Genomic DNA, 130,143 nt, shown 5'->3' on the forward strand with positions numbered 1-130,143 from the left:
CCTCTGGGAAGTAATATTTTTGTAGCTAAGCCAAGAGGAGTTGCCTGTGAGTGCCCGTTGGGACAGTCCCATATGTACCACATGGCGCTGAGGCTCTCTCCTAAAACCAGGCTGTGTTTAAGATGCACAGCATCCTGCGGTGGTGGGCAGCCGTGCGAAACCCAGAGGAGTGTCTGCTGCAGCACATCCCCTTCTGAGGGTCTTTATTTTACCCTGAGACTCTTAAGGCTGCTGATGAGGCAGGATGCTGAGGTCAGCAGTAAAATGTCTCGGTTTGAGTGTCCCATGGAAGTCTGAGTGTTGGTGTCACATCATGGCTCTGCATTGGGCTGCTGGCAGTCCCTGAGCCACTGGGAGAGCTGGCGTTAGCAGGATGAGCTCTGCCCAGAGAGGACAGGCAGCTCCAGCAATGCTGGTGGCAGTAGGAGCTGGACATGAATTTGAGCCTAAGAGAGTGGCTTCTTGCTGGCATAAATCAACCTTGTTTGGTTCAGTGCAGCTGCATGATTTAGACCAGGTCAAGATCTGGTTCAGATCTTCCTACTTTGCTTGTTAGGCTCCTGTCCTTGAGGATGGTGTCGGTTCACCTTTGAGCTAAGATAAATGAGTCCCAGTGTATCAACCCTAAATCTATCCAGCCTTGTGCTTGGCTTTCCCAGGTCTCTATTCTTGCTGCAGGACAGGGAGGGCTTCCAGGGAAATACTTGGGACAGCTGAGAGACGCGGTTCTGCATGGACAGCATTATGCAGAGTCCCCTGTTGCCTCTCCCCTGGAAAAAGTGCAAGAATTCAGACATTGAATAAATTCCACAGACATTAACTATGCTAATCAAGCAACTGCTTATACACAGGGCTGTTATATACTGCCTTCCTCTTCTCCCCAAGCATGCTCTAATCAAACAAACAAACAAAAAATCCTTGCAGAGAGCTTTTATTTCGAGCAGTGGCCTCCTGGCGGTGCTGGAGCATGTGGTGCTGAGGGTGCTGTGGGGATCCAGCTCCTCCCGGTGTGGCTGTGTGTCCCTCGGGTGCCTCCACTCCAGCTTGGATGCAGTCGAGCAGTTGCTTTTTGTCTGTCACTGCCCTTCTGGCATTAACTGGGAGCATCCCACAGTGGGCACAGGGCTGCATCCCATGTCTCCAGGGATCTCCCCATAGCACTGACCATCCTGGCTGGGAACCCTGTGCCAGACCAGAGCACAGCTGCCACCAGGACTCACCTGGGAGCTGCACTGGCTCTCTTGGCTTCGTTTTGGATGAAAAAGAGCCTTTCAGGAGTGGCTCTGTCAGCCCTGTGCTGCTGGTGCAATCCTGCCAGCCCTGGAAGGGATGTGTGATAGCCCCTGGCAGATGGGCAGCCTTCAGCTGTGTCCTCTGCTCACTCAGATGAGTTGTGATTGTTGGAATTATTTACTGTGCTGATCAATAAATACTATAGGCAGCGGGCTATATTTCATTAACACAAAACTGTATCTGTGCCTACTGCTGTATTTCAAGAGCATAAATAACACTGGGACATCAGCAGAAATTAAAACCAAACAGATATAACTTAGAACAATTTATACCCAGAATTTTTCAACGCAAGGGGGAAAGAAGGAAGGAAATAACGGCTTCAGACAATGCCCTGGGCTGTGCCCCTCACTTAATCGAGCCTATCTCCTGCCTGTCCTGGGGTGCTAGGTTGGCTGCCCGTGGCTCTGGCTTTGCTCCTGCCTCCAACCGAGGTGATATTGGATGTTTCCCACTAGCACAGGCAAGCCACCTGCTTTCCCCACATCCCCTCGCACATGGGCACACAGTCCCAGGCCGGCTGCTGCCATGTGCAATTCAAGAGCTGCCTTTAGCATGTCCTGCCTGCCATCAACCGGTCCTGGTGGTGGCACACCAGCATTTATTTTGCTAGAGAGCGTATAATCCAGAAGCATGTGCTGCAGTCGCTGTGTTGTTTGTTTTCCTTCAAAATGCAATATAGATCTAATTATATGAAAACAAACTATAATAAATAGAGGGGTTATTCAGTGCAACCCCCGAAGCGCAGGCAGCGAGCGCTCAATTCCCCTTCCCTCTGGTAGCATTTAAGCGTTTCCCCTGCATCGGTGACGCAGACGTTCTTCATAAATCAGCAGAGGTAGGAGCACATTTGCTCCCCCGTCTTTGAAGAGGCGTCAGATCTCCGAACAGAGGCTTCTTGCTGGGTGATCCTCCGGGGCTGGTTCTCATTTCCTTGTAGGAGGTGGGTCTGGAGCCCATTTTGTGCGTTTGGGAAGGCTTGGGGGAGGAAAATGAATGACTTTGCTTCGTCGACAAAAAAAAAAAACGCGCCATGACACCATGAGCACTGCGCACCATTAACATCCCACTGACACAATTATTTACCAGGAAGATGCACATATTGATTTGGCAGTAACCGCACACACCAGGGCAGGGCTGAGGCTGCAGGGATGCTGAAAGGCTCCATAAGCATAACCTGGGCTCACCGCTAGCCTTGGTTTGGGCCTGATCCTGCCTAGGTGCTCAGCAGGCCTGACCCTGGCTGGGTTAAGGCTGCATTACTTGAGGTACTGCTACGGCTTTTGCCCCTCTGGTGTCACTTCCAGCTTTGCCGTATGCCCAGACCCTACAAGGAGGGTGACGGCACCGAGGGCTGTGCTGGTGGGGAGCAGCTGGTGGTGGGCAGGGATGCGAGATGGCCGTGCTCACCATCGACTGCTGCCCATCCTTGCTGGCAGGTGCATCTTCTAAGTGCTCCGCTCGGTCTTTGGAGACCTTTGCAAAGTGTCAGCCCTTGTTACGGGTCTTTGCCAGTAATTGCATGCATGGCCCCTTGGAAGAAGGGTTTAGTGAAGGATGGAGGGAGCGTGGGATGCGTGCAGGTCCCTGGATGGGCAGTGGCTGCTCTCTGCTGTGGGGTCCCTGCGGTGCTGAGAGGCTCAGGCAGGGTCCACGCGGTGCCTGGAGGATCCTCGTGGCTGGTGCAGCTGGCATTGGGGCTGGCACCATGTCCCTGCTGTGCCAAGGGATTGTTTGCCTTGGGAAGAGCCTCTGGGTGCACCCAGCCTTTGGTGGCACTAACTTCCAGTTGCGGGGGGGATGAATGGTGGCACTGGGGAAGGGCAGCACCTGTGGCTGAAGGATTGCATCTTCCCTTGTGCATTTTAACAGAGGAAAAGCTACCGAGGTGAGGCATCAGGAGACCCCCAGCTTCCTGGGGCAAGCTACAAGGGAGTTCAACAAGAAGGGAAGTTTTCTGTTCAGCTCTGCCCAATTTTGACCATCTTGGAGCAAGGGTGTTGATGCACGGCAGCTGTGTGGTGGCACAAGGCAACCATCTCTGTACCCAACCACTCCTGTACCCCTCCTAAATCTCTCCTGTGTGTGCATTAACTGGGAAGGGCTATCAGAGATGAGTCCTTGCACAAGCTTAAGCTCCACATTAGGGCCAGGTTGCCTGAAGAGGAGTGTAAGAGGCTTTTCCTGCCAGCCCATCACCTCTGTGGCAGCCTTGGGATGTGCCAGGCCTCCAAGGAGCTGGGCACTAAGGACGGACACCCTTTGGATATGTCCTGGGAGATGCCTTCACCCGGGAAGAGCTCGGGTACTGCCTCAGGAGAGCAGCTGCCCTGGGAGAGCATCGCCGGCCACAGCCAGGACCGCCACGTTCGTACAGGCAGCCACAGCAGGAAGAAACTCCCTGGAAGAATTTTAAGGAATTTATCTGGCAGTTTTTTAAAGGTAATTGTAACACGAAAGTTGAGCTGGAAGATTTCTGCCTCGCTGGGTCGTTTCCACCGAGGAGCTGGCAGCAGGCAAGCTGCTGAGTGAGGAGTTGGTGTTGCCATATGGAGCTCTGCTCTGGCTGCTTGCTAAAGAAAAAATCATACAGGGCCAGGACTTGGCAGCCCTTCTCCGCAGAGACCACTTGTGTGAATAAATGTTACTCATCGGCGTTACTCAGTGCTACAGGATCTGGCCCATATTCATAACGAGCAACTGCATTTTGGCCTGGGTTCAGCAAAGCACTCACATATGTGCTCAGCGCGAAGCACACGAGCGGTCCCGGTGACTCCTTGGGAGAAATTTTGTGCTTAAACACACTCTTTGCTGGATCTGCACTTTCATCTGACTTGACTTTTGTGCCTTGACTCTCCCTTGGCCTTCCCGGTGGAGGCAGCCTCTGTGTCAGCGAAGCTTGTGCTCCTTCCGTGTCTCCATCGAGTTTGGCTGAGACAGGAGCCTTATAAAAGGGGAATTGGGGATTTGCTGAAAAAGTTTGCAATGGGGAGGCTGAAGCAGGCTGGCAGGTCTACACCTTATTTCTATTGTTAAGAGCAGGGAAGAGGGAGGAAGAAATTCACTGAAATTGGGAGGCTGGGCATGTAAGAATGATAAAGAAAAGAAACCAAATTTTTGTGTGTATTATGCTTAAATAGTCTGTGGGACTTTGTGGCCACAAGGTCCTCCAGAATCTGAGTGCAGAAGATGAGATGAAGAAAGCATGAGGCGCAGGTAATGAAGCCAGCCCCGTTACTGTTAGATGGGAGACACTTTGGAAGGGAATCAGACTTGAAGACTAGAAGTCACAAACCCATCGCTCACATCCCAGCCCAGTTCTCCTCTGGCTCCCTGCTGCCTCTTTGAAACCATGGATTTATCCATGAGACACAAGATCCCGAGTTAGACGGGCTTTCATCTGCGCGGCGATAGCTGCTTCTCTGTTTCTGCACTCATCTTTAATCTAACTCAACCGGCTGCAGCGGAGTTACATCAGGGACACATTTGGCCTCCAGTATTTACACACGCAAGTGCCAATTTCCCCTCTTGTTTCATAAACGGGTAGTTAAGTACATTAGCGAGCCATGTGAATCGGGACAGCGATCATACGGGCGAGCTCCAGAAAAGGAAATACTAATGTATAGCAAGACAAGAACAAATTCAAAAGAATAGAAGAAACTCTTGTTAGATACGAAGTGCCTTGCCAAGCCAGTGAATCTGGATGTAGTTAGAGAGGTGTACAGTACACAGAAGAAGTCTGTAATATTTTATTCCAGGGATATATATTTCCGGGACAAGTTGTTAGATTGACCTCTAGCGTTCATTTTCTTAAAGGAGAATTTCTTGATAAAGTCCTGTTTTGATCAGGCCTCGTACCTTTGCACTCTGAACAGGCTTTGGGGGGAGGTTTTGTTTTCCTAATGGATAAAAACTTAAAATGTCAGTGTCAGTCTGCAGGAATTTTCTAAAGAGCTGGCTGACAGGCAGCCAGGCGTACCGTGGAAATGTTGACACATGATTACCTAGGAAGGGGCTGGATGCGGTCCTGGCTCTCAGAGGCAATGGGAGGCTTGCCACCGCCGCACCGGGGCCAAGCATTCAGCCAGGAGATCAAAGGTATATTTTTGCTGGAAAGTTTGGCTTGGACGGGTGGTTTGGATTTCACTGGTGCTCTGTTCACTGAATTCTGTGGTGGGGGAAAAAATTTTATTTACTCTAAGATCCCAGTTTTCTTTTACAGCCATCCCCATATGTCTGAGAATTATGTCCCAAGTTTTCCTCCTTATGAACTGCTCACACAGGGATCGAGTTTTAGACTTGGTTGGAAAGTGGAGAAACCGAAGGTTGGAAGGGCTTTCTCCCAGTTTTGTCGCTGGAAGACGCTCATCCCGTGTGTCCTAATTGATTTGGTTCAGTATCATGTGTCTCAAACTGAAATCCAGATATAATTTCTTTGGTTTTGGTTTCATTGATTTGAATAGCTGAAAATGTTTGAATGGCAGCCAACCAATGTTAAATATCTTCTTTTTTTCTCCCAAAGCATTCTTCCCCAGTGTCAGGGAGCTGTCACTAAAACTATTTTTAATTGTTGTATTTTTTAATTCATGATGTTTTGTTGGAAAATATTCATCATTTGTTTGCTCAGAGAGGGAGGAGGAAATTCTGGTCTTGGGGAAAGTGATGAAAATCCAAGTAATTTCACTGACCTCACTTTAAGTTATTTTGGAATTATGTGCAGGAGAAGTTATTCTCGATAGCCTGAATGCTCTCATGCTGCTTGGAGGCTCCAAAAAGAAGTACTTTCCACCTCTGTAGTTTCAGGCAAGCTAAACAGTAGGATGAGGGCTTTAAAATCTTGGGCAATCAAAGCCTGACCTTCAAAAAAGCAAGGTACCATATCACTGTGCAGACAAAAAGAACTGAAGAAAAAAGACTTGTTGTCAGTGTTTTCAAGCAGTGTATTCCTATATGGCCATCTTATTCTGACTTTTTGCTATAAAAGACACAGAAGGATTAATTCTGGGATACATTTATTTGCAAACTATTAGCTGAAAATACACCAACTACTTAGTGACTATCCAGAAGGTCTTAGATTTCATTTGTGGTGTTTATTTTTTGCTAAAATTCTGTGATGGCCACCTGACGTGAGCTGATTTCAGTGTCCAGGCTGGCGATGATGGCTTGCTTTCCTCTCCGGGTTGTGCCGGTTTGCCTGTGTTGCATGATGTTTCCGCTCCGCCATTGCACGAATGTTGCAGAAGGGATTAATTAATGTTGAAATAGTTATGAATTGAGCTTGCTGATGAACGGGCATCCAGGCCCTGCCTTGGAGAGCAAGGACACTGCCTTCCCCTAGCACGGACCGCTGCAGAAATGCCGTGCTTGCTGTATTTGGGCCCTCCAGATGCCGTTCAGTCCCTGCCCGTGGGGAAGGCTGGGTCTGGTTTTAAGCAGTTTCATGTGAATTCATCAGAGGGAACAGGGCGACTTTGTTGTCTTGAGAGCAGCTGTTGTTTCAAAACACTGTCCTTCCTGGACAGCTGGAAAGAGCAGCACTTACACGTCCCACATAGCTTTACACCTTAAAGAAAGCCTTTTTTCTTCTTTGCCAGCAATAGGGCTTTCCTCATGCAGAAGAGAGCTGTTGGCATCCCCACCCGAGCCCTTGGTGCACGGTCCTGCTTGCTGACGCACACGTTCGGTGCCTGAGCTGCCTGCAGGCGCGCGAGCACCGCTCATGCTGCTGGGTGGATGCACCAGCCTCAGGTCTTGGTGTCTTCCCCCGACCAAAGAAGCCAGAATTAGCACAGATTAGGCAGGAACCAGCCACGGTTCATGTTCATTTTCATTTAAAAATATAACTCCAGGTTGCTGGTTTTTCCTGTCCTGTGGGAGGTCGTGGTGCTGCTCAGAGCAAGGAAATCCCACTGAAATAGCACTGGGATGACTCCAGTGCTGGGTACCAGGATGGGGGAGACACAGGGCAAAGCGAGAGGTGAACAATGACTCACTGCAGTGATGGGGAGAAATTTAGATTAAATATCCCTCAACACACTCTGAGCACCTGTTGGCTGCATCAGCACCTGCATTACTTCTGCTAAAGACGTCCATCATTACTCCATCAGCACTCCCGATTCGCAGCCAGTTCAGGTATCAGCCAAAGCTGCTGAACAGTAAATACCTTTAATAATTTGCTGCTTTTAAGGCATTCAGTCAGGCCAATTACATAAAATTACAGGTCTGCCTTTTTCATTTTACAGATTCTTTTTGTCCTAACAATGTATAAACATTCAATGAGCCCACTCAGTAAACACTGTGGGCAGCGTAAAACTCAGAGAGCAAATATTTTTATATTGCTTTAGCTTTGAAGATCCTTTTGAAGATGATTTCTGAAATGTCCCTGCTAGTGCCGGATGGGAACTAGCTTCCCCTGCATGCAAACGGTACTGATTGCCACATAACAAATTGCTAAGTGAATTACAAAATAGCATTTGCACTCCTCGACCACGCCAATGAGTGTAATTTAAATAAATCCATTCATGAAGGCCTAATTAACAGGGACTGTGCAATTTGCAGCCATGTATGGAAAGCCTTTGCTAATCACAGATTGAATCCGGCAGAGTGCTAAGTGCTGCTGAAGTGCAGGAGAATTAAAATCACTCAGACCTTTCAGGGATCAAGCACTACATCAGAAAAATACTGAATTAATATTGTTGCCCTCCTGTAGGGGCTATTGCTAGTACTGGAGAGGGGAGCAGGTCCTCGTGTGGTACATGGCCCTCAGGAAACTGCTTCTGGTCTTTCTCTTGCCTCTGTTTTGCCAGTTGTCAAAGGGAGATAATGATGCTGATTTCTTTTAGAGATCACTTTGAGGTCAATTCAGGAGGAAAGCTTGAGTACAGCTGAGTACAAGTTGAGTAACTTTTGTTTTTGCAGGCTCTCTTCAATGTTTGTATTAAAAATTCTTAACTTGGAGAATCAGCTGACACTGTAAATTACTGGGAGACATTCAGGTTAGACATGTGTTTATTATAAGCACCAGAAAAGATGTTATTTGTTTACAGTAACCTACAGCAGTCCAAATCACTGACCGTCCCCTGTTGTTCTGTGTGCTGTATGAATGGCAGAAGTCACAGAATTACTGAGAGACAGGTATGTCAATCAAGTGAATTCTTGCCTCAGTATCTGCAAGCTAGAAATTCAGCATCTAATCACATCTTCTATAACTCTGGCCTCACGTCTGCTGCCTTTGTGCCTGTGGCCAGATGGGTGCATCCCTCTGCGATGGCCCTGATAACATCTTCCTAGCAGGAGCTATCATGGGACAGTAAAAAGCAGCTTTTTTTCAAAATGTAGGCACATTGAAAATGGGAGTGGAACTAAATCACAAAGCAAAACCACCCGATCATTAGATGTCTGCTGAGGCTATGGGGATGTCGAGGAGCCGTGCACAACAGCATCCTTGTTCTGGTGGCTTTGAAATGAAACAAAGCCTGCGGCCCTGGGCTGGGGACAGCGGCAGCGTTGGGTTTCACCTGCCCTTTGTGCCTGTGGGAGAAAAGCAGCTCAACCTGGACAAAACCTAATGAAATTGGTGACTGTGCTGGGCAGCAGCACAAGATCCCAGCTCGGTTAAGCAGGGCTCCATTTAAGGAGGTGCTTATGTCCCACCAAAACCTTACTGAGATACTAGACAAGCTCAACACCTGCAAGACCATGGGCTGTGATCCTGCTTTTATCACCCTCTGCAGCAGTGGAGACCCCACAGATCTCATTTCAGGGATTTTTTTTTTTCCTGGTTTACCTTGCAGTCATGGTCGTAAGAATGAGACCTGTACATTTGCCAGCATTTTCCAGCTAGTGTACAAGTTCTCCTTCCCATTTGATTAGGATCCCATCACCATGTTCATTATCTTCTGCTTGTTCATTAGTTTGAGATAATTAAAACAAAAGTACTAACAAAAAAATTACCTCATTCTGTTTACTGGAGACTTCAAGCCTATGGAACAAAGTTAGATCCATGGATCATACTGTATAAAAGGTGACCTAAAAAAACCACCATGCAGGCTGTCAGTTCTCTGGCATGCCGTTTGTCATCAGCACAGTGTAATTATCATGGACTTTAGTGACACAATAAATATGAGAGCACAGGTGGTATCCATTTTCAGCTGTTTAATTGAAGAAATGAAAGATCCTGTAATACAGAGTCAACACAGAGAATTTGTCAGCCTACACTAAAAACTTCAATAGCCATGACCTTGAGGTCATAAAATTACTCATCAGGAGTAAAATTTTTTATGATACAGAAGTGAAGAGTATCGATTTTATAAAAAATAATTTTATATGCAATATAAATGGATGTAATGGCTCGCTCCAGTCTTCTACAGGGCCTGAAAATCCAGGAGTGCTGTGTGCAAATCAATACAAATAATATCTTAAACCGTAAATTTTAATTCATTTATAAAATAGAGGCTGCAATTTTTTTTCCTTAGAGCTACCACAAAACCAAAACCAAACTAGGGAATGGTTCCTCCAAAGCTTTCTAAAATTTGCTTTGTCTTGCTGGTGTGCTATGCACTTATAATTGTAGCAGAATAAGCCTGACTTTAGATGCCTGGGCTGGTGCTTTGTCGACTTTAAGTCCAGGGACTTGAGACCCACTAGCGATCCTGCTGTGAATGCATTTGGTAGGAAAAAATCTTCCAGGGCCTGCTGTGGAGTAGCACTGCAAGAAAATACAGAAATTTTGTTAGAACAGCAAGCAGAAGATGCAATGAGGTGGCTCAAATTAACATCCTACCTGGGAAACCTTGTGTATGTCGGGATGAAGCTGCTGCCCCAGAGGGAGCAGTAATGGTGGGGGACTCGGGTAAAGCCCCACAGACCAGAGGACTGACAAAAAGTGAAAGCCAAGCTCTGAACCCTCAGCTCTGGACCTGACGCAGAGCTCTCTGACTGAAGCTGAAGCTGTTGCGCACTGAGCTGATCCTGCTGGGCTGAGTGCCGTTCCTCAGGTACGTGAAAGCCCCTGGACTCTGAATTTCTGGTAGTTTTTTTTTTTTTTTGGCAGCCGTCCTCTGAGCCCCAGGGCCGTGGCTGGTGCCCGCTGTGCGGAGCCGCGGCTGCCCTCACACCGCTCCCCCTCACGCCCGCGCTGGACCTTGAAGGAAGGTCGCACGCAGCGAGAGGGCGCAAAGCCCTTTTCCCGCCTATGGCGCTCGCCGCCATTTTGTCTCCCTGAACTGAGCACCTCACGCCTTCCTTTCAGGGCGCTCCCTTCCCATCGCAGCTGGTCTCTGTCTCCTCTGAGACCCTTTGGCGGTAGGTGAGGCCGCGGTAAGGACTCCTGCCTGCACAGCCTCCGAGCTGACACTGTCCCTGCCTGTGTGGGACAGCCGCCATGAGCTGCTCGGGCTTGGGCAGGGAAAGAAATGAGGATGGTGATGGGCCCATGCAAGAAAAATCTCTTTGCAGTGTAGAGCCTAGCCTGGCTTTGGGGGTGCAAGCTCGTTTGGTGCCAGACACCAGTTTGGGATGGGGTGGAGGTGCCAAAGGCTTCGTACTTTTATTTATTGTGCTTTCCATCTTGTCCTTTCTCTCAGAAGCAGGTCTGATCCTGGGTGGTGGTGAGGGAAAGTTCCCTCAGCTGTCCGTGGGAGCTCAGCCTCTTCTTCTGAGGAGGTGAGTGAGGGGTGCAATTGCATGCTGCTGCTTCCCCCGTCAGGGCCTGTAGCATTTTAAAGCCTAAATAGCCTCTTTAATATTCCTTTGATACATGGGTTCCTGGTGCTGTTTTCTTTAACCTGATTCAGCTGTGGTGCGAGGTATGACATTTAACAATATTTAACTTCTTTTGAGGCAAGAATATTAACCTGCCTTGGAGGTATAGCTGAGGTGACTTTCCTACATAAGTGAGTGTGAATTCGTCTGTATAATGGGATGGGAATAGGTTTGAGGGCCCCATTGTTCGGTAGTTTTTGTAAGGCAAATTTGGGATACCTTTCTGTGAGAGTTTAGTTTGAAATACTCTTCAAGAGAAATCGCTTTGTTCTCAGATAACTGCTTACTTTTTTTAAAGTGTAGACTGTCTATTTCTTTTCTAGTGTTTTCAACAGATCATTATACTAACGCCCAATGAAATGGTTAACAATTCTCACACAAGGTGCCAGGTACAAAGACCTCGAAAGCCATTCAGGACTTTTTTTATAAAGTTTGAACAGGCGTCCTCTGAAAAATGTCAGCAGTTCTCTCATATTAAAGGTTATTAAGATTTGGACAACTCGATGGTTCCTTTTACGAAAAAATAGAATCTGACAACTATTTGCTAAATATCAATAATGTCTCTGAGGGTACCCGTGAAATAATAAGAGGCATTCAGACGGGCTAACAAAGCATCCATGGCCCGACTTTAGTATCAATAGAGAGGAATTGAGTGCGCAGTAGCTCACAGGAACGGGCAGTAATGCTATGTTGGCAGCCTGAAAATAACTGATTTTTTAAAATTTTATTTTAATAAATTCAAAACTTTTCTACTTCAAGGAAGGAATGAACTCACTTTTTAAAGTAGTTTAATATTAAGTCCAAAACCTCAATTAAGGTGATTTGCAACTCAAAAATTTTCTTTCCTCCCATGTAAATGGCCTTTTATATATGAACTGCCTCATTAAATTCAGTTGGACTTCCCAGACAGGAGAAGGAGGGTAAATATTTTTCAGAGGCTGGTGCTAATGGAGTCATTTAATGCTGAATGAATAAATAAATAAAAATTACAGACCTTTATTTGAGAAGCATAGGTAGTTATAGTAAAAATCATAACTTACATCACCAAATACAAACAATAAAGAATTGTCTACTTCAGATGGCTTGAAATGCTTTTTAGTGAAAACAGATGCTATTTAGGTCAAAACATTTGTGTTAAAAAAATAACTTGTTATTCCACTGTGAATAGTTTTAAGTGATTTGTTTAGATTTTCAAAAAATCTAAATTAGTTTTCTCAAGTTACAGATAAAGAATGGCTTATTCTAGTTCAACACGGGACTTTGTTGCACTTTCAGATCTGCATCCAAATCTTGCTCGTCCTGTAAGTCTCATAGACATAGTACTTTTGTTCTCAAATGAAATTGTATATGACTGTATTATATTACTGCAAAATTATGTAATTGATGTGTATTTAGATACTAATAGCATTAGTATAATTGTTAGATGTAAAGTACCTTACCTTCTTTGTGTATAAACCAGCAGAATGAAAATTGATGCTGTTGCTGTCCATAGTATGTGGATACCACAACTATAGATATTGACTGGACAATTCAATGTCTGAAAGTATCAGAGGCTTCTTTGTAATGTTTTAAATGGATGCTGAATTAGTAAAGACATGTACAGAGTCAGCATTATGTAGTCACAATACATCTGTAACCTACAATAGTCTTTCACTACAAGCTCTGAACGTAAGGCCCAATCCTGCAGTATTTATTTGTGTGCTCAATTCCTCTGGGCTAAATAACATAGTCCTGAATTATTCAAACAAAACTCTTGGTGAATGGTATGGTGTTTTAACTGGATAAAAATCTCACAATTACATGTCAGATAGGATCGTTTCTGTTTCTTTAGAACAAAAAGCAGGTTTTGTGGTTGTCAGTTTATAAGAAGCTAAGAATTTTGCTTGTGGGAGTACAGGAGAGCAGGATGAACCAAAAAGTAAACTTAAACAGCAACGCTTTGTAGTTGGCAGATTCATACAGGTGTTTGAGTACGGTGGGTTTTTTTCGTTTGGTGTTTGTTTTGGGTTTCTTTTGTCCTGATAGAAGTGAGGATTATCATCACTGGAGTAAGAGATGAATAGGGGAATGTGCTGTAAAACTCAGTATTTTTCCCTTCTGAGTTTTAGATGGTTGAATAAAAACCAGGAAGTCTGGGGAGGGCAGTTTTTCATTCTTTGCTCTCCAAGATGATGTTTTAATATGGGAGGGAGAAGACTACATTATTCTCTGTTGCAGTATTTCCCACCCTTCACTGTGTAGCCCACCAGCGATAACGTGTCTTCTGAGCGTTCAGTGCTGCGGGGAGTTGGAGCCTGGAGAACAAACCAGAGAGGCAGGGTTTCCCCGCGGAGTCACTGCGAGCTGTGGTGCGGTGTTATAACCCTGTCTCCCCGTGCAGCTTAAAGTAGATGCACTGTCTGTAGAGCTGTATGCCCCAGGGAAGTCCTGATGCTTGTGAAGAGAGTGAAAACAAGGAGTTTTCCTGTCCCAAACTTTTTTATTTGGGACGGGCACAATTTAGCCCTTTTTTTCTCATTTATTTTAAACAAATGGAAGAGAAATCACAGAAAAGGGGTGAACTAGGAGAAGGAGTTTTACGTGCCCTCACAGACGTATTGTATATTCTTTCCAGCTTTTTATAAACTCCTGGTCTCCAGTAAAGCTAATTTAAGCTGTCACTCACAGTTACTCTCAAATAGAGTGATCCAGTAACTCGGTTAAAAGCTCTTATTTTACAAATAAAACTAATCTTGAGTGTTGCAATTAGCAACATACAGTAAAGGAAGTATTTTTATAGAAAATAATTCACTAGTATCTCATGATAGAATGATCAGTATGTGTTTGGGACGGTAAAACACCTGAGCACACATAATTCAAAGTATCAAAATGTCATATTTTTTTACTTTGTAGTTTATTTTTTAAAAGTGGAATAGATCAAAGTCTAAGAAACTTGCAGTGTGTTAATGCTGTAGTCTCATGATTTGGTTGAGCAGCCTCAAGCCATGCTTTGCCCAAAAAGGCAGTATGGCCTTCTTCCTCATTGCAGGCGTGTTCTGCTCCTCTTTTGGTGAAACTAGTGCTTGTGTTGTTGCACAATAAGCTGATCAAGGAAATGGAAGTTTTTTGACCCCCCCCAAAATAGTTTCCAGCCAGATCGCTTCCTTCTGCCAGCTTGCTGTGCAGACTTAGTGCTAATACAAGAGAGGTGAATATATCTGCAGCAGGGACGGGAGGTTTCTTTTGGAAACTGCAGATTGACATTAGCTTAATTCATGTGAAGAGTCATTCTGAATGTCAGTTCTTCTGACTGGTGGTGAGATACAGGGTATGTTGCACTTTGATTTAATTGAAATGTTTGTTTTTTAAGAAACAAAGCCAAAACCAGAAAAATAAAATCCTTATTTAAATTACTACATGTAATGTGAACAGATAGAAAACACTCTGTTAGAAAGATTGGAAGAACTAGGATATTACGCTGTGGTACACATACATCCTCTTAATGAGTTCATTTCCATCACTAGGATAAGATAGTTACCTTGCTCCATCTAGTGATTCAAAGTAAACTGGGAACATGTGATATAATTTTTGAGCACATGTCAATACTGTATAGTTACAGTGAGGTGCGTCAGGTTGCATTGCCTTGTGAATAGGTGCAAAATTTAGCCTGTGTGGGTTATTAAATTGTTACATTGCCCCTTGCTAGCTGACTCCTGGGGTTCCCCTGCTTGAATGAGAGAGTCAGGCGGTACTGAAAGTAACTCCACATGTGACGTGGAAGAGATGTGGCACGCTTCATGTTTTGAAGGACCCTTGGAGTATTGCAATGTCAGTCGCTCCTTCCGGTCCTTGTTACCAAACCAGTTCTCATTGCTTACCTCTTAAATCCCAAACTAGCACTGCCATACTCTTATCTCACACTGAGGAGGACCTTTTTATTTAGGAAAAAAAAAAAACAAACACCACACAGCTATATATTATTAATATATATATTTTTTTATATATATCTTTCTTCCGGTCTGTGTTTGCTCCTAGTAGTTTTGTTTGACAATTGAGACTGGGGTGCTTTTGCGTAATAAATACAGGCTTAGCAAAGCAGTATAAGATTGATTTTTGTTTTGAAACATCAAAAAAGTTCATTGCCTAAGCTCCCTTTGTTGAGAGACAGACAGCAAGAAAGAGGCACCTGTACAAATTTGTGTTGCTTAGATGAGGATAGGATAAATGGCCCTCCCTATGGACGTACACGTGTATATCTTGGTGCTGACAGCAGGGGAAACCTTGAATGCTCAACTGTAAAATAAATCCTGTCCAGAATTTTCATGGTGCATTTAAGGAGATCTGAGACCTGTGCAGAGAGCGTGAAACAACAATATTGCTGCCTACCTGAGGAGAGATTGCTGTAGAACAGCCAAAATTGTGAATGTTTTGGATGAACTTTTGTCCTCCCATTGTCTTTACAAACAGAAACAGATGTATTTCTTTTAATATTTTTATTAGTCACTCTTTTTCTTAAAGTCAGATTGTATGTTTATGTTTTAGTCCTTAGTTCATATGGCACTGTGGAATAAATAGATTAAAATGATTACCATTCAGAAATATGTTTATTATCATCAATAGAGTACAAGTCCATGAAATCTAATTCATCATATACATCTGTGTTTAATACTTGTATTCTATAATCTCTTTATTTTTTAGAATGTAATCGGTGTGGTTATTGGGAAAACAGATGTCAGAGGCTTTCCAGACAGAAAAAGTACAGTCCCTTTTAACTGTTTTTACTTCATTTTCTTATACGGTATAATTTGGCATATATGACTGAAATCAGTATTTAAATGATAAACAGACTTCTTTTAGTGTAAAATGTATAGAATAAGAATGTGCAAAAAAAATTGTGTGTGTTTGAGAACCAAGATGAAAGAGCAGCATTAGTTTGGCTAAACCTTATCAATTAGAATTTGTTCCGGAAAACTCCATCTTGGAAGTAAGTGTTTCAAGGTCTGAAGAAGATGGCACTGATACGAACCCACTATTATATAAATACTGCTGGAATAGACTTAGTCCCTTCATATTCATTCTCTCTTAAAACAGAAATGTTAAGGAGATGTCTTGAGGAGCAGAACAAGTAATTTCTGGTCTGGGTAGCACTAGCTTCATCTTACTATATAGTCCTAAAGAAAAATGGCAATTATACATTGTTAATACAGCATTAGTTGGAAATTGAACTAATATATCTACAGCTTAGGGTTGACACAGACACTGTCAGGATGCATCTCCAGTCACAGGGCACCATTCCAGCTCTGTGTGAAGCACTCAGCTATTCTGTTGGTGTTGTCGTCATGCTGAGCTGCTCTAGTGGTGGATTTTTAGAAGGAAGTCATCATCGTCACCAAAAACAATTCTACACAGTCTGAAAATGTGGTGTTCGTGTTTATGCCTCCATGGAACTACAGTCAGATTATGCTTACTCTATGTGGATCACTATACAGTTTTCATTGATAATTTAAAAATAGCATATTGCATAATGGAAAGCTTTGTTAATCAGCTGAAAGAGAAAAGGGAATGTAGTGTTTCAAAGACTGATACCCTCTTGACCATGAACTTTCCCTAGAGCTGGAAACACTTTGCTTCATTCAGTTAAACCCCTCAGTACTATCTGGACAGCAATACTGCCTGTGATCTGCAGCCTTGTACGTCATTGCGCTGGTCTCATACATGGGCACAGCCATCTGTTACACAGACAGCCTACCTGTTACAAAATTTGGGCTAGTATGTACACCTTCATAGCATTGCTTCATGCATTAGCCCTGTTTATGTGTTTGTCCATGCCTTGAATGTAGCATCGCACGGTTCTTTCATTTCTCTTGCATTAGATCTCTAAGTTTATATGGTGCTGCCTAAGGTTAAGTGATATGTGTACGTGGGTGGGATGGTGCAAGTACGGCCTGAGTTGTAGCCATCCCCATTGAGGAACACCAGTGTGTTTACTGAACAGTCTGCTGACCTCTAGTGGTACTCACCAGATTGCGGGTAGTAAATTCAGAAAATCTAGGACAGCCTCGAAATAATAGTTTTTATACGTGTATTCTAGATTGAAGTCAAGCTGTGCTAACGAATTGTAATAGTGCTGTTTATTTTTGCAGACATTGGGTCTGAAAGATACACCTTCAGTTTTACTATTCGTGACTCACCCACTTGTTTTATAAATGTAAATTCTTGGGGCAGAGAAGACTATATTAGATCACTTTCAGAAAGCTTTAGAGTTGGTGACTGTGGTAAGCTGGAGTTTATTCTTAACATGTTTCTGTTTGAATGTGTTTTTCTCCCCCAGTAAATCAGTGTTATGTGTTTGTGGTTTTGTTATATTTTTCTCTAAGGACTCAGAAAACAGTCTAATTGGAAACAAATTGTTCAGTTATGCTAAGTATAAAGAGGAAAGGAATGAGATTTCAAGGATTTAAATTCAAAACCAGTAAATATGTCAACAAAAAGACCAGATACAAACCCACCGAATGCAACCACCCAGAATTTACCTATAGTTAATCGATCTGAATTCTTACATTATATTCTGTTCTTATAAACTACAAAAAATAAGCTCTGTAAAGTAGTTTGGTGTTTGTCTTCATTTAGTTATAGATATGACTACGTATGTTCATAAAAACACAGCAAAAATCTTGTATTTATTTACAGTCTGTGCTTTTATCTTGATAAGTTAATGGAAAGACTTTGCTGCCCATGGTTGCTAGATCAGAGTGTTTGGATAAAACTTGTGGCTATGAAGAGTGTACACACAAGAACTCAGTGTCGTTTTGTTTCCATTAAATGTCTTGAGGACTCCTGTGGGACTTTGGCTATAATGTGCGCTGTCTGGACAGATATGGTTTTCAGTATGAAAACGTTTGACAGTAGTTACTGCACGTACCTTTTCCTTTCCTTATCGACCTTGAAAACAACCATTTTTTAAAAGCCATCTCTCTTTATATGTATCTATATTCAGTTTGCTAACATTATTTATCAATGTTTTATTTTAGTTACAATTGAAAATCCTTTAGTTCAGTCAAAGGAAGCAGAAAGGGAAGAAAAATTCAACCCTGTAACTCCTAGGTAAATTTAAAGCATAGACTAATAGCTCTTTTCAGAAAGATAAAAGTTAATACTTTAGTTGCCAGCTGATTGCAGCAGCATGTGATTGGTAGAAGTATTTGAGGTTGGTTTTCTTATGTAGCTGTACCTTCCTCCCTGCGTTCAACCATGTATGGTCAAGTAATCTCAAAAGAGAATATATTTCTCAGTACATGGCTTTGGAGCTTTGTCAGAAAGTAATAATGCTCTTTGTAACTAAACAGAGTAAATTCCATTCTTTGAGTACAGTCTACTAAAATTTGAAAGGGAATGTGTGTGTGTGGGGGCAAGTCTTTCCAGTCTTGAGTCAGTGATCGTGATCTCCCCCTGCCGCGTTTACGTTTCCCCTAGTTCCTGCTTCTTTGGCAACCATCCGGCCTTCGGCGCCTTCTGGAGCAGTATGTTCCCTTTTTATCAGTCTTTAGTTCCTCTTCAAGGGCATAATCATTAGTAAGGTATGATACAAAGTAATCAGGCCTGCATAGTGAAGCTATTGAATAATGGTCCTTCTTAAAGGACAATGCATCATGTTTAACCCTAAATTAAGCAGTATCACCACAGCCTAGGCATTAACTCAAACATATGGCTACAACTTCACTGAGGAAAAGAGCTCCTCTCCAAATCTATAGATTTCATAAGCATTTGCAAAATATATTTATCCAGAATATATTGAATATATCTTATTTCTACTGGCTAAGAGTGCATTACAAATATTACTTAGGTCATTGGGCTATTACTTTTGAAAGCACCTTACCAAATCCAATCTGACTGTAGTCGTGTCTTATTATGTCATGATGCCAAAACCTCTTAATTACCTGGATTACAGACATTTTGGAACCTATCTTATTTTTAGTGATTCATAAGGACTGAAAGATTTACAAATATGTATTGTACATTGCTAGCATTTCAATTATAAATAAGTATAAAGTACAGGATAATACATTTTTGGTAGAAGTAAAGTATATAATTTTTAAAAAATAATTTTAGAACAAATTAATTCAAACTTTTCCATATCTTTAGGGAAAACAATAGAGGAATAAATCAGCAGTTATTTTCTCATGTGAATTGAATTAACATTTTACACTGTTAGTATATTGGTGAGTGAAATGTTGATTGATGTGATTTGTTTTGTGCATACTATCTAGTTGCTACAAATTATTGCTCAGTGAAAATCATTCAGTGGTCAAAACATCTTCGTGTTATGAAATGGACACCAAACTACTTTCTCTGTTGCACCTGCCTGTCAAGGACCCTCAGGATTATTATTCACTGGGTGATATCATTGCAAATGGACAAAGCCTTGATGGAAGAATCCTTAATGTGCTTGCAGCTGTAATGTCAGTAAGTTAAGGAGCCACAGTACCATGGGCGATTTAACTGACTTAAGTGTGAATATGGATTTTGGGACTCATAGTGGACAGGAATCACTGGTTTTGTTTGTTCGTTTGTTTAGGTGGGCAGTCACTTCAGCTGAGTTACAACAACCATACAAGCTACTTAAGATTTTCATCAACATGAGGGGGGAAATTAAGGGAATGGAATGTCCTACATCAGTTGTCTTTTTGAAATCATGCATGTGCAAGCAGTAGATAACTTGCAAATACATAAAGTGCGAATTATTATAAAATAAAATGTGTCTCTTTATCCTGAAGTAAAATTACTGTTGTTAAACTTTCAGTGGTGTATAGGTTTTCTTTTAATGGTGTATTTTTTTTCACTTTTTTAACTCTTCTAGGTTATCATTTTTATTCTCCTAAACACTTACTACAGGAAAAGTGACTGCTTCTCTTTCTTCTTAAAGGTTGGGGAGCCAAAGTATTTTATGACGTCAGACAAAAGAAAAGGTCAGAGGTGTGAAATAAAGCTGTACGATGAAACAGAGATGTCTTTTCCAATAGTATGGTAAAATGTTTTTTAATTCACTAAAATACTCAAATTAATGCAAGAGTAGGTAAAGAAATTAACTATAATACATACTGTTATAATACTATCTTTTAATTTAAGTGTATTATTATTTGGGTGGCAACTGTGAGAAGGCAGCAATGTATGCTAAACAGAGGCTTAAAAAAGAAATTCATTAGAGTGACCTTACATGTATTGCCTAGTTTTATGACTTGCTGACAGACTGTTAGCTCATGAATGGCAAAATGAAGCTCAGTTCCAAATATTTACATTTTTTTAATGTGGAAATTTGAACTAATTCAGGAAATGGCATTTAAAAACAGTTGCAAAGGCAGCACATTTCTTCCACAAAAGAGGGGGGTGGGGGAGGAGTATGCTTCATTTTTAAAGCCAAGCAGAATTAATAAGTCGAATGGAAATAGGTTGAAATAGTTTTAAACTTTTAAAATAGCGCAGAAGCATTTTGATACTACTTAGGCCATATTTTCAAACTGTATCCCACTTACAGACATGACTATGTCCACACCATTTATGCATGTAAACAGAGATTTGTTTACACAGGAATATTTGCATTTTGCCCATAGTTTGTTAAATAAACTTGTGGCTTATCTACGTGCAAGGGTATGTGGGTATTTGTTTGCACTGGGTTTACTGTCTGTTGGTTGAAATGACCTTTGTTCCTTAGCTAGAAGGAGCAAGATAGCATTGCACTCAGTGTCCAAGTTAGAAACTGTTATCAGTCAGTGTAATGTTTAGCACAGTTAATGTATACACACGAACATTACTAAGCACCTATGGTGTGAAGTTTTCTAGCCTTTGAGCTGCCACCAATGTTAATTTGCAGCAGCAGCCCCGATGCTCTTGTTTCAGTGCTGGTACATAGTGATGCAGAGCTGTATGCTTCAGGAGACCTCAGAAGCAGAGACTAGGTGGTCTTATTGTGGTTACCCTAAACTGTGCCTTTTGCACTTTCACGGAGCCCTAGGCAGAGGCAAAGATTCAGGAAATCCTTGAGCAACAGCACTGTAGTGAAGATAGTTCAGAGGCCATCAGTGAAGAGGTAGCTGAGCAATACTAGATGAAAAGTAAATATCTTAAATCTTTTTCCAAGGATTAAGGAAAAAAACCACCAGAACAAAACTGTGCTTTGGCAGTATTCTTGCCTTCCAAACTTAAAAGGAACAGAATGAGATTTCATCAAGGGACCCAACCATCAAATTACCATTTTTGAGGGATACCTCTGACCTCACTCTAGTCTCATCATCCACAGTTACAAGGATTCCAGTGTTGGAAAGCCAGCTGAACATCTGGCCTAGTGATGTCAGCAATCAATTTGTTCCCACAGAAAAGGCTCAGCTGATAAGCAGTTATTTTAACTGTGATTTGCTTTAGTTAGAAATTACTTCTGTCAAAGCTCTGAAATACACACAGTATTTTTCCAGGTATATTCTGCATTAAATCATTTTGAACAATCTAATAGCCCTTTATTTTAAATTGCTTGGCATGGGATAAAGTAGGGACCGTATTAAACCATACATAAAGCATCCTGGCTGGCTGCAAACTAGATGCCTGTGGATATACATGGCATTTCATTTGCATGTGCAGGTAACAAAGGAGTTGTGTCCCCTTTGACCAATTTAATTATAACTATATTATTTAGTAGTTTAGTACTAAACAGTTTGAGTGCTGTTTCAAAAATGTTTCAATACATTAAATTTTTTTTAATTTAGTTGGGATAATGAATCTATCCAGCTTGCACAGAGTTGGATCCCACGAGAAACAGGTATAATAGTCTGGTTTTTATGTTTTTACTGTAGTTCTTAATGTGATACTTATTCTGCAGTAACAGTTGGGGTTTTTTTGTGCACAGTAATATTTGCATCAGATGTGAGAATAAATTTTGACAAATTTAGGAACTGTATGACTGCAACTGTGATATCAAAAACCATCATTACAACTAATCCAGGTAAGAGCTGTTGAAGTATTGCTTTGGTATTAGTAATCATTATAGGCTAGAATGCATGAATGAATGTATTGGAGGTCTGACTTGTTCTACCTGCTTGCCTTGGAAAGCTCCCTGCTTCTTGTCTGCTATGTAATGACCAATGCTTTTGGCTTCCACCCTTTTCTCTTCCTTTTTTTATTTTTTTAATTTTTTTTTTTAATTTTATCTAAGCAATCTTCATGTATTCCCTGTAGGACTAACAGTTAAAGTAAAAAAGATAAAAGCATCTCTTGGCTAATTCCAAGAGACAACATGTTTGTACTACCAGAATAAAAAGTTGTAAAATATAATTATGCTGTTATTTTTACATGCTACATATAACTTTTAAAAATACATTTTCAAGAAACAGCAGAAGCAAATGTTCTCTTCAGCTTCATAAAAGAGAGTGCACAATCAGGAGCTTTGCATGATAAAATGGAGGAGCAGTCAAAAGGATCCATTAACTGTAAGCATGGATCCAAACACTTTGATTTTATTTAACTATATAACGTTAGTTTCATAGTGCAGCTGAAATATCAGGTTCTTGCTCTGTGTTCATAGAAACAAAACTAAGGTACAGCCTGACTGAATATTTAAAGTTTGGACTGTTGTTACTGGGGCTATCCCTTATATTATCAGTTATGTATCTTCAGCGTTGGTGACTATGCCAATTGCAGCCTGTCTGGCATGTTCTTTCTGTCTTGAATAAGTATGAAAAATGGAGAGGGAAAGTTTTTGTCAAAAGCTCATTTTGGGGGATACAAAAATTAAATATTAGCTATTTTCCTGATTTGAATGTGCTTTTGGGTTTTGTTTTTTTGTCCCCAAATGATAAGCCTACTTCAAACAGAAGGGGTGTGTGGTTTTTCTGATACTTTAGGTCAAATCCTCTCCTTTTTATTACCTTAAGATCCTTTTTCGTTGTTGCTTTTCTGCGTTGTTTCTTTCTCAAATGCACTTAACATGTCTTTTAAACTTCTAGTGGAGACTGTAGTTGATATTTATACGGTGGAACAGCTGAAAGAAAAAGCTTTACAGAGTGAAGGGAAACTTGAACCAGTCTATGGCATTATTTATGGCTACATTTCTACACTGGACATTGATGATAATGCATCTAAAGTTATTCGCAACAGATGGTAAGTGACTGCCTGTTTTAAATTTGTATTAAAAGGTTCTCGTCCTTCTTCCCCTGACCCAAATTAGATAGAACAATATTTTAGTCCAGTTCTGGACAAGAAATAAAACTCCTCTGGAGGATGCCATGTGGATTTCTGTTGTGTAGACTTCCAGAAGTAGCAAGAAAGAGGAGTTGGCTTTATGAAGGACTTGCTCTTTGTGGTCCTAGAGGAGAGAAGAAGAAAGATGCCATTTTGTCTGAGACTTAAGAGTTTAGAAGATGAAGAATTTTTTTTAAAGATGAAAAGTCTCTTGGGAAGTCTCAGTCTAGAAAACAGTTTCAAAGAAGGAGGAATTACATATATGCATTAATTATCTTCTTATGTTTCAGTTCAATATGCCGTTTTATAGTGAATGAAATGTCAAACACATGCACTTTCTGCAGTGACGTCTCTTCATATTCAAAGTCAACTTTTTCAAGCTTTGACATACTCATTGATCTGACAGATCACACAGGCACTCTTTATTCTTGTTACCTGTCTGACTGTGTAGCTGAGGAAACATTAGGCTGCACAGTAAGTAGAAATGAATTAGGTTGTTCTTATTTGATCTGAGCTGTGAAGCTTGAAGAAAACTACAAAGACATGTAAATGTTCTTCATACATGTGTATGTGTACACCAGTTAAAAAAATTTGCATGTACGTGTGGATACACATACACTCAGCTTTTTAACAAGTCAAAAGTTAGAAGTCAGTAGCTGCTAATAAGAAGAAACGTGTTAAATGTAAGAGTGAATACCCTATTCAGAATACTGCTTTAATTAATTCACACTTTTCTGAGAATGTGGTTGGAATTCCCTAACTTTGATTCTCAAACACCCTGCAATTTATTCTGATTAATCTGACTGTCTTGGTACATACATCACACCAAACACTATGTTAAAATAGAAAAATACAGCTTAGAAATGTATAAAAATGTGTAAGATGCTCTTTTCATCATCATTCTGTTGTGGAGATATTGTAACTATATGCTGAAGAAGTGTTCTGTGGTGTCCTGTCATTAACAGGTCCATGAATTCCTTACTCTAGCAGAAGACAAGAAGACTGCATTGAAATGGCAACTTCTTTTGGAACGAAGCAAGATTTATTTTAAAGTTAGTATTTAATGTTAATTTAATTTAAACAGTGGCTGTTTCCCATTCGGTAGTATATTTAGTACTGAAAAATTCCATGTCAATTCTGCTGAGCTTTTAAAAATAAGGATTAGTTTTTGTACATATTCTGAATATTCCAAGTAAATAGTCTTTTGTCATAATTTCAACATTAGGGGATGTCCCTGCAGGATCAGATATACGCAGGCCTCTTTCAGTCAAGCTATGAAAGACACAAACTGCCCTTAGCCAATACTGATTAAGGAGCTGGTATTTCAAAAGCATGTATACATGATTTACTCAGTCACTGATTTCTATGGCTGTAGGTTTATAATTAATAAAGTTAACAGTATCTGTTTGCAAGAATAAGGTGCAGTCAATATATGTAATAGATTGTACAGTATATGGGGCTACCTAAGTATATTTCTCAGTTACCTGTATTTTTTCTAATAATGTGATTAGATATGTCTAAAATCTGCAATTCTCCTTAAAGCAACAAGAATATTAGATTTACACACCTGGAGCAATTGTTAAAAGATCTGCTATTATTTCCAATATCCTTTACTTTTTCAGCTGAATTGCATGCTGTATACTGCACTGGATTTCTTTTTCATAGAACTGCCTGTCCTAGGACAACTCTAAACTGACTCCCTTTTTTAAACTTGTGCTTCTGAGACTGTTCTTACTCTTTCATCTCCCCCATACTCTGCCCCTATTTCCAGGAAAAAATGAAAGTGTTTTACTTCAGTAGTGACAGGTATATAGCACAAAATGTGTGTACTCATACATAAAATAATGTAAAATATGTATAACCAAATCTGTCAGTTAAACATGCTGTGTGATATTTGGAAGTAATATATTTCAAAGTGCTATACAGCAGTAAAAACAAAGACCCTTAATTATTTTTACAGGTTACTTTGTCACCCAGTTGGAGAACCGGACTGAAAGTGAATGTTCTTTCATGTAAACTGGCAGATCCTAGAGAGGCGAGTCAGAGCTTGTTGGGAAAAGAGATTGGAAATAAGAGATTACACTATTAATAACAGCTAGGAAAAAGACTGTCTTCACTGTATTATTAGAGGTAGAATGCTGTTGTTGTATTTTGCTAAGTATGTTCTGATGGTAAGGAAAGAATATGCATTACTAATCCCTGTTAAGTGGGCTTTTATGTTGATCTTTTTCAGGTGATGGTACTTTAAAATGTGTACTAGGGCCTCAGCTTAAGAAAAGTTAGTTCTACTGAACTCAACCCCTTACAAGGGGGGTGGAAGCTTTCCTCAGTTTAGAATGTATTTGAAAAAAATCAGAAATAACAAATAGTACGAGACAGTTCTGTTGAGCTTCTGTGCTTTTAACTGCCTTGCTACTTTCGTGCTGTGTTTGTGTTAGTTCAAAAAATAAAGACCCACTTTGAAATACTGCCTGGGTTTGTGGTGCATGTTGGTGAGTCCAGACACGGAACTTTTGGCAACTGCAGAGGCTTGGAAATAGCCATGATGTTTGCAAGGCTGCTTTTCTTTAGGGAGACTAAGTCTTATTAGAATGGAGTAATCAATTACCGGGGACCTCTGACAACCAATCAAGCTAAGACTATAAGCGGCAGAGAAGAAAGGACTCTTCTTCACCGAGAGAGTTGTTCTTAGCCAAACATAAAGAATCCAGGTATGCATATTTTGCCTTTCTCTATGTATTTTTTCCTTTTTTTTAATCTATTTCTGTCCTTGGCTTCCCCTGCAGCTGGTGTATTTGCTACATTCACCAGTCCTCACCTTCTGAGCATATCAGGAGTTGGCCGATTTGAAATGGTGGGAAGATACTGTAGCCCTTCTCTTGCAAAGTTATTTGTTAGGCTAGAATACCCTGAGGAACTCCGATCAACCCAGTGCACTACCTACCCATTAAAGCAACATGGCAGAGAGTAAACAACCACAGAAACAGCAAATTTTGACAAGCAATCCACCAAGATTGCATCGCCCTATTCATGTGAGTGGAAACGAGGGACTAAATGCACAAAAAAATGTTGCCAGTGTTGGGTCGCTGCATCTCTCCTGTTGCAGCAATAAACAACTTCAACATTTTCCTGCCGTAACAGCTAATATTCTGAAGTGAATGTTTACAATAATTTTAATCACAACTCAGCTCTGCTACCAGTACACAGTCCTGAAGAACAAACTACAAATGATGCATTGTTGCTGTTGCCATAGACGGTAATGTTTGATAGGCACGAAGAAAAGGAAACAGCAGAGAAAGTGAATTTAATCCTTCCTGTTTCAGCATTATTCACCCTAACTTCCCTGCTCAGCCCAGCTCTGTTGGCCTGACTTCTCTGCTTGGCCCAGCTCATTAAGTTGCAACAAATTCAGAGGACAGCTTCCCTGCTGACAGAGGTAGGCTTAAACCAAGAGCATTTTGACTGCTGTGAGCCAGGGGCTGGTTCTGTTCAGATGTAATGGCTGAATGTCTGTTTCAGTTGGCCTTCGTTCCTTAGCCTTCCTTTAGATGAAATCTGAATTATGTCCACAGCATTTAGGCCTCATCATACAAAGAACTTTTACATGTGCTTTAAGTCATTGGCTTAAGTTAAAATACAGCGGAATGAAATGTCTGCATGTTTGCAGGATTGGTACCCAGTGCAGGTGGTGTGCGGATACACAGTGGTGTGCTGGAAATAAGAAAATGTCTATTTTTCTTCTGCAACATGCTCTGCTTTCTTTTTACCATTTGATTTGCAGTATCCTGGATGATGCTACTCTTTCACAGAGGTGCTATTTTTTGGGCTACAGTAATTTTCTCTGCAAGACTTTCCAAATGCACTTTTAAAACAAAACTTCCTAGCGGTTAAGATCTGGTTCCAATAAATGGAAGCATTTAACTTTGGTGCTTGCACGTATGTAAAAAAAAATAATCCATCTGTTTTCGTTAGAAATTAGTCAGTTCTGTGCAACCTTTGAAAATGGCAAGTTTTGATGTTTGTGGGGGGAGGGTTTTTTCAATTATATTTTACAACTTACTGTGTCACTCCTTTGAATTGAAAGTGAACTCGCTGTCATGCAAGCTGGTAGAGTGTGTTAGATCAGTTGGAGTTTGGAAACGGGAAAAGTTATGCAGCATGGCTTTTTAACAGCTGGAAATAGTTAAAAACTTCACTGTTGCACTGCACTGTATAAGTAATGGCAATTGCTGCAGTTAGATTTCTATTAAAAATATATTTAAATCAGTAAAAGTAAAGACAAGTTTACTGGTTATCTTTACCAATGAGCTGCTTTATTCTTGATCTTTTGTATTATTTTACTTTTAGAAGCACATTTAAAGATCAGTTTAGGAAAAAAGATCTGCCAAGCATCTGGCACACTTCCTGCTGCATTACACCCCTTGGAGTGGGAGGGAAAGCAACCCTCATTTAATTTGTACATTTGAAAAACGCATGGAGGAATCGTGAAACTAATCTAAAAAGCAAACATCTTTTTATTGTAGAATACCCCAAGGATAGAAATTCTATCTGATGCTGTAATTCTTGATTTACTATTACACATATAGCTTTGATTTTATATAGATAGCATGGGTGAGCCTTAGCTCCTACATCACCATTCTGATGGTTTAATTTTTAGACTTTTATTTTAAGGCAATACATCAGTAGAACAGAAGAGCGCACACAGTGACAGCCAGCACCGCTCCCCTCCCCGGCTGTCCGGCACACCGTCTCCATTGGCACTTCCAAGGTACGGTTAAGGTATTAACCACCTGCCCAAAGCTGGGTTGGACTCCGGGTTCACAGCCTCAGAAGAGGCTGAAGCCTCCACAGGAACGGGGCTGTTTCAGTCAAATGCCTTTCGAGCGCATGGGTTATGTGTCTTTGATGCATGACAGCCCGTTAGACGCTTGGGCCACGTAAGTGTTTAACGTACAGGACGGCTTGGGTGTCTCCTTGTTCACCAGATGTTCCCAGAAGAGCCTCTTCCTTTGCAGACAGGGTCCCAGCCAGGCTCCCGGTCAGGATCTACGCGTTTGCTGCGCCACCTTAAACCGCATAGAGAGGACATCTCTTATCCCAGCCTCTATCTCATCGTCGGCCTGCACAGACCCAACTCCTTTGGGAGACCCTGTCAGAATCAAGTCCCCTTCTTCCAGGGTGAGTATTTCGCTGATGTAGCTGATCAGGTAAGGGATAGAGAAGATCATCGAGGAGGTCTCCCCCTCCTGCCTCAGCCTTCCGTTCACCTTGAGCCAGATCTTCAGCTTGTGAGGGTCTGGAATCTTCTCCTTAGGCACAAAGTCACTGACCGGGCATGACGAACTGAAGCCCTTGGCCAGGGTCCAGGGCAGACCCTTCTTTTTACACTCCTCCTGGGTGTCCCTGGCCGTCATGTCCAAGCAGAGGGCATAGCCCGCCACGTGCTCCATGGCGGCCTCCTGGGCCACAGCCTGGGCTCTCTTCCCGATCACCACCCCCAGCTCCACTTCGTGGTGCAGGTTGTTGCAGTAGTAGGGCCGGAGGATGGGCGAGCCTTCCCGCACGTAGGCCGAGGAAGGCTTGAGGAAGAAGATGGGCTCCCGGGGCGGCACGCTCCCCATCTCCTTGGCGTGCTCGGCGTAGTTGCGCCCCACGCAGACGATGTTCTTGCCCCACTCCCAGAAGCGGGACAGGGGTTTGGAGGAGGCCATGCCCGCGGCGGGTCTCCTTCTCCGGGGACCGCGGGCGCCCTTGGGGTGTCCTTGCCGGGCCCGGAGCCGCGCCGCCGCCGCCGCCTCTCCTCCGCCGCCCTCTCCTCCCTGCCTGCTCCCTGCCCGCCGCGGATTGCCCAGGGCAGCCGTCCGCCCTCCCGCCTCCTTACCCGGCTTAGCAAATCGCCCGGCCCGGGCGTGCCGAGCGGCAGCGGGGAGGGAAGGAGGGGGCCGGCCGGGCGCAGCGCCGCCCCCGCCGCACGCCGGGCCGGGGCCGGGGCCGGGGCCGGGGCCGTGCCGGCTGCCGCCCGCCTCCCCGGGGCCGGCCGCAGGGCGGGGAGCAAAGGTAACCGGGCCGGGCCTGGGCACCGGGCGGGGCGCGGCGCACCATGCTCGGCGGGGGCTGGCGGGGCCTCGGCACCGCCCTGGTGGCCCTGGGAGCTGGGGCCCTGCTCCGAGCCGGTACGTGGGGAGGGCGGTGCGGTTTGTCCGGGGATGCGCCCCGGTAGGACCCGCCGGGCCGGGCAGCGCCTCCGGGGCGGCCGGGCCGCGGGGCGGCGGGGGGGGCCGGGGCGTGGGGAGCGGTGGGATGTCCCCCCTGCAGCGGGGCCGGGGTCTGTGCGGTGACCTCCTTGCAGCCGGTAGCGGGGCGGAGGGGACGTGCGATGTCGTCCCCTCCCTCCCTTGCAGCAGGGACCGGGGAGGGGGCTGCGCTGTGCCCCCGTACAGCCGGGACCCGCAGGGAGCTGGGCGGCTGCAGGCACCCGGCCGTGAGTGGCCGGCTCTGGGGCTCAGCCCGCCTGGCAGCGGGTCCCCCGGCAAGCTCGGAAGTTTGATCGTGGTTTTTCTCTTCTCGTTTCCCGGCTCAGGGTTGTGCCGAGGTTTTTAAGCTGACTCACAGCCCCAAGTAGGTCAGTATCTGCTCAGCTGGAGCCTGTCTCTGTCGGTGGCTTTTCGCTTCGATAACCCACCAGGGAGGCTCCTGCGGTGGTTTCGGGCTGCTAACGCGCTCGTTATTGCTCTGGGAGGAGGGCTTGGGGGACTGGGGCTGGCGTTTAAGCTGGATTTGGTGAATGGCAGACTTTATTGGCAAGGTAAACAAAAAACCAAAACCAAAACTGTCTAAGCTCTGCATTTAAATTTAGGGCCTAAGTTCTGAAAGCATCTCCTTGAACTAGAGCTTGGGCTTTAGTTTCACAGCGTCTCTGGGGATTCTTTCCAGAGGCCTTTGCATCACTCCCGTTTTAAGACCTGGCCTAAATGAGCGAGAATCCGCTGGAGTTAACTGCCAGACTTGGAAACCCTGATGCTATCTTGGGAACAAGTATGTGAAACCCAGTAACCAGCAGCTCCTGAGCTCCCCAGGTTGCAGGGTGGGTGCTGCACTTTCCACGCGGGCTTTGCTCCACCAGTGGGTGGGTGCGTGCCCTGCCCACGCTGGCTGGAGCCAGCTGTGCTGCCGGCAGCATGTGCCAGGTGGGCAAGTCGAGTGGGAGTGGGTGTTGCCCTGGGTTTGTGGACCAACTCACTTGGTATTGTGTGGAGCCACAAACTCGCTGGGTATCCATAAAATATCTGCGTGCAGAGTATGTAAAAAGTGAATGTAGTGTTTCTTATGAGGCAATGCAGGGATGTTCATCTGGCTATGTGCGTGCAGTCATTTTTGAGTGACAGCCATGTTGGAAATAGGAATTTTCCACTTTTCTGTAATAAAAAGAGTAAAACAAAATGCTATGGAGAAAATGTATGAAGCACCCGTTTTCTGAGAAAACCTTTTTTACACTGTGCTGCTGCCTGCTTGCCTTCAGACTCCAGCATGTATGCATTTATGTGATAATGTTAACGCTTCCCATCTGTGAACCCTTTCCTCTTGGCGACTCAAACTGCACTAACAAACCCTTCCAGAAAGCCGAAGCGTGTGATTCAAAGGCTGCTGGTGTTCTGCTCTCCCCAGTCCTCTCTGCTTCAGGCATGAAGTCGGGAGGGATGCGTTACAAAACTGAGCAAAAATGAAGTCATTGGGCATTAATTTTGGAGCAGACCAGCATGCGTTACAGTGATCCTGAAACGATCTGTGTTAGTGCTGGGCCAGGGCAGGGGTTACCTATTGCCTGGGGAACTTCTCTGAGCACAACTGGGGCTGAGAACGCCCTTCTCGTAAGAGCAGCGCTGGGCGTGCGTGAGAGCGCTTCTGGTCTGCTCGCCGAGTGGGCAGGCTGGAAAGGTGCAGCTTAGCTGCAGATGGGAATTCAGAATGAATTTCATACTTCGTGAATGTTTTCTCATTCCTTTGTTTAAATTACATTTTAGAAAACGTTTCCTTATGTGGTGTAGCTTGTTTGTTTTGTAAGAATTGTGAATTAAACATGCAAAGAGACTTTGGGATCATGGCCAAGGTTAGAAATGGTTCATAGGAAGAAAGCATTTTAAGTATGTGAATAATTCCTTTGACTTGAAGTTAAGGCTGTGTTTTCTTTTGTTTGTTTTTTTTGTTTTTTTCTTCCAGTTAGTGTCTAGTATGCAAACAAACATGCAGTATATATAGCTCTTGTGACTGATAGCATCCAAAAGTGCTTCATGTTAGGGAGCAGTTAAAGAGCAATTGACTTTTTTTTTCTTTTTCCCTATCAAGGAGTAGTAAGGGTTTTGTTTTGTTTTGTTCTTTTTTTGAAAGGACTCTTCTGCTCCAGAGGAACACTTGGCAGGTATGGATACTTTCCTCAATAATACATGCCTTCACAGTCAAATACCCAGTGCATGCCTACACTGTCATGCCTTGGGGTTTTCTTTGCAGCACTGTGTTTAATTTTACTACCATCTCCCCTCCTTACCTCCCTTCCCTCATAAGCAAGTGAGATGGTGGAGGTAGAAGCGGGGGAAAAAGTTCTGGGCAGGACAGTTGTACCAGAGGGGCCTTACAGGTCCCGCTGCCCTGGCACTGGGTGTGCAGCAGCAGCTGCATGCCCCAGTCAGAACTTGGAATGGGATTTTGCAGCCTTGTTGGCCCCGTCGGTCTGTGGAGCTGCAGGGTGGGGGCTGTCCATGTTGGCTGGAGCCAGTCTGTGGGGCCTCTTCTCTCTAAAGCAGGCTCTTATCAGGCGTGGGCACGACTGACCTGTTTTGGGAGACTGGAGCAGGTTGATTAGGAGCATGGTGACCCCTCCCTTTGGCACTGGTGAAGGTGACCAAGCACTGAGCGTCGGGAGCCTTAGGGAGAGAGTCAGTGGTGCAAAATGAAACAGCGGCTGAGCCAGCACGGTTCAGACCAACGCAGTCACGTTCAGTGGCATGCGATGGCCTTGGACGTTAAAGCAACTGATTTCTGACTTGCAGAGACTGATGCTTCTTTCCCTGCACGTTTATGGACCCAGGCCTGAATTGCAGTGCCTCAGCAATGGAAGACCTTGTCTTCTTTGTTTCCTTTCCTTTTTTTTATGGCAGAGCCTCTTAGGGCTTGGTTGTTTCTTTAAGAACTGCGTATCTGTGAGTTGAACAGTGGAGCCCGGGTTATTTACATCTGGAATGAGATTTTCTTCTTGGATCTGATTAAACATTTAACCAAAAGCAAATAGGGGGAAGCACTGCTGTTGCATCAAGGTAGCCTGCGAGTAAGGAACCTGCCCACAGTGCGCGCCTGGTACCTGGCCAGGTGGGGAGCCTTGCCTTCCATGCAGAGAACCTGTCTTTATGCACTGTGCAGGATGCGATTTCCCCAAGTAACAAACCAGATGTTTCTGTTGTAGCAGTGTGTGTATTTCTGTATTTTTCTTTTTTTTTTGCCTCCTTTTTTGTTTTTTGGCTGTAACATGGCCTTTTGTGCTTTTTTTGCAAAGTCACTGTCCCAGGCTGACCTTTGTCCAGCTGTTCCCTCTCTGTTCTGCTTTCCTGCCCCTTGAAATCTTCTCTCCAATCAAGGTACAGCGCTTTCCCTGCATGAGCACATCTCTGGGAGCAAAGTGTCCTGTCCCTCTTCAGCGCAGCTGCAGGGCACCAAGAGCCTCCCGTGCTGTGGGACACAAGGTGACACAGCCAGGCACTAAGGCTTTGTCCCATGGTGGCCTCTTTCCTCTTCCTCTGAAGGAGGCATGTTGGGCTGTCCATACCCTTCCTTCTCTGGGGCCATGGGCTGGGGGACCTGCTGTGTTCTGTCCCACTTGTTCCCCTCCCTAGGCTAACCTGAGGTTTGACTGTTTTGTGGTCCCCAGGTCCAGCACAGCTGCGAGCTGTCTTCCTGCACACGGAGCACGAGCGGAGGAAGTCAAAGACGGTCACACAAGCCGACATGAAGGTGGAATTACTCCCAGCCCTCACAGACAACTACATGTACCTCCTCATTGATGAGGAAACGAAGGAGGCTGCCATAGTTGATCCTGTGCAGCCCCAGAAGGTAATGCTGTCTGCTGCCCTTGTGAGCAGGGTGCTCGCTGCTGCGGGTCTGGGAGATCCTTCCAGGTTGCCACATCCACGAGAGAATTAGTCATACGCTGACTCAGGCGTGGGGGAAAGGCAGGAAATACTGGCCATGCATAGGTACGGGCAGGACTTCACAGGCAGTCTGCTTCTGGGCTCAGGCAGCTTGTCCCTGACTTCAAGGGTTATTGACCTGATTTTGGTTTTTGCCCTTAGTTTGATGTAGTGCAGGAAAGAGGAAATGGGACTGAGGGCTCAGTCATGGCTAGCTGGATCAGAGACCGTGTGTCCTGACCTGTAACTACAACTTGGCAAAGGATGAGCTCTCTGCAGAGTTGTTGGTGTGGTGCTCTCAAACCTTGGAGCAGTTGTGTCCAGGTTACACCAGGCACCAGGTGTGCTGTTAAGTCATTTCACGTAAGTTGTAATGCTCTTGCTGTGCCCTGTGCCTGCAGGTTTTGGATGCAGTCAAAAAGCATGGCGTGAAGCTGACCACCGTCCTGACCACACATCATCACTGGTAACTATCTGCTCTAGTGGGATCTCTCTTCCCTCTGCATAAACACCAGCAGTCAAGAATTGTTGCTTTTCTGGATCAAGTTGGTCTTCTCTAAGCAGGGGCTTAGATGTGAGAAGAAAGATCAGAGCTCAGGAAGTGTTCCATTGGGCTTGCTATGACCAGATGCGTTGTCTAGACTGCAAGCTCAGTGGGTCAGTGCCTTTAACCTTTAAAATGCTGACTTCTTCCAGGTGGGCAGTGAATAAATGCATGTGAAGGTAGCTGTGGAGTGTGGGAGGGACCACGCTCACACTGAAGTGCTAGGACATGCCTGTAAGGCATGCTACTCACAGTCAGCACTTGTGGGAGGATTACCTGCGTTGCAGATTAACTCTGCCAGGGACATAAAGATGAATGTTCCGCTCTAGCAGTTTTGCAGTGCTGAACCTGAGTAACCTCTCCTGTGGGTCATAGTGGAGCCATCTCTGTGGCTGGAGAGCCAGCCCTGATCTGCCAGGATCAGCACCACAAGCGAATGCTGAGCTGTTTGGACATCTCCATGGTGTCTTGTGGGACACTGAATTACACATATCCCAGTTATCCCAATCTCTTCCTGCCCTAGTTACTGGAGAGTTGACCATGAGCCCCTAAGGCTGGTGTTTCCCAGCTAGGTATAAACCTGTGGGGGGTTGTTCCTCCCTCTCACTGCCCTAGTTACAGGAGAAATTGTCTCCACTTGTGTTGGTGTGGCATATCCTTTGATATGAGGACAGTGTTAGAGACTGGGACACTAGTTGATCAGAAATGATCACCTTGAGGTTACCATTGCAATATGAGTTACGATAAATTTGTCTTCACCTCTGCCCAAACCATTTTTCTGACTTTGCAGGGACCATGCTGGAGGAAATGAGAAGCTTGTAAAGATGGAGACGGGGTTGCGTGTGTATGGGGGAGACAGCAGAGTTGGAGCACTGACACAGAAAGTGTCTCACCTTACATCACTCAAGGTAAAGGGAGTGAGCTGCAGGACTTGGTTGGGGGCATCTCCCGTTTGTGTCACAGCTCTAGAGCTGGACTGGTGTGGTCCAACTTGAGTTAATATTGTGGTCACAGCTCTTTTACCTTTTAACGTCTCTTGGATGTAGTTGATAGTTTAAGTACAGCTTTCACCCTTTTCCAGCCCTGTGAACCATAACCCCTCTGTCTTGTTTTGGCCGGTGGTACTTCTTCATTGATGAGAACATTGGCATGGCTCAGACACCTGCGTTGCCTGGGGCATGCTGGGTGTCCATGTGCTCCTTGACAGCTACCTTAACTGGGGTGGTCAGGACAGACGTGTGGGAGGACAGGGCTTGTGCTCTGCTTAGAGCCTAGTTAGCACCAAACAAATGCAAGTGGTCCTCTCTGAACGAAGGCTGGAATACAGGGTGAAGAGAAAGTGGGCCAGCAGCGCTAGCTGTCTGCATTGCTTTTCCAGAGCTAAAGCAGCAAACCTTGTTGGTACCTAGCTGTTTGTTTACAGATGAACTGGCAGATGACATAAACTGCTGTGAAATGTGCAGGCTGGTATGAATATCACTGCTAGTCCTGCAGTGCACCTTTGCGGGGGGGGGGAGAGCAGCAAAGAAGGGAGAACAGAAATACATGGGAAGGTGTGCAAATCAGGGCTGTGGGGGAAACATCCCCTTGGCCTCATGAATGTGTTTAATCCTTCCCTTTTTGTGAGTGTCATCCACTTCTTCCCTTCAGCTTCATTTTAGTTTGGAGCTTTTTACACTTGATTAACTTTGTTTAGGATTTTGTGTTGCTCTGGATCTGTTTGCTCTTGCTGCCAACCAGACGCTGAGTCACTCTGCATGTAAATGAAAGAATCTGGTGGTTCTCTTTGTCACAACACCTGCTAGGAGGAAACAGCTCCCTTCCAAGTCCCTGCCATAAAACCCTCTTGCTGGACTCTCGCAGGAGCAGAGCTGATGTTTACTGGCCAGCTGTGTGAGAATTTGCCTGTAGGACTACTAGACCATTGTAATAGTTGCAATTCTTTTCTAACCATACAAATGCTAGCAAACAGTAGCTTAAGCTCTAGTCTTCTGCCTTCTTCTCAGGTGGGATCTCTTAATGTGAAATGCCTCTGTACGCCGTGTCACACTTCTGGACACATCTGTTATTATGTGACTAAGCCAAATAGCTCCGAGCCACCTGCTGTTTTTACAGGTGAGGAGTTGCGAGGTTACATCGCCGGCAGTCTGTGTTGCAAAGGAATAAGCTACCCCTCTGCCTGTGTGCTCCTGACTCTGGATGTGCATTCATTCCTTACTGCAGCTGGTTAACATCCACATCTTGCCCCCTTACCAAGTGCTACCAAGTAGCAATTGTAGATGAAGCTGGTGAAACCCCTCTGGGTTTGTAAGCCATTGCTGGACACCCTGCAAGCAACATCAAGAGCGATCCCTGGAGGAGTCCTACATATCTAGCATTTTCTTCCTTGAAACAAGAGCTGTTGGTTTGCTGTCTCAGGCCAAACTGTGTCTGATACCAAAACTTGTTGCTTTTCCATATATCTGTACTCATGTCTGTAACAAAACTGAGAGAAGAGAAAATAAGAGAGTAAGAGAGGGCTGGTGCTCCATCTCTGGTAGCCAGGTTCTGGATCCTGTTTTGGAGAGTAGGGTTCCCCCTTCCCTGAGACTGTGCCCAGTCTCCCCAGACTGCCATGTCATCCCTCTCCTGATGGGCATTCTCCAGAGCTTTCACCAGCTGCTGCATGGAAGAAGTAACGGCTTAAGCAAGATTTTAGGGAGCACTGGGGAGAAAATGCAGAGGCGACTCATCTTTGTTGAACTTCATAGCAAAGAGAACAAGTGTTCCTTGTCCACTCTAGAAAGGACAAGAGGGGACAGCAGACTGCCCACAGGTAGGGAAGTGCTGGCATGGTTTGCCTGGTGAGGCTGTGGGGTTTCCTGCAATTAGAAGTTGCATTTGCCGCGTGGGTTTATGTAGCACTGAGCCCGTATGGGGCAGCAGTGTAGCCTGGCGCTCTCTGTGCACTCTGCTGAGCTGCAGCCAGGACAGCAATGGCAGGACTGAGCCCTCGGGGACCGTGTGCTCACGCTTTGGTGTGAGGAGACTTGTCTGGTCCTGATGCCGTGTCACGCCTCCCTTGCAGGTGACACGCTCTTTGTGGCTGGTTGTGGAAAATTCTTCGAGGGAACCCCGGAGGAAATGTACAGAGCGCTGATTGAGATTTTGGGCAGCTTGGACCCCAAAACGGTATGAGCCTCTCCTTTTGTGCTAGTAAGTTAACCAGCCAGAAACTACTACAGACATCAAAGAAACTATCTTCCTAATAATACTGTTGTGCAAAGAGAGAATTTCTCATGTGTTGAAGGAATGAATGCTTACATCAGGAATTGTCTTTGATGCTGAATTGCTGGAGTCATCTGGGAAGGAAATACCTGCCCCAAATACGTTTGTGCTTTGTGAGAAAAGAGTAGGGGCTGCTTATTAAAGGCTAGCGAGCTGGGATGCCTGGGCTCTTTCATGAGGCTTGCCCTTAATTTGGCAGATAGTACTGGCTGATAACTCCTGGCACTGCTCCTGTGCATGTCTCCGGCGGAGAGTGTCGTGTGTCCTGGAGGGCTGACTCTGTTGTTCCTGCTGTACCATAACATCGATGATGGTACCTGACACTCTACCTTTGTACCTTCAGAGTTACCCGGTGTCACTCTTCCTTTCTCTTCCTAGAAAGTTTACTGCGGTCACGAATACACAATCAACAATCTCAAGTTTGCTCGACACGTTGAACCCAATAATGTCGCTATCCAGGAAAAGCTTGCTTGGGCCAAGGTAAGCTGGTTCATCCTTTGGCTAGACTTGATGCTTTCATGGAGGCAGAGCCTCTCTGAGAAGGTAGAGGAGAGAAGACAGCTTTGGGGAGAAAGAGGCTGAGGGAAGGGAGTTAAGAGTCAGAAGCCACAATATGTTGTGCATCCAGGGGAGCGACGTGTTGGGGAGCATGGTTTGTGTGTGGCCCAGAGAAGACGGTTTGCTGCCTGGCGGAGATGTGACCCTCCCTGGAAACTTCTTGGTATAATTACAGGCTGATGTCCACGTCTGTCTGGGAGGGTCAGCTCTGTCCCAAGTCTCTATGTGTGTGCCTCACTGCTTGTCTGTCTGGCTGTGTGCATGGCCCTGGGAAGGGCCTGCCCTGAGGAGAGCTCAGGCAGTTAGGTGCAGCACTAAGCCTGCATGGTTCATATATAGGATGTTTCTTGTTCACCAAAACATTCCTCATTAAGCAGAAATCTCTCCCTTGTTACAGGCAAAGTATGACAGTGGTGAGCCAACCATACCTTCCACCATTGCAGAAGAGTTTATGTACAACCCCTTCATGCGAGTGAGGTATGGAGGAGATGTGGGTGTGGGAGTGATCCTTGTGTTTGGAGGGGGGATGTGGGAAGGAGGAGGTCTCCAAAGAAAGAGCTGTAAGTGGGGATTGCTCTCCTGCCTCGCATATTCCTGTTCTGAGGCCTTCAAGACTCTTAAAATATACTCGCTGTCCTAGCAGAAGCTTGCCGCAGTGAAACTTGAAGGGTTGTGGTGAGCATCTTTGCCAGTGCTGAAGTCCCTGATTCAGGAGACAGAACAAGCTTCATTGTGTAATTACGTTCCTTCATCAAGCAGAGTTTGGCAGACAGGCACAGCAAAAGATGCTGTTCAAGGAGTAAGAGTGTTTGCAATTTCCTCTTGCCAATGAGCGTTTAAACCAAGGGAGGTGATAAGCCTGTGCCAAAGCCCTGAGTCTTTGATCTTCAAGTATAACATTTCCCCTTGATGCAGGCGAAACATGATAGTAGTGACTTCATATATAAGATTTTTATCTTTCAGTCTTTGCATTTGCTGTCCCTGGTGTTCCCTCCTGGTAGGGAGAAGACGGTTCAGCAGCATGCAGGGGAGACCGACCCCATCCGAACAATGGGGGCCATCAGAAAAGAGAAGGATAACTTCCGAGTCCCGAAGGATTGAGCACTCTGCCTGGATCACTTTAATGTCAGTTTAAGTGTAATTTAGACTATTCAGATGTTTTAGGAGTTGAACCTTCTGTTGTGGTTGAGACAGTCATATTTAGGTTTTTATTTTGTTTTAATTAAGGAAAAAAAAAGCACTTTGTCCTTGTTGAGATGTTCTACAGCATATTTATATTATGATGAAGAATATTTATCCTTCTATTGCTGGCTCTCAAACTGTCACATGTCACATGCAGATCATTTTACAAGTGTCGGTACATGGCTCAGAGCCTGGGGTGGGGAAGGGTCAAACCTTGAGGTCTAGGAAAAGGCTCTTGTCACTTTTGTAGGAGCCTGACATGAATGCAGACAGTGGGACTGGGGCCTGAGATATCTTCATTTAAAACAGAGACAAAATGCAGTAACTACGTTGCCAGCTGAAGATTTGAACTTTTTGTCCATGCTGCTACTTAAACAAGCACTTCTGAGTCTGTTGCTTCTGGCTCCACTAAAACCAGTTCTCAGGGACAGACCTGCTCTGCCACTGCCAGTTCAGGGCTTAGTTTGTGAAATACGCAGGGTGGTCTGGCCCTGGGAATGGTACACAGGGACTGTCTGCCTTTTCTCTTCTCTCTGACCTTCCCTGTCATGGACTGCAGTAACTTTTCCAGGCAGCATGCTGGCTTAGAGATTGCACTGTTGCTTATACCCTTTCTCTCTTAACTTAAGCCCGTTTGCATGTACTGGCTTACTGCTCTTAAGTGTGAGCTGTATGTTAACTTGTATTAGTACCACACAAACGAAGAAGGGATTTGTCTGCTGGTTCAAAATCCTGAGAAGAACTTACCTAGTGACTAACTGCGTGTCTAACAGATCCTCCAACAGATGCCTTGCTGCCGATAGCCAGAACAGCGGCTTTGTACCTTGCTGTGAGTAACGTGGCAAAGGAGCATTTATTAGCCAGGCGCTGTTCCCCAGCGAGACAGCGACTGTTCTGGTGAGCACTGGCTGTAGCCGTGCTGGGCCTGGGAGACTCCAGCTTACGGGCCTGACTTATAGCGGGTACTGTGTGCTGCTGGGGTCGATCACCTGCCCTGCAGCCCCTGCCTGGTCCAGCCTCTCTGCTAGAAAAGCCACAGAGGTGATGTTACAAATGGTGAGGGTGTCCACGTATTGCCAGATTTAAACAGGGCTCGGATCTCAGACCCCCGGAGAAACCCCATTAGCCTGGCATGTTTCTTTTCCTTGGCTGGTCCGTGGGGCTTAAAAGCCATCTCTGTTCTTGGACTAGTGCTGTATGACCCCTGATGGCAGCCAGCTTGAAAACTGCAGGGAGGGAACTTCCCCTTGGGCTGTTTTTCTGACACAGGAATAGTGTGTCGAAGTGGATGAATGGGATAAACTTTGGGGGAAAATAAATCCAGATTTTCCGTGAGTGGGTCACCCCCCTCCTGCACTTCCCATCCTCCAGCTTGGTCTTTAAACAAAAGAGATGGAGTGAAGGGTGGTAGGCATCTGTGTCTTTAATGCATCTTTCTCCTAATATTTCCCTCCTTGTTTCTTGGTCTCAGCTGCGTACTGTAGATCTGCTCAAGTACAAGAGATTTTCAAACAAATGTTTTGCAGCTGAAACTAAGGAAAGATTCAAACGATTTTGGTTCCAGTTTCTCCCCCTCTCCCCAGTGCATGTTGGTAATGCCACGATGGAGTCCATAACCACGGGGGTGTCACTGCTGTAACTGTGGTCTGCTGTTCCAACCAACACGCTGAATGGCAGTGTATGAGCGGGATTTGGTGTAGCACCATTTCTTTATTTGCTTTAAAAAGGTAAATTTTATGTAGTTCAGAAAAAAAAAGTGGTACCTAAAACTTTACTGCCTCCTTAACTTGAATGCTGTGCTGCTACAAGGGAGCATGACTGTACTGATGGCTGTTTGATAAATGAGCAAATAAATAACAGCTGTAAACCGAGCATTGGCGGGGCGCTCTGGAAGAAGGGGGTTTCTTTATCTCACAATTTTATTTATTTTTTTTTGGTTTTGTACTAGCGATTGAAGTCAACCAACTGGAAGGGTCTTTCTAACTAATCCTAGGGGGGGTGCGGGTGGCATTTTGGGATCCTCTGGGGCTTTATTCAAGGTCTTGTTACAACTGTATTTTCTTTTTGAAAGAAGAACGGAGCACGTCTCAGTGCTTGTTTCCCGCTTTCCAGCGCCATCCCCTCCTTCACGAGCGGCATTTTGGGGGAACCACGGTCAATCCTGAACCAGGGCTTGTGCCCACCTGGGAAGGGAGCCGGAGCATGGCTCTGCTCCTGCCTGCCCTGCGCCTTCGGTGCTTTTTGGGCTCGAGTGGGTCGGAGGCTGTCCCTGGAGCTCTGGTTTGGCGTGTGCAGGAGACTTTCCCGGGACCTCCCCTCCTGTGCCCGGGACTCGTCCGTCCGTTCCATCTTGTGTCGCCGACATTCCCAGCGCCTGGCGGGAGCAGGTACCCCCCGACCCATCCCAAGGATGGGGAGAGCTTCATCCCTCCCATTGTTGGCAGTGGGAGAAGCGGCTGTTTTTGCGACTTGCTGCGGTTTTGGGGTGCGGGGTGGGGGGGAACGCCGTGTGCCCCAGCCTTCCTCCTGGTTGGGCTACCGCAACCTGGTCAGCCGTGGGGCCCCGCAAGTGGACGCGTGGACCCACGGTGAAATGGCGAGGGGCTGTTTCATCCCTCTGCCTCCCACCGTGGGGCTGCGGGGGGTCTCACCCCTCCTGCTCTTGCACCGGCAGCTCCGGGAGCCGCATTGCACCGGGGCGGGGGGGCGGGGAGAGGAAGGAAAGAAGCCCCCACGCAGCGCACTGGGGGCCGTGCGGGCTGTCACTCCGCCCCACGCAGCGTGATCCGCCCCGCACTGCACCGGCGGGGGCGGGACGCGCCCGCCCGCTGCGGGGAGGGGCCGCGCCGGGGCCCCGGGCGGGGCCGCCCGCAGGTACCGGCCGCGTCACGCGTGGGCTCCACCGAGGGTCGCGCTGGGGGCGACGCGGAGGGACTGGGAAGTGGGGGGTGGGAGAGACGGCACCCCCCCCGTGTCCTCGCCCCGCGGCTGCCTGGGGACCGGGCCGTCCCCCTGTTTTGCTGTGTGGGGCCGGGACGTCCCCCCGCGTTTTGCTGCGTGGGGCCGGCCCCCCCCCCACCCGTGTCCCGTGGCTGGTGCTCGTGGGGGACCATGAAGGTGAAGGTGATTTCTGTCCTGGAGGACAACTACATGTACCTGGTCATCGAGGAGAGCACCCGGGACGCCGTCGCGGTGGACGCCGCTGTCCCCAAAAGGGTGAGAGGTGCTTCCCCCCCCTGTGCCGAGCGGACGCAGTCCCACCATGTCCCGGGTGGGCTGCGGGGTCCCACTCGGGGGACGTGGCGGTGGCCCCAGCGTGGGGTTGGCATGCGGGGTCTTTGCGCGCAGTGGGGTGCATCTGTGGGACCCCGCTCCTACCCACCCACCCCGGGGTGCTGGGGGGGGGGTTATCCATACCCCCCAGCCCTCCTCACACCTGACCTGGAAGCCTTTCAGACCCCAAAACAAGCAAGAACAACCCAAAATAGAGCTTTGGAGCGCGTCTCCCACATCAAGTCCCGTTTCCCAGGAGTCGGCCTGCGGCCGTGCCGCTGGAGGCAGGCAGGGAAGGCAGCGGCCAGGGTCGCCCGTCGCCACCGTGACCCCCACGGTCCCCCTGACTGGTGACCCCCTTTGTGCCCCCCTCAGCTGCTGCACATCGTGCAAACGCCGTCGCGGTTTTTAAGCGTTTATTGCTGCTGAGTCGGACGTTTCCTTCCTCTTTGAGGAACGTAATCAGGAGCAGCCAGAGGGTTTGTTACTAGCGATGAATTTTAAGTCGGCGTTAAAAGCCTCCTGGCAGCTGAGCCGCGGGGTTGGCAGCCCTGCTCGGCCCCTCGCCGTAGCGGAGAAGCCGGGATGGGTTGCACGGCCACCGTCTCCCACTGCGGCGGTGGCCATGTGCACGGCCCGTTCTGCACCTCCCGTCTTATTACTGCGAAAGCACCGGCCGTAAAATGCCACCGTCCCCGTGGGAACAGCGTGTTCCCATCCGCCTGCTCCGCTCTGCACGACAAAGTTGGCCGTGGGGAGCTGAGCCTTCATCCCACCCTCATCCTCTCATTGCTCAGTAGTTGTTGTTGACTCTGTTCTCTGCCCTGGTCCAACCGGGTCTCTTGCCCGCAGAGCGGTGCCGTAAGGGTCAGATCCTGTGCTGGGACGGGCACAGCGGGCGCCGGCTGTTCACAGCTGCGCTGTGCGGCCGTCGCAGCCGTGGTGCGTGTGTCGGCTCCTCTCTGCGCGCTCAATTCCTTCTGCTCTGGGTCTGTTTCAGTTGCTGGAAATCGTCAGGAAAGAGGACGTGGAGCTCAGAGCGGTCCTCACCACCCACCACCACTGGTAAGTGCTGCCGACGCGAGCCGGGGGTGTCCGTGCCCGGTGCGGGATGGGGTGCCCATTCCTTCTTCTGCTGACGCAGGGACCACGCGAGGGGCAACGAGGAGCTGGCGAGGCTCTGCCCCGGCCTGCGGGTGTACGGCGCCGATGAGCGGATCGGGGCCCTGACGCACAAGGTGACCCACGACCAGGAGCTGACGGTGCGTGGCCGTAGGACTGTGGGAGCTCAGCCCCCGCGCACAGATCCTGCCCCACGGGGCGGCCGTGGCTGGCGCGGTGTCGGACCGGCGGGGAGCGGAGCTGGGCGATGGCGCGGTCCCCAGCGGTGCGGCACCGTGCCGGGAGCTAACGGGGTTGGTGCCTGGCCAGGGCCGTGCTCTCAGGCTTCCCACGCCCTGGCATGGTTGCAGATGTGGCACCGTGGATTTGGGGCTGGGATGGAGCGCTGGACTGGAGGAGAAACCTCGTCCCATTCCCAGCCGGTTTAGGATTGCACTGGGGGACCCAACCCTCTCCTGGGGCCCCGCTGCTGAATGCCGTCGGAGCAGACGCGTGCAACCAGGGACTTGCCCAAACCACCGTCCCCCGGCGTGTCGGTGACCTGCTGAGCTCCAGGCAGGCGATGCCGTGGGGCTTGGGGAGGTCTGTGGGGGATCTGGCTGCTTGTCGAGGCTGGGATGACCCCAGTGGGGTCCTGACCCTCTCTCCCCGCAGTTTGGGGCCATCCGGGTGAGATGCCTCTTCACCCCCTGCCACACCTCGGGCCATATGTGCTACTTCATGTGGGAGGACGGCTCCCCGGACGCTCCGGCTCTCTTCTCAGGTATCCCAGCCTGCCGGCACGCACCCCATGGGTACCGGGGACGCAGGGCGTGCTGCCTGATTGCTGCCTGTCTCCCCCAATCTCAGCGCTCGTGGGGTGAATCCAGCACCTGGGGGCTCCCGCCTGGCACCCCGTCCTCGGGAGTGGGCCCAGGGTCCCTTCCGTGCCCAGACCCCTTTCCCTGCAGGTGACACGCTGTTCGTGGGAGGCTGCGGGAAGTTCTTCGAGGGGACGGCGGAGCAGATGTACACCAACCTCACCCAAATCCTGGGGGCTTTGCCGAAGGAGACGGTGAGTGCCCCGCATCTCAGCCCCAGCCTGGGGAGGGACCCCAAAATTGGGAGGGGGATTGAGGTTGGCACCGCTTGGGAAGGAACGCCTCTCCCTGGGGCTGGGGCTGCAGTGGGACTGGGATGGGTCGGACCCGGCACAAGGCGCACGCGTGACGCCGGGTGCTTCCCGCTGGCATTGCAGAAGGTGTTCTGCGGCCACGAATGCACCGTCCGAAACCTCAAGTTTGCCTTGAAAGTGGAACCAGAGAATGAGATAGTGAAGAAGAAACTCGCATGGGCCAAAGTAAGTGGCTGCGTCCCTGCCGGGGCAGGGGCAGAGGAGGTATTGGGTGCCAGCAGGCTTTTTGACATGTCTGGTTCCTCGGCAGCAGCGGGATGATGAAGACTTGCCCACGGTGCCCTCTACACTGCAGGAGGAGTTCCTCTACAACCCCTTCCTGCGGGTCACGTAAGCAGCGCCGGTACCTGGGGGGTACGGAGGGCCCTGCCGCGGGTCAGCCCCGAACTGAGCTGGGGGTGGGCAGACCCCAGCTTGGCTGGTCCTGCCCCCAAACTCTGCTCCCCTTTTCCCTCCAGCGTCACCCCTTCTCCCGTGGCTTCATTAGCCAGTGGGAAATCCAAGCCCTGAGGGAGGGGAAGGTGCCCAGACGTGGGGTCCGGCACTGCCCAGCACGGGGTACCCGCAGACAAGCCCCCTGTGCCCCCCCCAGCAGCCACTGGGCACAAGGATGTGACTCCCCTGTTGTCCATCCCAGCATGTGCTGGGGTCCCAGCAGGGAGGGGGGTCCCCATCCCGTCCCCCACGGTCACAGCAGAGCTGGTCTCCTTGCAGGGAGGAGCCCGTGCAGAAGTTCACAGGCAAGACGGACCCGGTGGAGGTGCTGAGGACCCTCCGCACCGAGAAGGATAACTTCAAGAAGCCCAAGGAGCGGCCCAATCCCCAGGCCATGCTTGCGTTCGACTGGGGACTTTTCAGCCCCTTCCTCGAGAAGAAGTGAGCGGCCACGGTGGTGGCTCCCAAAACGCAGCATCCCCATCGTGGTGGGGGCCTTCTCCCTGGGCTGCGTCCGTCTGGCTCTGACTTAACTCCCGTAAGACTCGGCAGTAGTTCCTGTCTTTTAACCTGCTTGTTTTGAGGCTGCTCTGCTTCACTCCCTCCAGTGCCGTGCCTGGCTCCCCTGGCCCACGGGAGCTTTGCTGAGCGCCTGTTCCCTGGGAGAAGGGAGCGCCTGGGTGCCCTCAGCGAGCAGTTAAGCCCCCCCAGGCCATTGGGCTGCGGTTGCTGCTGGTCAGGAGGTGTTTTGGAGGAGAGGACACCCACGCTCACAACATTCAGGTTGGTGGGTGCGGGAGCTGCCGCCGGTCCTGCAGCCCTTCGCCTGCGGGAGCCAGGGGAGAATACGGAAAAGGTGGGGACCGTGGTGCTGTACCCCACGGAGCAGCCAGCACCCATCAGGCCGTAAGGCTCTCCTGCCTGCAATCCTGCCGGACCTGGGTGCTGCATCCCACTTCCCGCAGAGTCAGCTGGAGCAGAGCTTTGCAGCAGCCCGCTGACCTCCTGCCTGGCCAGGCTGGTGGGGAAGGAAGCCCTCCTGGCTCTGCCTGCTCCGCTCCAGCCGTCCCTGTGCCCTTCTCGGGCCGAGGGCAGGCAGGGAGCTGCCCGGCTCCGCTGGCAGAGATGAGGCGCGGGGACTTGGATGCATGAGCAGAAGCCGGGAAGGGGACTGGTGTTTTCGTTGGCATTCAGCAGTACCTACCTGGCTCCAGACCTGGGCTAACTGAAACCCTTGTTGCAGTGGGGTTTGGGTATTTTTTTTTTTCCCCTTTTTTCCCCCCTATTTTTATAGTAGGCCAACGTAGAAAAATTGCATAGGGATTTGTAACGCAGTCACTGATGCATGGGAGCCATCCAAACCACTGAAACTGTGCAGAGTACATTCAGGTGGAGTTCAGGCCTGGAGGAAAGCGTGCTCTAACCCCCCAGCTTTGTAAAATACTTTTCAAGGTGTGACAGTTTTTTAGGCAGCAAACAACAATGTGTTGCTATGCATCCATTGCCCCTCTCTTTTTTTTTTTTTTTTTTTTTTTACCCCCCAAGATAAAGAATTGGAAAACACTTGGCTGAAACTTATATTTACGTTGCCTTGTCTTTAGAACAAGAGCTAGGGAGCAGCTGGGTCTCTTGAGCCTCTTCAGCTTGCAGCCTCCACCCTTCAGTTTGTGCAAAATCAGTACTGTATTTTATTTTATTTAAGTCAGAAATGTGCAAAGCTTTTATTTGCACGTGGTGGGGAGGTGCATTACCAACCAGCAAAGTAGTTTTCTTTTTTTGGGGAAAAAGTAGGGCTTGATGGTAGCTCTGTAAATAGCTGTGAAAAACCCTCTGAAGGGTCTGGGCTTGGGCAAGTCACTCCGTGCGGGACAGTCGCACACACTTCTGGTTTCTTCTTTACCTCAACACGCAGAGCATGTGCGACTGTCTCAGTGTTGCTGAGTTTACACCCATTCTGCGTAGTTCAAATGAAAACGCAGAGGAGCGGGTCCTGTAATCCTTTACCGTATGTTCTCATTTTAAAGAGCGCTGATTATAAATTTTATAGCTCCTAACACTGGAAGAGTTGACTTCAGGATCTTTCACACGTGGACTGTGAACTGCATCTGTTACCACTGAAGCCTGGTTTGTGGCTCTTTATTGCTTTGCTAGAAACTAGACTAAGGTTTTCTTTTTTCCCTTTGTTAAGTTATAGTGTTAGAATTTACTCCCTCCCACAGGAGGGGAAGAATTAATCCTGCTGCACAAGTTGCCTCGGTACTGCCGCCTCAAAATTACTCAGTTTAAATGTGATGGTACAGTTCATAGATGTTACCTGGGTGTTCCTCTGGCAGTGTATTTATACTGGGAGCAGAGATGCACCTGTGTGTGTTCAGGGAGGGTTCCAGAACTAGCGCCGAGTTCGCTCACGTTGATAGCACCAGCATGCAGGCTGGGAGAAATTCAAGTTGTTCTCGATACCACAGCAAGAACAGAAACCTGGGAGCGTCTGTAGCAGCTGAGGTTTCGGTATGTTCTGGGCGCAGAGTCCTCTGATGGCTTTAGTGGTGTGCATGTTGGTAACCTGGTAACTGGAGAAGAGACAAAATGTAGGCACCCCCCCCCATAATTGTTTAATCTACAGCTAATTTAGCTTTATTTATTTGTGCACTTCTGGCCTGATGTGCATGTTCTCAACAGAAACAGAATGTGTTTCTTTTGCACTGATGTACAGAGTTTATGGTCTCAGCACTTCAGCGTATTGGACTGACTCTACATTAGCAGTGGTATCTCTTGCTGTAGATAAAAATTTTATGGTTTAGCATAACACTGTGTGTTATAAATCTATGCATGGAAAAGGGCATTCCCTGAAACTGCCAACTTGCTTGTAAAATGAATAGGGTGGGGAGGGAGAAGCAATGGGAGATTCTTGCCTTATGAACACTGTGAATTCACTAACTGATCTGCAACACCTGAAAAATGTAAAGCTTTTAATTAAAAACATTAAAAAACCCCATCTTTTACACTGTTGGCTTACTTTTAACAAAGACTGGAAGAGGCTTTGAGAAGGACACAGGCAAGTACTGCCAGAGAAGCCGTTACAAGCGGCAGGTCAAGGTCGGGCAGCTTTGCTTTTTGACAGCCCTAAGCTCAAGGTCAGCAGTAACTGGGTGAGGGTTATCTTTGACAAGGGTCTGGGCAAGGTTTCAAGCTGGGCTAGATGCAGTAACCAGCTCCATCTGTTTGTACTGACTCTGAAGGAACAAAGCAATGTTTTTAGTTTTTGTCCACTTTACTTTCTGCACTGTCCTTTCTTCCTCACATAGCAGTAACTGGAAAAAGGAGAAATATTGAAGTGATTCAATAACGCGATTCTTAAGTTCGTATTTACTTGCAGCTACAGCAGTCACAAGGAGAGATTCCCCATCTGCCAGTGTCCCTTCCTCTTGAGTTCAGGTACAGCTGCACATCCTCCCACTACTGCCTTTGCCTCCCCATATGCACTGTAACTCCAGGAAAACCAATATTCAGATTAAATAGACCAAAACAGAGTTATTCATTCAGTTGTTTTTCTGTGAATAGTTCTGCAAATACCTGTATGTAAAATTACAGATAGCAAGACCGGCACACATCATCTCCAGTAACAGAAGACCAAATCTGTTTCACATCCATCTGTCTTCTGGCAAGGCATTGTAATACACTGCATTAAACCAGATGTGTTTTTACTAACCTCTTGGATTGTTCTGATAAACTGCTTGTAATGATTACATCTCACAGCCTTCTTCTATTAACTTTTGTAAAGTAACACCTTTCAGAGACACCAAGGACTTTGTCCTTCGTTGGAAAGAAAGCCAGCAATAAATTCTTACTTGAAACACTGGAAAAAATTCTTTTATCTGAATTTAAGGATATTATCCATCAGTAACTGGCTGTTGAGGATGGGGTAGATGTGACAATTCTGTGACACTCCCTACTGTGTATTTAGGGAGAGAAAGAGAGAGACGTAATTGCCCACAGTTATAGACAATTGTTATAATTAAAGAAAAAAAAAATATCACTCTAGCTTTTTTTTTCTTAATCATTCATTCAAGTCACATTTCAGCAGGCAATAAAACAGCCCTAGAGATGATGCTTCTCACGTGATCCCAGGCTGCTAGCACCCACCCGCTCTGACAGGGCAGATACTGCAGCTGGAGCTCAAGGGCAGTGGAATGGAAAAACAGAACCAAGGTCTAATTAGACCATTTATAACTAAATGAGGATGTCCCGACAGAGACAGCCATAAAACTTAGCGCTGTGAAAATACAGCAAGGCCTGGACGAGTAATACTGTCATGTAGCGTAAAGCTTATCTCAGAGAGGCTACAGTCTACTGCAAGCCAAATCCTTCAGTACCTTGATTTCATCAGTTCTTGTAGGAACAGGGTTGCAAAGGGAGCGCAATTTAGTCCTTAAAGACTGTGTGGAGGCTAGGATGCATTACTGCTTCTTTTGACGTGTTTTAAGTCAGCATTTGGTTTTTACTTACATCAATAATTATAAAGCTGTAGGAATTAATATTGTCTGCTTATATGCACATTACCTTCTCATCCCTAAAGGGAGTCAGAAATTGCCAACTCCCTGTGATGGCACAGAACTTTAGCTGTCTTTTGAGAACCTTAAATACAACTGAGTTAAAAAGGCACTGAGTATCTGTATCTGGGCTTCACAGTGTCAATCTTCACCATTTGATGTTAAATCCAGTGCTTGTTTTCTCCACTGCGTGGTACTCTGTATGCAAAGTTTTTGCAGCCTTTTCTGACTCCACGCCACCCAGCCACTGCTCATACAGTTCATTTACAGTCCGGTTCTTCTCTGGAATTTCAGTCTTAAGAGATTCATACAACCTCTCAACTTGCTGAAGCTGGTCCTTGCTGGATTCACCATCTAGCTTGATCTGACCACCTCCATTTAAACAGCCTATGTGGAACAAAGTGAGAAAATGTCACAAAGTTTGGAAAGCACTTCAGCTTTATCAGACACCCCCCCCCCCCAACTACAGTTAATTTACTCTGCACCTGCAAACAGTTACAGAAATGAAAACACCATTGTAATTGTGGTTTACTCCCCAGTTATCTAACAGGAGCAGGGCAGGCTGCGGCCCTAGAGAGAAGATCATTGGCCCAGTGCGCCCCAGTGCTAGTTCAGCCCTGCCAAGTCAGGCTGGGACGTGCCAGGGAGATGGAGGTAAGAAGCAGCCGGGAGCTCTGGCTCTCATCTTGTGCCTCCAGAAAAGGGGCAGAACACAATCTGGGTGAGAACAGCCTTGGAGTCTTGACTGAAGATAAGATAAACATGCCTGGGATAATGTTCTGGGATTGCTGTTGGGGTGGAGGTACACTATGAGTTGCCCAAAGCAGTGTCTTGGTGCTGAGCAGCCTTCTGGGCTGGGAGTTGCACGGACCCTCGGGGAGAGAGCGGTTGCTCAGAGTGCCAAGAGTGGCAGCTCAGCATCCCTTCAGGCTGGGTTTGAGCTGCCCGTGCTCTCTGCTAGCAGATTCGAAGGGAACCAGGAGGGAGAAAAAGGAAGGCTTGCACAAAGTGGAAAAGACAATAAAACAGGCAGAAAGAGACTTTCTTCACCAGCCATAGCAAGTATTCTCTAGAAGCATAACGGTCAATTTTGTGTAATTTTAGAGGAAGAATCTCCTCATGTACCAAAGAGCTTGGAAAACCAGGAGGATCTCCTTAAAAACACTACTTATGCAAGTTTTGCACAATGGAATTTAACTGTAATTACTTAAATCCTGAAGAATTTACTTCTAGGTAGGAAAATATACACACAAACAACTTTGAAATTCTGACGCTGTGATTGTCGCATCTCAAGAGTTTGAAGGCTTTGCCACAACATTCAGGATGTGAGAAATTGCCCATTGTTCTTATGTTTTAGGTATAGTTTCATATAGCTTTACAGCTATGGATTCTAACAGTGAAATCCCTGTGCAGTCTTACCTGATGGGCAGGCCATGACTTCAACATAGTGATAGGGTGATTTCCCTCGTTTCAGCTTTTGCACTAAGTTCTGTATGTTTCGAAACCCATATGCCAAAGCAAACTGGAGCAGGACTACTCCATCCTTCTCCAGTGTCACCTCCTGGAAGTCCTTGTTTCTGAGGAACAAGAGCAGAGAAAATGTCTTATCCAAATTAACTTCTATTTTAAACTTCAAAGAGCCCTGTGCTAAAACAAAGTTCTTTGTGAAATCTTATTCAAGAAAGCTGTCCTAGTTCTTTGCCACCCAAACAAAACAGATGAAGGAACTAGCTTACAGATCCTTTTCCACTCTTGTTTGAGGACCTGCCACCTGCACTGAGTTTGCTGAAGAACACCTGTGTTGAATAAATCCTTAAAAGCTAAGCAAATGGAGCCTAAACAAAAGTTTCATTGTGATAGGCCTTCTGAGTTGGCTTCAGCCAACTCATACATTAGTGAGGCCACTAAGGAAACTTTTAAATTGCAGTGGGTCATAAAACCAGGGAGCAAATCATTATTGAAGGCTTCCAGACCCCTAAGGTTAGTGGAAATACCTGTTCCTGATAAAAGAGTAAGTAATTTGATTTTTATCAAGTATTTCATATTGAGACTCAAGGGGACTGTTTCTAGACTGATTCTCTAGACCAGAGAATCCTAAACATAAATATTGCTAATCAGGGATATAATTCATTACAAAGGATACATTTAATATTATAACTGGGAAGCAAGAAGTAATCTCAGCTGAATAAGCTTCCATGCCTAAACTCAAGTGACTTGTTTTGTCTTACCACAACATAGTTAAAACAGAGCCCCAAAGCCCTGACACAAGATTTTCTGTTCTGTGATAGTTAGATTGGTAAGAAATCTACTTTATTGGTCTGATTGCAGGTGAGGAAGCCTAGATCTATGTGAGCTCTGTCTTCTAAATTACTCTAGAAATTGTCTGCAACTTGATACTGAGAAAATCCATCAGGCCAAAATAAAGTGTGTGGGTGGTGAAGGGGCCAGAAGTCTCCAAGGGAAAGGCTGTGTGGAGCACTGGCTGATTTATTGCTCAGCAACTGTGGGAGTGAGGAGCCAATTCCCATGCCTTTAAGTAAAATGTTTAACATTGCAAAGAAAGTTTCAGCCTATCAGCAAGATAACAGCATGAACAGAACAGCAATAAAAATAGTGATTTCTGTAGGACTTTGAACTTCTTACTTTAAAGGTTTGTACTGAATTGTATCCACTTGAATTCCAAAGAGCTCTTTGGCTGCATGCTTGTATATGTGCTCCAAATAACCACCAGAACCACCTCCCGAGTGGCTAGTGAGCTCCTCTTCTGCAGCACTACTAAACCTGGGGGAACGGAAGAATGAAGCAGTTTTGGGGGAATCTTTGTTAAAGCAGAACAACCAGCACAAATGCAAAGGTCCAGGGGACTCAAAAGCAACAGAACAAGCCACAGACCAGCTCCCTTTGAGCTCCTAGCTTTTCCCTTTCTCCTGGGAACCAACTATTTATAGCTTCAGAGCCCAGCAGACTTAACCCTGTGCTGCCTAGCATCCTTTGGGTCAAGTTCAGTGGAAATACTGTCATGTACCACAAGGCCTGACCCATGCACTGCCAACTTAAATCTTCACATATCAAAAATATGTTTGGGAATGTTTGAGTTACAAGGGCAATTACCTGACACGCATATTTTGTTAGCTTCCTGTTTAATACCTCTACAAACATCCTGGGTTACACTTGGAAATGGGAGGAGGGAAATAACAAAGCAATGGTGGTCTGGGTCTGTGCAGCCTAAGCTTCTCTTGGAGAACACAACCTAGCAGAAGTCCCGTCTCAGCCAAGAGACATCTCATCTGTGCTAAACCTTTTCTGCAACATCAACAAAAGCAGAGTTCATTACTGAAAGTTCTAGTTCTGTGTTACAACACAATTTTTGACACCAGCTACTTTAGATGTGGTTGCTGGTACATGAGAGAACACTTCAGGGAGGTATCAGTGCTATGATCACAAGCCCAGAGAGATTAAATCCATGTTGCTGTGGTTTCATGTGCTTAAAGTTAGGTAACAAAGGTGAACAAATCTAACGATGCCAGGACATTTGCTCCGTACACGGCTGTCCTTGGTGGGATCCTGGTTCAAGTTCAACACATTTTTGGTGTTGAACAACTATGTTAACGTACGTTCTGTAATTCTAGTTCTGCACAAATAATTCCATCTCACTGACATGCCAAAACACAACCAACTATTCAGAGGTCAAGATAATGTTTCCTGAGAATAGCTCACCAGATGGAAGCCACAACAATAGCTTTTGTTATGAGAAAGCAACAAGATGAGGGATCTGCTTATAAGCACTCATCAGGCAGTGACACTTGCATTCTCCTACTAGCAGCTGCAGAAGGGAAAACACTTGAATTCAGGCCAAACAGTTTCAAGTCAAATCGAAGATGTTGCCTCTTGCAGATAAAATCTTAGCTTTGGAAAAACTGCAGAAGGCAACACTTTAGCCTGCAATCACCCTCAAACTATTTTTAATTTGATCTTGTTTACAGGAACTGAGCTTCATTAACAAAATGTTTCAGTGTGTCTGGCCTCACGTACTGCTATTCTCTTAAAATGAGGCTGCCAGTAAGCTTCAGTGCTGGCCTGGAGCAAACGGTTATACCAGCAAAAGTCCTGGGATTTCTGGCGCTTTATCTTGTTCTTGCTGCCAAATGTAATAACCTCTTAATGGGCTTTTCCACGTGCTGGAGGATAAAGCAGAACAACAGCCATTGGACTGCTTATGTGAACGCTCCAAGTTCTGAGGAATACGTGCCGTTTGTAACCAGTCAATTTACTGAGTATGTTAAAGCTAGCAAAAGGTTATAGAGGCACTTTATCACCACAAGCATGAGGCCTGGTGCTCAGAATCTACTCCTAAGAAGTTGGCCAGAGATTTTTATCAAGTAATTAGACATTCAGTTCTATGTTATAACTGACACTTCCATAATGTCATTTCCTAAGGGAACCCAAACACTTCAGAATCTTTTTTTCTCCTCAATTTTCTGTTAGGGGTGTAACAATAAAGCAGATAGAACAGAAGTACTTGTTTAGATGGGCAACTTTTGAAGTCGTATTTTTGGAACTCAACCATGCAGACATTTACTACAGCTGAGGATACTCTTCTTTTTTGATCTGAAAGCAATCTGTGCATACGCTATGTCAGAAAAAGATACTTAATCCTGGAAAAAGTGTGCATAAATAGATCTGTGCTAGTAAATGTGTTATGTGAAACCTACAACCTACTGATCCACTGAACTGTAGCAGGCAGAAACCGAGGCTCTGGGCATGCACGTTATTTTAAATCTCTTTTTTAAATTAAGTATCCCTTACATGAAAGGGATTGGACAGCAATAGACTGTCTCTATCTCACATTCTCCTTTTCAGAAGCACAGGAGTGATCTAAGTTTATAACAATTAAAACTAATTTAGGAAATAGGCTGCACGTAAGGACACTTCCCTTTATAGCTGTCAACATACATGTGCTGATGAGACAATTCTTGAGCAAAGGCAGCCAATGGCACTTGGCTGTACTAGAAAGTCTTGAAGCCTATTTAGAAATAAACCAAATTTCAAAACAAAAGTGTCACATCTCCAAGGGGTACAGCTGAAAACAGACTAGTGTCACATTCTAATCATGTGCTAGATGCTGAATATTTGGGGTATCAAAATCTCTCCTAAAAACTTAAGGAGTCTGAGCTATAAATTTTTGAATCATATACTTTATCATCTTTTATAATTTTTAAGGTTGCCACGCATGTAGACTTTCTGTTTATTAATGTGCAAAGTTCTACAAAGACATTTCTTTTCAACTGAAGAAAAGAATGCTTTGGTTTAGCGTTCAGTGCGGAACCACCACTGCGTGTCAATTTAGACGAGTAAAATGTGATTTTAATGTTTCCGTAGTTACTTAGATCTCTGTGCAGTTGTCACTTAACCAGATGTTACTTTTCAATTGAAGCAACTAAAGTCTCATCTGGTTTGCACATGTTTTAGATCTCTTTTTTTTTTTTACACACAGAGACTCCTAGAGATCAGTTGAGTGACCTAAATATTTCTTATTTATGCTTTAATTCTGGAATCCTTACAGTGGCTCTGATAGCTAGCAACAGAGACAAGCAAACTGAGTACAGTGCAGTAACAGGCTTTGTTTTAGCAAACTCTTTTATCACTGATCTAGATTCTTTCACTTTTCAAAGTTTGCAGGTAGATTTTTGTGGGATTCCACCAGCTATACTGCGAGTGACAGTAACTGAAGTAAATAACTGTCGTGCAATTTGTACTTCTCTGCATAATTATTTTGCCGTTACACTCTTACAGAGCTAATTCTAGCAATCCTGCTGATTTACAGTGAGAGCTGCTAATCCTTGGACGACTAAAATCTAGAACAAATAGTTACAGGTTCTCCAAAAGTGGAAATTCATTGATACTCTGTAGATTAAGTATTTTAATGCACATTTGTACTGATTCAGTGACACAAATCAAACGCAAACACATGCAAATTTTGTAGAACAGTAGTGGAAAGGCAAATTCTGTTGAAGAAATCTATAAATACTGGATGAAAAAGAACATGACTGAAGATGCAGATGAGATTTTGTTCTTACATGTTATCCAACGGAGCAGGATCTACATCTGATAGAGATACTCCTTCTTGTTCCAACAACTTTAGCACTTCTCCTAAAACAGAACCACAGACATAAAAAGTTCTTATTTTTGGGATCAAGGAGAACAAAATCCATAGATCAGTATATAAGACTGCATCTGCAATTTTTACCAGGACATGAGCTGCATTATTAAAGTGTAATTATACAGCAATATTCATACACTACACCCTCTATTAGAGACAAAGAGTTATTAAAACTAGCAAACACCTTGCTCTGAGGCTTCCAGGTATTAGCCGGACTATCTCTGGCTCTGCTTACCTGTGGTGATTACACAGTCCACATCACGAGTTTGGTACTGTTCGTTGAAAAAGTCCGGCCTTGAAGCCTCTAGCTTTTTGTCATAACAGGGCATCACTGTTACGTGGTATATCTGGTCAGGTGTTAAGTGCTGGAAGAAAGACAAAGCTGTGCAGTTGGATTGGCCAGTATCAAACCTATCTTGAGGGAGGTGTTTTCCAGGTATGAACAAGAATGATGAAACCAATGTCACCATGCCTCTGGAAATACTCCCCACTATTAGTGAATGTTTATTTTTTTTATATATACACACACATACATTTATATACACATTAAATTATTTCTCTCATAGAACCCAATTTTAGTTTGTAGCAAGTGTCAGTAGTGTGGTCTTTTACCGGTTTCCCCTCCACCTCCTTTTGCTAGTGCAGATGATGAAGACACAGCCAGTCAGTGAGGTGAATTCCTAATTATGCAGTTAGAGAATATAATTCCTCCATAATACTAAACCCCAGCCCCTGCATCAGCAACTAAGAAATGATCTGGAATCACACAAAAACCTCATGACCATCCAAGAAATAAGCACAGGCTGAGGAAACAAGTCATTGACTCAAGGCCATTGTTTCAGTATCTTGTGCCAAACATTCTTAGTAGCTGCCAATTTTTGTAACAAGTATGCAGATGTCAGCATTTACTTAATGCAAGTGTTAAACCACTGCTCATTAATGGATAATAAATCATACAAGCAGAATTGGTGCTTAAGTTTCTTACTGGACAAATCTAGGCTATCAGTATAACTCTAGTCTTCAAATATCAAATTTACATTTGGAAAGATTCCAAAGGTTAAAGACTGAGAACAGACCTAAGTCAAACTGAAACAGAACATTAAGTTGGGAACGAGCAAGTAATTTTTAGACAAGACATGATCTGCACGTATGTGCTGACTGAAGTTTTGTCTTAGGATAATTTATTTTAAGTTATTCACCAACTTTAAACAACATGAAAATACCACACACAGGCAAGATGACAGCACAAAGACACTGAAAAATAAGTTTCTCTTGCCTTTCCAAATAACATGCAGAGGTTTTAAGTAGTCCATGCAGCATGTGCTTAGCATTACTACCCTAGTTGCTAACTTCTTGTTAGATAAAATAAAAGTGAGAAAGATAATGCCTTTGCTGGCTTCTGCAAGATAATTTTTACCTTTAAACTCTAATGTATAACATGGAGCAAAATAAAAAAAATATTAGGTTAAAGCATTCAATTTTAGCAGTTTGCCATTAAGCATAGTATGCTTCAGACCCTTACCTGCTGTTCTGCAAAATGGCCCTTAATCAAGGACCCCATGACCTGCTGTGGAGACTTGGTGGTACTGATATAAGGAATTATGAAACTGCCATGGGTTTTCTCTGCATAGCAGATCCAGCCTGGTAAGAGTGTAATTAGCAAATTAAATTAAAAAAATAACAAGCGGCCCTTCACTCTGCCCACCATCACTCCAACCCCAGGCTTAGTACCCATTAATAACCATTTTCAGCCTCACTTCAGCCCCAAAAGCAAAGGAAGTGTAACAAAAAGCAAAGGAAGTGTTTTAGAGATCATTATGTAACTGTATAGATCACTACTGCTATTAACACCAAGATCTCTTTGTATTGTGAAGAGAGTAAGCCTCTAAGTAAATTTATCCATTTAAATTTTCTAGTGTACTATTCGTATGGCATTTTATTATTTCCATAACTAATTTAATACCATACCTGGACAGGCAGAAGCTAGCATTGGCAAAGCCTTTTTGTCTTCAGATTGCTTTCGAAAGCGTTTTACAAACTCTTGTTGGCTCTCCAGTAGGCTGAAGTTTCTTGAGAAAGTTGTATCAAAAACGTAGTGCACACCTAGGCAGTACAGCATCTGTGTTAAAATTCACAAGACAGATACAGCAAACTACAACAAAAACCCTCCAATCAAACCGGATTCAAACTGCACATCTTATTTACAAGTATCAATCCCTGCAGTTGAGACTGAACCTTTTTCCCTAACACGTCAGCACAGTAAGACGAGCAAAACTGACAGGAGGACTGCAAATCTAAAATTTAAAGTTTCTTCCTTCCATCACTGCAAGTTTATTATGTGACTGAAGTTGCAGTTTGCATTTTAGCTAATGCCAACTGTGAAACATTATGAGTCCATGAGGAGGTTAAATCACATCAACCTTGTGTGCTCATAACAGTTGTGCTTAACATATACCCCAGCAGTCCCCTCTGTGATTAACAGAATGCAATACCACACTTGCCTAAACTCTTTAAGAATGCAGTCAACTTCTTTGCTGTTTCCAGAACATCCATTTTACATCTTGCAGCTAGTGAAGCTCTGGATTGTGGTGAAACAGAAACCACCACCAATTTCTGTTCATTGGGAGTGGCAGTCTTTGGAAAAAAACAAACAACACTGTTCAGACAATATTAGTACAGCACATGCAGAACTTTCAGCACACTAGAACATCAGAAAGTGTCTCCCAGCTTAACTCTGAAGTCAGTAACTTACTACATGAAAGGTCCTTTCCAAACCCATGATTACTTTTTAAAAATTGGAAAAAAACACAACAGTGCACCGAGAACGTCCTCAGATCTCTGAAACTAATTTTTATGTGCACTGTTTCCACATGTGCTTCTGCAGAAGCAACATACCAATCTATTAAGACTTTCAAACTCTGCAGCCTACCTAGCCATGACTTGTCACCTACCTTGTTAAAAGTTAGCATTTTGCAGAGCTCTTCGTGGCTCTGTTGAGTGATTAAAACACTCTCTGCTGATGTAATGCAGCCACTACAAGCTAAACAGTCATTCAGAGTAATTTTAGCCTTTTCCAGTTTTTGTGCTCCTCCATCCTATAAAGAAACAGATTAGACTCAGTCTGATCACAGTGTAGAATTAGGTAGCAGTTTTCCCACCTTTACTATATTTAGTAACAAAGATGTTGCCCTTTTTATGCTCTTGGTTTATCGTTAAAAAAAAGTATCTTTTATTTTTAGAAAGATGAGGCGGAAGACAAGTATCTCTGAAGTTTGCTGGTTTTAATAGGATTATTTGGCATGCAGATGCAAATATGCTGAGGAACTTCAGGAAAATTTTAGCAAGACCAGGAACATAACTTTCATCACATACAGAACATTTGCTTAGGCCACTACTATTTGTGCTATCTGGTGGACTAACATTGCTCCAAAACACTGAAATTATACTATCCCAGAAGCAAATAGGGCCTATCTTGCTTGGTTTTTCAACTTGTGGATGGCTGAAGACTGGGTTAGCACGGCTAACATGCTACAGATTGTAGCTGCTATTTTAACCACAAAACTGTAGACCACAGAGATCCTAAGCCTTTAAGCACTGATCTCCAGTGCACATTGAATAATTACCCTGGAGAAAGCATGCCAGCTTTGTCACCTCTATCAGATGCTGCTCATGTTATTGAATAGTACCGGTGCTGTTTCTTCAGAGGAACTTGAACTTCAATCCTTCTAAATAGATTGTGTAACCAGACTATAAGCTCGCTAACATTTTTAATTGATAGCGAGTGTTCTGCAATCTTTCTGTGTGCAAAACTTATGTGGACACTGATGGGAAAACTGTATGGCAGCATATCAAAGACAGTGTGTGGCTTGCCACTGGAAGGAAATACTTTTCAGAGTATTTGACCTGAATAAGTCAGTTTTCCCATGAGACTCTCCTCTTGAACGTCATTTCTCAATAAAGTCAGAATCAGACCGAGTAATTAGGTACTACTAAATTAAAATTTTAAAATAAGAAACGAGACACCTTTGGAACTGCTGTATCCCCCTTTTTTAAGTCAAAAGGTCATCATCTGGCTAAAGTTAAAAGCACCATTTCTAGACGCATTCCAAGCTTGGTTAACTAAGAAATGCTAACATTTTCTCTGTAAACTGGAAAATTGTTCTGCAAAACTCGGCATTAATTTTGGAAGCCGGAGGCTCATGAACTCTGCAGGCTATTTAACAAATAATTTGAAATATTATTAAAAAAATCAGGGCAAAATTTAAGAGTATCTAATTGAATCTCTTTGTAAGTGAGCACTCTGCTGTATGACATAACGCAATAAGAAAAGACATTGTCACAAATAATCTAGGAACTGCTAATACCTAAGTATTGATGGCAAAACAGACTTCTCAGCTTATCTGCTCGTATCCTGAAAATCATCGCTAATTAATGTCAGTGTTTCAGAGCATAAAGGACTGACACAAAATTGAAATTACTGCTCATAAAACCAGGTAATTAAAAAGATGGACTTTGGAAAAAAGATACAAAAATGCTGACAGGAATAATGACACTTTTCTAACATCTTGGTCCTCTCTGAGGCATTAAATAGCTGTAGACTATTCAAATACTTAACAATACACTCAGGTTTTCTGGATATTTTACACAATAATGAAGAAAAATCACACATACCTGATTGATCTGGAAATAGCTTCCATCTGCTTCAATTCTGATCTTAGCTGCTGCTTTTCCAGGCTTTTTTTCCACTTTTACAGGTTTGATACATTCCTGAAGGAGAAATAAAGCCCGAAAGTGAGGAAATGAGCAACAAAGAGGTAGATTTAATAGAAACTAGAATGATCAAATGCAAACACTAGTTCTAGAGTGAATGCCACTTACTCTCCCTTAAGCTATGTTGGATTTACTTATGGCATCTATAACCACCAAGGGAAAATGTAAAAGCAAAAACTCCTTACCCCTTTTTTACAGAAGGAACACTTTTCCAGCATCATACCAAAACCAGAGGACAATGTTGCTGTTCCTTCTGAAGAACACAGCTATGCTTTACAGAGCCTTGAAAGGAACAGAGGCTTGCCTGCACAGTCCTCCTCGCTAAAATCTTACAGATGATCCTGCATTCTTCACTGCAAATTTTAACCGATGGAGGCGTGGTCACTACAGTCAACATGTGGCTAGTGCCAATGAAGTTTCATTTAATGTCGAAAGGACTCTGACGACCTCAGATGGACTGCTTCCACTCTTCTGTATTGTTCTATGATGAAGTCTCAAGGGTGTTTGCGTTTTGTGCAATTTTTACTGTTTAGGCACCTTATGACTCCTTGTCCTACTTCTACAGCTAGGATTCTCTCTACATTTTACCGTCCTTGCTCTGCCAACATCTTCAGGTTCCCCCCCCTAAATTAATCCAGCTTTACTACATTTTGCAAGATTCAGAGACTAGCAGGAACAAGTCATTATGATTCTTCAGTTACGCTCACCGAATAAAACAAACCATGATCTCTACTCGAAACAGAAAAGCAGGTCGCATTATTTATGTGAAAGACTTCGCTAGGAACCTCAAGTACTGCAAGGAGAGTTAATGGGGTTTGCTATGCTCCATTCCACTGATCTCATTTCAGGATAGTTCTTCTGCTGTACTTGTCAGCAAATACATCTGGGATTACTATTTTGTACCTGCTAGTGCCTGAAGACTCTGGAAAGAACAGTCTTGACCCGTCCTTGCTGCTCATTCCCACCTCTCTGCCACCTGCTCCTGTACACTGGCACAAGTGTGGATGAGCAGTGTGCAAGGAAACTTGTTTAGGCTTAAACTTTTTTTTGGGGGGGTCTAGATTAACATTTACTAGGGCAGTTTCCAGATCAGGGTGGGAATGACCGAACAGCTGCTGGGCGAAGGTTTTTCTCTTCAGCTGCTTACAGAGGCTTGCACCTCAGCATTGCCACCCTCTCTATTCCCTGCGCGCTGGCTGGAAGTAGATGGCGAGGTATCTCCGTGCTTTTTCCCTTTTACCGTTGTATTTAACAGCACCCGAAGGACGTCTGACAGGGCCGCCCTTGGCCCCTTTGCCCCCGTGCCCCCCCGCCGTGCCGTTTCCCTCACGTTGCCAGCCCGAGGGGACCCTGCCCAGGCCGAGAGCTGCCGTCCCGGCCGGCGGCACGGCCAGGGCTGTCACCCACCTCCCTCCCCTCAGCGCCATCTTCTCACCCTCCCCGGGCGGCGCTGGCAAGGCCGACCCCGCGGCTCCCGGGGCGGAGGGGAGGGCAGGGCCGGGCTGCCCCGTCAGAGGGCCGCGGCCTGTCCCCCCCGGCCCCGACCCCAACCCTGGCCGCCCCCAGCCCGCACCCACCTGGGAGGGCCCGATAAAATCGTCCAGGTCCGTCAGCTGCAGCACCCCGCTGAAGGGAGACGCCATGCCGGCCGCGCCGCCGCCGAGCGCGGCAGCCCGCTGGAGGGGCGGAGGCTGCCACACTGTCGTAAAAGGGCAAACGCCACACTGCCGGAAAGGAAGGCGGAGGGCGGAGACGCGCATGTGCAGGGCAGCGCGGAGGGGTGAGCGCGCATGCGCGGAGCGGTCTGGGCGGGCTGTGAGGAGGGGCGGCCATGATGGCGGGCGAGGAGCTGGAGGCAGGACACTCCGCCGGCAGGCTGCCTGCAGGACATTTGTTGATTTATAGGCTGCGGTGGAAGGTGTATTAGGTTGAGGTAGGGTGTAGGCACTATAGAGAGGGAGGTATCGTGGCCCTTGGCCTTGTAAACAGTGTGAGGCCTGTGCTGGGTTTCTTCATGTTTGTGCAGAGAGTAAGACCTCAAAGCCCTCGAACTTGGGGGGTTGGTTTGGATACCCGTCACCCTTCTTGGGACTGCTGTCCCATCAGGGTGGCAGCTGGTGAGGTTCCTGCCCATGTGGCATAGGGATTTGAGGCTGTAAATCCTCCCTGAATGGCTTGTGGTGTTCATACAAATGGATGATGTTTTGTGTATTAGAGCTTTAAAGCTCAGTGTCAGAAATTATTAATTCTTTGAAGGAAACAGTTTTATTTACATGAGAAGTAGTGGAGAAAGCAGCGTAACAATTTTTCAAGGTTGCTGGTAAGGCTGTAGGGCTGTCTGCTTCAGAAGTTGGCATCTTCTCGATCGCAGACCTTGCTTGGAGATTTTCCTATGTCAGTGGTGTTTCAAGGAAAGCCTTGCAAATTTGGGCTCTTACAGAATGCAACGTAATACATATTAACAGGAGCTTTATTTAACAAAAAAAAAGTTTTTGCACTGTTCGTAGAAGTACTCTCAGGTACCTGGATGAAAAGTGTTATGTGCAGTGTGCTGTTAGTAAGCAGAGATGCACGTCATTTCCTGGCATAGCTGTAGGCAGAATGTGAGAAGAAACTTGTAGTGTTTAGGGCCTGATCCTGAAGGCACTGTTGGGTTTTGTCCTTGCAGCTTCAAAAGCTCTGGTTAAGGTGTGAAGATGGGGCTCCAGACAGCATACTTTACCGACAAATACACCAGACTCTGCAGATTTCTATATGACTTTAAAATCCTGCAATTTTACCTCTAGATTATTTTTAAGAAGCGATGAGCTCTGAAGAAAGTAAACACCCTTGTTGATTGAAGTGTCGTGTAGCTTTCTCTCTGCTAGAATACATTATCGTTTAGGGGTAGGATATAGTCTCACAAAACAGTGTTTAGTAGCCAGAGGGGGAGAACACAGTAAAAAACCTGAAACGTGTGTTTTTTCATATATGTTGTTGCTCTTCCGGTTATAGGAGGCGCTGAAATAAGTATTAAGGCACCTAATCAGTTCTGAATCCACAGAGACAATGATCTGTTCAAGGGTCTGGAATAACCGTTCCACCTCCTGATAGCTTTCCCATAAGCCCATTTGGAAATGTTTTACTAGTGGAGTAGACTCCCAAGGGAAGGAGTGAAGGTCATCTGCAAAGTTGGTTACAATTAGGTTGTGCAAAGCACTGGAGAACATGTGGTGTGCAACAGTCTTGCTGCTCCTTCACAGCAAACTAAGTGTGACCCAGTGTGACTTTCCAATTGACCCTATAGGTAGTATTCTGTGCAGCGAGCGATACTGAGCTTGCAGCAGAGTGTATGCCAGGAGATCCCACTGCAAAATCTGGCACATCCTTTCTTTTATGTGATAATCTATTATTTTCTCTATGGTGGGAGAGACCTGCTGTCAGACAGACAAAGAATAACCTTTTTTTATACTTTTGCTATGCAGATGTAAGCCTTTTGGAATTTGTTTGCATTCTAAACAAATACAAGGGTGTCAGTACTAGGGAAAACTTGATGGTAACCCCTAAGACCTCTTTCACTCACCTGCTGATGGCTGTTGTGAATATCCTGCTTCAAGGTGAAACCCAAAATTAGGTCCCAGCAAATCTTTCAGGCTCTGAGCACTTAGTTCCTACACAAGAAAAGTAAGAATACAAGAATTAGGTATGTTCATACAAAATCATGTGGAGTTGCTCATTCAGTAGTTACATAATAGAGGCTTTTAAGCTGTACAGCAATGCTTGGATCTTGTTAGCTGTTTCCAGGCAAAATGCAGGCGGGATTGTGCAAGAACCTGGCCCTGCTCTGTACAGAGGTGGTGGTGTCTCCAAGGCAGAGCTAGCAGCAGTGCTTAATTTTACTATGTGTTAGGTTAATTTCTTCTGGATTAAGGCCTATGAATATATTGGTGACCCTGATGGGGTAGTTGGAGGCAAATTTGAAGACATCTTGGGCTGTGATTTGGCCTTTGTGTAGGAAACTTTAATTCCTCTGAAGCCCAGTACAGCACATTGTTACCAAGTGTAGGGGTCGGCGTTTGGAAGATCTCGCATTGTCACGGAAAGTTAGAGGGTTAGTCGCAGCCTTGTGATGTACCTGTAACCCCACCTCCCCTTGTTAGTATAAAAGGAATTAACTGCGCAATAAAAGGGGGAAGTTGGCGCTCACACTGTGTGTGTTATCTGTCTCTTTCCCTGGTCCGGGCCGACCAGTGATCTAAGCGTGGCACCTTGATATGTAGCGAATGCTACAACCAAGAGTGAACTATGGTGTTGCTGATCACTCTGTACAGACTTTCAACTCAATACCTTAAATTTGGCATTGAAGCAAACCATATCTTGCGTGGATGATTGTCGTATGAATTTCCCAAGATTTACGTCAATCCAGTTTCTCATTCCTCTTTGGATGTCACAGGCAATCCCTAAAAAGAGCAAAAAAACTCCAGGTCTGTTGACAAGGCAATGTTACAAACTAAGACAACCTATGTCCTTTCAGGGCAGCCATGATGATGCTAATGAAAGGCACAGAAGTAGGACACCATTCTGGTGGGTGTTAACTGTTTCAGATTATTTGTTGAATTAAGAGACTATATCGGAGCCAATTCTAACTCTGGGAAGTATACCCCTGCAGTGCAAGTAGGACCCACAGACAGGACCAGCTCCAAGGAGACTAAATCAAGTCTGGACCTGCTCTAATCCTGCTTAGTGAAGTCAGCTTCAGCTACATGGATAGCTGAGTGAAGGTAGGAACCCATGACTGATATTTTGTTGACTGGAAACAAACTCTCTGATCATTTTCTATCCTTTTGGCTTTAGAGTTATTCTACTCCTTTGGCACTGTTACCTGTTGAATGTGATTGTTGGCTCAGGCAGGTTTTAATGTAGCTGTTATATATGTCGATTTTGTTGGAAGGTGAAAGGGACTTATAAGCAATGTTGAATCCTTTGACTCTGGGAAATAAGAGGACATTTTCAGAAAGGAACTGCATTTGTTTGGAGTTTTAAGGAAGCTGACCCATTGTTTCCAACCATCTGCATGGCCTGGGTGGTGCCTGAGGCTGTCAATCTCTTAATTGGACTTCACAGAAGAGGCTCATGAATATTTCCATTTATATGAACAGAAAAACGTTTTGGAATATATGGGACTTGCTTACAGCTTTCCAACAGTGACAAGCAAATTAAGTGACCTGGAAGATGTCTGTGCAATTCCTGCCTAGTGGTTCAGTGTTTGGTTTGAGCTAATAAAAAGAACAGCAAGGGAGTCAGAGCTCAGTCCTTCTGTCTTAGAAATCAAAAATGTGGCGGTCTCAGCTGAAACACTAGCCTTTAACTGCAGTGCTGCCATAACCCTAAGAGTCATGGTAAACTCACATTGCTTGATAGGAATCACAAGAGATGTTGGTCCCCAGCCATTCCAGATAGGTTTTGTTCATACCAGGCACCAATAAGGGCAGCTGCTGCTGGAACCAGGTTGCCCAGCTTTCACTAGAGAAGTTTTGGAGTTCATGTCTCAGCTTTAGTAGTACTGTCCTCGGTATCGTGTCTCTAACCAGCATGCTGGGTAATGAGGTCAGATTTACCTGTGGTAGAAAGAAGAGCAAAACCATCAATGTGGCTTGAAGTTCTGAATAAGCATTTAAATCAAAAGAGACTATTAAGGGAACATTTGCAGCATTGTTGTAAAAAAATTAAATATTTTAGTTACCTGTCCCTATCTAGCTTGCCCCTTGCAGGTCACCAGCTTGCCCCAAGCTGAGATCTCTCCTTATGAAGTTGTCTAATATTTACCAGAGCTCCTCTCTGCTTTTCAGCTCTGTTGCATGTAGACAGCTGCCATGACATTCAGAGTGCAGTGTGAGCTGTACAGTGAAGGCAGTTAATCGTGGCATAGACCTTCTCCCAGTACAGTGACATGGGAGTCAGAGAATACCTGGGATACATTAGGACTGACCTGGCGAGCACACACATTAAACTGGCTCAGGTATCTGTCGACTGTGTTATAGGATCCACACTCAAGTATTGCCAGGATTGAGAGTGTATCTTCCAGGCTGCTCAGTGTTAAGAGTCAACTGTGCCATCTCTTTTGGGGTAGCAAGATCAGAAACTTTAAACTAAGAAGAAATACATGTAAAAGGGTTGTCCAAGGGCCATGTTTGCTGTTATATTAAGGCTGTGGCTGGCTGTGGGGAACAGTCACTGTGCAGTCTGCATTTTGCAGAACACAATGTTTCCAAATGGTGTTTGCCTAAAGTTAGCAAATAAAATGGCTGAAATGGCCAAATCCCACATCATAACTCCAGAGCCCATTGAATTTATGTAATTGATAAAGGTGAATTAATAAGACAACACTTGGGAAATATTTCAGATAGCTCTGTTACATGGTGATAGCCCATTACACATACAGGTAAGTGTTTCCTTTGCGTTGCTGGAGTTACAACAAAAGCATTTTGGATTTTGCATCTGTCAAAGTGGTATCTACATTACAGAATCCAGCCCTGGCCCTTAGTGCAGACGTGTGGCCTGTGGGATCACAGGCTTGGGACTCAGGTGGTCTCTTCCCTGCTTTGCATTATCATGCTATAGCAAAGTTACTCTGCTGTGAAGGTGCTGCATGCTTGTGAAGCCACCTTTGGGTGTGGGAGAGCTGAGTGAGTTCCTGCCCTGCAAAGGCATCAGTGTTAGAAGGGTGTGACACAGAACACCCTGCCCAGAATTAAAAATCAATTGGTGACTCAAATCTCAATCAAATCCACTGAGAAGCCATTTCCCATTTTCAACAAGGATTGACTGAAGGTGGCCCTGAGTGGCCAATTTCTGAAAGCCCTCAGTTGCTCAGTTTTTTCTGAACTTGTCCAGTCTGGGCTGTTTCCTAAGTTTTGTGAGTTATTGGTCAATGTCTGATTTGCTAACTGTGACTTTTTCTTAGACCATGTTCTCAAGACACTTAGAGACTCTTGCCAAGCAATGTTTTGTTCTAGGGATGGAGACGGACTTTTTATTGGCAAGTCAAAGGGCAATGTATTGTTAGATGTATAATGTAAGTATATAAAACTAGAGGATAAACAAGCACCACAGAAAGATTTACAGTACAGACTGAAGAATCATTGTATTAAGGAGGCTAAGTCAGCACTAATTAGAGACACTTTTTTTTTTTCAATAGCAGTTAAATCTTTTTGGCAGTAGCTGTTGCAGACATTACTCAGTTTCCATGTCTAGGTTTAAATCAGCTTTAACAGTAACATCAGTCCATCCCACTTAGTTCCATATAAACTCTTGTTCTAGCACAAAGACAGCTATGGAGGCAGATATTTACTTTTATTCATTTGACACGTCACCAGCAGATAGTCATAGAGAAGGAGAGAACTTGCTGGATCATACAGGAGGGTCAGGAGCTGAGACACAGGAATGGTGGCCATGTGGTCATTTGTCTGGAGGGCTGTTGTGAAGGGTACACATTTCTGTCTATGAGAAAGAGTCACAATTCAAAATGTGTTTTTGTTCTGAATTGGAATGAAATCAGAAGTAAAGGAATACATGACTGAAAAAAACCCCAAACCCCTACCAGAAATGACTAACGTTTGTCTTGAATATTTTCCAGTAGAGTTTCCACAAGAATGGATACTGTTTGTGATATCTTCCAGCTTGGTTAAAACAGCTTCTTCCCCCGGCTTTCCCCAGGTGAGTGACTTAGCAGAGACCTCCAGTGGTGGCAGGAGAGACTCCCAGGAGAGAGCTGGTGGCTTACCAGGGCTGAGCTCCTGGTGCCCTCTGGTGCTTGCATGCTCCTTGTCGCAGCCTGGTCCCGGGGACGTGCTGGTGGATGGATGTCCTGAGCCCAAAAAGCAAGGAAAAGGTGCTGTGGAGGCAGCAGGGCTGCACACAGCTCTGCTGGCTTAGTGCAGTGACCCTTATGGGTGGGTACCTGGAGGGCTGATGGGTTGCAGGAGGCAGGAACAACAAGAACTGACCCTGCAGTGTTTTTGTTACTTTCCCCCTCCCCAGTTCTCTCTACAGCTCTGACCTTGCCATGTAATTTTTAACATGTTGCTTAATGTCCTATATTTCTCCTGCCTTTCCTGTCCTGGAAAATAAGGACACAGCCAGGCAAATTGCCTGCCTGTGGCTCCATGTGCTATTTTGAATAAGATGTTCAGCCAGGTTTATTGATTGTCCTGCTTGGTACGGATTTACTTTTCATCAGACACATACATGCAGCAGGAAGGGGTTAAACCTTCCTTGTCTTACCCTACAGAGCAGGTCACTGCAAGGGGCAGGACAAGGCTGGATACTGTGAACTGAAGTAAATCCCTTGCAGGTGCTTGGCATAGCAAGGTGCTAAGTGGGTGGGGAGAGAAGGTACTTAAGAAGAGTGTTTAAGGCTGGTGGCCTTTGGCTGACGGGGGTTTAGAGAGAGTGAGAGATGGGTCTTAGTCATGCTAGAAATTGAGTTAGGCTTTCAAGTTCATGAGCTGGATCTCTGACTTCCATAATGTGGGCTCTGTCTTTTTCCCCCTCTTCTTTCCTAGGGCTGTTTATGACCTGTTACCCACTATAGGTGACTATGTGCGCACAGATGCATGTGTATATATATTTATATATAAAGGAGAGGGCAGGTTAGACTGTTCTGTTGCATCGCAAGGTGTCAGCCTTGCTGTAAGGAGAAGCAACTGAGAACACACAGAGTTTCTTAGCTGACTATGCTTGACTCGTACAGGAGACCATTTTCTTGAAGCTATAAAATACAGAGGGAGAGCTTCTTTGTACTTGAGAATAAGGAGTGCTTGTCAATTACAGCTATATTTTACTGCACTTCAGTGTATGGTAGCGATGGCCAAGTGCTGACAATACTCACAACAGAGTCAGAAGGGGTAGGAGCATTGCTGGGTGCCCACAGCACCTCACCCTTTCTTGCCTGGCCCTCTGGAAGGTTAAGTGTGAGCTTTGGGAGGACCTGCTCAGCAAAAGGATGTGGGAGTTGTGAGAACGTGGCACAGCAGCTGATACCAGTAGCACTGATCCTGGAGTGCTAGGTGCCAAATACTTTTAATGCTGTGAGCACCATGGTACAGACAGAGCTGATGGCTGAGAGGCCAGTGTTGTCATAGCCTGGTTCTTCCTGAGCAGCCTTTCAAGGCTGGGCTGGGTTTCTGGGAGCATGTGTCAGCTCTGAGCATCCTCTTGCTGAAAACTGGTCTTCCAATAATGTAAGTGACCTTAAAACTGGTCTTGCTTCTTACTCCTGGTTGCTGATGTGTCAGGAGTGCCTCCAACAGGCATAGTAGCCTCAAGAGCCTGTCCTGATAGGTAGCTAAACGGGTAGGATTAGGGCATTGCTAAACAACACTTCTGCTCTCTAGTGCAGCCAGTTGGTCACCAGCATAAACAGAAACTTTGTTGAGAGTGGAAAAGCAGATGTCAGAGTAATTACCTTTTTTTTTTTTAGCTTGATTGGGCTTGTAATTCAGGACAGCATTTGAGTGTTAGATGTAGGTGGTTTTTGACTTTGTGCAACACAAACATTACAGAGGAGATTACAGAGGAGAGAGGGAGGTAGAAAGCAAGCAAAATCTCTTGTGTAAGCCTCTGGGAAGGTGTAATGTGGTAGTTGGGTTTTACTTCCAGCTATAAACAGATATTTGATGCTATTTGGCCTTTTTATCCTGTATTAATCATCTCTGCTGCCTTTGTATTAGTCTCCATGACACTTCCTTTAAAAGCGTGCAGAGAATAGCTTTGGGAGTGCCATGTGGCCAGAGCAGGGTTTGCTCTGGAGTTACTACAACAGGGAGTAAATCAGGATTGAGTTTTAGTCCTGAGGGGACTAAGGATTCAGTGTGTTTGATGGTAGGCAGGTCTCTCAGACCCTTGGCTTTCCTCTCTCCTCCTTTCCAACTTATGCCTTTGCTTGAGGCTGCTTCTGTTAGTGCGGGCAGGTGAGGACAGACCGTCTTGCATGAGCTGTAAAATACAAACCTTCGGTGTCAGGTTCTGGTGACCCCACTGGCATTTGTAGGTGTGAGCGCAGTAACATCTTGAAGCCAATAATGTTTCCTTTCACATATTCCCTGCTGGTAACTGAACACTTAAGCAAACAGAGGTGAGACAAGCTGCTTGTTGAATCAAATATTGTCTTGTTTATAAAAATCTCTCTAGCTGACATTTGACAAGCACAGATAATGCCACGCAGTCACGTAGCTGGATGTAGCCTGTGCGCTTATGCATTCTTTTAAAGATCTATGCTGTGATAAGAATCAGTCCTGTCAATTTGAAATTATACTTGCATTGATAATAAATCTGAGGGTATGATTTTTGCTCAGTTGCTTTCTGAACCAATGGCTGCTTCTGGTATCTGCCACTCCTTGAGACAGAGCTGTGCAATTTAATTGCTTGTGTGGAGAGTCAGCTCCTTTTCTAGTCTGAACTATCCCTCTGGTCCTGTGAATCCATTGGTTTGCAGAGAAGGGTGGCTGTGCAGCTGAAATGGGCCAAAATGCTCCATTCCGCAAACATCACAGTTGCCTATTCGTGCTAAAGCTCTCTTCTTACTGACACTGACCACAGCAGTATGTTCAAGAAGAAAACCTTATTTGTAGGTCACCTGCAAGATGAGGCTTTCAAAAAACACATCTTCTGCCTTAACCCAGTATCTTTCAGGCTGCCAACACATAACATTGCTCCAGGCAAAGTGGTTGTAGGACTGATCCACTCTTAAGCCAGGAGATATTCTGATGAATGCCTGGAGAACCGTCCTGACTTTCTCCTCTGTGATTCTGCAGGTAGGCGACAGCGGTTTTGGTCCAGAGCAGCAGGAGCAAGGGCAGCACTGCTGTGCAGAAGAAGCAGTGAGCCATGGAGCGCAGTGCTAGTTGGTTCACTGCCACAGTTCTCCCATGTGGGCTTTTCTTTTAGCAGTGTTTCCTTGTTTGCATTTTTTGAGAGATAAGAAGGGGAGAGGTTTCACACAGACTTGTTTCAGTTACTGAGGAGTCTTCCTTTGTGTGCCAAGTCCCCGTAAGCCTGAGATCTGTACAGGGACGTCAAAAGGAAGAGCTAAGTGTAAGTGATGACTGTATCATAACACCATTTTTGTGGGCTTGGAGCTGTTTATACCTTAGACCACAGGCTTTGTATTGTTTCTGTCTTTATCCCTTTCTGTCAGCAATAGGCACAACCCTTTGTAGGGGCTCACGCAGCTCACTTGACTCCAGCAGCAAGCCTGCCTGTTTCTTGCCCCACCAAAGAGAAAGGGTTTGCTCTAGGCTGACTTGACCTTCATGTCTCTCCCTTTCCTTCTGGTTCTCTGTCCAGTCTGCTTTGCAGATCCTTCTAAAAGGTGCTGTTGTGTCTATCACCTTCTGACCTGTGGTCCAAAAGTAATTCAAGCAAAGGGTTGGACGCTGCAGCTATGTCATGTTATGCTCCTCCAGGACTCTTTGATGTAGTCCACCTTGTCTGGGCATTTTGGTGTGATTTTGTTCTGTAACCTCTTTTGTCGGTATCTACATAGGAGCTTCATTCTTGGATGCACTCACATAATGAAGGGATCTAGTGTGATGAACATGGATACAAAGAATGACTTTAGTTTCCCTTTTAGAGCTGTATGTCTCCAGATCCTCTTTTTATACCTGGATCATGTTGTCCCAGCAGGGCCCTGACAGATTTCTTCATGAGACAACTAATGAAGAGACAGAAAAATAACCTCAAGTTTTTGAAAGATACCTTCTTACTTCCAGTAGCCTCCTTTGCCTTTCTGTTCAGTTAGGAGAGTTTGGTTTTCTTTGCTAGGTGCTGTGTGTTTGCTTTCAGCCTTCAGTATGCCTTTATATAATTTTCACAGCACCTGCAATGTTTTAGTCTTTTAACTGTCCCTTTTGGTTTCTCTTCAGGAAGCTTTCTTTTGTGCTCTGTTGTTCCTGTTCTTAAACATCTCCTTCTGATTCTGGGTCATGCACTGTGTTTAGGGTTAATGAAAAGGAGTGCACTGGTGGGACTGTCTGGACCCAGTGAGTCACGATGGCCCTCGCAAGGTTACAGAGGAGCTCAGCTGTGGTCTGACTTACGCAAGTAAAAGCCTGAGCCCTATCCTGTAAGGGTGCTCTCCTTGGGAGACCTGACTTTCCTGGGAAAGCACAAAGCCCCTTTTGTTCTGGATGAAAACCACAGGGAAGTACAGTGACTTTGGGCTAAGCAGGGCGTGTGGTGTGTGTGGTGGAGAAGGGATCTGGAAAGATTTATTGTCTGTTGCCACATGGCAGGAACACCTTGGCAATCAGTTGTACAATTTAGTGTTACTGAAGAACACTTGAGCCATACTTGATGCTACACATGCACAGTCAGGTTGGGTGAGAAGTCACTGACTCATTTTCCCATGGTACAAACCACATCTCAGACCTGTCCCGCTCCTGCCCACCTACTGCAGATTTCATTGCCTCTCCTCCTGCCTTAGCCTCTTGGTATGTGCATTAGAGATCGTGATGCAGAATTGGGCTTCATGCCCCACTTGCTATCACCAGGAAATTCATGTATTTGGAGAAGAGGAGGAGGTGACATGAAGGCATTGGATTTTTTTCAGTTTAGTGAAGAGGAAGCTTGTGGAGAGGGAGGAGTGTGAGAGGGAAGGGAGGCAGAGAGAGGTCTCCTGTGTAATTGTGTTGCGTTAGTGTCCTGGTTTCAGCTGGGATAGAGTTAATTGTCTTCCTAGTAGCTGGCATAGTGCTATGTTTTTGAGTTAGGTATGAGAAGAATGTTGATAACACTGATGTTTTCAGTTGTTGCTGAGTAGCGTTTAGACTAAGTCAAGGATTTTTCAGCTTCTGATGCCCAGCCAACAAGAAGGCTGGAGAGGCACAAGAAGTTGGGAGGGGGGACAGCCAGGGCAGCTGACCCAAACTGGCCAGCAGGGTATTCCATACCATGTGAGGTCATGTCCAGTATATAAACTGGGGGGAGTGGGGGTGGGGGGTTCACTGCTTGGGAACTAACTGGGTGTCGGTTGGCAGGTGGTGAGCAATTGCATTGTGCATCACTTGTGTATTCCAATCCTTTTATTATTACTATTGTCATTTTATTAGTGTTATCATTATCATTATTAGTTTCTTCTTTTCTGTTCTATTAGACCGTTCTTATCTCAACCCACGAGTTTTACTTCTTTTCCCGATTTTCTCCCCCATCCCACTGGGTGGGGGGGAAGTGAGTGAGCAACTGCGTGATGCTTAGTTGCTGGCTGGGGTTAAACCACAACAATTAGAAGTGATTGTTATTACAGGCCAACTCTAAAATCCCCCTCACAGGCCTATGCAAGGGCAGGCTGGCTACACCTCTGTCAGCCTAGGTATATACAATTGCACCATGGTGTGAGGGGTGGACTGGGCAGTCTGAGAGACCCCTGTTCTTCTCGGATAAGAGAAGATCTCTAGTTGTCTCCCACTGAGAGCAAGTTTTACTAGCACTCTTGTTACATGCTTTGTGTTCCCATTTGACTGCAGCCAAGAAGCCTGATGCTGCAAAATTAGAAAAGTTCATAAAGGGTGGGGAGAGCAGTGCTTAGGAAGGTAACGTGGTGCAGGTGAGACTAATGACAGGGAGCGCTTTGCTTCTGGGGAGGTAGTAGCTGAGAGTGTGCTAGGCTCTGTCCCCTGAAAGACTCATCTGCCCAGGTGTGGGCTGCAAATATCTCATTCTTGCTTAGTCACAGTTGCCACCTGGATCACTGCATGCTGTGAAGGATATTCAGATAATAGGAATAAAGCTCCTAGACCACATCCCTTCTGGTTAGCGTGAAGGTTATTGCTGAATTATGGGCATAAAACCTGCTTTTCCAGAGTTGTGTCTCTTTGTGTGAGACTGACATTCTACTCTCTTGCCATCCATCAGGGTGATCTTACCGTCCTCTGAAAACTGCACTGACATGCTAAGGAGTGCTGAGCCTTCTGTGGTAATGTGGCTGTGTCCCTGGCCTGGGACAGGATGGGATCTGGAAAGTGCAGGAAAACCTGCAACAGGCCAAATTGCTGTTCCCAGCTTTCAGTGCTACAAAGTGGTGAATCTGGATGTGGCATCTCATGGAAAAGGTAAGAATCCTCTAGCTGGAGGCCTATTTTAGGGAGCTGTAACTCTCACTTGGCTTACTTGAGCAGATGCAATACCACAAATCAGCTCCAGCCTTATTCTATGTAATTAATTGGGAAGAGTGGCTGGAAAGCTGCCTGGCAGAAAAAGACCTGGGGGTGCTGGTTGACAGCTGGTTGAATATGAGCTAGCAGTGTGCCCAGGTGGCCAAGAAGGCCAACGGCATCCTGGCCTGTATCAGAAACAGTGTGGCTAGCAGGAGCAGGGAAGTGATTGTTACCTTGTACTCAGCACTGGTGAGGCCGCACCTTGAGTCCTGTGTTCAGTTTTGGGTCCCTCACTACAGGAAGGACATTGAGGTGCTGGAGCGTGTCCAGAGAAGGGCAACCAAGCTGGTGAGGGGCCTGGAGCATGAGTCTTATGAGGAGTGGCTGAGGGAACTGGGGTTGTTTAGTCTGGAGAAAAGGAGGTTGAGGGGAGACCTTATCGCTCTCTACAACTACCTGAAAGGAGGTTATAGTGAGGTGGGTGCTGGTCTCTTCTATCAGGTGGCTGGAGATAGGACAAGAGGAAATGGCCTTAAGTTGCGGCAGGGGAGGTTTAGATTGGATGTTAGGAAAAATTTCTTTACTGAGAGGGTTGTCAGGCATTGGAACAGGCTGCCCAGGGAAGTGGTTGAGTCACCATCCCTGGAGGTATTCAAAAAGCGCATAGACAAGGCACTTCAGGACATGGTTTAGTGGGCATGGTTGACGGAAAAGACCTTTAAGATCACTTAGTCCAACCAACCAACCTAAATGATTCTATGATTATTAGAGCTTTGATTTGCTATGAAGTGTGCAAAAATGTGTTAGTGGCTCACCTATTGCTGTGTTGAAATCCTTGCCTGTCTTCCCATCTTTGAGCTCCCCTGTCTGTCTTCATCTCCTCAACTGTATGCTCTTTGAATCAAAGACCTTCTTGTAGGTACCACACCTAGCACTCTTGGATCTGTGCTCATGGCTCATAGCTGGTAAAGGATGAACACAAATGGCAGGTACTGGATGCTTCTGCTCAGCCACCCTGTGGACAGACGTAAGAAAAGTACTGATCTGTTTACAGATGAAAGTTCCTCCTTGCCTTTGTGAGCTCTGGTTTCTCTCCCCATAATGGGGGTGCTCTGCACACTCTTTAGGTATGCATGACTTCCTGGCTGACACAAGCAGAAAATCCTGACTCTCTGCTTGCCCCCTCCCCTGGTTTCCTCATCCACGGCTGAGGCTCAGTGTTGTTTTCTCTGCTTTTCAGATCTCTCCTGTTCTTGCATTTCACCTCCCGATGTCCTGGGGAAGAGCCGTAGGTCTGGCTGCAGATGGCAAACCCCTGCTGTGCCACATGCTCTTTGTTGCTTTCTTGGTTGACTCTTATATGGACCCGCAGTTTGTCCAGCAGCATGTCCAGGGCTCCCCAGCAACAACTTATGTGACCCTCTGTCATGGATAGTCTGCATGCAATGTCGAATTTCCAAAAGGTGCAAGATGCGGAAAGCTTTGGTATTTGAAACCTGATTGAAGGATCCCCATCCATCTCAAGGACACCTCATTTGGATATCTTGGAGAAGAGGCTTCTTGCTTTGAATTAGGAGTCTGTGAATCTATTTACAAAATGATGCATTTCAAGTTTATGTAGATTTGGGTACCTTAGGATAGGTCTTGATGAGAGTCAGTTTCACACTGGGCATCCTATGCACTTCTGAGTCAGACAAACTACATTTATGAATCGACGTTGCACTAGTTCCAAAATCGGTGATAAACTTAAGTGAGGTAAGAAAACTGGGAGTGTGGAGAGAGCTGGGGTTTGGGTTACGTGGTGGTGGTGTGAGTCAACACTGGCTATTCTCGATGTTGCCACAAACATATGAGTTATAGGTGGGCATGCTGGGGCAAGCCTAAGCCTAGGTCATAACAGATTTATGGAAAAGCTTGTCTTGAAAAGTATTAAAGTGACGAAACAAAGATTTTTCAAATCTGAGGATGCAAAATTACTCTGCTGCATCCCGAGAAATTGAGAGAGTTACTGTGGGTACTTTCTTAGGGACTTGGGGGATCAGATCCAAGGGTCAGTGAAAAGAAGTCTGAAATGGTGGAATATAATTTAATATCCATTCCTTGTTAGAATCTGCAGCAGGTGTCATTTTTATTCTTGCAGATTATGCTTGCCAAGTTTTTCTTGCTGAAGTGCTTACAGACTGACAGTTAGCTTGAGGAGAACACAAGTTCAGTCAAAATCAAGACGTCCCCCTGACTGCTGAAGCAGAGGTCTGGGGAGATCATGGGGAACAGCACCATGTGTGATTCAGCTGAAGGAGCAGGTTTGTCACCCATTCCTCAGCTCCTGCAGCATGCAGTTACTGCATAAAGACCCCTTAAAACTAAATGTGATCTCTTCAATAAGAACGTTGTTTAGTTTTTAAAATAGAGCAGCCTGCAGGAATTGTAAAGCCGGTAAAGTTATGTCCTAGGATCTTTGCAGCAAGGAAATAAATGAAGGTTTGTTGAGGGAAAGGCCACTTCTGGTGATAGGGAGACAGGGATCTCTAGGATTACAATTCTGCAGCCATTGGATAATAACATTCCTGCTCAGTGGTCTCGTTGCTGTCATGCTTGCGAGTGCTAATGAGTTGCTACAGTGGGTGCTGATGCAAGAGCCCATATGGCACTTGGGTGCACATGCTGGGCACCTTGGCATGAGGCCAGTGTGCCATGAGCACCCCTGAGCACCTCAGCAAGGAAAGGTTCTTCAAGGAAATAAGACAGATGGCCATGCTATGAGATTTGCCTGCACCAGTCCTATCCTACTGTAGGGCTGCATTTTTTTTATTTCAGCTATCCTGATTCATCTGCCCTGAGTGGAGAGCTCTGTGTTTCAGTTGATTGACCTCGCTGAGCCTGGAGCAGAGTTCTCAATTCAACATACCTGTGATCTGAAAATGACCTGACTGGCCAGCAGAGGAGCTGCCATATATTTCTCTTTGGGGTTTCCCAGGTGGAGACGACTGAGGTAAGCAGAAATTTTAAGAAAAGGGCCAAACATTTCAAGCTCCACTGAAGCAAAATTTCCTGATGACAGACATTTCTTTAGTAACTGGAGGAAGGTGGTCCTAGAGTAGCTCAGTTCTGGGAGCACAGCTTTATTTTTGTTGCATCCTGTAAATGCCAAACACATCCTGTGCAGGGCAGGGAGGGAATGCACCTATTCACTGCTCTCATCCTGCTCACTCCAGGCAGCCTTGCTTCAGGCTCAGTGTTTCCTACTGTATCCTAGGAATGACAGGCATTAACAAATAACACACGCTTATTTGTACTGCTAAACATTTGTGTTCTCAAGCACTTGTAGGTGTGTCCAGTGCTCCAAATTCATCCTGTAATTTCAGATGTAGTTTTGAGAAGCCAGAGACACACCCTGGTTTGCTCAGTGAAAAGCAGCCCTCTACAATTGATTGATCATAGCCCTGCGCACTAAGTGCCCAGTGACTAGCGACTTGGAGGTAAGCGCCACAGTTAACCCTCCGAGCAGGGTTGTGCACCTCTTAGCCTCCTCTGCCAGAGAGGAGCCTGACTTCAGGGCATCGATAGCAGTGAATCTAGCTTAACTAACTCTGAATTCTCTGCCTGCAACTCCATGCTTTCCCAGGCATAGTGGACCCTCAATAGTTTTTTGTGTGCTTTGGGTCTAGTTTCTGATAGGTTTTGTGAAGGGTATTGGCATGTGTAAGTTTGCTTGCGAGGCAGTCACCTTTTAATTTTCCTACTCTGAGTTTGGCTTTGCAGTTAAGTATTATTCATGTTTGATTTTTCTTGGCTGAAATAAGGTGATTCCTTGCACGTGTGGGCACTCTGAAGACCTTTGCCGAAATGTCGCCTTCAGTCCCAGGGCTGGGCTTCCTCCTTTTGGCTGGTGAGTATTACTGTGAGGGTGATGGGTGTCCCGGGAAGATTTTCCATACCAGCAGCTGTAGTTGAGATAATCCTCAAAAGGGGAAATTGTGCTGAAAAACCATTGAACATTACTTTGGTGGTTGCTCTAAATCCCCAGCCTTTAGTGATGCTTGTTTATTATTGTATCTGTGAGCCAAAATATCTTAGTTTTTGTATAAACAGGGTGGAAAGACAAAATTGGAATTCATTCTCCTCCTGTCATTGCAGAGCTGTCTGCTCACTGCTCCTTTTGTCGGAGGTGTCCAGGTGTCTCTGGGAAAGCACTTAAGAAGTAATCTTAGCTGAATCTGCCTCTATATTCCCCACTTTCCCTCTATCTGTTTTTTTGGTAGTAAGGGATTCCAGAGCAGGATCTTTGTTTCTTCCAGGAAGTGTGAGCGCTTTATTCTTCCTTTCTCATGAGAGTTGATCTCATGTTTTCAGTGAATGTTGATGACAATAAAACATGAACTTGTAACATTATGAACAAGCTAATGAGCCACCAGCTGAGGAACAGCTACATCAGGGGACCATTGTTTTCTCTGCAGTATGCTTAGTTACCAGTACTAAAGGAAGGAAACCAAATAAACAGATAACTTTTAAAATTTTCTTTATTTCTTTAATTAAGCAGTTGTTGCTCTTCAGAACTGACCAATGTATTATGGGCCCCCTGATAAAAATGTGATTTTTCCAGTTTGCTATTAACATCCTGTACAAGGAGGGATGTCTCTGTCCAGCAGAAGTACACAGGTTGCTTGTAAAAGTTAATGACTCTTAATGCAATTGCTTTTAAGTCTGGCAGGTCAGTGATTTTGGTGGTGTGTTCTCATGTTGACCACTGGCTTAGTATGCAGCCATGGGAAATCATTCCATTCCTTTGGGGCATGCTTGCCCCCATCCATCTACCCATCTTCTTCCGTAAATGCCCTAGGTAACTGGAGATGGAGGAAAGGCAGACTATCAGAAATGTGTTGAGCTTGTAGAGAATTTGCATCCAACAGCTTGCATGCACTGCCCTTTTGGGGATGGATCAAAGAAGAAAGAATACACAAGTTTCTGAGACTTCATAAACAGGTTTCTGAAAGGGAAGGACAGGAGATCTAAGTGTAGTGGTGCCACACTCAATGTGAACAGCCTTGTTGTAAAGAACCAGTGGGGAGACAGGGCAGTGCTCAGCAACCTCGTGGCACAGAAGTGCTCTCATGGAGGAGGAGGGACTGTGGAGAGCAGTTGAACTGTGAACAGCACAGCGTAGGCGGGTGAAGGGGACAGCCTCTTCCATTGTGGAAGGCTTCACCACAGCCTGGTGTGCCTGTGCACTAATAAAGCATGGGAGTGATAGGAATGTTTAGAAGGGTATTGCTCCCAGAGTGATGCGCACATATCTTAGGTGGTTCATGACATGAGCTGAGTCCGTAGCCTTTCTTGTGATGTTGTGAGATGAAGGATTTATTGTCATACAATGAGGATTTTTGTGATAGTGGGTTAGGGTCCTCTCTGATCTTGGAGACCAAGAAGCCACCCTTCCTCTTCCTCCTTCTCCCTGTGTGGGTGTTTCTGAACACTACTCTTTCAAGTCAATGGGACGATTTGCATGCTTAAACATATGCACAAGAGCTTTGACGAAAGCACTGCATTTGCCCAGCTATGGGTATGTTTCCTTTGCCTGTTACTTAGTGACAGTTCTCTATTAATTAAATGATTAAAAAAGGTGTAGCAGCTAGTAATCAAAAAAGCTGTTATACTAATTAGGGACTCATGCATCCCTACAAGCTATTTTATAGTCCCCTTCCTAATGCAGGTCATTGGGCTCGTGAACACATCCACATCCAGGAAAGCTGCTGCATTCCTCTTCCTCCTCTTCTTCCCCTTCACAGTTCAGTGATCAGGGTCTCCCGTTGTGTTGATTTCTGTGCCCAAATATCACTGTGGGTTTGACTGACACTGCCCTGGGCCAGCTTAGCCCAGTCCGTTAGCCATATAGTGTGGAGGAACCACAGGAGATTGCTTCTGTGTTTTGGTTTTGGGGGTCAGCTCCTCCACGTTCCCCCCATGAGTCACTTCTGACCAAATATTTGTGGGTAACACCAATCCTGATATGCTTCCCCCAGGGGGGTATGAAGGCTGGGAGTTACTGATACTTTAGAGCCATGGAGTAAGTGTGATGAACCTGAGCTCTGCCACACCTCTGTGTGTTTGCTGGGGACTACTCAGCTGGCCCTGGGCTAGCTGGTCTGTGGGTCCAGGAGATGAGCCATGGGTGGGGATGATCTCTGTAGCCACTTCAGCCTCCTCTCAGCTGTAGTACCTGATGCAAAGTCACTAACGCTGGTGCTGTTCTCCTTGCTGAGAGCTAATGGCCAAACTTTCAGCCCTGAGTTACTCCTTGAACAAATGAACAAGGCTTGCAGAGAAGCGGCAGTACTCTGGGCTTGCTGTGGTCTGCCACGCACCAAGCTGGGTCAAAGGATGTAGCTAAAGACGTGGGAGGACAATGGTGCAAACTTGCTGTGCTGTGTGGCGTGGTGGTGGGCAAGTGCGGTGAGGGGTGGATGTGGCAGAGAGCTCTGCAGGGCCCTGGTGCCTCACTGTGGGCTGAGATCAGGCACAGCTGCACCAGGAGATGGATGAAAGTGACAGTGCTGACCAACTGAGTCCCAAGTGTGCCATTAGAGAAACACATTGGCAAAACCAACTGTGCAGTGATTCAGTGCTAGCAAATTGTGACAACCTGCCAGCATAACTTCAGAAGCCTCTAACTATTGCCTTCTCCCTCTCCCTGCATCTCATTTCATGTAGCATTTGTTGTATTGACTTGTTCTGTCCTGTCAGAAACCGGGGGGAAGTCTCTACCTTCCCCTTTTTTCTGTACATAGAGAATGCTGAGCTTGGCAGGCTCCTAATCTAAAGTAAATAATACTAATGCCGGGGAGACTTGGGTTTGGTTGTTACTGGTTTCCTAAGCTTGCATTTCACCACTTTTCCAGCTTCATGGCATTGGGAGGGGAGATGTAAGCTGGCATCAGGAACAACGTAAAAGTTGGGAAATAAGGAACAGGCAAGTGGAGGGCTTGTACAGACTGGCCAAGAGCTAGCAGTGACAGGTTGACTTCTTTCAGTAAATCCCTGTCAACCACTAGGGCAGGACTGGCATGAGGGTTGTCGTACGCTGGCATTACCTGTGTTCTGTGCAGTTCTGCAGCATAGGGTGATTTTAATCCAGTTGAGGACTTAGCAGAAAAAATGTATGAAATACAACACAGGCTTGGCTACGGTTGACATGTTGATGCAGATGCTGTAAGAAACGAGTAGAAGCTGCAAAGCTAAAAGCAACCTGGAAGTATAAGCACGGTGAGCCTGGACTCCCAGGCTGATTGCTGACCATGGGCTGGCCATGGTGCACAAGAGATACTGGGCAAGGAAGTCTTGGAGAGAAGACTGTCCTCAGAGAGTTGTTTCTGCCCTTTCCCTGCCTTTTCCTCTTTGGGGACAGAGGTGCATGCAATCCCTCACGTCATCTAAGACACCGCATTTCTGTCCTCTGCCAGACTGCCTCGGGGTAGATAGAGGAGTACCTCATGTCTGCTTACCCAGTCAACTGTCACAAAGTCAAAGAGAACACAGCAGAAAGGTCTGATAGAAATGATTCTGTGAAATACTGTGTCAGGAATGAGGAATAAAATAATGTAGTGAGATGAGTGATGTTCAGGTTCCATTAAGCCAGACAGGGGCTGGGCTGTGGGAATGAGCTTTGTCCTGGATTTGCTGCTAAAATCACGGCACATTGTCTTCCAGGCTGGCAGGTAGCTGCTGCAACTTCTCCTGGGACATATCTGGTAAGGCAAACTCACGTGTTTAAAATATAGGTCATCCATGTCTTTACTTGCAAAGTGTGTGTGGGTTGGTGGTCAGTCTGGACCCCTTCCTGATAGCAGTGCATTGATGGGAATCAATTGCTACAAGCCAGATCCAGTGCATTGAGCATGGAGGTGGATGGTAAGTGCCCTTCCCCTTCCTGGCTCCCAAGGCGTCAGGGGAGTGGGGATGGCTTCTCCAGGTCTTTGCAGGGCTTCAGTGAAAGCACATCACCAGACAGTTCAATGAAGGTGACACCCATCAACCACACTCAAATCATCAGGAGAACAGTCCATCCCATTGGCTCTCACGTGTGATTGGTGGGAGGATTTGCATAACCCTGAACTTTCCAGCTGTTTGAAGTACCGGGCCAGTACTGATATGAATTTTACAGATGGCAACTACCTAACATGGCAAGATGGGAGCTCTGGATCTGGGCACTTATGTGTTTTCAGGCCATATCCAAGTACAAATGGTTGCAGCTAACATGATTGTCTGTGTGCAATGATCACAAATAATGTTGTACTACCGTTGTAACTGCATGATAAGATTATCTTTTTTCTCTCTCCTGGCGCAGTGCTCCAGCTCCCCTGTCAATGGTGAGTTTCTGACCAAGTAATCTCCATAAGGAAGATTCAGACATGGTTCTGTATAAATATTCTTATCACAGTTCCTTTATCTTTGTGTCTCTCTTTTATTTGGGAATCAGAACCTGCTGTGTGTGCTTCAGTGGAAAGGTATGTGAACCATCGGCAAATTATCTTGGCAGCTTTTTCCTTGTGAGCAGTACTGGTTTGTTGGGGATGTCACTTTGTGTAGCAGGAAGCCTCTGAAACCAGTTGTAGCATCTTTTTCCCCACAAAGTCCCAGGGTTGCCTGTGGGTAGGGAGAGCTCTAGTTGTGCTCATTGAAACAGTGAAGGAAGAATGCCTTCCTGGGGCTCTGTGTCTGTGCAGGACAAAGAAAGGCAGGGCAAGTCCCTGGTGTGTCAGCCAGCCTGATGCAGTGGGGATTTACTGCTCCAAGAACCTTGGCATTGGTGCTGAGCTTAGCTTGGCTAGTGGTGGGAGCCTAAGACTCAAGCAGGTCTGCTTCAAGCCTTCATTGAACTTGATTTCTACCTAAGGGTCAACAATTTGCAAGTACCCTCTCCTTGGTCCCGAATGGTGCTGGCAAATAATTCTCATTGTCTGTGTTGTTTGTTTGTTCTTCTGTATTTGTTGTGTGGTCTGTGCCTAGTTGTTATGGCTGCCTGGCATTGCTTCTGCTCCTTAATGGGTAGGCTGGACCCTTTACATGAGAGTAGCTAATAGCTGTCCCTGCTGCAGATGAGCAAAACTTCAATGAACAAAAGCATGTGGTCAAGGACATTCAAGTGCCTTTCACTGACTGCCTGGACTCAGGGCTCAGGCAGCTGTGCTCCATCCCTGTGTTTGCAGACATATTGCTGGTGGAGTGCCAGCTCCTAGCCAGTTCTACCCTCAGCTGCTGCAGGTCTGGGGCATGGAGGTGATGTCTTTGCTTTTTTCCCACCAGTGTCAGCCAAGAGGTGCTTCTTGAGGTAGCCCGTGGCCAAGCCTCCCCCTGCAGCCTCACTTTTGGTCAATATGCCTGTGCACAGGTAATGGTAGTCCCCTTCTTTTCATGGACTAGTGTGTGTTGTTTTCCTTGACGATAGTGTCATTTCTACCGTAAAAGCTGTCCCACTGTCAGCTGTGAATGGAGTGGCCAAAGCCTTGTGCACGCTTGGGGTCTGGGTTGTCAAGGTTTCCCTCACAAGACTGAGAGATGGGATGGGGTCAAACACACAGGGACACAGGGACTATCCAGAGCACTGAGCTGTGGCTGTGTCACCTTCCCAGGCAACGTGTGCTCTGTGTCATGAGGCTCAGGAGTGGCTACAGCTCCACGGAGGCCTTTCGGGGGCTGTCTGTGGAAGTGGGGGATGCTGTCTTTTCCAAAACTCTCAAGTGAGAAGGTGGGACAAAGGAGATTTCCAAAACAAATTGGTTCTTAGAAACTGGCATCATAGCATTGAAACAAATCTCTGCATGAGAGTAACCCTGGTCCATCGGGGTAAGCCACAATAAAAAGTGGTTGCTGTGTGAAAAATGTCATCTGGAATATTTCAGGTTTACTTCCTTTCCTGCTGTTGTCATTATCTCTAAGTTGCTGTGCTGCCAGTAATTGCAATTGAATTGACAATGATTTGTATTTTCCCATAAATGTTTCTAACAAAAAGATGTCATTTCTTCAAATATTTGTTGGTGGGTTTTTTGTTTGGGTTTTTTCACTGAAAAATGTTTCTGGAATGAGAAAGTTCCCTATGGAAGTTTCCACTTTGATCAAATGGCCTTTTTTTTTTTTTTTTTTTTTTGTGGGAAACATTTTGAATAAAGTTTTTTAAAGCAACCCTTTGCTTGGGGGGAGCACAGATTAGGTAACAGAAGGATCCAGCATTTGGAACTGGGTAAGTTGAGAGTTGCTTCAGGTCAGTGTAAGTGGAATTTCTTCTGACTCTTCTGACAACAGGTTTTGTCACCTTACAGTACTGAATACTCACATGTAGGTGAGCTAGTAAAGCAGACCTGAAGGAGATTGCATACTGCAGCATCTCTAAATATGACACCCCTTTTATTATCTCTATATGGATTTCCCTTTTTTTTTTTTTCCAGAGTGCTTGGCTCCAGGACCTTCAGGATAATTTCCTCATATCCTTATATTCTTGCCTTACCCCTAAACCTGCCAGTGCTATGGATCCAGAATACTCCATTCTGTTCTTTTCCAAATATGATGCCAAGAAGCTTGTAGCTGCTCTGACTATGTTCAGCCAGCGGGTGGGTCTCACATATTCAACTATTTGTTCACCTGTAACATTAATGCCAGTTGAAGGCTTTAATTAACATTACCTTATTTTTTACCTTAACATTACTTTATTTTAAAAAGGGCACCATTCTGATCTCTGCCAACATAACAGAGTTCTGTGCTGTTAAAAATAGCTGGGAAGACAAAAATAACCATGAGTTCATGTAGGTTAGCTCTTGCTAATTGCAGTGGCAACACAGACCTGGGGTTCCAATGTGAATTACAGGCTGACTGTACTTGAGTTGCATAAATATTGCTGTGGTGGAAGAGTCGCTATCCAGAGAGGGGATTATTGCTAGGGGTGATTCTGTTCATAATGTTCAGATTCTTATGGATTTATGTTCATGTTTGTTTAGAAGTGCATATTCACTTGAATTCCTGTGTTTCTTCTTGTCTCTTGCCTTCAGTTTTCTCATGGGCCTCTTTATCTCGAGTGGAACATGATCTTCATTAATGGTCTATGGGAGAAGATGTTGCAAGTACCTGATATTGACAGCCCACCTGTTTTGTCTCAGTGGGTCCATGAGGGGCTTCAAGCATTCCTGGTCGAGCCCAAGGTCTTTGCTTGCCTCCATGACAAAAACGTGTTGTGTGAGACGTTTCAGATGATGTAAGTGCTGAACACAAACGTTGTTTCAGTCCCGTGGTGCTGAGATAGGAAAGGGGCCCTTACTCCAGCCTCCCAAAACAAGGGGCTAAACCCTGTAAGCGTTGTGAACTGATGGAGGCCCAGGCACGGTTTCTGAGAAGCGCTCTCCAAGGCTTTGTAACACACCTCTTGACCCTGTAACTGGTCCTCTGCATCAGCCCATGTGTGTGTAATGACCCTGATAGCACTGTGTTTCCAAAGCAGTATTGCAGGATTGGTAGTGCAGCCCCCAGATGATTGTGGGGGCTGTTGTGAAGGGAAGTCGCATTGGCAGCTTTGAAAAGGGATGTGATTGGTAACATCAGTCTTCAAGTAACAGCTGTTTCTGTGAGAATCCAACCCTGCCAGGTTTGACTTCATCTGTGTTTGAGATGTCTGCCTTTCTTACCTGTCTTTAGAGTTGCTGCCCTGAATGGCATATATTCTGACCTTCCGGTGGAGGAACAGAGGAATCTTTATGCTGGGATCAAATACTATCTCATCCAGGATGGTAAATGACTTGATTTTCTTTAAGAAACAACAGAATGCTTTAAGCCACTGATGTATGCTACGACATCAGCTGCAATCTGTTACAGGGCGGAGGCTTCACAGATTTTTTTGTGAATTTATATTGTCTCTTCGATGGAAATAGGCTGGGAATATGACAGTAATAAGTGGTATCAAGAATTGTTTCCCTGCCTGAAGGCTGCTTTAATCCAGGATTTCTATGAATCAGCACAGTCAGTCCTATGCTGATGTACATCCTGTGCAAATGGCACTTACTGCTTTTGTTGTGAAAGAGCGGTGCAGGGCTTGGTTCTGAGTGCTAAAGAATTCAACTCAGAAATTAGCTCAGAAAGGGGACTCAGGTAAGACATTCCTCTGTCTTCAGGCAGTAGCTTGCATGCAAAAATTTAATGTCCTGCAAAAAGTTTTTGGCAGATTTGAGGGGAGGAAGAAAGACACTGGTGATTAAATATTTTGAGGGCTGTGAAAGAATGAGGCATCTGTCCTGTCCCATGTGCATTTGTAATCTGAATGCACAAATGTGGATTTGAGCATGATATGTGATCAGAGGCACTTAGGGAGCTCTCTGTTGACTGAGTTCTCCGATAGACTGAGGCCTGTTCTGCATTTAAAAATCTGCAGTCTCCACTGATTTTCTGATACAGTGCAAGTCTGTAGTTTTATGGTGTCTGCCTGTTTTGCAGGATCAAACCAGAAATGCTACAGTGCAGCTGTTCCAGGTCTTAATTCCACTGCTTGGTTTGAAAATTATCTTGGATCCTTTTTGGAGCATGCTACTGTTGGAGACCTGCAGCTTTTTGGTGATGAACCAACAGTAAGTGCAGGCTCATCGTGGTGATGAAGGACCTGCAGTGTGCAAAATACCGTGTGCCTGGGAGGCTGTGTTCCTGCCTGACCAAAATTCATGGAGATGCTGCTAGCGGGAACATTTCTCTTGTTTACTTATGATGCACAGTCACTTCAGTTCTTATCCCCACCCCCCCCATCATGATTTCTTGTGGTAGGAGGCACTTGCTCAGAAGTTGGTTTCACATAGGTAATTCTGCAGAAAGCAAACTGGAGTCAATAAGAGGAATAAACCCGAATTTTAATTCAAGACTGGACCGATGTCTGGGCCTGCTTTAGTGAATGACTGTACCAGCCCTGCATGTGTGGGTGGTGCTGTAGGGACAGGACCATGTCCTTTAGCAGCTCTCCCACCTTTGTGCCTTACAGCAGTCATAGAGAGGCTTACATGCCCTCGGAGTGCAAAGATAAATAAAACAAGGTCCCATTGTATTACCTGAAAACAAAAAATAAATTTCCTCACAACTTTAAAGTCGGGTGAAAAAACCCTTATTGCTTGATGTGAGGTTTGTTCAAACTGTCCCAAGTGACTGCCAGGATTAAAGTATCCATCTAATTTTTTTCCCCCCCCCCCCTCGTCAACTCCCTCAGCTTCAAAAATTTGCCAGGGATCCAGTCAATATACAGATGATCAGCAACCTCACCTTGCTCCGGGAAACAGCTGTGTACTATACCTCACTTCTGACCTCTGGGCCTGGTTTCTCCTTATCAAGGTACGGGACCTGACCTGACTTCCTACCTGACTTATGGTTTGGCATGGTACTGTGACTTAGCAAAAGTTTGCTGAGTGGTGAGTCTGATGGCAGCTTCCATGAAACCTTTAAAGCATTTTTCTGTTCCTCAGATCATTACATTGCACTTGATCTTGGGGAGGGCCAGACCATAAGTTCCAAGCCTTGGGCAATGACTGTCATGCACTGTTGGTCATTAGTTGGTGGCTGGCACTGCATCTTGCATGTTTTTTTGTAGTTTTGCATGACACTGCAGTGCTCTTTATAAACAGGAGCATCAGCATTGTCAGAGCTAAAATGAATCGGGGGAAATGTGCACTGGAAAAGAGCATCCTTTGGAAAAAGAGGAAAGATCTGACAGAGTCGCTGTCTGTCGTCCTGGCAACCTCTCCTCCTTGTCTCCCACCTGCAGTCTCCCAGACAGATTTGTTTGCTACCTGAGCCCCTCAGCAGTGAGCAACCTGAGCAGAGATGACGCTTTGAGCTTGGCCCAGAGGATCAGTGAGAACTGCCCATTGAACCTGAAACACAGAGGAATAACTAGAGAGAGAGCTCCCTCCTCCCTGACAACAGAGGAACTGCAGGTAATCTCCTGTCCAGCCCCACGACTCAGTTCTTCATTCACCTAGACAAAATTTGTGAGGGTTGAGGATTCAACTCTCATCCCTCCTCTTGTGTACACTCCTGTAGGTCATCTTGCTTTTTATATTGTGGTGTCTGGGTGGTGTTTCATAACCTGAAAATTCTCAGTGGCTGGAGGCAGCCCATCAACAGGCTTCATCACACACATTTGAGGCAGAAAGTCCAGTGATTTAAGACGTCCAAAGGCTGTAGGATCCAATAAGCTCACCTCATTGCTCCTCTGACTTTCTTTTCTGTCTGTGTGGGACCTTTTCAGGTTGCATCCTCTTTGGTGAGAAAGTTTGAGCGTTTCCCTCCTGCAATCCTGCGTGCATTGGGCCAGGCTGCAGTTGGGCTGTCCATACCCGACATTGAAAACAGCATCAGTGATAAAGACCTTGAAGCATCTATTCCTGCCCTGGGTGAAGTTCGTGGCTGGAACACCGAGCAGTCCAGCACTATTATCAACAAACTGCTCAGCTCTGGCTATCAGGTACAAACGATAAGGTCCACAAATGCACCTCACACCTGGTAGAGCTAGCTGCTAGCAAATGATGTTTGGCCCTTCATGTACTCATGCCTGCATGCTTTACCTTTCAGATCCGGGATGGACAGAGCCTGGCGAAGCTAGGGAGCTTGGTGGCTGGCATCAACAGCAGCACGCTTCGAAGTCTGTCTCCAGAAGTGGTCTTGGAAGCCATTAAGTTGCCTGAGTTTGTTCAGCAAATGGTGACCCTGCCCTCTGTTCTGAAAATGACATTTGTGGAAAAGGTGAAGTTGTTTTTCTCTTCAGGCGTCATAAATTAGCAAAGCTTCAGTGACTCACAGCTCAGAACACTGGTTACCTGGGGCCAGGCATTGACACACACCTGCACACCCAGACAGCATTCCCTTGGGGGTGTTTGTCATTGCTAAACAGAGTGTGCAGCAGGACAAGCATCTCGAGTCCCTATCACTGTGCCTGTGTAGATGTCCTTGGCTTCCAGCCAGCATGTCCTGCCAAGCCTCTTGGGGATGTGGGCATATGAGACAGTTGTTTTATGGGGTGGTCCTAGAAACTACTCTCCAATGACCTGAAAAGATGCTCTCGGAGAAAGGATATTGTCATGGTTTGGAGTAAGAACGTGTGAGAAGTGAAGGAAGCTTAGAAAGTCTCTTTTAGGGTAGACTGATCCTTCAGCAATGCACTATTTCATTCCCCCATGTGATTGTGTAGGATTTGGACACCTCTTTGCCTTTTTTCATGCCATGACTTTAGCCTTCAAGTTGCATGTGTAGCATTCAAGTTTGTTGTTATTCATCCTCCCTCCGGTAGGAAAGACTCTGACCTGTGTTTGGCACCAGAGGCCCTGCCTGTAGCATGTCCTGGGGCGATGGGGTGCCCTGCAGGGTTCTGTGTGAAGCATTAGGGAAATAACATCTCGTTCACCACAGGATAGTTCTGCAATGTGCCTTTGGCATGTTGAGACGTTGTTTCTGTTGGCAGAGCAGAAAGACATGTCCCTCCTTTCTGGCTGGCTAAACATTTTTAGGGCATAAAGCCAGGAGGTGGGAAACTGATAAGAGGCAGAATCTTTCTGATTCATCAGGACCCCAGGTATTAGTTCCAAGCAGCTCTCCTAGTCTGATGAATATGTCAAACAGGAAATATTTCATAGTGTTATGACTCTGAGAAATGCCCAGATGATCAGCAGGGGAATTTGCCTGGCTTCTTTCCAGTTCGTCATTTCTTCTCCAGCAATTGTTTTATTTTAGCCACAGTGTTTGAATGATACGTTTTCGTTTTTTATCAAGATTTCCTCCAGTGTAGACCACCCCGCTGACCTGGTTAAATGTATTCCTGATGCTCTGGCCAGTTACATTCCAAAATCATTGCTTGTTTTTGGGGAAGAGAAGCCCAATATTCAGGATCTCAACAGTAAAATGTGGACCCGAGAACAGGTAATATGCTGGTGCCTTGTGTCCTTCTTACCCCTCAGTGTCAGCCTTGGACTTTACAGAGCTATGAGTCCACTCTGCAAATCTGTCTGAAAATACAGGTGAATGTTGCAGAAGAGCATGGTAAACCATTGACACTCTGGCTTTGCTTCACAGGCTGCCATGTTTTTCAGTGATGTGATAAAGACAGAGCCTGACTTCAGCAGGTAGCATTTTTCTTCTTCCATTTTCCATGTTTGTGTGTGCTTTGATTGCAATTTCCGTGATTCCTTTGGTATGTATGGCAGACCCACCATATTCAGTCCATAGCAACAGATGGGAAATACCATGCAAACCCAAATGCAGGCATGTAGCATCAAGATTTACAAGGATGTCAGCTGCAAAAATTACCCATAAGCCACACTTGCTTTCTAAAATGACACTGCTGGCTCAGACTGCACCTGGAACCTTGCTTCTGACTGCCTCTGTGGAAGGCGTTTTTAATCGGAGAATATGTCAGTCTGCCACAGTGGTATTCCAGGGATTAAATTTAGCGGGGCTGATATGTCTTTTGTCAGGTCTCGTATCTGAGGTAAAAAAATTATGAAAACCATGATATATATCTGGAAAAACAATGGAGTCGGCATTAGTGTCCTTCTGATTTCACAATAGAAGCTTTTCCATATAGAACGCAATTAAAGTTTTAAGGACTTGTCCCTGAGCTCTCCCAGACTGTGCAAACTATGTTCAGTGATGAGGATCTGCACAACTCCCATTTCAATTTCAATGTGTGGCTTGTACTGAAAACACAGGGAGGAGACTGATCTTGTAATTCAGGATACAGCAATACTACTTGGGGTGAAGAATTTGTCCCTGCATTTCTACTTCCACTACGAGTCTCTAGATTATGTTTATCTGACCAGATCTCCCACATATGTTAAGACTAGCAGTTTTGAGGAGATGGAGTTTATAGAGCATTAAGCTTTGAGAATGGAGGAGGTTTATGCTTGCTGTATTTGTCATTATATATGTGGGAGATGAGCACCGAATTATCTCCTGAAGTCCTTGCCCCTCTGATTTGCTTTCTGTAAATGTTCAGGCTTTCCCAGTCAGTCCTCCAAGGCTTCACATGTGCAGCTGCCAATGAGGTGGAAGCAGAAAGATTTCAGGAGCTGGCCAAAGTCATGAAGAAGAAGAATGTCAAGCTAGGAGAAGACCAGGTCAGTTCCCATATTTTGAAATGCCATATTTGATGTTGTCTTGAAGATAGCAATGAGGATTGTTCAGCAAGAGCAAACTTTCAGCTTAAGGGACTAGAACAAATAACTGGTCCTGGGTCTCCATCCCACAGTTCTGAATTTCCCCGAAGAGAGAAGTCAAAACCCATTTGGCTAGGTTTCTCAAGAACCAAAACCTCTGATTTCCATTTTTTATTTTTCTTACTTTGGAGCAGAGTAAAATCTTTATATATGTTTTTTTTCTTATATTTTCTTGCTGTTTTCTTTCTTTGATGTAAACTGTGGTGTCCTTTCAGCTGAGTTGCTTAGTGAAGATGGTGACACTGCATGGGATTCCCCAGGATTTAGATAACTATCCGAAAGACCTTTTGCTTTTTTTAAGGTAACTGTGCTATGTTTTTCGTGTTGTTGCCTTAGTACTTAGTGGGGAAAAAGAGGTATTACTTTGTAACCTAGCTGGTAATGACTAATTCATGTTTGATGTGTATTTCAAACTTGTTTAGGCCTCCTTACAGGGGAAAAAAAAAATCAGATTGCAGAAGTCTTTCAAAAGGGTTTTAAAGTCCTTTCAGATTCAACCATCCATTTAATATAAACAGTATGAAGCTCTTTTTAAACATGTCTGTTTGGATATGAAACCAGTATGCAGTTTTAGTACTTTCTGGCATCTGTGAGTGTGCTTTTCCCTTAAAACATCAAAGGAAACAGACAGTAGAGTGGATTTCTTTGTTCCCGTAGCTACTCACTGTGGTTCTGTATCCAAATCTTGAACAATTTTAAGCTGAGTCTCACAATGGGTTCCTTAAGGTGAAAATGAATTTTTAAATATAGACTAGGATCTTTGGGAAGAACAATTGCATAGACTTTAGTCCGCAGATGTGGAAGATGTTATATTGGACACAGTATATGTTGAACAGCCTTGAACCTGACCAGCTGTTTGATATCATTCGCTAGAATTCATGGAGTATTTGTCTTTCTAGTCCTTCAGACTATGCAGCAACAGGAAGCTGTAGGCAGTACTTTGCTAATATTGGGAAAGCAAATCTTGATGTTCTGCAAAGAGAGTCATCTCAGCGGAAACAGCTGCTCTTGGAGGCTTTAGCATGTTTGGTACGTGGTGAGGGGACAGCTCTGCACAAGGCTGGGGAGAACTTGGGGTTCAAGAATGCTCTTCTACAGTGGCATCCAGTTCTATTTAATGCCTGTCTTGTATTATTTCAGAAAATTCCTGGCACACAAATAAACGAGGAGAATGCAGAGATTCTAGGGCATCTGGTCTGTGACCTGGGCGGAGAATACATTAGAAGTTCTGGTGGGAATTTGCTGAAGCAATTAAGTCAGTGTGAATCTTTCCTGCCTGATCAAGAAGAGGCTATTAGAAGTGTCATCAGCAGTGGTAACACTACGTTTGGGTATGAATTTTTTTCTGGGCATCAGCAAAACAGTTCCCTTAAAAAAAACCATCGTCCCATTAAGACCTGAGTGAACTCCAGCCAACCAGCTTCATCAAAAACTTGAATAATTCGTTGCTTTTGAATTTCACATTGGGCCTTTTGCATTGTTTTATTTGAACTCCTTTCAGCTGAAAGGTTTGGCTGGAATTCCACTGAAAAATACATTGTCACTTCTGTGTCTCATCTGCTCTAGTTATAAAAGCTTTTCCTCTGGTCTATTTTTCATTAACCAAACTTCTCTGAGACTGTCCTGATGGACATAGGTGGCCTCTAGCTGTTTGTCAGCCACTGACTTTCAGAAAACATTCTGTTTCTACCTGTCAAACCAACAGATGGTTGATAAATCTTAACAGAGACATTGTCCAGGGAGGCAAAATATTTTCTCTTCCTGTGTCAAATGCCCTGAGATCTTGGCACTGAATTGGACAATAAGTAAGCAGTAGATATGCTTTGGGTTTCATGCTTAAGAAAATAATGGATTTGTTAAATGCCATTTTCCGATGCAGCTGTCGTTATTCATGTTGCTAACAGTTGCTCCTGCTCTTGTGGAATGAAGTTTTTTGTAACAGGAAGTGATCAAAAAGTTTTAGGATTTAAATCTTGTATTTTCTTCAAATGTTACAAGGACATAATCCTGGCAGCTTTTAAGGTGTCTTTTTGTTGTTCTTCCTTGAAAGCTGATCCCTGCTATTTTTTTGTATGCAGGCCTCCTGTAGCATGGTCAGCTTTTACCTTGAATGAGCTCAGTGGATTGATTCCTGTATTTGATCACAGCATCTTGCAGAAGATCCCCAAGGTGTGTTATTCATAGAGGCATAGGGAGTTTGGGAAGCACTCCTAGGTCCTGCAGTGTAGAAGTAGTATGATGGGGGTTGTTCAGCCCATATGTTTTCAGTAGTGTCATCATTTAAAAGTGTGGTGCCAAAGAGGATGAATGGTCTATGAGAAGTGGGGGTTGATCAAGCTGACAGCCTGGAACTGCAAATCTAGATCGCTGTCGTCCTCTTCCTGTAACTGTCAGAAGAGTAACAGAAGTGGAAAGCAGTAGTAACTACATACAATGCTTTGCGAGGAGGTAAAATAATTTATGGGGCATGGGATATGATAGAGTCTAATCATTTAGAAATTTGCCTTTGGCTCACCAAGGAAAGATCTCCAGGCTTATAGCAGCAGATCTGCTGCCCATAGTACTTTAACAACGGGGTTTCTTATGTGTGTGAGTAGCAACTTGTTATGCTGGTGGTATGCCCAAGATTGCAATATCCCCCTGATGAAACATTTTCTTTGCAGAATGTTTTAACTCTTTGGCTGAAAAACTATGCACACAATTCACCTCTGTCAAGGGAACAGCTGGCCACCATTGTTGAAGAACTCCTACCTACTAGGCATAAGCGTGCTGATGGTATGGAAGCCTTCCCTGATCCATAACGGCAGCATTCCCCCTGGTATCAGGGTTGAACCTAGTGCTTGTGGGTCTCCCTAAAAGTGTCTGAGTTGAACTATGAAACACTTCGTGGCAGGTCACCCAGGAGGAGGGTGGTACCATGATTGCATACCTGTCCATCTCCAGCAAGGGAGCATTCAAAGCTTGAAGCAAAAGGATTTAACACTGAGCACATTTGATAATTGCTTCAACAGGTTGCCCACCTGACAAGCAGATAACAGAGATGGTTCTTAACAATGACTTGATGCCTATTTACTACACACCTGAGGAGTTACGTGCTTGCCTGAAGAATGTCTCTCTGGAGAATCACCTCTCTCGGATGCTGACCTATGCCTTCAGTGTTCAGCAATTAGCTGAGCTGAAGAGAAATCTGGATGAGGTAATGCCAGGCCGAAGAATGTTAAATTATTTACTGATGAGATTTATCAGGGACTTGTCCAGTTAAGTATCTCCAAAGACTGAGACTCCACCATCTCTCTGGGCTCCTCTTCCAATGTTTGACCACCTTTACTGTGAAAGTACATATTTCCTAATATCTAATCAGAATTTTCATTGCCTTTTGGCCCTTATCCTTTCACTGTGCAACTCTGAGAAGAGTGTGGCTCCATCTTCCCCATAATCTCCCATTAGATAGTTGAAGACAGTAATAAAATCCTCACCTAGTCTTCTCATCTTCAGACTAAAAAACCCAGCTCCCTCAGTCCCATTGCCCCATTTGGTATGTTGTGTGCTTCTGCTCTCCCTGACCAGCATGGTCCTCTGCTGGACTTGCTAGTCTTTGCTAGACTTCAACAAAAGTCTTTCATGTACCAGGGAGCCCAAAACTGGATGTAGTATCCAGATGGGGTCTCGCAAGTGCCAGCCAGATGGAGGGGAATAATCACTTCCCTTGGCCTCCTGGCCATGCTGCTGTTAGGGAAGCCCAGTATTTGATTAGCCTTCACCACAGCAAGGCATACTGACCACTCAGGTCTGTGTTGAGTCAGTTCACAGTGCTTCAGGTTTTGTTCCTTCCCCTGGGCCCTGCTTGCCTGAGCTATCAAGCAGAATAAGGACAGATGTGCTCACGGAATCTCACTGGCTTTGGTTTCTTATTCTTTGCAGACCTTCTGGGCTTTTCCACATTAATTGTGCAAAAAGCATAAATTCATAAGCGCAGGCATGATAATGAGCGTTCATAGCAATAACAATGGTCTTTCCACAGACATATCCTGATGGGTATCCTGACAGTCTGCTCCCCAAACTGGGCCCCCTCATTTCTCTCATCACCCCTGAGGATGTTTCCAAATGGAAGATAACTTCAGCTGACACACTGGCTGCCTTGCTAAAAGATCAGCCCTCTGATGATCAGGTAGGGATTTGGGTTTGCTTTTCTGCCCATGTTTGTTTCCTGGTTTGGGAGCTGCTGGTTTAGCTTAGTGGGTTCAGAGATGATTGGGCCATCCTTGAGGTCCAAACAAATAGATTTGAAATGATTCGGTTTTATTTTTGTAATTATTGCATTTCTTGTTCTTTTGAGGATGAAAACATAAATTCTGATTCAAGCTAACTTTTGAAAAAATTAAATGTGTTTCTAGGCTTCTGCAGTGATTAAACGATATGTTGACTTGGGAAATGCCTTGAATGCCACTGCACTGAATGCAATTGGTACGAGATACGTGTGCCTTCTAAATGCAACCGAGTTGAATATAATAGACTCCAGCAGCTTGAAGTGAGTCAAATATTGCAATGCTCTTGGCTTCTTGCAAAAGCACTTTCCCATCAGCAAGTGCATTTTCCTTTTCTCTCCACTCGGTGAGAGGAAATCTAGGAAGCAAGTTAGTACCTCCTCTGTGTCTAGGTTTAAAAGCCTGCTGTTCCCCATCCTGCCAGGAAGGGCTTGGATTTGCAATCAAACTCTCTTTATTGCAGCTCAGCTGACAACAGATGTGGTCTGCATGCATGCTTTTATCTGGAGGCAAAAGAGAGTTAATTAAATTTAATTTAAATTCCTTTGGAAGACTACTAAATGAAATTAATTAACTACATCTTTGCAAACCCTTAAACTTACCATGCACCATCAGAGCCATCATAACTTGGAAGACACGGCATTTTGAGCAGAAGGCTGAGCCGTTATTTTTTTCTTTTAGCTTCTCTCCATACCTCTTCTATCTACTGGGAAAAGGGGGTCACCTGTCCTATTTAGAGAATCCCATGGAGATACTCAGTTCAAAATCTATACAGGTTGAAGATAATAAAAACTTTTTTCTCCCTAAATCTTCATTTTTCTGCAGACTGGCATCTCTGAATCCTTCAAACTGTACACAGCTTACGAAAAACATCTTATATGCTAAAGCAAAACAGGCTTTCTCAGGCCAGAAGTATTTACCTGCTTACTATAACCTTGTTGAACCATATCTAGGTATGTAAAAAACCAGTATGTTATGGGGAAGTAGAGAGGTCTTAGACAGAAGCTGAATGGGTATCAAATACCATCTAAGATTTGGGAATTTTCAGAGCCAAGTTGTTAAAAGTTCAGTCTTTTTCAACTTGTAGATGGCATAAAATATCCTTGAAAGATTCTGTACCTGACTTAAAGTTGTCCAAATCAATTGTCAGAGTATCACAGGGAAAATCAAACTCCTGACTTCTAGGGTGGATAAGATCTGCTAGATCCATGAGAAATCAATCTGCTGTGCTTAACACTTATCTCACAACCCTTCTCTATGTCACAAAACAGATTTTTCCCTGTTAAGCCAAGAATTTATTCACAGCCTGAGCAAACTCTTCTTACCCCTCTGTCTAGCACCTGGCATTGTCACAGATTGGTTTAATAGCTAACGCAATAATACCTCCCAGCAAAGTGAAGTAGCATCCATATATTTTGCAGTTGGAACTCACTGCATTAGCAGCCCCTGCCTAATAAATTTTGGAGACATCCTTATAGCTCTAGCTTATACAGATACACAACACTGCTCATTTGAGGGCTGTCCTTCATGCATTGATATACTTTCTCTTTTTGGTCCCAGGGGGTGCTCCTGCTGTGGATCTCAGAGCTCTAAGCAAGGACAATGTGAACATGAACATTAGTACTTTTGTGAAGTTAAGAAGAGACTCTTTGCTGGTGAGCTGAATCTTGAAATTGTTTGACTCCTTGCATTCATAGTATTCTAAGTAGTTGGTTTTGGTTGCATTGTCCATTGGTGTAAATCAGGAGTCACTCCATCAAATTCAGAATGATGCTAGACCAGTAGGAAGTGGACAGTTGGCCTGAAATTTCTTTAAAAATGTAATTTGGAATCATACATGGATGCTAAGCCAGTCTTACTGGGGAATTTCTTTAGAGCAGGCTCTCATAGCAGTAGTGGCAGGAGCAGGGGACAGGCATCCACTAGACTACAGTCCACAGCTATGTGACAAATCTTCTAACAAGAGTGTTAGCACTAATATAATCAATTTTGGAAGAAAGCCCAGTGATTTGGGCAGGGACTGGGGTGCCCACCTGAGTGTAGGACACTCGTCATCAGAGGACAACAGAAACAGTCTTTGAGGAACCATTGTTGTCAGGAAGATTGTCGCAATTGAAACCACTCACCAGACATTTGTCTTCCTTGTTGTTCACACTTCTGCTAATAGAAACCTCATTGTTTCCTTGGTCGTAGGTACTATTTCCATTGCTGCATTTACATCTGTAATTCTTGCTGTTTGATTTCTCCTAGAGCCTGACACCTTCTGAGGTTCAGGGCTTGCTGGGGATTAATCTCCGTGATCTGCAGAAATGGCAGAACAAGTCTCCCATCCGGGAGTGGGTTCAAACACAGAAACAATCAGAACTGGATAAACTGCATGTTGGGCTCACTGGGGGGCTACAAGAAGGCTACATGAACATTGTCACACCCAAATTTCAGTGTATGTATTACGTTAGGACCTCAAATTGTTGTGTTTTAAATACTTATTTTTGGGCTACAGCAAGGAGAAAAACTGCCTTGTGGAAGCAAAGTGCTTCAGTTGTCTGTAAAAGAGAAGTGAGTGCACCAAGCTCAAGTAAGTGGTGACCCTGGGCAGCGCTGCCAAATGGCTCTGCTCCTGCTCTCAAGCAGTGCTTGTGCCGAGGCCCTGGAAAGTCCTGCTGGCTGCTCTTGTGCTGAGAGAGCAGACTGTTGATCTGGGCTACTGTGGACCCTTTCCAGTGGCACATGTCACTACTCATCCACCCAGCCCCGTTAAAGTGCACTGGGCAGTGCTCACCTCCTTCCTTCACCTCCCGGCGTTGAGGGGCAGCAAGTTCATTTCTGCTGAGGAGCCTTAAGCCTTGCAGAGCAAATTCTGGTTCCGATATGAGAAGCAGTCCTGTAATCCCACTGAGAGCATCCTCACTGCCTGACCATCTTAATGGAGAGCACTTCCAGAGCTTCCTCCTCTGCTGTGTGGTGGATTTGGGTTATGACTTGGTGGTGCTATTAGGAGTGGCTGTTTACCATAGTCAGAAAGCCCTTGTTAGAAAGCTGAAGATCTTCCCTGGATGTGGCATAAAGAGATGTTCACCCCTATGGGGCAACAGTTCAATCATTGATTTCTTTGCACTAATGTCTGCTCTTTTTCCTCTAGCACCATCCGCAGCCTCTCCGAGTGCTGTGGCCATGACACTCCACCTCCTGCCTGCTCTGCTTATCAGTTTCCTGATGACGTCAGTCTTGTCTTGAAAATCTTCTCTCAAGAAAAAGCAAGATGAGGGGGACCAGCCTGTGACCTGCCCTGAGGCCTGTCAGGGACAGCCACGCCTGGGGGGTGAGGGGATGCTCACTGCTAGCAGGCAACTGTTACGCAGCCCAGGGTTCACTTTTAGGTACTTTTGTCTTTCAAATCACTCGGCGGGGGGGGACGGGACCCAAAGCTCTGTCTGAAGGGAATATTTCAGACTCTTCAGAGCAGGATCTTTGCCTTTTGTACAGACTAAGCCTGGGTGAGCCCCAGCCATATTACTGCAACACAAATGATGTCAATATTTTACTGCGTAACCATGGTGGGTTTAAGGGCGCGCAAATTGGCTGTTCTGCATGTTAATGATTACATTTCTCAAAGAGCCTGATCTCTTGACACTGCCAAGACCTCTGAGTGGGAGTGAAGTTTTCTGGCTGATTGTAAATAAACAATGGAACTGAGTAAAAAGAAGCAAATTGATGAGTTGCTCTTGTCTTCTCTTCATTCAGACTGCCTGCGCCTTCGTATCTGCAGGTATCGGTCCAAATTAAATGGTCAAAAACTCCAGACATGCCTGTCACTTTTCTTTGGTGTTGACTGCTCAACACGAAAGAGCTGAAGTTGTTCTCAGCTTCCTCATGGGGAGGGTATAAGAACTTTGTATAAGATTTTCAATAATTTTCTTTTCCACTCATTGGGAATTTTTGTCCAAAAAAGCCTCAGTGCAACCTGTATCCAGCCCCTGAAATCCCCCTTTTCCCCCAGGAGGACAGCCTGCCTCCAAAGACATTATAAATGTTCATTGTCGGTGCTTTACAGGAGGAGAACAGGAGAGCCTGGTCTGTCCTTTGCTGCAGACTTCTGGGTGGCAAGAGACACTTCCCCACTGTCTGCTTCCTGTGGTGCTGGGGCACTAGCTAGGGTGGGAGAGAGCCCAATTAAGACAGTCTACATTTTCAACCACATTGATCCCTTGACAGAAATCTTGATTTGCTTCTTTGTGCCTTGACTCACTCTCAATAAATGACATGCAAGAATCTCCTCAGCCTGTGGAGAATGAAACTAGGAAGTGGAAGTTGTGCAAGTTGGAGGGAGAAACGCTCTCGGGTAGTTGAGCTATTGGAGGAGGAGACATGAGATAATGAGGAAAGACCAAAAGAAGTGGAAACTTTAGATTTAAGCTAGCTAGAAAAACTACACTAGAAAAGCACTGAGCACATCAAAGGACACATTTGATTAGGGAAAAAAAAGTTGATTGATGTTTTATTATATAGCATTACAACAGTAATCAAGATAAACTATCGTCAGTCATCCCTCTAACTAGCCTTTGCATGGTTTGAACAGATCTTGATCAAAAATCTAAGTTTGCGAAACAAGTTAAATACAATTTAGTGGATCTCTGAGCTTTCAGACTGCGTTGCTGGGCCATATTCTGCTTCTTTTGCAATGGCCAGTAACTCAGATCCCTGAGTTGTCCCACTGTTTCAACAGACCCCGGTGGGATTGCTTAGAGGTAAAATACCACTCAGTGTGAGTAAAGCTGGCAGAACTGGGCCCACTGTCAGCATTAGTGCATTGTCAGACTAGTCAATATTGCTGGTAATTATATTACATAGAGCAACTAGCTAGTAAGTACCTGTTGGGCTGCTTTGGGCTGGACAAATACCTGTCCTCCTTTCACTGCCCAGCTTCAAAAATAATAAGCAAATTCTATGCTGGTATCAAATGGACAATCTCTGTTCTTTCCCTGGGTTTCTGCTTTTCAGCAGGGAATTTGCCAGCACCGTTATTTTGCAGGATGGTGAAAACTACAGGAGGGATCCGGTGAGCGTGGTGCTGGAGGTGGCAGTGTCAGAGAAGCGCTCGCAGCAGTGAGCTTCCCACGGCCGTAGTCAGTATGTGCACGAGACAGGAGGAGACTCTGGACCCCGATCCTAGGTGGAGAAGACAGATGAGAAAGAATTGGATTATCCAGGTAAACAGCATGCCTGAGCTGTGAGGGCGGTAGCGTTGCTTTGGGACTCGGGTACCCCGGAGGGTCGCACATGTCGTGACAACACTTCTGCCTTTTGTGACATTGCCCGTACCTGCACCTCGGGCCCTGACCTGCTCCCCAGTTAGAAATGTCACCTGGCCGTGAATAATCGGCAGGACTGAGTCTTTTCTTACTTTCACCAGCGCAAAGCAGGAGTAAATCTGTTTGAGTCATTAAAGCTACGGATGTAGCTCTGCCATGTTAAACAACTTCAGATTTTAGCGCTTTTACAGCAATGCCTAGCCAGAAATACTACGTGCAGCTAAAATCTGGATGGCCATATCCTTGCCTTGTGAAAGATTGTATGGTGTGCTGGCATTAATGGAATTACTCCAGCTTTCTGCAGAGCGGCTGAGGGATGCTGCGTGCTCAGAAGGTGATGACGCATCTTAAGGTGCACCTTGCCAGATGTGAACGCGTGGAATCTGAGGGCACTGTGCTCTAGATCCAGGGCTGGAATGCCCCGTAGAGACACATCGCTACCTGTCCAGCCCATAACTGCTGGGGTTCCTTGTGGACAGCAGCACATCGGTATTGAATCTGGCCAGGAACAAGGTGGATCAGCTACTGCTTGTTGGTGCAGACTTCTGCCTCGCCATCGGTTCCTAAGCCTTTCCCGACTCCGAACGTTCACACCTTACCAGCTTCGGGTTGCAGGTTGATGTATCCACCGGGTGTTGGTCTCGGTGGCTCTGGCACACCTGTGGGTGTTTCTTTAGTGGTCTCGCTGCTGCTGCTGGTGGAATAGGGGCTGGGAAATGCCGGGGGGGCACTGGTCTTGCAAGCCAACGTTGTCAACTTGGCTGTCGGGGAGATGATGCTCTTTTGGGTGGAGATGGTGGAGTTGGGAATCGGGGTGGGCTTGGGAGGGAGGTTCGTTTCTGGAGCGGGGTGGGCAGTAGACCCAGGTGCTGGGGGGTTCGCGGACACCAGTGGGGTGCTGGTGTTAATAGCCGGGTTAGTAACAACACTGGTGGTGGTACTGGTGGCCCCGTGTGTGAGAGCAGGGGGTGGGACGGAGCTGGGAGAGGTGGCGTTGGGGTTGACAGCAGCAAGGATGGTGGTGAGGAGGGTGACGGCGGGGGGGGTGGCTTTATTTGGGGTGGGGGACTGGTGGATGGAGCACGGGACGATGGAGCCGGTGGTCGGAGCAGGTCGGGCAGTGGAGGTGGCAGCGGGACTCACAGCACTGGGGGCAGTGGTGTGAGCACGTGGGGGAGTGCTGTTAGGGGGGGTCGGGCTGATAGTGCTTGGGGTGGGGGCTTTGGGGGGGACGGTACTTGAATTAGCAGTAGGGTGGCTGCTAATGGCAATAGGGGGGGGGACAGTGGGGAGGGTGGTGGGCGCGGGGACGGTGACCGTGGGGGTGATAGTGGCCGAGGCGGTGGGGTGAGGAGGGGTGGCCGTCCCCATGGGTCCGGGCTCCTCTGTGCCCCCTTGCAGGCCGATTCCCAGGATACAGTCCAGTTCCCGCTGGGACTGTTTCTTCACCCAGCGCATCACTGAGGTCTCATTTTCAGCTTCCTTCAGGTAAGGGAGGTTTTCTCCAAGCAGATTTTTCACATCCACGACACTGAGTTTCTGCAATACACGTACAACAACATCTTTGTTCATCCTCGCAGCCCGCATTACCACGAAGTGCTTTTCTAATGGGACTGCAGAAATAACTTCCAAAAGAAAATTTAAAAAGGTAAAAAAAATAGAGAACTGGTGATCTGATGGGGCTGCAGCCCCAAACCCCACCACTCAGCCCTCGACTAGCCGTGCCCTTCAGCGAGGAAAAGAGCAGTAGCATACTGGGGACATACCTGCAGTTCGTCGGGATTTAGGGAAAGAAAGGTGTCTATGTCCATGTCTATGGCAACGCCAGCTTCAGCCAAGTCTTTCAGGTCCTTCGCTGGAGCTCCCCCTTAAAGAAAGCGTATGGGGCACCTAGACACGTGCAAACACTTCCAACATTTTTGGAGGGGTTCTGGAGACCACTAGACGTGTCTCTAGTGTGTCTAAACCTCCCTGGCCAAGGAAGAGATACCCAACCTCCATCGCCATGAGAAGGAGGGCAAAGGATGAAACACCTACCCAGGTACGGCCAAATCTGACAATAATACGCCTTGGTGGTGCCAGCCTGGCCAGCAAAGGCCTCCTGGGCTTTTCTGTAGAGTTGGTCCTTCTTGGTTTGAGAGCAAGAAGAAATGTTTAATTGTCTAGCAGTCCTGAGGAGAGGGAGGGTCACAGGTTAGAGCCGGGGGCATCACCCCAAACCACAGCTAAAGCCCTTTTGTTGGCGGGGGGAGATGAGCGGTCTGTCCCTGCCCACGGTGCCGGTGGCTCAGGCAGGAGCTGGGAGCGGGACGTGGCCATCCCACCGTGCTGCCTGCGAGCGGGCAGAGCCGAAAGGGAGGTGGGAGTCTGCCATCCCACCATCTGCTTCCCCTGTGATCCCAGGGGCCTCGTAGGACTGAAAAGCATCCCTAAAATGGGGCGTACCTGATTGCTGCTGGAGGTATTTGATTGATCCGCTCCTCCTGCAGATTGCACAGGTTTCTCCCACCGATTTTCTGAAGCAAGGGCCCGGTTAAGGTGCCCCCCAGGGCCAGGTACCTGCTGAGCAGCTGCTGGACCTGGGAAACAGAGAGGAAACAGGCGGGGAAGGAAGATGCTCCCGGTAGAAATGCATATACTGTAAAACCCCTGTGCCACCCTCGGGCAATACCTTCGCCCCGAGCTCGGCTTGGGCACCGAGCGGTCCCAGTTTGGGTTCACCAGCACCCGTCCCCCGCTGCTGCCGCGGGTTTACCTGGGGAGTCTCCCACTTGCCATCCGAGGGGTTGAGCAGGGCTGAGAGCGTGTTGATGGATGTCACCGGCCACCGGCTGATCTCCTGCGCCGTGTACTGGCGGGACAGCGGCCCCAACAGCTTCAGCTGCTCCTCCGGGATCTCTGAAGGGTAAATCTGTAGGGCCGGGTCAGTGGGGCAAAAAAGAGGGTCAGGGAAGGGAAAATAAGGCAGAAATGGGCGCAAAGGACCAGCTTGGGTGCCTTCATCCCCATGGCCAGTGATGCCCATTCCTGCAGCGGGTCTCGCCTATCCTGGAGCGTGCCCACGCTAACAGGGGGCTGCGCGGGGGGGTCCTGCCCTGTGTCACCCATCACCTGCTCCAGCTTTTTTTTCATGACCCGGAGGTACTCCACGGTGAGCGGCTGTTCCAGCAGAGACTTCAGGTTTGCTTTTAAAACCTCATTGCTCAGGCACAGGTCGAACTGCTCAGCGGTGTCGTAGCTGATGAGTAAGAAGGGGTCGGAGACGGTGCTGGCCGTGATGGGCTTGGACAGGCAGCCTGCGGGCAGGGAGGGCATGTCAGGCAGATGGTGTTTCCCCCCTTCCAGCCTGGCCCTGGTCCTGCCACGGGGCCCCAGAGCCCCTCGGAAGAGCCCCGGTGAATGAACAGGGAATCACAATAACGTGGCTCAAGCTGTCCTGCTGGGCAGGACTGCGAATCATCCTCCCATCCCCTGGGTCCCCAACCTATGAAGATGCCTTATTCACTTTCATTCCTTAAAGTTATTCCTGAAGAACCTGGTGATGTTTCTGCAGGCCCATTAAAGGCAATTAAAAACGCTCCGGTAAGGTGAACCCTTTCCCACGTCACCCACATGAGCATCCTCCGGTCTTGCAGCATCCTCCCAAGGTGCTGCCCCTGCCCAGGATTTTTCTCCCCTCCTCGGCTCCTTCCCGGCTGCTGCTGCCGTATTCCTGCTCCCAGGTAAGAGCAAACACACCAGCGTGCTGTAAGGACATTTCCCCCATCTCCCCAGTTAATTTTACGGGAATCCCAGAGCTTTCTGCCTGGTCCTGTCCCCCTCCCTGGGGGCACCCAGATGCTGACCAGCCTGGGGGCATTTGCCCCCCCACCCCAAGAGCTCTGAACTGGTCCAGACTGGCTGCAGTGAAGGGAAATGCTCACGGTCTGCGCTCCGCTTCAGCCTGGGATGAGACGAAGCTGATGCTGCTGCGAAGGCCCTGAGGAGGGTCAGGGACTTCTCCCGCTGGGAACGTCCCTGGCTGCCGTACGCAGCCACGATGCTTCTGCCGAAAGCCTCCCGCGCTGCCTGCCGGGGGTGGGCAGAGGGGTGCTGAGTCCCGCAGCCTCAGGGCTGGCCTGGCTGATGGGCGCAACTTGCCCCAAGGTCTCGAGGAGGGGGCTTACCTCGGCCACCAAGCTCAGCGTGGTCTGGTTCAAAGCCAGGACAAGCGGCCCCAAATTTTGCAGAGTCTGTAAATCCCAGCTCGAAGGATCCCTGTGGCCATCGGGAGAAGGACCAGCTCAGCATCCTCATGGCTACGCCATCCCTTCTGCTTGTCGCCCACCCCCCGTAAGAGCAGACGAGGGCTCCTTACCCGTACACCGTTCCCCCCCCGAGGAGCACGGCATTGAGGGCATCCCGCTGGACCCCCGTCAGCGCTGAGCAGAGCTTCAGGTTCTCCAGGACGCCGGGATCCGAGGCCGTGATGGTCTCTGGCTCCATGTCGCACACCAGTGCCCCGAGGCTGCCGAGCTGCTCGGGGCGCAGGCGGCTGCTCCTCACCCCCTGGGAGAGACAAACCAGCCCTCGTACAAATGCTCGGCGAAGGGTTTGGGGGGGGGGAACCACCGGCCGCCCCCAGCTTGGCACCCACTCACCAGGCAGACCAGTGCCCCACGCAGCAGCCCCGTCCGCCGGGTTGAGCCCCTGGGCAGCAGGTCCAGGTTCCCACGGGAAACCCGGGTGTAAAAATCTCCGCAGGTCCCACCGCGCACCTCGGCTGAGCTGTGGGGAGCAAGAGTCAGCGCGGCAGGGAGGAACAGGGCGAAGGGCTTGTCGTGCCCGGGCAGGAGATTTTTCGTGTTGCTTTTTTGTGGGCATGGGGAAAGGAGTTTTAAACTGTTGCTCCCTTCTGAGCAATGAGCTGCCGAGTTGCACGGGGCTGGGGGGGGTCTCTTACGCAGAGAGGAGTGGGGTGAGGAGGGGTCCAGGGGGTCTGCAGGGCTGGAAACGCCCCGCGTGGGTCTGAAGGTGCCCACGGATGATTTTTGTAATACTCTTCCCCACGCAGAGCTCCTGCGCGCCCCAGCGCGTGCCAGGGTCACGCCGGCGAACGCCGCGTGGCGTGATTCAGCACCGAAACCGCAGCCGTGTGCCACCCTCGATACTCACTCAAAGAAGAGCAGTAGGTCTGGCGGGTACCTGCCGAAATCGGCCGTCAGGTTCTTGGCAGCGAGCAGCCTGGCCAGGCAGGACAGCTGGGCAGAGAGAGGTTTGTCTTGTCAATGCCAAGGCAGCGAGACCCCCTTCACCCCGGCACCCCCCCGGCTCCCCGTGCCCCCTTGGGCTCCATGAGGTTTGCAGCCCCCATTCCCGCCCCTGCCCACCTGGGCACCGCTCAGCTCCGCTGTTTTGTTTTGCAATCCCTGGGCAAACGCGAGGATGTCGGCAGCAGGCAGGTCGCTGGCTGGGATGCACTGGAAACCTTGCAGGACCGAGGCTGAGAGGCTGCGTTGGGGAGGCACAGTTCCATTTCACCATCTGCTTTATCTCGCCAACACCCCCGTGGAGGATGAACCCGCTCGTTCCCTTGGGAATTCCCCCTTCACCCCGACCACGGCTGCGTGGGGTAAGTAGGAATAATGTGGGATGTCATGAAAATGTCCCCTAATGCCAATGCTGAAGGTGGTGCTGAAGGGGGTGCCCTGCAGGCAGGAGGGTGCCCGTCCCCACGGCCGGGGTGGTGGCAGAGGTGCCCACCATACCCCGGGCTTGGGGTGAGGGAGAAACCAGCAGAGCCTGGATTTCGGTTCGGGGGAGGCTCCCGTTGCATCTGCGTCAGCCCCGTAAAGGGAAGGAAATTCTTGGTGTGTTTGTGCTACAACAAAAGCCGATGCAGCTGAAATCCCAGCCTGGGTGCCAGCACCAGAACTGGCTGCGCAAGGCTGTAAATCCTCTCCAGCCCAAGTGACCCGTCACAGCAGCCGTGACATGGATGTGGGGAGAAACGCAACACCCACCCACGCTGGCCCCACTGCCTGTGCCCCCCCGAGACCCCTCTGCTTCTCAGAGACCCCGGCTGGGCCTGATACTTACTCAGCATGTTGCCCAGTGACAGACAGGATGGCTCCGATGATCAGGGCAGCCTGGGGAGGAGGATGGGGGGATGTTCAGCCCCAGCACAGAACAGGAAAAAGGGGTTTTAAACCCAGGGATCAAGCGTGGAATGGGATCTGTCCTGGCCAGCGCGCCCAGACCGGCAGCTTCTGCCCACGAGCTGCGGGCAGCTGAAAACTGCAGCAGCCCTGAGGCTGCTCTGGGTTACGCGTGGAGGCAAAAGCCACCATAGCTGCTCTCAGGAGTGGGCACCCTTCAACAGCGGGTCTGTCCCTGCTTCCCCGGAGCTGGGGGGGCTGGGTGCCCATCAGGTTTAGGGTCCCAGCCTTCGGTTTAGGAGCAGGGCAGGGAGGCTTCCGGGCAGTGGGTGAGCAAGGGACGGGATGGGACAGGGACAGGACCACGGGCTGCACAGGGGGCCAGCGGGGAGGCGATGGCTTTGCTTCCCTGCAGCTGAGGACTGGGGGAACTGCGGCAGCTCTGCCACTCCCGGCACCAGCTGCGAGGTTTCGGCAAAGCCGTGGTATATTCGGAGCCACGGGAGCAGCCGGCGGTGACTCACCGCTGCTGCTTTCACGAGGTCTGCGGAGAAACCTGCAACGAAGCGGGAGCGGGTTATAAAACATCCATGACTATGTACAGGCGGTCGGGGGCTGTTCTAAAGCAGCTCCAGGTTTAAAGTCTGGGAAGGGCCTTTTCTTTGTCAATTGAATAATGTTTAGTTAATTCTGGTGAACTCTATGCAGCGAGCAGCCCCAGTCCCGCCCTGCAGCCTGCACCAGCCCAGGCAACCCGGGGTGACTCAGGGTAGGTTTAGAAGACAAAAAGTGATAAATCTGCCCCTGGAAATCTGTCTGTGCAGATTTCGAACGCGGTGACGGCTGCAGCCAGGAAAAACTCCCACTGCCTGCGGATGCTGACAGGAGCACGAGGCAGAGTGCAGGGAGTGGGTTGGGAATGAAAAGCAGCGCGGGCTGGAGCATCCCTGGTTCTGGGGGGTGGAAGGGGTTCCCGGGACAGGGTCAGCTTTTGGGGGACAAGATGTAACTCACGGAGGCAGAGGGTGATGGCTGCTGGGGCCGGGGCTGCCCGCACCATGCTTGCTGCCTGTGCTGGGGCTTCGTCCTTGGCGGGGGTCAGGCGAGCAGAGAGCGCAAACGGGGAGCCGTGTCCCACGCTCAGGGACGGTGCTGGCTGCCGGCCGGGGTGGGGAAGGTGCCGGGGGGGTCCCGCAGCTGATTCTCTTGTCCGGTGCTGGGGCTGGAGCCGTGGGAGTACAGCGGCTCTGCGTGCTCACCCCTGCTCTGTGAGTGCCTGCACAAACCCCCTGCAACCAAGGGAGAGATTTTAAATCCTATATAATAGAAAACAGAATTTCAGTCTCCATCCGTTATTAAAAGAAATTCCACAATAACTTGTCCTCTCTGACACCCAGAGCCCCACTCCTGCCTGTGCCCTGCAGCGACAGGATCCCCATCCATCCCCCAGCTCCGCATGGGACCACACCAGCACAGACTGGGGGAAATCCAGCGTAAACCAGTAGAGGAGCACCAGCAGGCATTGCCCTCCCCCTGTACCCGGCTCCACACCCCTCAGCTAGAAACCGATAGAAAATACATCCCTGCTCTAGAAATGCCATCGATGGGCTGCCCAGAGCAATTAGCTTATTGCCCTTCGAACTAGATGCGAGTAATTTTTCCGCCAAGTCTCATTCTGTTCCCTAAATCCCACCGGTGGCCTTGCTGAGTTGCTCTCTGTCCAGGGGAGATTTGGCTCGGGGATGAGGATTCGGCGCTGCTCAGCCGGGGAAGGTGCTCACCCACCTGCGATGGCCGGGGATGGGCAGCGCCGGGGACGGCTCGGCACTTATCTGCTGCGGGGTGGGGATGTTGCTCTGAAAACGGGGTGTGACGGGGCAGTTTCTCAACAGTGTTTTGTAAAGCTGCTCCCTGTCCTGGTTTTGCTTTGTGGGTTTTTTCTTCTCCTTTGTAAAGGGTCACTTTGAACTTTGGGGCAAATCAGTTAAATCCTCTGGTTTGGTGATTTCTGTGCTCCTGATGGAGACAAAGGTCCTCCCAGTTAGTGAAAACCTTTGAGCCATTCAGGGGTATATTTTACAGGGCAACTGGGGTGCAGAACAGACGAGTCCTTGATGATGGGCTCAGCACCCCTCCGGGAGGTCCTCCCCTTGTGCCCGTCCTTTTTGCCTTGACCATGGACAATTTTTTATAGCTTTCTCCCTGCAATTTCTGATCCCGCTCTGAAACGCCTTCCAGCACGTGCCATGAAGAAGGAAACCAAAAAGAAGGGAAGCGAAGCCTCTCCAAGGAGCCCGATGCTGTGCGGCAGCAAACGTTATCCGCGCGTTTATCCCGAGCAAAGGGAAGGGTGAGAGCAGTCGGCTGAGCTGGCCACCCGGCTGCACCACCCGTTCGGCCGGGTTTGGGGGCATCAGCCTTGGCGAAGGGTCCCTGGACCTGTCGGCACAGCGCTGAGCGGGGTTTGCCATCCCCCGGTGCTCCCGGCTGGTGTCCCCATCGTCATCCCCCACCGAGCAACCGGTCCTGCAGCACCAGGGCTTGGTCAACGCCTGCGGGTGTTTCTGGTTTCTATTTTGGAAGGCTTTGCTGTAAAAAACAGCTTTTTGTTGGAGTGGTAAAATTACAGAAACTTGTTTGCTATGAGGCTGCTGATGGGATGCGGCCCCTGCCCCGGGCTTGCCAGCCAGAGGTGGCTGGAGCGGGAGGGCAGGGGCAAATTCGGGGCCCCTTTGCGGGTCACCGCGTCCACCGTGTCCCTGCGGAGCTTAAAACCAGCCCCGGAACAACCCCAGGGGCTGTGGAAGAGCAGGTACCGGAGCATCCACCCCAAACCCGACGTGCTGGGAAGCATCTGCCAAAGCCCCTTCCCACAGGGACCTCGGCGGGTCGGTGGTGGGCAGTGCTGCTGCCGGAGGCAAGGAAACACTGATGGCATCTCCCCTCCTCTTAACCAGCCGCTTCTCCGTCCTTGCCAGGTTTATAATCTTAAAAATCTCACAACTTGGAGACTGCAAATAATTCCTTTGGGTCTTCTTTCGCTTTTCCAGCTGCTCCAACCTGAGGAATGACCGTTGATGTGCAAGAGTTATATAGAAATCATGCGTGGCGGCAGCTTTCCCTATGCATCCCCTAAACACCAGCAGCCCCAGGGCTGCTCCCTCACCTCCTTGGCGAGGAGAGCTGCGGTGTTTTGAAATTAGGAGTTTTTCTTCCGCCTCCGTTATTTGGTTCAGGACAATCCCAGCTGCTGGTGTTGGTCAGGGTGAGCAGTGGGCAGGGACAGGCAGGGGAAGGACCGGGACACTGGCATCTGCCCCAGCCACCTTGGGCATCCTTGGTCATCGGTGTGAGAATTACTAAATCCGGGAGGGCTTTCGGGTAAATAATCCCAGCGGTTTCAGCCAGGGAGATTTCAGCAGGGTGAGGATGAGTGCCGGTGCTCACGCAACAGGTTGGCTGGGCTGGAGCCCTGGGGCCAGTCCTGCTGTGCCGGTCCGGGCTCATTCCTGGAAGCCCCCAGCACCACACCAGCCACACCGCAGCAACGCGTGTGGATTGAGAGACCAGAGGGTGAACCGCGGGGTATGTAGGTAATGGTTTACTACGGTAATGTGCAACAAGAAATAAGGGTTATCGCAAGCCGTACAGAACGTCACGAGACACATACCCGATCACAACCCGCCCCGGTCCGAATGCACGAGTGGATTCACAGATGATACAGCAAATGGCCCCGTGGCAGTGACGGCAGAGAGGGACTGGACGTGGTGCGCGAGGGGAGCCGGGGAAGGGCGCCTGGAAAACACCTCTCTGCAGGGTAAGGAAAACAGGTATTTATCTCTGGTTCCTGCAATGCCGGGTAAAAGTGCAATGCACGAAGGCTGATGGGCGGCGCAGGGTGCAGGGGCTCCTCGACGGCGGGGTGAGCACTGGGTGCCAGCCCCCCAGCACTGACGGTCCATCAGCGTCCCCTCGTGCGTGGGCACTGGCGTGTCCCCACGTACCACCCCCAGCGACCGCAGCCTCGTCCCGGCTGTGTCCCCCATCACGCAGCGGGGACCGCTCCCACACCGAGACCTGCCCGAAGGGAAGGCTGCGTCCCACCCCTGATGCTATAAATCTCACCCGTAACTTTTCAGGACCTCCCGCGCACGTCACCCACATTCATTCTTTGGCAAACAGGTTCATGGCATTAATTTACAGCTTCAGGAACCGCCTGTGGGTGCCTCTCCCCTCCCTGGCCACTCCTGGGAGATGGGACGGGCAGGGACGGGACCTGGAAAGAAGGAGACGGCTCTTCTGCTCCCCCAAACCTCCCCCCGAGCCCTTGGGTTCATGAGCCATCGCGGTCCCCGCTCGGTGCCCAGGGCTGGTGCGGGCAGAGCCGCCAGCTGTGCACCAGTCCCCATCCTGCGGCGGACGGCAGCACTTTGTGCCAAGCCACAAAATCAAGGTGACAGCCACCTCCTGCCCGGCGGCGTGCCGCGGCACGGTGAGCTGGCACCCACCGGCACCCGGGGACGCAAGGGCCGGGCGACGCGATATCCCGCAGGGTTTCAGTGACCTGCACGGTGCTTTCAGCCGTGAGGAGAGGGCCGTGTCGTTTTATTCCCCCTCAGGGTTGGAATATTAGTTGCGTGAAACCGCTGTCAGGTGCATTTTAAATGGGACGGGGTTTGTGGGATGACAGTAACTCTGGGCACGTGCTGATGGTGCCGAATACCCCGGGGACCGGTGCTCTGTATGCAATGGGCTCCGGCCACCTCTGTCCCCCCCAGCCCACTCCAGCTGCCCTGCTCTCTTCGTTTCCTAAATGTCCTCTAAGGGCTGTAGAGGACAAGCAGGGTGGGAAGGAGAGAGAGAAGCGGCATGCCACCAACCAGCAAAGCAAGAGCATTTCCAGAGAAACTCTTCTTGGTATCTTGCAAAGCTCAGCGCCAGTGTGAGAGCCGAGCTCCTTCCCACTCTTCGCATCAGTCCTCAGCCTTTCTTTTGGCTTCAGCTATTTCCTCGGCTGCTCTCGCTGCTCCAGAGTCCTCCCAAACTGCCCACCCGAAGGACCTGCCCCCAGCACCCTCCGGTGCCGACAGCCCCGCAGCAACCAGAGGAGCCACGCGGTGGGACCAAAACATGATACTTATTCCCCCTCGTTTGGGTAAAGCAGAAAGGGGCTTGTGTTTTCCGAGCTGTCTCAGCAGGGGTTACATCCACACCCAGGATAAAAGAGGGTGCTAGGAAAAGGCAATGCTAATAGAAAGTATGATACGATCTATTAAAAAAGCTTTGGGCTGCTGGCTCTCCGACCACGAAAGTACTAAAAATACACTCATTTCTGAGACCACCCGTATTTCAGAACTGCTAAAAGACTAGATTCTTCTCATAGAAATTTGAAAAAAGTTTAAAATCCATTCCTATCAGCTCACTCACCTTCAACCACCTTTAAAAAAAAACCACCCGTGGGCTGGGGCAAGAAGGAAAGCGTGTGGGCAGGGACAGGCAGGCAGCACGTCCTCGGTGGCAGGCAGGGACCTCTCCTGCGCCCATCGCACAGCCCAGCTCCGCGGGCAAAACACCCGGGGCTGCCCCTGGACTAGGGGGGCTGTCGGTGCCCCCAGGCTGCATTTCAGCCTCCTGATCTCCCACCTCCCACACAACGCGTGTGCCAGTGAGCGCGGCAGGCTGGAGCGAAGGGAACTGGGGACATGGACACCGAAGCTGTACCCGGCGTGTTCTCCCCTCCCTTTGCTGGGCTGCATTTTAGCATCCGAGCACTGAGGGTTTGCGGATACGTCCATCACGCTCACAGCAAAGGCATCGTCCGTGCTGCCCCAGCTGTGCCTGAGCCCCGGGACAGGGATGTAAAGCTTTGGGGTCACTCTAAGCTGGTGCGTGACACACTGACTCTGCTGCTGAGGCCCAGAATTAGGAAAAGGGCATCCAGTGGCCAGATGGATGATGTGTATGTTAAAAACCAAACCCATCCTAATCGCTGCTAAAATCTGCCTAATCCCAGCCCCAGAAGTGAGGGAAGCCATGGCATACAGAAAGCGCAGATGTGGAGTCAGCGCTGGGCTCCGCGGGGACCCGCTGGGACGAAAATGGAGCATTGGGCTGGAAATGCAGAGAGGTGGTTTGTGCTCACTCCAAAGCCCACTCGGCCAACCACTGCTCGCACCGGGCTCGCTGCTCCTCTGTCTCCAGGCTCTTGGCTTCGCTCAGTGCCTCATCTCCTCCGCCACCAAGCACGGCTTCCCGGCTTTCCTCCTCCTCTTCCTCCTTCTGCATCACCTTGTCCTTCAGCTCTTGGATGATTTCATCCAGCCGGTGAGTGACATGGTGGGGCACCCAGTTGCTGTCCATTGCGGTGACAAAGGGGTCGGGCGCGCAGACCTCGATAAGCTCCTTGCCGGTGGGGATGCGCAGGTAGTATGCGTGGAGCATCATCCTATAGGGGCTGCTGTCCTTCTTGTGGCTGTAGGTGAAGTCCCCCACGATGGGGTGGCCGATGGCGCTGCAGTGAACCCGGAGCTGATGAGTCCGCCCTAAGGGGAGAGCGGGAGCAGAGGAATCAGGGACGCAGGTTATCCCTGAACCCCTCCTCAAAGGCACAGCGGTGCGAGATGACGACGCACCAAATGGCATTTATCCCCCCCAGCCTGAGAACCTGAGTCCGCCGCGAGCTGAGTGCGGCGCTCAGCATCGCTCAGCCCTTTCTAGGCTTTTTTTTTACTGTGCCACCGTGCTGCAAGCAAGGTCCAGGGCTGCAAGCCCAGGTCCTGCTGCAGCACCTCTGCTGCCTGTCTGTCCATCCTCAGCAGCCCCCCGCACCCGCGCTGCCCCAGCCCCGAGCTCCAACCTGTCAGCGGCTGCAGCAGCACTTTGGTTACGGGGTCTCCGCTGTAGGACCCGTGCTCCAGCACGATCAGCTCCGACTGGCAAGGCTTGGGATTTTCACAGCCTGCAATGAGATCCAAAGGCGGGGGTCAGCTCCCTCCGGCGCAGCCCGGGTGGTCCGGGCAGCACAGGGCAGGGTGCAGGAGCCGCTCACCCTCCGTCCCGTCGATGCACATCATGTGGGTCATGCCCTCGGTGGTGTTCTTCCCTATGGCGTAGCGGATCGTCGTTCGGCTCTGGCTGACGTGGCCCCTGACCTGCAGGGCAGAAAGCCGGTTTGCAAACCGAGCCCCGGCACTCGCTCCTCGCCGGCACCGGGACGACAAGCAGCAGAGGCCAAGCTGCAGTTTTGCAAACTCAGAAGCTACGTCCAGAAGCAAGACCTTGCGGGGTGGGCTTACCAGGGCGAGATAGGCTTTGGTCACCAGCCGGTCTTTAAAACACTTGTAGGCGCTTCCCGCCGCCGCTTTGTTGAGCGCGACGCAAAGGGCCCCGCTGGTGGAGAAGTCGAGCTGGTGGCAGAACCTGGGGAGGAGACGGGAGGCAGAGGAGCATCCCCGGGCGCTCGGGCAGCGTCCGCGGTACGGCAGAACCCGTTTCGGTCCCCGACCGCTCACCTGAAGCCGTAGTAGGTGTCGGGGTCGGCCAGCTCGGGGAAGCGGTACTTGAGCTGGCTCTGCAGGGTGAGCGTCTCGTACCACATCTTGCTGTCGATGCGGATGTCCCAGTGCTTGTTGACCACGATGAAGTCGGAGCTCTGGTACAGGATGCACAGGTTGTCGATGGTGCCCGGCTCCATGGCCAGCGCCCTGCGGGGAGCGTGACGGGGAATTGGGGGGGGATGCACAGGGCGGGAAGAGCCTCCGGCCGCAACCTGTGCACCCCGGGGATGGGCACAGCACCCCGGGGGAGAGAAAGGACCCGGTGAGAGCGGGCAGGGAGCAGAGCCCGGGGCGGGGCGGGGGTACCCCCGGTGGGACTGGAGATGTACCGGTACCGGCGTCCCACTGCACGGCTCCCAGACGTCCCGGTATCACGCGTGGAGGCCCCGCAGCCTCACGGTACCGGTCCGATCCATCCCGCCGGCGGGGCTCGGCCTCCCCCCACCCCCGAACCGCTGCCAGCCGGGGCCGGGCCGCGATCTCGCCGGCTCCGGCCGGGATCGCACGCCGCGGCGCCTCGCTGGGGACACGCGGGACGGACGGCGGGGAGGAGACGGGACGCGGCGGAGTGGACACGCAGGACCGAAGGGGACGGCGCTACCCCCGTTGTTCCCCCCCGGCCCGACCTGCAGCGCCGTCCCCGGGCCGGGCCGGGCGGCCGCAGCGCTACATTGTATCCACCGGCGGCGCGGCGTCCAGCCGTGCGTCGTATCCAATCAGCGCCGTCACCGCCTCGTCCACCCCGCGCGTTCTATCCAATCAGCGCCCCCGCCGCTTTCGGTCGGCGCGTCGCGTCCAATCAGCGGCGGCTCCGTTACGGCGCGGCGGGCCGGAAGAGCCGGCGGGCGGGCGGGCGGGAGGGCGCGGTGCCGGTGGCGGGTGATGGCGGACCCCGAGGAGGGACCCGAGGACGGACCCGAGGACGGCTTCTACCAGCGGTTCGCGGACGAGCTGGAGGTGCTGGCCGAGCTGGGAGGTGGGAGCTGCTCCGGCGCCGTGTCCGGTACCGGAGGCGGCGGCGGAAGGAGGGAGGGAGCGGGCGGGCTTTGCGCGGAGCCGCCCGTGCCCCGCTCCACCGTGGGTCTCCCCCGGTGACCGGTTCTCCGTCGCGTAACACCTCTTGCAGATGACCCGTCCCCGCTCGCTGGCCCTAAAATCTCCCAGTTCCGTGGGAGGAGGCAGTCACCGGAGCAGCCCGACCCCCCCGGGGGGCACAACGGCCCGGGGGGCACCAACCCCGGGAAGAGGGACCGGGGCTGCGACCCCCCCGGCTCCCCACCACCGTCCGCAGCTCACAGTAGGTTTGACCCAAGCCAGCTCTGCGGCCCCGGTGGGTCCCCGGGTGCTGCCGACCCTTCATCCCCACCCTGAGCCGTGCAGGGTGCTGCTGGAGGGGCAACCGAGTACCACCCTTGGGTCATCCGTCCTTCTCCTCTTCCTCCTGCCCCGGCGTCTTCGTCCCAGCCCCGAAACCGAAGCGACAGCGCCTGGAAGCCGTTAAGAAGCTCAGCTTTGGTGGGGATGATGAGTTGGGTCCTGATGGCCTCCGGGGTGCTGGTCCAGAGGCGCTTTCTGTTCCCCAAGCTGCCAGGTTGGGCACCGTGCACCCCGCTTTTAGCAGGGGCGAGGGAAAGGGCCCTCGAACCCCACCTTCGGTGGGGTTCGAGGGCCCTTTCCCTCGCCCCTGCTAAAGAAAACTGGTGTTCTCCAGCCTGGAGGTAAGCGGCATGGCCCCGCTGCAGACCACGCCACCCTCCGAGAAGAAGCGGGTCCTCAAGCGACCACCCATCCTGGAGGACTACGTCAACGTGACGTCCACCGAGGGTACCAGGGTCTTCATGGTCGTGAGAGATGATCCCTCTAGGACAGGGGTGGAGGTAAGGAGGGGTCTGAAGGCTGGGCTTGCTTCTCTGTGACCTCCATCCAGGTCAGGAGGGGATCTTTGATGAAGCGTGAAATGTTTGTGCTGAGCGTCGGTGTGAACGTCGGTGTGTGTCCTCTGGTCTTGGCAGCTCCCCGATTCCCTGGGCTGGAATGCACGCAGGCCGCTCCACTTGCTGGGGGTGCCTTTCTCCTACCTGAAGGAACAAGTGAATGAAGAGGTATCACGTCTTATACCTACCTTCCCGTCTTCCCCTGCCACCCCTGGATAGCCACAGCGTTGGCCCCCGAATCCCTGTTCCTCCCAGCCCCGGGTTAGTGGGGCGTCTCTGACCCCCCTCTCGCCCTTTTTGTGCTGAAGCGTCGAAGGCGTGTTCTGGAGGCATCGCAGCAGCTGACGGAGATAATAAATAGGTGAGGTGTTGGGACGAAATCCCACTCTTGTCCCTGCCACGCTGTCGCATGTGGCTCCCGAGATGCTCCAGTGGGGTCCAGGTTTTGGAGACCTGCGAGCAGAAGAGCTTCTTTGCCTTCAGCATCCCCAGTTTGGGAAGTCCAGGTGTAATTCCCAACCCCGCCCTGACTCCCTGGGTGGTTTGGGGCAAGTTAATTCTTTCTTGCAGTTGCCTCGAGAGTGAGACCAGCACCGAGAGCCCAGAGCCCAGCGAGGAAGCGGAGCCGGCAGAGGAGGAGTCTGCGCCGCATTGCCTCTGGGTGGACAAGTTCACCCCCCGGCGCTACCTGGAGCTGCTCAGTGATGATGTGAGGTGCTAGGATAAGTGGGGGCTTGGGGTTTTGGGTGCGTTTACCACTTCTATAACTCTTCCTTAATGCTGTGGGATCAAGGTTTTGTGGTGCTGCCTTTGATCACAGGGGGCTTTTGGAAGCACTGGCTGGGGAGCTCTGTCCGTGCTAGCCCTGCCCGGGGGCAGTCCTGCTGCTGAGAGCTTGGGGTGGGGGTTTTTCAGCTGTAGGCTGTGGACCTTCCAACAAAAGAGACTCTAAAACATGAGCAAAATAAGACAAAAAAGATTGGGTGGACTTTAGCCAGGAATCGTTGGCTATTTTGATTTTTTTGGAATATTAGAAGTTTTGTAGGGAATTGGAAATTATGGAAAAGGCTGAGGAGCGCTGGGGTGAGCCAAGACAGATGAGGGGCAGCAGGGATGGGGCCGACGTGACTTGTCCTCGGTTGCCCTGTGGGATGGTGGCCGAGCCAGGAAGGGAAGCCGCGTTTCCAGGCTGTCCCAGAGAGATGCCGGGTGGAAACCTGAGCAGCCTCTCCCATGACATGGGAATGACGTGCCACGTGCTTGAGGTCTGTCTGGGCAGACACGCTCTGCGTTGCCTCCCTGGACTTGGCTCCTTCCTCTGCAGGCCGCGCTGGTTTTTAAGCCGTGAAGGAGAGACCTCTCTCTGTCCTCGGCCAGATCCTTACGAGGTTTGATGGGGTTTGCTTGCTTTCTTGCCCAACGTGCAGTACACAAACCGCTGCCTTCTGAAGTGGCTCAAGCTCTGGGACACGGTGGTGTTCGGGAAGGAGAATGCTGTGAAGAAGACCAATCCCAGTGCCAAGGCTCATCCTCCATTCAACCAGCCCAAGGAGCAGCAGAATAAATGGAAAACGAAGGTGCAGCTCACAGAGGAGATTCTGGAGGCTGAGCTGGACCAGCACAAGAGACCCAAGTACAAGGTGAGCAGGGCAGGAGGCTGCTGTGGTGGGTCTCCTCTCCAATCCCCCTCATCCCACCACCATGGTGAGGAGCAGAACCTTCCTGTACAGATCCAGGAGAAATTGGATTCCTTGTTTCTCCTTAGAGAATGTGGGGTTTTCTCATTTCTTCTTCTGTTTGGGCTTGGGTAATGCGATAACAAGGGGAGAGGAACAGACTTTTTTCAGCCAAATTAAATGGGCCAGTTAAGGAAAGACTTACCCTTTTTAGCAGAGGTTGGTCTTGACATTTTTTGTTAGGGGCAGACATGACATGCCTTTGAGCTAGACTTTCTGCATCCAGAAGAGAGCAATGATGCTCAAATGCTGAAGGGAGCAGAGATAACTTACCCAGGCTAGTATACCAGCTTCAACCGGTCTAGTGAGAGGATATAAAAAAGGGGAAACTAAAAGATAGACTAACAGCATTGCTTCTCAGGAGTGTAATTCTGGAAGGGATTTTGTTCAGCCTTTTCTATCTGCTGCCCTGCAAACTTAAACATATGCACGAGAGAGGCTGCCAGGGTGACTCTGTCACCTCTGAGAGTTTCTGTTACGTTCTCCTTCCTCCAGTGACTTTCCCTCCTCCCTGTGTGTCTACAAACCAGTGCAGCAGCTCCCAAGACTGGTTTGCAGGCTGCAGAGCCTTTTCCCCTGGCGTGGCAGCCTTGGTCAGTGCTGGAGGAAGCCCTGCCTCGCTGCTGGCCGGGCTGAAGTTCCCTCTCTGCCGCAGGTAGCCCTGCTTTGTGGCCCACCCGGCTTGGGAAAGACCACGCTGGCCCACGTCATCGCGAAGCACGCGGGGTACAACGCCGTCGAGATGAACGCCAGGTGAGTCCAGCCCTGCCCGGCCCCAGAAGCTGGTGGGGGTGATGCCGTGCCGGAGGTGATGCCGTGCCGGAGGTGATGCCGTGCCGGAGGTGATGCCGTGCCGCAGCAGCCTGGCACCGGCTTGTCTTGCAGTGACGACCGCAGCCCAGAGGTTTTCAAAACCCGCATCGAAGCTGCCACCCAGATGAAGTCTGTGCTGGGTGCCAACGAGAAGCCCAACTGCCTGATCATCGATGAGATAGACGGCGCGCCCGCGGTAAGCCCAGCCTGGATCTGGCCACCTTTTGCATTAACCGCTTAATTATTGCCCTCTTAGCAGCTCATCCATTTTAGGAGTGGCTTCCTGCCTCTGAACTGCAAGAATTCATCCCTTCTCTCCTTGATTTTTTTTTTTTTTTTTTTTTCCCCCCCAAGGCATCTATCAACGTGCTGCTAAACATCATCCACCGCAAGGATGCGGAGGGCGAGGCAGCAGCCGGCACGGGCCGGAGGAGGCGGCGCGAGGATGGACTGTTGCTCAGGCCCATCATCTGCATCTGCAATGACCAGTTAGTATCGACTGCGTGTCCGGGGAGGGATGGAGAGCTGATAGCCCTGCCCCAAGCGAGGAGGCAGCTGCTGTTGCCTCCAGCCGAAGCCTTCCCGCGCCAAGTTATCTCCCGTCAGACCTGCGGCTTAGAAGTGCCTTATGAAAAGTAAAACTGCAACGTGCTCAGCTTTCCTGAAACCCCCCAGGTTTTGTATCTGCTGGGGTGACTTGTAGCTAGGTGTGAGCGTACCGTTGCGTTTGCGCGTGCCCAAGCGTGCAGGGGTGTACAAGCATCTGCTAAATAACCCGCCTCTCTTTGAGCAGAGCATTAATAGCTGGATTTCTTCCTCTGCTAGGGTCGCTCAGAGACCTCTGTGCTTCCCTTTGCCAGGTACGTCCCTGCTCTCCGGCCGCTGCGGCAGCAATCGTTCCTGCTAAACTTCCCTCGGACGGCGCCGTCCCGGCTCGCCCAGCGGCTCTGCGAGGTGCGGTGCGGCCGAGGGCTCCTCTTGCCCCACCGGCCGGCCGGCCTTCGCTGCTGACCCCCCCCCTTCTCCCGCAGATCGCCCTGCGGCAGGGCATGCGGGCGGACATGGGCGCGCTGCTGGCGCTGTGCGAGAAGACGGAGAACGACATCCGCTCCTGCATAAACACCCTGCAGGTACTGGTGTCACCGGGAGGTCTCGGGGGGGAACACGGACTTGCTGCGGCTCTCGACTTGATCGGGTGGGGATGGAGGGGAAAAAACCTGTCCCCCGTGCAGATCCGTAAAATGCCCTGTGTTATTTTTAACCTTGATTTCCCCTACAAATGGAGGAGGAGCGAGGTGCCGCTGTCTCCAGCTTTCCCCGGTACCAGCTAGCTGTTGTGGGCATCCCCTCCCTCCCCGTGGTGCCTGTACCCCCCCAGCCCCTTGTTTGCGTTGCAGTTCCTCCATGGCCGAGGCCAGAAGGAGCTGAGCGTGCAGATGGTGCAGACGATGAAGATTGGTTTGAAGGACCAAAACAAGGGGCTCTTCTCCATCTGGCAAGAGATCTTCCAGCTCCCAAAGGTCCAAAGGTAAAACAGGGTGGATTTATTAGGTCTCTTGTCTGCTTGGGGCACGCCGCTTCATGGTACCCCCTGACCTGCTTGCAAGACTTGTGGTGGAGAAACCTGAAAGGTCCTGGAGAGCTGGTTTGCCCTGCAGCAGACACAGCTTCGTTTCAGCAGATTTGTGTGTCCAGAAGCTCTTTGGCCGCTCTCTTTAGTGCCCAATAATTTGGCATCAGTATTGCCTTCAGTCCGGTTTGCAAGGGTCCAAATATTCCTTGCTGGTCCGTTCAGCGCCAGGGCACCCTGAGCTCTTCCCTTTGGGCTCCCCCCAGGCACAGGATAGGAATGGACCCCGCTTTGCCAACCCAGCTCCTGGTGGGTCACGAGGACCTGTCGCACCTCGGGGGGACGGCTGGCTTCAACGTGTCCTCCCAGCGCTTCCACCACATCCTGCACCTCGCCGTCTCCTCGGGGGAGCAGGAGAAGCTCGCCCAGGTAGAGCAGCCGCGGGGGCACCCAGGCCCCTTCCTCTGCTGTGTTGGGCTGGAGCAGAGCTCAGAGGGATGCTCAAAATCCCAGCAGCGTGCTCCGACGGGACCATCCGCCCAGCCTCGAGCCATCTCTAATCCTGCGCTCGCTTCCAGGGTCTGTACGACAATTTCCTGAACATGAAGCTGCGGGACTCCAGTTTCAGCTCGGTGTGCTTGGCCCTGGAGTGGTTGGGCTTCTCCGACCTGCTGAACCGGGCTGTCCTGCACGAGCAGAGCTTCCAGCTGATGCGATACCTGCCCTTCCTGCCCGTGGCTTTCCATCTGCTCTTCGCGGCCACCAGCATCCCCCGGCTCGCTTATCCCAGCAGCCAGCACGAGGCAAGTACCGGGGGGGGCACGGCGGCAGCGTGGCTCCAGTTCCGTCACCCGTGGGGGACGTCTGCGGTCGCAGCCGTGGCTGAGCCCTCCCTGCCCTCTCCACCCAGGCCCTGGCCAAGCTGAACCACATGCGGAACCTCGTCGTGTCCATGGTGTCGGGGATAACGCCCAGCGCCCGCAGCCGTGCCGGCCAGCAGTCTCTCGTCTTGGAGGTGCTCTGTCTGCTGCTGGACATCATCGCCCCGAAGCTCCGACCGGTGGGTGCCCACCAGCCCCCTCTCGCTGCGGCGGCAGGGGTCCTGCCTGGGTGACGTGTCCCCTCTCCAATGCCCCCCGAAAGGGCTGGGACACATCCCCTGCCCTGCATCACCAAGGCTGGGCTATCCCGGACCTCTGTCCCAAATTTGGGGTCAGTTGGATGTTGCAGCTGATGCAGAAGTCAGAGGGAAGCCGGGGATACGACGCTGGGTGCATGGGGGGGTGTCCCGCACCTCCTGGACCCCTGCACCTGGGGGTGGGCTTGGCTGAGCCGGGGTTTGGGGAGCTGTTGCAGTCTCCTTCCAGCAGCTGGTTCATGTGCGTGCACAGTTGCGTTGGGTGCATTTACCCTTCGGGCTGTTGGAGGGGACTGTCCCTGCTCCGTGAAGTACGTGTGTCCCTAATAGGAAACTAAACTTGGTCTGAACCTCACGGGTATTAGCTGTCGTTTCTCATATAGAAACAAACCCCGTGCTTCAGGTTATTTTTATGTTTAGAAGTCATTACGGATTAGTGATGCTCTCCCCTTTCTGGGCTCCGCTTTCCTCCCCAGGTGAACACCCAGCTCTACAGCCTGAAGGAGAAGCAGCAGCTGGCAGACCTCATCAGCACCATGCTGGCCTACAACCTCACCTACCACCAGGAACGCTTGCCCGAGGGCCAGTACGTCTACAAGCTCGACCCGTAAGTCCCGAGGGCGAGGAGAAAGCGTAGGGGTCGAAAATAACAGCAGAGAGTTCAGGAAGGAGGCTGAGCCTGAAAGCATCGTGGCATCGAGTCGGTTTCTTGCAGCTAGAGCTCAGGGGTTTCTCTGGTGAGGGCAGCTGGGTTGGCGCGAGCTGCCCCGTGCTGGGATGGCTGCAGGGACCCGACTTTCTCCGATGGCAGCTCTGCGGGGATTATCTGCTTTTTTTTTTAAAGGAGGAGCCCTGGAGCCTTGCGGGTGCTCAGGGCTGCCGCTGGCTTTTCTCCACCCTCACGCTGCGGCTGCCCCCGTCACCCTCTTGGGATGAAAGCGAAGCGGAACTGGTTTTGCTTTAATGGGATTAAAGGAAAGGAAGCAGCTGCCTTTGGCTCTCACCGGAGCTGGCAGTGGAAAGACCGAAGCTGCTGGGGACTCGTGGCAGGAGGGGAGAGCAGGTCCACCTGGACACGTTGCACACAGGAGGTCACTCTAGCCACGATTAATTTGTATATTAACAGCCGGCCATTGCTAGACTTGAGTCTCACGGTGCTTTAAGTATATACAGAGCCGTAAACGCTCCCGAGGCTTTGGTGCAGTAATACAGACCCGACCACAGCTAGGAGCAATGCTCATGTCTTCCTGGTGCAAAGTTAATTACAAAAATTAGCCTCTGTTAAATCAAGCAGCTGTATCTAATTACAGTGAAGTGCTTTATTATTTTTTTTTTTTTCCCCACGGAAAGGCCTGCGGGAGCTGCAGGGGCTGTAGGGAGCCATCCTGCCCTGCCCTCCCCACGCCAGCCTGTGCCACCGAAACACGGCTGTGGGGGAACCGTGGGACATTTGGGAGCCACGTGGCACAACCAGGCGCGTTGCTTTGCTTTGCTTCGCTTTTTTTTTTGCAAATTCCGAGCCTGTTTCCTGGCCATGTGCAGCGATGATGGGGACCGCGGGGGTGTCACGTCCCAGCGGCACCTGCAAGTCACATCCCAGCATCTGTCTGGCAAACAAAGCTGTTGTCGACAGCAAAACCTGTGTTTTCTCTCTAAAACTTTTTAAATCATAGGTTTGACAGCTGATTTCTAAATGACTGCAAAGCCACCTGATGTAGGACTTTGTTCCCTTTATTTTAAGGGGAATAGCACTGAATGTGTGTAAAGTGTGAAATATTTACAGCAGGCAAAGGAACCAGCCCAGCTGGATCTTTGGTGCTGGGGCTGTGCCTGGGCTTTTGCCGTACCGAAAAAGGCCTAACTCAAGATCTGGTGCATGAACATCATTAAGAATAAAACTGCTCTGATTAGCCAAAATTACTGTTCATGGCCGTATCTCAATTAAACGCCTCCCCGCAGGCACCTCGGGGTTCATGTGAAGGGTCGTAGTGCTGCTCGTGCCCAAGCTGTGATGTGACCGTGGCTTTTTCAGGGCAATCTGTTCAGCACAGACCCGCCTGCGATTTCCTCTTCTTGCATTAAAAACAAGATTAAAAAGCACATAATCCCTCCTGAGTTCCCATTCAGCTGAGTTGCCCTGCAGCAACCTGGCTCCGCACGCCCGGCACCGTTCGCTGGGCATCTTCGAGTGCTGCCGTCGGACACGGACACTCAGGGAAACCGAGGCACCGTGACCAGGATCATACCGAGAGGCTGGGGGGGACGGAGCTGGGAGTCTGGTGGGTTTTCTGTGCCCGTGTCAGGCTGCAGTTTGCATCATGCTTTTTATATTATCCGTATTGATTTATTTTCTCTGCTCCCGCCTCTCCACGCTGCAGGAACGTGGAGGATGTCTGCCGGTTCCCGGACCTGCCGGCTCGCAGGCAGCTCACCTACCAGGCCAAGCAGCTCATCGCCAGGGAGATCGAGATGGAGAAGATGAGGAGGACGGAGGCTTTGCTGCAGGCGCGAAACCTGGGCGAGGTAGGGAGGGCTCGTGGTGTTCTGTGGTTTTGGGGTGGGGGGTTTGGTGGGTCCCTCAATGGGGATAAAGTCCTTAGGGCTGGTGTGGGGACTTGGTCTTTCCAAAGCGGCCAGTGGCTTTTGCTCTGCAAATGGAAATCCAGGATTAAACTCCCCCAGTCGCAGCCGTCTGCCTGCCCATCTGCCTTCAGGGCAGCACATCCGCGCTGGGGTAAACGTGCTCGAAGGGCTCATCTTTTTGCAGGAATTGTGGAAAGAAACGCTCGCTGTGAGTTAAAGCTTTAAACCCTTTGACTCTCTAATGAGGGCTGCGACGAGATGGGAATTTTAGTTCATGTGGCTGCGATTTGTGCGTGTCCAGGGGGGGAGCTGACCTGCTCTTTCCTGCCTGCACGTTCCCTTGCTGCTTCACTTCGATCCTCCCAAAGGTCCCAAAGCCCCTGAGAGGAGCAGAGTTACGCTGCCCACCACCGAAACCCTCCGTGGAGCATTGGGCAGGAGGCAGGAGAAGGTGGAAGAGGCTGAGAAACAGCTCGCGTGTAGCTGGTGCCTGCCCTGCCCCGGTGCCACAGGGATAATTAATCCCCAGGAGCCCCTTCTTGCAGCAGAAGGGCTTTCTCGGGGGATGCGTGGGGCAAAGAGATGCTGCAAAAACATCTCTGAAGCCTCCTTGTTTACACGATGCCGACCACGAAGTCCCAGGGAAAGGGACTGCAAACACACAGGTGCCCAAAGCGCTGCCAGGGCTAATCCCACATGCTGCCGCGAGACAGAAAACGATGACAAAAAAAATCGCTTGGATATTGTAATCAAACCCAGCAGCAAATAGAGGCGGCGTGCGGGACGGGTGACGAGGCACCATCCTGCCCTCAGGCTGTGCATCACCTGGGGGGGATGCCCGAACCTTGAGCGTGGCTGGCCCCGAGGAGACCCTCGCTCAGAGCTCTTCTCCCCGCAGGAGCCCGGGAATGGCCTCGGCGAGGGGGGGGAGCGAGCGGACACGGGGCCGGCAGTGCCCCCCAACCACCACCAGCGCCTGGAGCACATCGTCCGGAGGGCGGTCGTGGAGGACAAGGTGAGGGGGCTGGAATTTCTAATTTCCTACCAGCGCGTACCTTGGCTGCTAGAGACTGGCTGTCTCCGTTGGTATTTGTTTATTTTTAGTACAGTTTCTTTTAAATAGAATAGTTCGGCACCACGCGTCCCGTAAATGCGTCGCTGGGTTTACGGCATCGGGATGGATTAGATCTGGGTGACGTTTATGGAAGTGGTGCGCGAAGCTTTCAGGGGCGGGGAAGGAAGGAGATGTGGATATTTGGGCTAAAATAGCTGAATTTTGGCTCTGTGGAAGCTGCGGGGTCAGGGGGAGAGCTGCTCATGGGGTGTGGAGGTATGTACGTAGGTTGGGAAACTATCCATCCTCCGCTGGTGCAGCGGGTGAGCCGGACTGGTCCCATCCCGAGCATCCCGATAGTGGCCAAGAGGCGAAAGAGGTGGTCCCCTGCCACCGCCCCCCTCCACGGGCTCAACTTCGAGACCTCGGCTGTCCGTAAAACCCCGCTTTAGCACGACGAACCTCGAAGTTTGTCTTTCCCACCCCATTTTGAATGCTGTTTGCATTTTTACCGAGACCGCTGGCCCTTTCCGCAGGATTTGCATTCGGCTCCTGCTCGGCGGCTTCCTCCTGGGCCGGGTGCTTGAAGGGGGGAAGGAGCTGGGACAGCCCCGAGTGACGGCCCCACGCAAGACCCCCAGCGAGGGGCTCCTCTGAACTGCCTAGGGCTGACTTTGCTTAAAATTGGGCAGAGCTGAGCGGTGTCACCGGGGTCTAGCCTCGCGCTGAGCTGCCAGAGAGAAACTGGGTTTACTTTTGGGCTGTCTCTGAATATGAGCTGTAAATGCAGGTACCGACAGAGCCGCATTCACCTTCTGCTTTTTTGCTTTTCGCAGCCCGAGACCGACTTTTTTGGGCGGCCGCTTCGGCGGCAGCAGGTGGCCACGGCCCCGGGTAGGTGGCGGAGGGATGGATGCTGATGGGGCAAGGAGGGGGGGTCACTGCATTTGCAGTGCTTGAACCCCCCACAAGGTGCCCAAAACGGGGGCTCTGTCCCTAAGCACTGCACCCCGGGGGGACATCGGCGGGGTGGGGAGGGGGATATTGAGCAAACTGACCCCGACGCAGCAGGCGGGGGGGGTGCCTGGGGGCAGGTCGGTGGATTCTGGCAGCGTCCAAAGAGCCAGCAAACAGGCTGAGCTGGGGAGCGCTGCGGTGTGAACCTCAAGCGTTGGCAGGATCCAGGACGTGGGAGCATCCGCTCTGTTTGTGCAAACCCCCCCGCCGTGCCCGTGCAGCCTGGGCGCAGGTTGTGACTTCAAAGTTAAGAGTTTCTGCAAAGTTTTGACATCGATATTTCCCCCCCACCCCGAAGCCCCTCAGTCCGCCAAGGAAGAGTCGGTCGAGAGCCAGATGGGAAAAGCCGTGGGGAAGAGCGACGTCTGGTTCCGGTTCAACGAAGGGGTTTCCAACGCCGTCAGGAGGAATATCTACATCAGGGACCTGCTCTAGCAGGGCAGAGATGAAGCCCAGGAAATTATATTGATGGAACTGAAGGGATAAGCTGGCTTTTGGCTTTCTAACCCACGGATGGGGTGTGTGTGCATGATCCTGGTTTGGTTTGGTTTTTTAGTACCGACTTGTTTTTTTTTTTAAAAAATAAAATATATATTAAAAAAATTAATCATGAAGTATTGTTCTGTTTATTTCATTTATAAACCCTTAGTTGTCATATTTTGCCTGTTTTGCTGCAAAATTATATCCTACAATATACAAAAGAATAGTTAAAATCACTGAAAATGTTTTATAAAAGTTCTCTTCCTTTACAAGTTGAAAAATTGACCTGCTTGATAGCAACAGTGGGAGAGTCTGTGACTGGAACTGCAGCCTAACCCCGGAGAAGCCTTTGCTGCTCACGTCCCCCCGCGCTGCCCACCCCCCTCGCTTTCCCCATTCCCCCCCCCCATAAAAAAGAAACACTTCTACTACTAAAAATAAGAAGACAAGATGAGGGTAGGGTTTTTGTTCAGGTAGTCATATTCGGAAGCTAGCTAATAAAAAAGTGTACATTCAGTGTGGGGGGAGCGAGGGGCCGCAGGAGCCGGCGCAGGCGGGGGCTGACCCCCTCAGAGGATGGTGCATTTGCCTTTCTCCACCCAGGGGTTGTTTTTCATCAGCTCCGGGTTCAAGAAGGGATCTTCTGGAATGCCGTCCTCGATCCACTTCACAAACCTGCGGGGAGGGGAGCGAAGGGGTGGGCATAGACCACCGCTGCAAAACGCGTCACCCTCGGCGAGGGACGCGGGGCAGGGGCTGCGCAGCAGCAGAATTGGGGGGGGGGGAACGGCAGGGTCCGGGGTAAATCCTGCTCTGGGGGGAGCGATGCTGGGATGGTGGGGTGCACCCTGCTCCGGTGGCAGCGGGCAGGAGCTGTCCCAGCGCGTGAGCCCCCCGTGCGCCCGGCTGGTTTTCGGATGGGGGAGCCAAGCACGAGGCAAGATTAATAAAAGCCTTTTGCCCCCCACGTCTGCGGCTGCCCACGTGCTGCTGGCGTGGGGACGGCCCTTGCACTGCGGTTTAAAACTTATTTGCTAAAGTTGCTTTTTCTGTTCCCCCCCCCCAAGAGGCTGGTGAGTGATGGGGCCATGGGCTGGGTTAACTGGTGGGATGGCACAAACCAGGGAGGGGGAATACCTGCTCGTGACTTCTTTGTTTTAAAGGTTTAAATCTTTTGAATTCTGCAAGGAGGGGCTGCACATTCGCCTGGCTGAACCCAGAGCGTTGGGGGGGCTCCTGGGAGGGGGTCCCGTGTCTGCTGCCACATCCCGGCCACCAGTGGAGCTTGGGCACTGGAAAGGAGTTGGCATGGGGGGGGGGCTTTGCGGAAAGGAGCAGCGGGGGGCTTTGCAGGCACCGGCTTGGGGGGCTAGAAGAACTATAAAGGGAAAAAAATCTCTAAACCTGCCTTGTTTTGGGAGCCTGGGGTGATTTCAAGGGGGATGTTGGTGCTGGCCACAGGGTAAAGAGCTGGACGCTGCTCGGGGGGGGGGTGCGGGGATGGGAGGGAGGGTGGGCACCCACTTACTCGGGTATTGTCTTGGACGACATCTCCCGCTTGTAGGCCAGCTGGTACTTCAGGCTTTCCACCTCCTTCTTCCACTGCGGGAGGTCCCACTCATCCATGGCGGCAGCCGGGGGCTCTGGGGGGCTGAAAACGAGGACGTTGGTGCCGTACCCCATGGCTGCAGCCTGCCCCGGACCCCCCCCCCCCCAGCTCTGCACCCCCCCAAAGACGGGGTCCCCCAGGATGGGGACAGCGTGCCACCATACTCCGGGGGTGGTTTCCAACCCCATGATGGAGCAGCCCATGGCTCCGGGAGGTTTTGGGGTTCTTCTCATCAGGTAAAGGCTGCACCTACCTGCGGGCACGGGGGCAGGTGCCCGGCGCTGCCCTCTTGTAGCCGTGCCGTGCCCGCGGGCGCATGCAAAACCCGAGGACCTAGCCAGATTTGACTGCAATTTGGATGGTAGTAGTGCTTGGGGTGGAGAGTGGCAAATAAATAGCAACCTGAGGCTATTTATTTGGGGGTTGGGGGGGGTGCCTGGCCTTCTCCTGCCTGGCTGCAGCCCCGAGTGGGGCCAGGGGGAATTTTGGGCATCCACATGGCTGTATTGACAGCCCTGGAAATGGCTCACGTGGACGGTCACCTCTGATTTGGGGAGCAAGTGAAACCACCACGTACCCCCCTCGCATCCTTCCCCCAGCCCAGCAGCAGCCCTGGTTGCTGGCTAACGGTGGGGACGTGCACGGTGGGGAAACTGAGGCACGGCCGCTGATGGGGCACAAGCTGTGACCACAGTGGCGTGACACCTCCTGCGAGCACCCGGGTTCCCCCGTGCCACCCCAAGAATCGGTGGCACGAGGGGACCTTCCCCTGCCTGCGCCCGGCCGTGACCCCCGGACCCCCGCAGAGGCACAGGGCAGCACCCCAGGGTGGCTGAACCCCAGGGATGCCCTTGTGCCCCAATCCTGCACCCCAGACCAGGCTGCAGCCCCCAGCAAGGGCTGAGTGTGCTGGGGGGGGGGGGTCCAGGAAATCCAGCCACGCACCGGCACAGCTTGGCAGCTCCACGGGCTGCTCCAGCTCGGCTTCTCCGCAGAGCATCCCCCGGAAAAATAGCCGGGCATGGGAGGAGGGTGAGTACCCAGAGCCCAGCATCCCCCCCCCCTGCACCCACAATCCGGCCTCCCCCGGGGCTCCGGTCCGGCTCTCCTGGAAGCAGACGAGGA

The 130,143-nt window shown here is 48.4% G+C and overlaps 10 protein-coding genes across 29 annotated transcripts; 5 read left to right on the forward strand and 5 right to left on the reverse strand.

Annotated features, from left to right (window-relative positions):
* The first annotated feature begins 12,284 nt into the window (after window positions 1–12,284).
* MEIOB (meiosis specific with OB-fold) lies at window positions 12,285–25,580 on the forward strand. The gene is made up of 13 exons (XM_075058510.1): window positions 12,285–12,353; window positions 15,730–15,787; window positions 17,175–17,306; window positions 18,063–18,135; window positions 19,299–19,494; window positions 19,955–20,055; window positions 21,786–21,838; window positions 21,926–22,021; window positions 22,404–22,505; window positions 23,022–23,175; window positions 23,547–23,730; window positions 24,222–24,308; window positions 25,217–25,580. The coding sequence occupies exons 1-13, from the start codon at window positions 12,285–12,287 to the stop codon at window positions 25,343–25,345; spliced, it is 1,434 nt and encodes a 477-aa protein (XP_074914611.1). The 3' UTR covers window positions 25,346–25,580.
* A 1,975-nt stretch (window positions 25,581–27,555) lies between these two features.
* On the reverse strand, window positions 27,556–29,115 carry FAHD1 (fumarylacetoacetate hydrolase domain containing 1). Its single transcript, XM_075058612.1, has one exon. The coding sequence runs from the start codon at window positions 28,965–28,967 to the stop codon at window positions 28,296–28,298; it is 672 nt and encodes a 223-aa protein (XP_074914713.1). The 5' UTR covers window positions 28,968–29,115; the 3' UTR covers window positions 27,556–28,295.
* An 85-nt stretch (window positions 29,116–29,200) lies between these two features.
* Window positions 29,201–40,853, forward strand: HAGH (hydroxyacylglutathione hydrolase). Of its 11 annotated transcripts, none has more exons than XM_075058598.1 (12): window positions 29,228–29,313; window positions 29,837–29,878; window positions 31,642–31,672; window positions 32,801–32,987; window positions 33,173–33,354; window positions 33,833–33,897; window positions 34,766–34,883; window positions 35,982–36,090; window positions 37,043–37,146; window positions 37,621–37,722; window positions 38,198–38,277; window positions 38,802–40,853. In XM_075058598.1, the coding sequence occupies exons 5-12, from the start codon at window positions 33,250–33,252 to the stop codon at window positions 38,899–38,901; spliced, it is 783 nt and encodes a 260-aa protein (XP_074914699.1). In that variant the 5' UTR covers window positions 29,228–29,313; window positions 29,837–29,878; window positions 31,642–31,672; window positions 32,801–32,987; window positions 33,173–33,249; the 3' UTR covers window positions 38,902–40,853. The 11 variants fall into 11 exon arrangements, with proteins under 11 accessions (XP_074914706.1, XP_074914699.1, XP_074914704.1 ...); XM_075058603.1 differs by having other exon boundaries at window positions 32,801–32,882; XM_075058600.1 differs by lacking the exon at window positions 29,228–29,313 and adding an exon at window positions 29,363–29,429.
* A 204-nt stretch (window positions 40,854–41,057) lies between these two features.
* Window positions 41,058–48,381, forward strand: LOC142045289 (hydroxyacylglutathione hydrolase-like protein). Of its 3 annotated transcripts, XM_075058611.1 has the most exons (9): window positions 41,058–41,369; window positions 42,124–42,198; window positions 43,256–43,320; window positions 43,400–43,517; window positions 44,032–44,140; window positions 44,328–44,431; window positions 44,615–44,716; window positions 44,802–44,881; window positions 45,266–48,381. In XM_075058611.1, the coding sequence occupies exons 2-9, from the start codon at window positions 42,133–42,135 to the stop codon at window positions 45,429–45,431; spliced, it is 810 nt and encodes a 269-aa protein (XP_074914712.1). In that variant the 5' UTR covers window positions 41,058–41,369; window positions 42,124–42,132; the 3' UTR covers window positions 45,432–48,381. The 3 variants fall into 3 exon arrangements, with proteins under 3 accessions (XP_074914712.1, XP_074914710.1, XP_074914711.1); XM_075058609.1 differs by lacking the exon at window positions 41,058–41,369 and having other exon boundaries at window positions 41,970–42,198; XM_075058610.1 differs by lacking the exon at window positions 41,058–41,369 and having other exon boundaries at window positions 41,970–42,198; window positions 44,805–44,881.
* A 140-nt stretch (window positions 48,382–48,521) lies between these two features.
* Window positions 48,522–62,150, reverse strand: CIAO3 (cytosolic iron-sulfur assembly component 3). Its single transcript, XM_075058596.1, has 11 exons — window positions 62,044–62,150; window positions 60,368–60,463; window positions 58,648–58,791; window positions 58,198–58,330; window positions 57,665–57,799; window positions 57,219–57,337; window positions 55,932–56,061; window positions 55,614–55,686; window positions 52,180–52,317; window positions 50,956–51,113; window positions 48,522–49,923 (listed from the first exon to the last, which is right to left on the reverse strand). Exons 1-11 carry the CDS (start codon window positions 62,107–62,109, stop codon window positions 49,685–49,687), a joined length of 1,431 nt encoding a protein of 476 aa, XP_074914697.1. The 5' UTR covers window positions 62,110–62,150; the 3' UTR covers window positions 48,522–49,684.
* Window positions 62,151–62,301: 151 nt separating this feature from the next.
* MSLN (mesothelin) lies at window positions 62,302–99,782 on the forward strand. Of its 6 annotated transcripts, XM_075058570.1 has the most exons (34): window positions 62,302–64,556; window positions 64,980–65,029; window positions 65,115–65,226; window positions 68,082–68,161; window positions 74,357–74,553; window positions 77,416–77,590; window positions 78,402–78,487; window positions 82,303–82,343; window positions 82,940–82,961; window positions 83,072–83,099; window positions 83,899–83,983; window positions 85,038–85,199; window positions 85,635–85,837; window positions 86,275–86,366; window positions 87,067–87,197; window positions 87,821–87,942; window positions 88,373–88,544; window positions 88,859–89,074; window positions 89,182–89,352; window positions 90,376–90,522; window positions 90,676–90,725; window positions 91,598–91,718; window positions 92,033–92,118; window positions 92,717–92,846; window positions 92,958–93,148; window positions 93,896–93,986; window positions 94,481–94,592; window positions 94,829–95,013; window positions 95,839–95,985; window positions 96,212–96,345; window positions 96,908–97,035; window positions 97,643–97,737; window positions 98,333–98,522; window positions 99,222–99,782. In XM_075058570.1, exons 7-34 carry the CDS (start codon window positions 78,445–78,447, stop codon window positions 99,314–99,316), a joined length of 3,390 nt encoding a protein of 1,129 aa, XP_074914671.1. In that variant the 5' UTR covers window positions 62,302–64,556; window positions 64,980–65,029; window positions 65,115–65,226; window positions 68,082–68,161; window positions 74,357–74,553; window positions 77,416–77,590; window positions 78,402–78,444; the 3' UTR covers window positions 99,317–99,782. The 6 variants fall into 6 exon arrangements, with proteins under 6 accessions (XP_074914671.1, XP_074914676.1, XP_074914672.1 ...); XM_075058575.1 differs by lacking the exon at window positions 83,072–83,099 and having other exon boundaries at window positions 82,303–82,961; XM_075058571.1 differs by lacking the exon at window positions 62,302–64,556 and having other exon boundaries at window positions 64,979–65,226; window positions 68,085–68,161.
* Window positions 99,783–101,059: 1,277 nt separating this feature from the next.
* On the reverse strand, window positions 101,060–108,588 carry LOC142045114 (mesothelin-like protein). The gene is made up of 16 exons (XM_075058274.1): window positions 108,543–108,588; window positions 108,053–108,084; window positions 107,470–107,519; window positions 106,761–106,881; window positions 106,546–106,631; window positions 106,032–106,158; window positions 105,749–105,939; window positions 105,558–105,648; window positions 105,315–105,459; window positions 104,503–104,687; window positions 104,147–104,302; window positions 103,837–103,970; window positions 103,429–103,562; window positions 103,158–103,258; window positions 101,991–102,930; window positions 101,060–101,248 (listed from the first exon to the last, which is right to left on the reverse strand). Exons 1-16 carry the CDS (start codon window positions 108,586–108,588, stop codon window positions 101,166–101,168), a joined length of 2,622 nt encoding a protein of 873 aa, XP_074914375.1. The 3' UTR covers window positions 101,060–101,165.
* A 2,536-nt stretch (window positions 108,589–111,124) lies between these two features.
* Window positions 111,125–115,803, reverse strand: RPUSD1 (RNA pseudouridine synthase domain containing 1). Of its 2 annotated transcripts, none has more exons than XM_075058262.1 (6): window positions 115,711–115,803; window positions 115,040–115,231; window positions 114,824–114,947; window positions 114,577–114,679; window positions 114,385–114,486; window positions 111,125–114,070 (listed from the first exon to the last, which is right to left on the reverse strand). In XM_075058262.1, exons 2-6 carry the CDS (start codon window positions 115,219–115,221, stop codon window positions 113,667–113,669), a joined length of 915 nt encoding a protein of 304 aa, XP_074914363.1. In that variant the 5' UTR covers window positions 115,222–115,231; window positions 115,711–115,803; the 3' UTR covers window positions 111,125–113,666. The 2 variants fall into 2 exon arrangements, with proteins under 2 accessions (XP_074914363.1, XP_074914362.1); XM_075058261.1 differs by lacking the exon at window positions 115,711–115,803 and adding an exon at window positions 115,414–115,689.
* Window positions 115,804–115,941: 138 nt separating this feature from the next.
* CHTF18 (chromosome transmission fidelity factor 18) lies at window positions 115,942–127,516 on the forward strand. 2 transcript variants are annotated; one of them, XM_075058295.1, is made up of 22 exons: window positions 115,942–116,060; window positions 116,211–116,381; window positions 116,549–116,675; window positions 116,796–116,961; window positions 117,097–117,186; window positions 117,327–117,379; window positions 117,589–117,727; window positions 118,446–118,658; window positions 119,410–119,507; window positions 119,640–119,763; window positions 119,922–120,055; window positions 120,393–120,427; window positions 120,599–120,697; window positions 120,965–121,095; window positions 121,404–121,566; window positions 121,716–121,940; window positions 122,048–122,197; window positions 122,752–122,882; window positions 124,654–124,798; window positions 125,757–125,873; window positions 126,749–126,806; window positions 127,228–127,516. In XM_075058295.1, exons 1-22 carry the CDS (start codon window positions 115,967–115,969, stop codon window positions 127,376–127,378), a joined length of 2,814 nt encoding a protein of 937 aa, XP_074914396.1. In that variant the 5' UTR covers window positions 115,942–115,966; the 3' UTR covers window positions 127,379–127,516. The 2 variants fall into 2 exon arrangements, with proteins under 2 accessions (XP_074914396.1, XP_074914395.1); XM_075058294.1 differs by lacking the exon at window positions 120,393–120,427 and adding an exon at window positions 120,428–120,521 and having other exon boundaries at window positions 127,228–127,515.
* Window positions 127,517–127,978: 462 nt separating this feature from the next.
* GNG13 (G protein subunit gamma 13) lies at window positions 127,979–129,035 on the reverse strand. The gene is made up of 2 exons (XM_075058793.1): window positions 128,938–129,035; window positions 127,979–128,084 (listed from the first exon to the last, which is right to left on the reverse strand). The coding sequence occupies exons 1-2, from the start codon at window positions 129,033–129,035 to the stop codon at window positions 127,979–127,981; spliced, it is 204 nt and encodes a 67-aa protein (XP_074914894.1).
* Window positions 129,036–130,143: the final 1,108 nt, after the last annotated feature.

This window comes from Buteo buteo, chromosome 27 (genome assembly GCF_964188355.1).
Source record: "Buteo buteo chromosome 27, bButBut1.hap1.1, whole genome shotgun sequence".
NCBI classification, from domain to species: domain Eukaryota; kingdom Metazoa; phylum Chordata; class Aves; order Accipitriformes; family Accipitridae; genus Buteo; species Buteo buteo.

Coding starts and splice junctions, on each gene's coding strand:
- GNG13 (XM_075058793.1), bottom strand. CDS start 129,035: ATGGATGAGTGGGACCTCCCGCAGTGGAAGAAGGAGGTGGAAAGCCTG. Junction 128,085..128,937: donor TCGTCCAAGACAATACCCGA/GTAAGTGGGTGC, acceptor CCCTCCCCGCAG/GTTTGTGAAGTGGATCGAGG.
- HAGH (XM_075058597.1), top strand. CDS start 29,357: ATGCTCGGCGGGGGCTGGCGGGGCCTCGGCACCGCCCTGGTGGCCCTG. Junction 34,884..35,981: donor CTCACCTTACATCACTCAAG/GTAAAGGGAGTG, acceptor CCTTCTTCTCAG/GTGGGATCTCTTAATGTGAA. Junction 36,091..37,042: donor GCCACCTGCTGTTTTTACAG/GTGAGGAGTTGC, acceptor CCTCCCTTGCAG/GTGACACGCTCTTTGTGGCT.
- RPUSD1 (XM_075058262.1), bottom strand. CDS start 115,221: ATGGAGCCGGGCACCATCGACAACCTGTGCATCCTGTACCAGAGCTCC. Junction 114,487..114,576: donor GTGCATCGACGGGACGGAGG/GTGAGCGGCTCC, acceptor ATCTCATTGCAG/GCTGTGAAAATCCCAAGCCT. Junction 114,071..114,384: donor GCTGCTGCAGCCGCTGACAG/GTTGGAGCTCGG, acceptor CTCTCCCCTTAG/GGCGGACTCATCAGCTCCGG.
- LOC142045289 (XM_075058609.1), top strand. CDS start 42,094: ATGAAGGTGAAGGTGATTTCTGTCCTGGAGGACAACTACATGTACCTG. Junction 43,321..43,399: donor CTCACCACCCACCACCACTG/GTAAGTGCTGCC, acceptor CTGCTGACGCAG/GGACCACGCGAGGGGCAACG. Junction 44,882..45,265: donor AACCCCTTCCTGCGGGTCAC/GTAAGCAGCGCC, acceptor GTCTCCTTGCAG/GGAGGAGCCCGTGCAGAAGT.
- MEIOB (XM_075058510.1), top strand. CDS start 12,285: ATGGCTTATTCTAGTTCAACACGGGACTTTGTTGCACTTTCAGATCTG. Junction 21,839..21,925: donor TTGGATCCCACGAGAAACAG/GTATAATAGTCT, acceptor TTTTGTGCACAG/TAATATTTGCATCAGATGTG. Junction 24,309..25,216: donor GAAGCAAGATTTATTTTAAA/GTTAGTATTTAA, acceptor TTATTTTTACAG/GTTACTTTGTCACCCAGTTG.
- CHTF18 (XM_075058294.1), top strand. CDS start 115,967: ATGGCGGACCCCGAGGAGGGACCCGAGGACGGACCCGAGGACGGCTTC. Junction 116,382..116,548: donor ACCACCGTCCGCAGCTCACA/GTAGGTTTGACC, acceptor TCTTCGTCCCAG/CCCCGAAACCGAAGCGACAG. Junction 125,874..126,748: donor GGGCGGTCGTGGAGGACAAG/GTGAGGGGGCTG, acceptor TGCTTTTCGCAG/CCCGAGACCGACTTTTTTGG.
- LOC142045114 (XM_075058274.1), bottom strand. CDS start 108,588: ATGGTGCGGGCAGCCCCGGCCCCAGCAGCCATCACCCTCTGCCTCC. Junction 103,563..103,836: donor ATACCTCCAGCAGCAATCAG/GTACGCCCCATT, acceptor CCCTCTCCTCAG/GACTGCTAGACAATTAAACA. Junction 102,931..103,157: donor TAAATCCCGACGAACTGCAG/GTATGTCCCCAG, acceptor CGTGTATTGCAG/AAACTCAGTGTCGTGGATGT.
- FAHD1 (XM_075058612.1), bottom strand. CDS start 28,967: ATGGCCTCCTCCAAACCCCTGTCCCGCTTCTGGGAGTGGGGCAAGAAC.
- CIAO3 (XM_075058596.1), bottom strand. CDS start 62,109: ATGGCGTCTCCCTTCAGCGGGGTGCTGCAGCTGACGGACCTGGACGAT. Junction 60,464..62,043: donor ATTTTATCGGGCCCTCCCAG/GTGGGTGCGGGC, acceptor TTTCTCCTTCAG/GAATGTATCAAACCTGTAAA. Junction 57,800..58,197: donor TGCATTCTTAAAGAGTTTAG/GCAAGTGTGGTA, acceptor TGTACTGCCTAG/GTGTGCACTACGTTTTTGAT.
- MSLN (XM_075058570.1), top strand. CDS start 78,445: ATGTCGCCTTCAGTCCCAGGGCTGGGCTTCCTCCTTTTGGCTG. Junction 78,488..82,302: donor GGGCTTCCTCCTTTTGGCTG/GTGAGTATTACT, acceptor ATTGTCTTCCAG/GCTGGCAGGTAGCTGCTGCA. Junction 87,198..87,820: donor TTTTTGGTGATGAACCAACA/GTAAGTGCAGGC, acceptor CAACTCCCTCAG/CTTCAAAAATTTGCCAGGGA.